This window comes from Podarcis vaucheri (genome assembly GCF_965113315.1).
Source record: "Podarcis vaucheri genome assembly, chromosome: 3".
Classification (NCBI taxonomy): domain Eukaryota; kingdom Metazoa; phylum Chordata; class Lepidosauria; order Squamata; family Lacertidae; genus Podarcis; species Podarcis vaucheri.
Window position 1 is genome coordinate 16233046 of NC_138761.1, and position 144179 is coordinate 16377224.

General features: G+C 45.7%; 1 protein-coding gene across 2 annotated transcripts; it reads left to right on the forward strand.

Annotated features, from left to right (window-relative positions):
* Nucleotides 1–26884: 26884 nt before the first annotated feature.
* On the forward strand, nt 26885–119420 carry FSHR (follicle stimulating hormone receptor; the record flags this gene model as incomplete). Of its 2 annotated transcripts, XM_082217530.1 has the most annotated exons (10): nt 26885–27144; nt 67168–67239; nt 80686–80760; nt 84166–84240; nt 96347–96418; nt 98082–98159; nt 103993–104061; nt 106108–106182; nt 110666–110851; nt 117645–119420. In XM_082217530.1, 10 exons carry the CDS (start codon nt 26885–26887, stop codon nt 118876–118878), a joined length of 2196 nt encoding a protein of 731 aa, XP_082073656.1. In that variant the 3' UTR covers nt 118879–119420. The 2 variants fall into 2 exon arrangements, with proteins under 2 accessions (XP_082073656.1, XP_082073657.1); XM_082217531.1 differs by lacking the exon at nt 80686–80760 and having other exon boundaries at nt 26948–27144.
* Between the last annotated feature and the right edge of the window lie 24759 nt (nt 119421–144179).

The following is a 144179-nucleotide window of genomic DNA, read 5'->3' on the forward strand; positions in this document are numbered from 1 at the left end:
AAAAATGCTACTGATAAAAACATTGGTCCTGTGTTTTAGTGCTGGGCTGAATACATTCCCCTCCCTGCTGTCTTTTTGCAGCATGATTCATCCCCTGCTAAAGTGGGGAGGGGAGCTAATCATCAATTTGGGGAGGAAATTGATGCATTTTTTAATTTTATTTTTTGGTCTTAACAGTGAAGTGGCCTGGAGTTTTATCTTCCTTTCTGAAGCAACCTAATAAGCCTTGGCTGTGGTGGTCTTTGTTTTCATGTGTGAGTGGGGTGGGTGGGTTTTTTGGATCAGGTTAGCCATATTGATTTGTATGCTGTTGGTGGATTGTTGTCATTGTCTTGTTGGGCTTTGTATGTGATAAAGGGGAGCCATACTGGGGTGAAGGCGTCTTCTTCTATTTGTCCCCGTGTCAGTTTCAGTTTATTGGTTCCTTTTTCTAGTAAGGCTGTTTCCCATACTATTTGGTACTATTGGTCCATGCTTACTCCTGACAGGTCTCTCCAGTGTCTGGTTATGCTGTTTCTGGCTGCTGAAATGTAATGTGCGAATGTGGCAGTACTTTCTTCAGTGGAAGGAAACCTGTCTTTTGTTGGGCAGTGAAGTGGTAGATGTGAGGTGTTAAGTAAGGAGATAGATGTTCTCTCTCTCTCCATCCATCATGACTTCTACATTTTAAAAACTTTCAGCACTAGCTATTCTGTTCTGAATACTTCTTGTCTCCCCCCACCCCCACCCCAAGTACTGAGGGAGCTCATTACGCAAGGAAACTGTTCATTAAATCAAGGAAAGAATATATATATATATAGGCTCTCGGGCTCTCTGCACCACCCCATGCCCCCAGAGCCCCATATTAAGAGAAATGGATAACTTGTCATACAGCATGTGCTTGCTCTGTGGAATTGTCTGCCTCATGTCAAAACGGATCCCCCCCCAACTCTACTTTTTGTAGTCATTCCGCCATGTAGCTTGTAGCTACACAATCCAGCAAGCGCTTATGAGCTCGTTGCTCACATTCCTACTGGGTCTCCTTTCATTAAAATCTCATTCCTCCTGCAATCCTAGGAAATTAAAATAAAGTATCACCATTTAATATTTATAAAAGCACCTGCACTGCGCTTGGCGCTCATTATATACACGGAATAAAAATAAACAGGGTCCTGCCTGAAGGCTCATGACCTAATAAGCATGCAAAGTGCTGATTCAGCCCAGGCTGGATAAACATGTATGCAAACTTACACGACCACCTGAGAACCACACAGAGTGAGGGAGATCAGCAAATATCTCCTGCGAATTGATGGAAGTGCTTTGTGCTTTGTGTTTGCTGGGCGATCGGTGGGTAACATAAGAACACCGGAAAAGCCCTGCTGGATCAAGCCAGGGTCTCATCTATTCTAGCGACCTCTTCTCACATTGGCCAGCGAGATGCCTGTGAGAAGACAGCTCAGTCGGCAGAGCATGAGACTCTGAATCTCAAGGTTGTGGGTTCGAGCCCCACATTGGACAAAAGATTCCAGCCTTGCAAGGGGTTGGACTAGGATGTTAGGATATTTCCGTTCCACCTTAAAAGGGAGCAGGCTTTGTGAGTCACAGAGTCTGCGTATTTCCTGTTGACAGCAAGTTTATGTTTTTCTGTTGCTTTCGTTTCTCTCTCTCGGTGCCTGAAACACTGAAGCAGGCAGTCATGTTTTTCTCTGTTCTGACTAACGCAGAATAAACTTATAAACAATGCTCTCCTGCGTGCATCTTTCGCTGTGCATTATCTGCTGATAAGAGCATGCATCAGCCCTGGAATGTGGCAAGCTATTTCTGGAGCTCATGTCGCTAATTGCTGATGCTGTGTGTCTACGGGAGATCGATGGGCGTCCGGAGGCGACGTGGGGCCATGATGGACTTTGTCTCCCTGGCAGTATCCCAACATAGAGGACCTCTGTGGTCCCTCCCAACTCTATGATTCCATGATAAGCCTGTAAGCAGGACCTGAATGCAACAACCTGTTGTGGGCAAGGAGTCAGCTTCACCTGCTGAACAGCAGCCTGGGAATGGGAGGAGGTGGGGGGACTCCACCTGCAGCTGATCAGCCTTCAAGGACACGGAGATGAAGGCACAGATGAGAACCAGCTGGCTTCAGCCTTCTGAAGCAAAGATTTCAGCAGCAGACAGGGGATGGAAACAATGCCTGTGGTCAGTGGCATAGCAAGGTCAGGTGGTACCCGGTGCGAAAAAATTATTGTCACCCCGCCACACATTGATTTTTTAATTTATTTTTTTGCCTGCAAAAATGGTCTGCCACACAACATTTTGTCACACCCCCCCTTGGAGGTGACACCCAGGGCGGTCTGCACCCACCGCACCCACCTTGCTCCGCCCCTGCCTGTGGTTCCTGGTCCAACCTTGTTGCTTCCTGCTGTCTATCTGGACCCATGGCTTCGTGAACATCAGACTCTTCGTTTGCTGGATTGTCTGGCTACGTGGACTGCTGTTTGTCCAACCCTCGGAATGGACTTGACTTCATATGCTGATGCAGCCAAGGGTATATTTCAGAGACTCTTCTCTTTGTCCTCAACACTGTTGCTCAGCAATAGGACTATGACATGACCTCTCCTTACTTGTGATTCCCAGCAAAGTGGCATTCACTGGAGGCAAAAACTAGCCATCGTGGCTAGTAGCCGTCGGCACAGAAATCAGCTACTAAATTATATTGTTGCCTGTGGGCCATAGTATGAGTTCTACCACCCTATGATTCTAAGAATTGGAGTGGCCATTGGCGATGGTTTCTGGCTTCACAATAATCATATCACCATTGTTTATGAGAATATATATATATAATCCTACTGAATTAGACCAAAAGGCCATCAACATGTTCTCACCCTGGCCAAGCAGGTCCCTGTGGGAAGCCTGCAAGCAATGTTGTGTATACATAGATAAATAAATTGTGATGATATGTAATGTTCAGAGTCTTTATATTTTCCAAAAAAAACCCCACTTTACTTTCATATACAGTGATACCTCGGGTTAAGAACTTAATTCGTTCTGGAGGTCCGTTCTTAACCTGGAACTGTTCTTAACCTGAAGCACCACTTTAGCTAATGGGACCTCCCACTGCTGCCGCGCCACCGGAGCATGATTTCTGTTCTCATCCTGAAGCAAAGTTCTTAACCTGAGGTACTATTTCTGGGTTAGTGGAGTCTGTAACCTGAAGCGTCTGTAACCTGAAGCGTCTGTAACCCGAGGTACCACTCTATAACTTAGAAGAATGTATTGACAATCTCTGTCACGGCTAAAATGGCCGCTGTTTCTTTAATGCGAATAAAGCTGCGTCAGCATGACTCAGTGGCTTGCAGCAAGTTGTATATATAAGTGAGAAATGTTAGTTTGGGCTGTGGCTGGTGTTTGGGTTGGTTGGTGCTGGTGTGTATAGTTATTCAGTCGTGTTTTGCACAAAGACTTTTAAGAATAAAACTCTGCAAGGATATTCTCGTGGACTCGTTTATGCCGACAAGGGTCCGAGGACCAGGCTGAGGAGACAAAGGGAGGTCAGAACCCTTTCCTTCTTTTTTTGCCTTTTTACAAACACTGACAATCTCATGCTCAGGTTTCTCCCTATTAACGTTTAGGGATCTCCTCTGTCTGTTTCACTTCAGACAGATCACACTAACACAAACAGTCCTCGGCAGTGTCCTGAGAAGTCTCTCTCATCAGCCGTTCTCCCCACACAGAGAGAGATAAAGCAGAAAAGCAGTTAAAAACAACTGTGACTTGAGTAACAGTCACAACAGAATAGATTGCCTCTCCCATGTGACTCAGCCAGCCAATCACACGAGGGCTACTGTCAAAGGAAAACTGTGTGCAGGAAACACACAGCAGTTCAACATAAGCAAACATTCCCATTTTAGGAAATTTAACCATTCTCATTAACAAGCAGTGCATGAGTGCAATCTCCACCTCTGATATTGGATGGAGGTGGAGCACGTAGTCTTCATAACTAGTAGATCCCACTTTTAAGCCATCCAAGCTTGTGGCCATCACCACATCTTGTGCTGGCATCTCCACAAGCACTTTCGGCATGGACCAAAACGGCAGATGCTGCCACCTCATGATTACAGCTTTCCATGAGGCTAGTCCCATGCCTCTCTGTAAATCGAACAGTAATTATAACTAACAGTCCATACAACTGAAACTGCCAACGCTGTGTTGAGGTACTTTCTTCTATCCATCTTAATCTTCCAATATTCAGCTTTATTAGGTGCCCATGAGTTCTTGTGTTATGAGGCAGGAAGAAAACCTTTCCTCCATGCTCGTCCTCGCTTGCACTGGTTCTGCCTCTCCTACACACCACAAGGGCAGCCATTTTGTGCTATGCCACACCCTTATGGCAGCCATTTTGTGACTAGCATCCACAGCACTTGCCTTAAAATGTCTTATGTGCTTACTGGCTCAAGATAATTGGCGGTCCTTGGCCTAGTTTGTCAGGTCCCTCATGACTGGGATGTTATTGCACCATATAAACAGTGAACGTGACACTTTCTTTGGAAACTGAATTAAAAGAATGGAAACGTACTAGTTTTGCAAGGAAATCATTTGCAGTCTAGAATTGAAAGGAATGCACTCCCCCCCCTTATAAACGGATGTGTCTAAAATTTTACTACATCTTGCCAATAATTATTTCCTGTAAACCAAACAAATTTCCCACCATCCCTTCCACTGCTGTCAAAAGAGATACAGGGAAACCACAAGTGTTATGAAAAACCTGTCAACATGCACAACACCTCAGGGTTGAAAGAAAGAAAGAAAAAACCAAGTCCATAATTATTTGTTTGCGTCCCAAGATTATTAGTGGAAAGATAACCCTCTAAAACTAAATGAAATTGAGGATATGGTTTCTTAACAAAGCCAAAAACATTGATGAAATGTAAATATGTATTTGCAGCAAGTCGCAGATAAGATGCTTTTAATAAACTTTTCTCCCCTTAAGGGGAAATGGTGGGTGGGGGCAGAGAGAGAGATTTGAACACCATATGCTGAGCTCACAAAATGGAAGAGAAGGAGACCTGCTTGATAAACGACTTGCAAGCAAGGACACAGAATGTGTACCTAATGAAAGGGGAGTGTGTACTCATTGGCGCCACTTTTTGTGGCTTACGCAGCAGGATGCCCTCATGAAATATCGTAGCCATTCTTAAGGAGTATCATGTCCAATTCAGTCCAGAGGGCAGTGTTAAGTTGTGGGTGAACATATCAGACGACACAGTGATTCTCCAAACAGCTCTTGTTTATTCACAGGTCAGAACAGAACTGAACTGAAGGGTTCAGCCAGCCTGCTTATATAGAGCTCCAGCACAACGTAACTGTAACAACTTTCTGTAACTATCCAATCACTGAACGTCACTTTCGATCCCTTATTTGCATATGTGGACCTGAACTATCTATAGTATCTGCCTGCTGGCCCATGGTGAGAACTTCAGTACATAACAGGCAGAGATTGAGGACCTCAGACCCAGGAGCAAAATGCGGCCCTCCAGACCTCTCAATCTGGCCCTCATAACTTTTCCCAGGCCACACCCCTCACAGACCCACCCTGCTTCACTAGCCCCCCTTCCAAGTGTTTTCGCCTGGCTAGAATTTGTCCTTGAACTTGAATAATTCTCCCTGCTTGCTTAGATGGAGAATAAAGAAGGGTGTGTGTGTGTGTGTGTGTGTGTGTGTGTGTGTGTGTGTGTGTGTGTAGAAAACATACCCTCCAAGTGTCCTTTTCTAAAAAATTATTTATTAAATTTATTTATTACTTTTCTTTTTTGTAAATTGTTATTTACAAATTCTAAGGTCTCAAATATATAATAAATATTCATAAATGCACACATATCTAAATATATAAACCATGTTTCTGAAATCATACAAGAGAACAATCCCAAAGCCATGTTGACTCTCCCAATGACCTCAAATATTTCTCTGCAGTAAGGGAGGCAAACAGGGAAAGCCTTCCCATTGTCTTTTCGCTTACAAATCTTGTCTTAAGGGTGTATTTGTGTATGAATATGGTGAGCATGTGACCTGGATTCAGGAACTAAAGTATTAACCATCACAAAAGAATGGCCAGGTTGCCCAGGTAATACAGTGACCATTATCAGATATCCTGGCAGGCAGGATTTCTGCTGTAGACCGCCTCCTATGATGTATGCATGTATGATGATTTTAGGGTAGCCTTTGGCTAAGGGGTTGGGCATTGTCAAAAGTCTTTAAAGGTTCCTGCACACTTTTGTTCAGGGTCTCTCCCTCCTTAGAAGGAACGGAGGGAACTCTGTTGCAACAGAAAAATAAATAACTGTCTTGCTTTCCACTGGATCCAGTCTCCATCCATTCTTCTCTGACCGATCATGGACTTAGGAGACTCAAGAGTCCCATGGGGAGTTGGGCAGCAGAAGCCAAACCCCAATTTTTACATCAAAATCTACCAAAGAATAAAACAAAATCAGGATTAAAGGGTTTTCTCAGGATGGTGGATGCCCGTCTTCTGACAGGAAAAGGTCTGCAGGGAGTGGGATGACAAAAATGGGGAGTCGAGGAGGGTCATTTAGGGTGGAGTGAGAAATGCCCCTATTTTCATCTGAAGACGGTTGGAGGGTATGAGAAACTAGCCTATTGTACAAAGATGAAATTCTCATTCCAGTGAAAAGTAAAATTGTCTTTAATAAGGTCGGTGACAAGGAGTACAGTCATGGTAACTTTGTACTAGCCTTCCTCGGGTATTCTAATAATAATAATAATAATAATAATAATAATAATAATAATAATAATAAATGATTTATACCCCGCCCATCTGGCTAGGTTTCTCCAGCCACTCTGGGTGGCTTCCAACAGAATATTAAAATACAATAATGCATCAAACATTAAAAGCTTCCCTAAACAGGGCTGCCTTCAGGTGTCTTCTAAAAGTCTGGTAGTTGTTGTTCTCTTTGACATCTGGTGGGAGGGCATTCCACAGGGCGGGTGCCACTACTGAGAAGGCCCTCTGCCTGGTTCCCTGTAACTTAGCTTCTCGCAGCAAGGGAACCGCCAGAAGGCCCTCGGCACTGGACCTCAGTGTCCGGGCAGAACGATGGGGTGGAGACGCTCCTTCAGGTATACTGGACCGAGGCCATTTAGGGCTTTAACCAACACTTTGAATTTTTCCATGTTTAGTGAACATGCAAGGGGGTAGATGGGAAGAGCACACTCTATCTACCCATTAAATCGCTGTGGTCCACTGGAGTTCCCTAGGAGAATGAACTCCCATCACCTTCTTCCTTGCAGCATGACTGGGGGTGGGTGGGTCTGCATCTCATGCTGGGCCAAAGAGACAGGTCAGGGATGCTTTGGGTCTACCAGCTCCCTGGTGCCCAAAAGCCTCCTTAGCCAGGTTAGCTGGGGTGATCTTTGGCATAGTGGGGGAGGAGCCCAAGATGGTGGTGCTGGGTGATCCATGCCGAGGACATCTTGGGCCTGGCTTGAGATTTTATGGCCTACAAGGCCTTGAACAACTTGGGCCCAGGAGATGTTAAGGACCACTTGAGCCCAGCTTGATCATTGAGATAAACAGGAGTGTTATTAGTTGTCCCCAGTTCTACAAAGGCCCAACTGGCCTCCACAAGAAGTATCACTCTTTCAGCAGAGATTTGTCAGGCACCCTCACTTTCATGCATCTCTTGAGGACTTATAAGCCAACAGTGCTTTGTGTTTTAACATGGTAGACCACCCTGATGTGATAGGATATGGCAGAACAGAAATGCTTTTATAAACAAATAAATGATATATTTTATTGGATAAAATGTCACATAGTTAGCAAAGGCTTGGCAATTTTGGGTATAAGATGTCTTTGGCACCCTTTGCTCTGAGGCCAAGCAAACAAGCCTTGCACTCGGATGGTATGAAAGGAAAATCAGAAACCAAAACAGCCCGAGTTACTTTCCTAAAATACCTGATTTGCCCCTACATGGATGAAACAGGTTTGAATTTCATCCCTGAATGAAAGGCAAAGCAGAAAATGAAAATCAAAAGTGATGTTTCCTGACACGCTATTGATTTTCCACTTAGCCCACCCTGAGTAAATGTGGGGGAGAGTGAAGTTAAATTGGATACAGTTAAGAGGCTGAATTTGAAACAGACGAGATCAGCACAACTGCAGACTGGTTCATAACCATACTGATTCACCCCTCTTCACGGGGTGCAAATATGAGCACCAGCTTCCCCTTTCAACACAAACCACAGTTACTGGCTTACTGGGGTTTGCTGTGCGTGAGCTGTATGTTGGTACACACTGCCTGATCGCTCCCTTGGTACAAGCAGAAAACAAATAAGGAATTAAGCTTGGCTTCCTGTGGATCTTGGGTTTTGCTCCCTAAGAAGTGAGGATGGGTAGCCAACCTTAAAAGGTAAAGGTAAAGGGACCCCTGACCATTAGGTCCAGTCGTGGCCGACTCTGGGGTTGCGGTGCTCATCTCACTTTATTGGCCGAGGGAGCTGGCATACAGCTTCCTGGTCATGTGGCCCGCATGACTAAGCAACTTCTGGCGAACCAGAGCAGCACATGGAAACGCCGTTTACCTTCCCGTTGGAGCGGTACCTATTTATCTACTTGCATTTTGACGTGCTTTCGAACTGCTAGGTTGGCAGGAGCAGGGACTGAGCAATGGGAGCTCACCCCGTCGTGGGGATTGGAACCGCTGACCTTCTGATCTGCAAGTCTTAGGCTCTGTGGTTTAGACCACAGCGCCACCCGCGTCCCCTAGCCAACCTTAAGCCCTGGTTTATTTTTGGTTTACAAATTCTGGCTTGTTAGGGCATAACTAAATCACAGTCCCAAGTTCAAATGTCCCGGTAAGCTAGGGATGGGGAGAAATTGGATTCATAAACATTAAAAGGTGAACTTACATGATTTGCACTTTCTGCAAAATGAAACACGGCCATCCTTCGAAATCTGCACCATTCTGAATCTGCAGTGCAGTTCTCCAGCAAAATAAGGCATTTAAACATTGCATATACTGGGGAACATTTGGCATATAAATGCCTATATTAGTTAAAATGACATACAAAGCTGTATATTAGGGGAAATGTATATATTTAGCAAAATTGCATACAAAACTGTGTATATCAAGAATGCTGATGTGTTTTCATGAGGATTTCTTTTTTAAAAAAATTCTCAAATTGATGTGGAAATGTGGGTAACTGTACTAAAGATGGGAAAGGTGAGAAAATGGGAGAAATTGAAACTGACAGGTTTGCTCATCCCTACAGGATGCCAGGCTTAATTTGCTTGTTCCCGGTTTGTGTCTTCTACTCACACCAGGTGAAGCAGGACCGATCATTCAGTGGGTGGGATGTCATAATCAGGAAGCTGTGGTAAACCCAAGTATTGATCTTCTAAAGTCTTGTAGGACCTCCTGTAAGATTTCTAAGATTGCTGAGCTGTAGAGAGGACCAGTTTGGTGGTGGCCCCATATCTGTGGAACTCCCTCCTCGGGGAGATATGTCTGACCCCTTCAGTGCTGGCTTTTAAAGTGGCATTGAAATCCCAATTGTAATTTAAGACGTGGAACTTTTCCATGTTTTACATCACTGCTGGTTTTAAACCGCTGGCTTTCAATTGCTCTTCTTGGCTGCTTCAATTAATATTGAATGAATGTAGTGATAGCTTTTGAAATGTTGTAGCTGTTTTAACTTTGATAGAGTTTTATTGGAATTGTGTTTTAATCTCTTTATGTCAGTAACTGTGAGAAGGCTTCGCCCTAAAAGGCAGTCGAGCTATCCTCAAAATAAACTGAGAGGGTAAGCCTTGACCAGCTCATCTTAGGCCCTGCAACTGCTTACCCCCATTTTAACTGAGACATCCCGAATCACAGATGCCAATTCTGGCTTCTATTTGGATCCTGGCATGTCCCATTTAAGACTGGCACCCTGGCACAAATCAACAGGATCACTTTGGCAATCATCGAAGGGGCGTGGCAGACGGTAGGTGGTGGACCTGGGCAGGTGGGGGGTGAAAAGCTGAGTCGGCCTGGGTAGGTGAGGGGTGGATATGGGGGGCTAGGACGTGGGTGGTGCTGTGATCTAAACCACTGAGCCTCTTGGGCTTGCTGATCGGAAGGTCGGCGGTTCGAATCCCCGCAACGTGGTGAGCTCCCATTGCTCTGTCCCAACTCCTGCCAACCTAGCAGTTCGAAAGTACACCAGTGCAAGTAGATAAATAGGTAACACTGTGGAGGGAAGGTAAACAGCGTTTCTGTGCGCTCTGGTTTCCGTCATGGTGTTCCATTGCACCAGAAGCTGTTTAGTCATGCTGGCCACATGACCCAGAAAGCTGTCTGTAGACAAACGCCAGCTCCCTCGGCCTGAAGCGAGATGAGTGCCACAACCCCATAGTTGCCTTTGACTGGACTTAACCGTCCAGGGGTCCTTTACCTTCTATCTATGGGGGGCTGCATGAGGGGGTGGTCCTGGATTTGGGACTGAAAATGTTGGAGAATATGGGGCTAAGGAATGAAGTCCAATGTTTTAACCCAGGAATGGGCAACCTGTAGCCTTCCAGAGGTTTTTGGACTCCCATCAGCCCCCAGCCAGCAAGGCCAGTGAGTGATGGGAACCAGCAATATCTGGAGGACTACATTTTCTGTTCCCCCATCTCTGCTTTGCCACTACACACTTTTGCCAGTGTATCCAGGTGGAAATAAACTCTCTCGTTTATCTAAACGATGTTTATTAAAATGTGCTGCACGGTGTCTTTTGGCCCTCTTCAGCCAGGCTGCATTGTATTATACTGATTTTTTTATTTTTTATTTTAAGATACAATGATTTCTTTGTAAAGTTTCACACACACATACACCTCTGATTCGGCATCTTAATTCTAATCATGGTTTCCTGTTAATCAAGGAACAAGAGGGGAGTTTTAAATATGCAGTTTCATTTTTCTTTTAAAAAAAAATCATTTTCAAAAGATGTATGGAATTTATGGTGAATAATTCATGTCCTTTAAGATCAGAAGTTTTTAGACATAAAAAGGGGATTCCACAGGGGTTTGGTGCATTGAAAACCAAAAAAATAAAAAAATAAAAATGTCTTTCCGGATAAATGCAACTAAAGTGGGATAAATCTTGCAGCAGCAGAGGAAACGCATATTCTAAAAAGGGTAGGGGTTTTTTGTTTTTGCTAATGCTGGCACAACTTTCCTCCAGAATTAAAATATTCAGTTTGGGGGTCGATGAATTCCGGTTAACATTCGCTTTTAATGTCTGCCATACTTGTTCTCCAGAATATAAAGAGCAACTCTCCAAAGAACTAATGGTGAAAAAGAACCAACCGCCCGCCCCCACACACACACACCATAGCTTATATACCCGCGCAATGAGGTTATCCTGATTAAATGATCACTTAAATTACTGCTCTCTTGTGAAATTAAAAAGAGGAGAGAGAAATGGCCTTTAATTGGGGGAAGCTGAGTGGTGATAAATAAAATAAGCTTCTTAAGAAGAAGTGCAGTGAAGACATCTATGAACCTCAAATCTCCAATCCTCCCCAAGCCTAGTCAGAAGCTCCATTTACGTTAAAGGGATTTTAAAGGGATTTACTTTTGAACAAAAGTGGCTAGAATTGAGATGGCAGATATTTACTCAGAAGTAAACCCTACTGTGTCCATTGAGGTTTACTCAACCCATGGAACTTCCTTGCCCAGAAGGCAGTGATGGGCACCTACTTGGATGTCTTTAAAAGCGGTTTAGATACCATCCAACATTTCTCCACTGAAAATAGGGAAGTCCTATTCAATAATGATAATAATTTTATTATTTATACCCTGCTATTCTGACTGGGTTGCCGCAGCCACTCTGGACGGCTTCCAACATATACATATAAAAACAAAATAAAACATTAAACTTTTTTTTTAAAAAAAACTTCCTTATACAGGGCTACCTTAGCTCGGAGGGTCACATAACTCAACACCCTCCAAAGCTTTCCAAAGAAAATAGGGGCATCCTACCATACCCTCCAACATTTCTCCAATGAAAATAGGGGCATCCTAAGTAAAAGCAGGACATTCTAAGGAGGAGGAGGAGGAGGAGGAGGAGGAGGAGGAGAAGAAGAAGAAGAAGAAGAAGAAGAAGAAGAAGAAGAAGAAGAAGAAGAGTAGCAGTAGTAGTAGTAGTAGTAGTAGTAGTTTGGATTTGATATCCCGCCTTTCACTCCCCTTCAGGAGTCTCAAAGCGGCTAACAATCTCCTTTCCCTTCCTCCCCCACAACAAACACTCTGTGAGGTGAGTGGGGCTGAGAGACTTCAGAGAAGTGTGACTGGCCCAAGGTCACCCAGCAGCTGCATGTGGAGGAGCGGAGACACGAACCCGGTTTCCCAGATTACGTGACTACCGCTCTTAACCACTACACCACACTGGCCTTATGTTCTGGTGTATGGAATGGTCAGGAGGAACATTTGCCTGTTGGTGATTTACCAACGTTTTCATCTCCATATGCCATGTGAGCAGGGGAGGGACAGATGGCTGCCATGGTTACTAGTCTGGAAGAAGACTATGATGGATTCATCGCTGCATGCGGTCTTCCCATTCATACCTTTGTCTCGCTATTGTCTTTCAACAGTAGGCTCAGCTGGCAGAACGCATGTTTTCTCGTAGAACCTGCCTGTATAACTTGTTACCCATAAGGCTGAATGCAGCTCATCAACCATAGGTCGATTCAGTCACAAAATCATCGAGCTGGAAGGAACTCTGAGTCCAGCTGACGGCCACCCAACCTCAGCGTAACAATCTCCAATGAAGGAGACTCCACCACCTCACAAGGAAGTCCATTCCACTATCAAACAGTTAATACCTGTATACCTGAAGGAGCATCTACACCCCCATCGTTCTGCCTGGATGCTGAGGTCCAGCGCCAAACTGGCAGTTCCCTCAGTGTGGTGTAGTGGTTAAGAGCGGTAGTCTCGTAATCTGGGAAACCGGGTTCGCGTCTCCACTCCTCCACGTGCAGCTGCTGGGTGACCTTGGGCCAGTCACACTTCTTTGAAGTCTCTCAGCCCCACTCACCTCACAGAGTGATTGTTGTGGGGGAGGAAGGGAAAGGAGAATGTGAGCCGCTTTGAGACTCCTTAAAGGGAGTGAAAGGCGGGATATCAAATCCAAACTCTTCTTCATTGCAAGAAGCAAAGCTACAGGGAACCAGGCAGAGGCCCTCCCATCAGATGTCTAAGAGATAAACAACTACCTGACATTTAGAAGACATCTGAAGGCAGCACTGTTTAGGGAAGTTTTTAATGTGTGACATTTTAATGTATTTTTAATCTTTGTTGGAAGCTACCCAGAGTGGCTGGGGAAAAGAAATTATTATTATTATTATTATTATTCTGTCAGAAAGCTCTTCCTGATGTTTAGTCAGAATCACCTTTCTTGCTACCTGAAGCCATTGAATTGAGCCCTACCTTCTAGAGCAGGAGAAAACAAGCTTGCTCCATCTTCAATAAATTCACTGGTTTAGTTGCCTCATTGGGGTGGGTCATCATGCATCTGGTAAAACATAACGGCTGGCTGGCTGGGTTGCAAGTGCAGTGGAGCAAAAATCACACACCCCAAAAAAGTTGTTATCCTACTCCAAGGCACAGCACTCAAGGGAGATGAAGATGGAGGGTGCAACTGTTTGGGATTTAGTATATCTCTGAACATTAGTTGATGCTTTCAGAATTCTAGCTTGAAAGTGCCTTCAAGGGATAAGAATAGAGATTGTTCCATCTTTGCAAATGAGCATTGCTTTTCCATTTCAGTTTAGTTATTATTCAAGAACAATGCCTTTTAAGAAGGCTTTCTGAGAGCGAAAGCCATTTTTGGAATCACAGATGCATGTTTTGTTCAGTTCCTTTACCATTTTACCTGTGGGAGCAGAAGGTCAAACAGGGCATTAGCAGGCAGCCTTGACTATACCAAAGGCAACGAATGCTCTCAGTTGCATTCGTAGCAAACACTAGATGCAGAATTTTGGGAATGCTGAAAATGCCAGTCAATAGGAGAGCAGTCGCCCTTATAAACAGGACTGGTTAGGAACCACTAATCTGGGAGCAGGGATGGGGGATAAATTTGTTTTGGTTCGCATTTAGAGGTGAACCTACCTAATCTTCACTTTCTGAAACAATACAAGTGACTCTCAGTTTACATAGGGGTTAGGTTCCGGGGATTGTGCCTAAAGCCAAAATCATATATAGTCAAAACACATTGGGTTCAATGGCAGGTGGGATTGTCAGAAATCTTTTCCTTGAACACCCAACCCCTTTAAATAACAATAATAATAATAATAATAATAATAATAATTGCCAAGCACGAAGTCATTGATATCTTACAGATGTAAAATGAGTATTTGAAATTGTAAAACAGAAAATTTAATAAAAATTATATATTAAAAAAATGTGTGTAAGTTGTGAGTTACATGTTATCCTTCAAAATTTGCACCCATCTGAATTTTGCAATGCACTTCTCCAGCCAAGCGATGTGTACAAAATGTGTACACTTGGGTAAAGTGCACATAAAGATGCACATATTACTAAAAATGACATACCAAAAATGCATTGGGCGAAAGGCTTTGCAAAAATGTGTATGTTATGCAAAACTGAGTGCAAACATGGGTGCATTAGGAGAAATTCTCACTCGAATGCTGATGAATTTTCATGAGGTCTTTAAAAACTTCGAAATAACATGGAAATGTGGGAAACTGAAGTTAAGACTAGATAAAGAAGAAACAGATAAAGAAGTCAGGTGTGGGGCAGGAAGGTATGGGGGGGAACCCATCTCATGCAAAGCACACCTGTAAGGCATTTCCACAAGTCCCAGCTATCAGCTGATTGTCATGTCTTGCGGATCCTTTTGCAAAGCACTCCAAAAGACCCTTGAAAGCAGAAAAGGGCCAGGTTTACAGTGGCAGGAAGTGTTCTGCTTCAGGTATCATGATGGGGAGGAAGCCCAGCCTCTCTTCACCAGGTGTGCAGGAGTTCCACAGGTGGGGAAAAAAACGCGCAGACTGTCCCACATTCTCCTTGCATCTCTTATCTACTTTCCTCCTGGCTCCTTCTTTCTAGCAGTGGCCCGACTAATCTCAGTGTCTTTGTTGCTTTCTTTAGAATGGTCAAATAACTTTTGGAAGATTCTGAAAATGCTCCATTTCTTTCCTGTTCTCTCTCTCTCTCTCTCTCTCTCTCTCTCACACACACACACACACACACACACACACACACACACACACCATATGTGCTCTGTTTTAATGAACCATCAAGATAAGCTGCTGTAAGAGGGCTGCATTTCCCAGAAGGATTCGCTGAATATGTTATGTCTCTATTCATTTGGAGCTTTTCTTTTCCACATGCAGATCTAGTTTGTCTAAAGCAGTGCGAGGTCAAGTAGAGAGGAGATGTAGTTTATTTTTAGACATTACAGGCTACTGAGCGAGAGAATGCAGGGAGCTCAGCTATACGGCATACATTTTTAGTAAGGCAAATAAATAAAATAATGCTGGAAAAAACTAGCATAGGAGTAAAAATGGCTTATTCCTCTGACAGATTCTTAAAAACTTTATTCTTCCAAACCCTGTTTTCCTGTTTATCATTTGAAGGGCCATTGAATTCAATGGAATCTACTGCCAGGTTTGTGCCTGCGATTGCTGCCCTAGAATCATGCAGTGAAAATTTTGACGTGGTGCTTACCCCAACGTTCATTCTTACAAATAAATGACTGTCTGGACCTTTTTAGACTTTAGAGCAGAGATGGGGAATAGAATCCAGCTAGGGGGCCAGATCCTGACCTCCTTGACCCCACTCCACACATGGGCCATGTTGACATGTGGGCAGGGGCTCCCATTTGTCAATCACCTGATGTCATCAGGTGACCCACGGTTGGACTGCTGCAAAGCACTCCACATGGGGATACCTTTGAAGGTGACTCGGAAAATACAACTAATCCAGAATGTGGCAGCTAGAATTGTGTCTGGGAGTGGCCACCAGGACCATAATAACACTGGTCCTGAAAGACCTACATTGGCTCCCAGCAAGTTTCTGAGCACAGTTCAAAGTTTTGGTGCTGACCTTTAAAGCCCTAAACGGCCTCGGTCCAGTATACCCGAAGGAGCATCTCCACCCCCATCATTCAGCCCGGACACTGAGATCCAGCTCTGAGGGCCTTCTAGCAGTTCCCTCATTGTGGGAAGTGAGGTTACGGGGAACCAGGCAGAGGGACTTTTCGACAGTCAAATCCTCCCTATGGAATGCCCTCCCATCAGCTGTCAAGGAAATAAGTAACTATGCAACCTTTAGAAGACATTTGAAGGCAGCCCTGTGCTGGGAGGTTTTTAATGTTTAGTGTTATGTTTTTGTATATGCTGTAAGCCACCCAGAGTGGCTGGGGCAACCCAGTCCGATGGGTGGGGCACAAATAATAAAGTAGTAGTAATAGTAGGAGTAGGAGTAGTAGTATGAATACCAGGGAGGCTATTCTCCACTCTTGTAGATTCCCCCTGGTTCAGTTTGTCCACTGCCCAAACCTTTCATGATTCTTTCTCCATCTGCCTAAGCTCAAGTCCTTTTCCTCAAGTCTTGAGTTCATTCTCCACTTCCCTGTCCTTCCTGACTAATTACACTGGCGCTCCTGGACCTGTTTTTACCTGGTCTCTGTCTAAGGACCTGATTCCGCCTTCTCTTTCATGACTGACCACCCTGGTGCTCCCATGCCTCACTCCCTGACCCGACAAATCTGCTCACACCTCGACTCGCTTCTCCCAGGTGGAGAAGTCAGAGATCAGCTCACTGCGGCTCCGACTCTGGACTCCCTGCTTCCCCACGAAACCAACCCCTCAGCCTCCCCGCTTCAGTTCTCAGCAGCAGCATCTTTTAAGACTCGCCAAGTAATTAGGCCATTTTCAGCTGTCTTCTATCAATATTAATAACCTTCAGTAATTGCACGAGGCTTTCAAATTTCCCTTCCTTTTCATCAGTCCACTACGGGGATTCGTCCTTCATTTGCATCTTTTTGGGGGAGAGTTTAACAAATGTTAATTTGTCATTTTTACCTCTCTATTTATTTCATTAAGTGTCAGGATAAAATGCATTTCCCGGAAGGCTGTTCTTTGCCTTTCATGTCTCAGTCAAGTGCTGAGCTCCCCTCTTTCCCTTCTTTCATGCCTAGCTGGCTCCCCGCCTCCCCCCAAAGCAGCATGGGGTCAAGGAAGAAGGAGACATAGAGGAGGATGGTGCGTTGTAGGGGACCTTGCAAGTTATGGTGGAAGGAGGGGAAAGCAATGATTCAGGCTTAAGCTGAGCAGGAATCAGCTGGGCAGGGGGAAAATCTTAGATTCAAAATGCTCAGTCCCAGCTCCTGCCAACCTAGCAGTTTCAAAAGTGTTATGTACTGAAGTTCTCACCCTGGGCCAGCAGGGGGATACTGTAGATAGTTTTCACTCAGGTCCACGTCAGTTATTTTAGGCGGGAAACTCTGGGTTGTTGTTGCCACAATGTTGACAGCCGGCTGCCTATAAAAGCAGGCCGGCTGAGCTGTTTGCTGTTCAGTTTCTGTTCCAGCTTACAAAATAAAGAGCTGCTTTGGAGAAATCGCTGTGTTGTCTGCCATGTCTACCCACTATTCAACAGAAAGCGGTCAAAGTGCAAGTGGATAAATAGGTACCACTCTGGCGGAAATGTAAATGGTGTTTCCGTGCACTGCTGTGGTTCGCCAGAAGTGGCATAGTCATGCTGGCCACATGACCCGGAAGCTGTATGCTGGCTCCCTCGGCCAATAAAGCGAGATGAGCGCCGCAACCCCAGAGTCGGCCACGACTGGACCTAATGGTCAGGGGTCCGTTTACCTTTACCTTTACATCACACCATTCACGGTTGGAGTCAGCTCATTCTGTTAGAATTCCTGCTCCGTGATTACATTCATGGGTTTGTTGTCTTTCACGTGATGGTGTATGTTTTGACTCCACAGAGTGGGAAGTGACGGAGGCAGGATGTTTGTGTTACTGTGTTCCATGAAGTGGGACTATTGTCCTTTGTTCCTTCTCTTTGCTGTCTGATGCTAGAGAGAGAGGGAGCCATGTTGCAGTGCTCCGTGTGTGTTTATATGTAAATAAAGTAGACTAGCCAATATGCTGAGTTGCTGAGGTCTGTTACGCAACTGTGCAAACTCTGCAGATCCCTAAGTGTGCCGGTGCCGTTTGGGATCGGTCGCTGTGATGTTCAGGCAGAAGAAAGCTTTTGAAGCTCCCGAACAAAAGATCAGGAGGGAGAGAACATGTCAGTCAGGCATGTGTCTCTGCCAGGGTCCTACTTGAGTGTAGGCTGAACTCCTGACACATTCCAGTTGTACCCTGGTTCTCAAACAGAATCCGTTCTGGAAGTCCATTCAACTTCCAAAAACGTTCAAAAACCAAGGCGCGGCTTCCAATTGGCTGCAGGAGCTTCCTGCATTCAATCAGAAGCTGCGTAAGCCATATCAAGACATTCAGCTTCCAAAAGAAGTTTGCAAACCGAAACTTCCTTCCGAGTTTGCAGTGTTTGGGAGCCAAAACATTCGAATCACAAGGCATTCAAGAACCAAGGTACGACTGTATTAGCAAAAATACTATCTTCACAGGCTTGACTGAGTGTTAGGCCTAATGAGCACAGTGTTCTTACTCCAAGAATTCAGCTGCCGAGACTGAAAGTCCCTGCCTCCCTTCAGCCATCTAAGCCCCCAACTTTCCAGGACTTTTTCCAAGCAATCAGAGACTACACCTGCATGAAGCCTGTTGCTGCTCTGCCCATTTCAGCCCTCTTCTGGTTCTGGGAAACAAGGAGGGAGGGGAGCTTGTTTCAGCAGGAGGGGGAGGCACTTGTGAGTCTTCACCAGCCTAACGCATTTCTACCTCTTGGCCTCCTTCCTCCCACTCTCCTGCTTCAGCTTCTCCTTCTGATTCCGGACTTCTCTCTGCCACAGATTCTCCCTTCTTACTAAGCCCTGTTATCTCTTCAGCTTCCTCTTCCCCGTCTCCTCCCTCTGACCACTCACTGTCACCCCATCACCTCTCCCAGGGCTCTGAGCTTTCTTCCCTTGGGTGTTCCCCAGCGGATTCTTCCCACCAGATACTCCAAAAAAGGTCCTTCGAAGGAAGCTAAAACCTAGTAGCACTAACCCTAGAATATTTTCCAAGCTGAGGGCCACATTTCCCTCAGGGGCAACTTGGAAGGGGCTGCAGGCCACTGCTGGAAAAAGTGCTTGCGGCCAGAACCACGGAAGGGACTCTTAACGTTTGCCCAGTAGGCCACATTCTAGCTACTGCAAATGTCAGAGGTTTCTGAGTCCGCACATATCTCAGCATCCTCCAAGTAAACACAAGGCATTATCGCAACTCAAGGGCACATTCTCACTAGGCAAAGGGGCAGTCAAAGGAATGCAGAGCAGGACTGGTGTGTGAGTAGAGAGGCCTAGCCAGCCGCCTTCAGCTTCCAGGGCTGAGGTTTCCCACATCTCACTGCTTCGGAAACTGGGTGTTATATAGAAATATCACCTCACTCTCACTTTGTACCACAGATTTAACCCAGAACTTGTTAAAAAAAAAAATCCCCATGAGGCGTAGTACTATTAGGTTAGGAAGGACAGCAATGAAACAGGAATATGAGCCTCAGCAAAATCAGTCCCTCGTGCCTGTCTTTATTATGGTTTTCTGCCTGCCACTCCTAATATCACTTAGGGGCAATTTTATTTCAGCATCAGAAATGTGCCCCTCTGACCCGGCCAAGTAGCCGAACACCACTTAAGAGCGAGATTGGATAAAAGCTTTGTGCCGGTCCTTGTGGAATTGAAGCAGCTGAGCCTGCAATACATGTTGTTTTCATCATATTGCCTGTTCTAGGCAGAGGTTAGGTCAAATAGGGTCGTGTTTCCTTCCGGGCAAAGTTCTGGGAGGGGGTGTCACATGACAGTGGTGGGTGGGGTCAGAGACAACAGCGGGCGGGGAAACAAAAGTGCATCTATCTTGCCCTTTCTACAGTAGGCTGTTTTCTGCACACACTCCCTGCCCCCACTTTCCTCTATCCAGTAAGCACATAGCCTGAGGACAGATTCCAGCCAGGCAAAAACTCACCAAGGGAGTGAAAAATCAGGGCTGGCGAGTGGCGTGGTTTGTGAAAAGGGGTGTGTGTGGCATGGAGAGAGTCCCAAGAGTGACAGAAAGATGCTTGGAGGGCTGCATCTGCCCCACAGAACTGAGGCTCCCCACCCTTGAGTGAAATGAATGCTTCATTTCTGCAAACCAAAACAACAGCAACAACAACAACAACAACAACTTATTTATACCCCACCCTTCTGACTGGGTTTCCCCAGCCACTCTGGGTGGCTCCCAATAGAATATTAAAAACACGATAAAACATCAAACATTAAAAACTTCCCTAAACAGGGCTGCCTTCAGATGTCTTCTAGAAGTCAGATAGTTGTTTATTTCCTTGACATCTGATGGGAGGGCATTCCACAGGGCGGGCGCCACTACCAAGAAGGCCCTCTGCTAAAAAAAACTATTGAGTATTATTAATTTTTTGCAAAACTCTTTGTAAATTCATCAAGAAGACTCAATTCGACTTCCCACCTCACCCCCCACCCATGCTGTGTCTCTGACTGATAAAATAAACCTTTGGCTTCGTAGTGCTTCTAAAGGCACATGTGCATTTCAGCGAATGCCTGTGTTTCTGTTTGTTTGCCTGCCTACCTTTGTACTGAACACAGGAAAGGGTCAATCATAAGTCAAGCAATATTCTATGCAGAAAATTCAGCCCTGCGGAGCGTGTATCATTCTTTAATCTCCATGAAGTTGTTATGCATATTTGTTATTAAAAGCTGTCAGTTTTGTCTATATTTTTGTAATTTTACTCTGCCTACTGTGCTAAAGACTGTTTCATTGCTTATTCTTTTTTAAGGATTTTTAAAATACTTTGTCACTTTCCACAAGAAACGTCTCAAAATGACAGCTCTGAACAATTTCCCCTTCTCTTTTCAATCAGACGCTATTGCATAAGGAACCTCTCAGAGATTGGGGTTCAGGCAACCATATTTATATCCATTGATTTTGTTTGATTCCCCTCCCAAAGTCATCTTAGCCAGTGGCCAACACATCTGGCAGCGAATTCAGCAGTGCTGGGCAGGGGGGAGGGAATTCAGGGCCACAGGCCATAGGCAAACACCCCACCCCAGTTTGCCCCAAATCATACTTCCTCTCCCCAGGCTACATCCTTTACCAGCCCTGCCTTGCACCCTCCTTTGGTCCTCTTGCCTGGCTTGTAATGTGTCCTCAAACTCTGGCAATGTCTCTTCCTTGCCTGGATGGAGGGCACAGAGGGTTGCGTGAGTGTGTTTGCAAAACAGCCTACTGTACAAAGGTTTCCCCACCCACTTTTGCAGCTGGGATGCGGGTGGCGCTGTGGGTTAAACCACAGAGGCCTAGGGCCTGCCAATCATAAGGTTGGCGGTTCGAATCCCCGCAACGGGGTGAGCTCCTGTTGCTCAGTCGCAGCTCCTGCCAACCTAGCAGTTCGAAAGCACGTCAAAGTGCAAGGAGATAAATAGGTACTGCTCCGGCGGGAAGGTAAACAGCATTTCTGCGCACTGCTCTGGTTCGCCAGAAGTGGCTTAGTCATGCTGGCCACATGACCCGGAAGCTGTACACCGGCTCCCTAGGCCAATAAAGCGAGATGAGCGCCGCAACCCCAGAGTTGGCCACGACTGGACCTAATGGTCAGGGGTCCCTTTACCTTTTTATGCCTGCCACTGGCATGTGTCCCCCCCCCAAAAAAAAAAATGGTTGCCCCAAAGGAAATGCAGCCAAATATTCCAAATATGATGTGACTGTATCAAAGCTTTCCCCCTGCACCTGGAATTTCCTGCTCTCTCCTCTTTTTTTGCATGCACTTTTATTTAGACTCTTCTGAATCTGCTGCCGGTCCATTGGGTGACCCTGAATTCTAGTCTTATCAGCGAGGAAAGGGGGGGGGGCATCCTTCCACTTTCACCGCATCCTGCAAAAAGTTAAAAACCTTGAGCTTGCTGTCCTCCCCACCAACACCAGACTTAGTTTGTTGTCTAAGAAGAGGTGCAGAATCTAAATGAACCCTTGCCAGATGGGAAAGGGGGGGGGAGGTGGTTTAAAGGTCCTTGATGACCTTCAAATTCACGCCCCAGAAACTCTCTTTCAGTTTCTGGGTTGTTTGCTGATTTAGTGTCTGTGGGTTTCAGTTGCATCACGACTCTGCAGAGTCGCCCATTCTCTCCACTCAATGCAAGCTTCCCTTAAATGCCGCTATAGATCAAGTCTCAACCGCTATAGATCAAGTCTCAACCGCACAGCAAAGATCAGGAGCGATCTTTTTTTAAAATTATTTGTCTAGTGGCAATAAGGACACTGTCAGGTCAGAGGGAGCGACGGAAACTGCTGTGTGCCTGCTTGTTTGTTGACATATGCTACTGAGATACTTGGCACGCTTTGAAACGGACGGCAAGCAAGCATTATCTAGAAGGATATTTATGGGGCTCCTTTCAGTATGCATGACCTGGGAGCGTTCCACGTGGGGGGGGGGGACTTTCCGCAAACAACAGATGAGGGTGATAAACCTGAGTCCGGGCTGCGCCAACTCAGGTGGCAGAATGAGGGAGGGGGAGTCTCACGTACTGGAATGCTATTCCATACCCCCACAAAAAAGTAAATAAATCCCTGTAAATAATGTCAAGGAGAAGTGTTCAACTTGAACTCGCTCCTTGAAGTGCTGGCTTTCTACCTGCGTGGATTTTTGAAAACCGTTTTGTGTAGAAGAGCATCCAGTCATATGAAACACACACACACACCGCTTCTCTCTGAAGTGGTGTTTCTTGAGGCCTAAATTATGACAATGGTCTTGGAAATACTGGCATCCCCCCATTTTCATGGGAGCAAGTGAGAAGGTCTTCAGCCTGAGACCTTGAAGACTCCAACCCAGAATTTCCCAGATTTCTGGCCCCTCCCCCATGCACCCAGCTAGCATGACCAATGGTCCAGGATGCTGGAAGTTGAAGTCTAAAACATTTGCAAGACACCGGGTTGGGGGAGACTAACCTAACAATAAGATTGACCAGTTTTTGAGGTCAGTTCTCATAGATAGCTCAGCTGGTTAGAGTGTGGTGCTGATAATGCCAAGGTTGTGGGTTCGATTCCTATATCGGATAGCTTCATACTCCTGCATTGGAGGGGATTGGGCTAGATCGGGGGGGGGGGTGTCAACCTGGTCTCTACTGCCCACTAGTGGACATTTCAGGATTCCAGGTGGGCGGTAGGGGATTCTACACAAGCTGAATCCTCCTTCCATCGAGCACTGGTGGGCAGTAAGGAAATTTTACCATCAATGCATTGTGGGCGGTAAGTATGAAAATTTCATGTGGAGGAATTAAAGAACCTCTTAATGGGGGTGAAAGAAGAGAGCGCAAAATATGGTCTGAAGCTCAACATCAAAAAAACGAAGATCATGGCCACTGGGCCCATCACCTCCTGGCAAATGGAAAGGGAAGAAATGGAGGCAGTGAGAGATTTTACTTTCTTGGGCTCAATGATCACTGCAGGTGGTGACAGCAGTCGCGAAATTAAAAGACGCCTGCTTCTTGGGAGAAAAGCAATGACAAACCTAGACAGAATCTTAAAAAGAAGAGGCATCACCTTGCCAACAAAGGTCCGTATAGTAAAAGCTATGGTTTTCCCAGTAGTGATGTATGGAAGTGAGAGCTGGACCATAAAGAAGGCTGATCGCCGAAGAATTGATGCTTTTGAATTATGGTGCTGGAGGAGACTCTTGAGGGTCCCATGAACTGCAAGAAGATCCAACCTATCCATTCTTAAGTAAATCAGCACGAGTGCTCACTGGAAGGACAGATCCTGAAGCTGAGACTCCAATACTTTGGCCACCTCATGAGAAGAGAAGACTCCCTGGAAAAGACCCTGATGCTGGGAAAGATTGAGGGCACAAGGAGAAGGGGACGACAGAGGACGAGATGGTTGGACAGTGTTCTCAAAGCTACCAGCATGAGTTTGACCAAACTGCAGGAGGCAGTGGAAGACAGGAGTGCCTGGCGTACTCTGGTCCATGGGGTCACGAAGAGTCGGACACGACTAAACAACAACAGGTATAAAAAGGTTGACTACCCCTGGGCTACATGATCCTCAAGGTCCCTTCCAACTCTACAATTCTAGGATGCTACAAAGCAAGCAGTTCTCAAGCACCCTAAATTTCAGGGACGAATTTAAAATCTAACAAGCAAGAGCACCCTGAGCGCATACAAGCAGAATGTCAAGTTCCTCTGCTCCAAACATCCGCAGACTCTGAACATTGGTGAAACTGAGAACCTCTGAAAGTAAAAGAAAGTCATACCTTGGAAGTCGAATGGAATCTGTTCCAGAAGTCCATTTGACTTCCAAAACATTCGGAAACCAAAGCACGCATTCTGATTGGCTGCAGGAAGCTCCTGCGGCCAATCGGAATCCATGGAAGCCCCAGCGGATTTTTGGGTTCCAAAGAACGTTCGCAAACCAGAACACTCGCTTCCAGGTTTGCGGTGTTCAGGAGCCAAAATGTCTAAGTACTAAGGCATTCACGATCAAAGGTACAACTGTAGTATTATTATGAGCAAAAAAATCATCACCCACCTTCCCCAAGACCCTGACAGGACATAAAGAGAAGGGCAGGCGAACTTTGATATTTATGAGTAGCCCAAGGTCTACCGACCAGAGGCAGGTGCAGAAAGCATGAAATAACTGAATGCCTCTGAGGGACATAACTGTCACTTTTGGTTTCTCTCAGTTTCTCGGTTTCCCAATCCTACATTCAGTTCATCAGCTGTTGGTTTTTTAAAGTACTCATGAAAATCTGCCAGCATTTTAGTGCACATTGCACTGAATAAACACATTTCTATGAGCAATTTTGCACCATGCACACCTTCTTGCAAGCAATTTCCCCTAATATAATGCATTAAGAAAATTTATTTTCACTAGCATATGAACCTTGGCACACTTTTTTCTTTGTCTTGGAAAATGCATTGCAAGGTTTGGTGGAGAAGTGCAACTTTCAAATGAAAACTTTGTCTGAGTTTGCACATTGATTGGGGAAGTGTGAAATATGTAGGTTTGCAGTAAGATCCTAGAATACAGAGTGGGAAGGGGCCACAAAGATCATTTAGTTCAACCCCCTGCAATGCAGGAATCTTCTGCCCAGCATGGGCTCAAACCCAAGACCCTGGGGTTACGAGTCTCCTGCTCTACTGAGTGAGCTATCCCTGTGGGACTGTTTTTCATTGCTCCCCACCTCATGACACCTTCTGAGCCAGGGCAACTGTTTCCCCCAGTAGAAGTGAGCTGAGGTTCCCTGCCTTGGTAGCAACGTCGTCAGATGCCACATACAAAGTCAGACCCCTGGTCCACACTGCTGTTGTGAGTGTGGAAGGAAGACTGCTCCCTGCTGCAAGGCCTATTTCCACCTGGCCTAGGGGGTGGGGCCCACACTCACTCTGAGCATGTCAAAAATGTTTTTAAATGTTCCAAATACCGTATTTTTCGCTCTATAACATGCACCTACCCATAACATGCACGTGGTTTTTAGAGGAGGAAAATCCGTAGGCATGCCACCCATAGGCATTCCCTCCATAACACGCACAGACATTTCCCCTTACTTTTTAGGAGGAAAAAGGTGAGTGTTATGGTGCAAAAAATACAGTACTTGTTCATCTGTGGTGTTTTAAATGTTTTGTTTTTGGTTTCTTTGAGCTGTTGTGGGTGGGATGGATGTTTGATGGGGCTGGGGATTACTTTAGTTTCAGTATAAATGTAATTCTTATTATTTCAATTAGTATTGATTGTCTTGTTGGTTTGCTGTACGGTTTTGTTTTAAAGGAGAGAGGGTATGAGTCATGGGGTTGCAGAGATTGTGTGAACGGACTTAGTGCTTAACTTATATTTTTAGTTGCTATTTTGTTAATGTTTTTAATATCGGTTTATAGATTCTAGATGCCACATTGATTTTTTAATCATATGACTTGCCATAATTGTGAGGTTTAGCTTATTTTTTAGTAGCTGTTTTGTTAAGTTTTTTTTTAATTGCAACTGTTTTATTGGTAATTTGTTAATTATTTTATATGATGTATGCTGTATTCGTCATGTGCTATTGTGTTTTATTATGTTATGGTTATTTATTGGTTGTAAGCATCTTTGAAATTCATTTGAATGAAAAGCAGCATATAATGTATTTTTCTGTGTATAAGACGACCCCTATTTTGGGGGACCCCAAATTAAGATAATGGGGGGAGATTGCCCAGAGTTGTTGAGCTTTTTTTGGGGGGTGGCAATTGCCAAAAACCACTCAGCCTCCTGACTGACACTGCAAATTGCACATGTCACCAAAGCCACCAACCATCTCCCAATCACACCCAATTGCTGCAGCGGCAGCCAATCAACAGCAGGCCTTCACACAGCCACCAATCACCCGCCCAATTGACAAAGCAACAGCCAATCGACACCAGCCCTTGACACAGCCACCAATCACCCACCCAATCATCATTGACAATCTCCTGCTTGCCCGTCTCTGAACTATCTGTGTATAAGACAACCCCAATTCTTTTACATTATTTTATAATTTAAAAATCGTCTTATACATGGAAAAGTACAGTAAATACAATCAGCCAATCAATCAGTCCACCTATGTGCTTTGCCACTGAACTACAGCCCGTCCCTGATGTTATGTTGCTGTTTACTCAAACAATTGGGGAGGGAGGAAACCTCGCTGCAAATCACTCGTATTGACTGCAGATCTACCTTCTGGCCCACCCCTGACGTGCAGAAGACCTTCCTTGGGTGTCGCATGACTCACCACTGCCCATTAAGGCGGTGCCTCGGTGGAAGGAGTGAGGCAGGAGGAGCTTCTCTTTCAGTGGCTGGGAGAGAGGGCATTGCAGAGGCAAGCATGGCTCTGTTCTCTTCTGCCTGCTTCTGCCTCCTTCTCCTCTTGGGGGCTGGCTCCGGGCATCCCACCTGTCAGTTCTTGGACAACTTGATGTTCACCTGCCAGGATAGCAAGGTGACCCTAGTGCCACAGGACATCCCCAGGAACACCACGGAACTGTGAGTAAATTGGGCAACCAAAAGAACTCTACAGCAGACTTTTCGCTTTGGTCTCTGGAAATTATCTCCTCCTTTGATAAATTGGGTTCACTCTTTCCGGAGGATTTTCAGAGGGAGGGATTGCTGGTTCTTCTGGGACCACGGCAACCCTCCTCAAAGGAGGTTTGCAAGCGTTGGAGAGAGATAAGTTGCCTGCGCAAAAAAGTTTCAGTCGGAGTTTCCCACAGCAGTGGGGGTTTCCAAAGTAATTTATGATATTAAGCGCTTGGCGTTTTCTCCAAAACGAAAAACAAAAAACCTTGCTTGAACACAGCTGAAACTGAACAAAGCAAAAGTCCGTCTGATGAAAAGCAGCACAACTTATCCGGGGAAAATCTGGCAACCTTTTCAACCGGAGCGTTGTAGCAACTATCTCCTATCTTCTCTGCTGAGACGTTTTTTTCCTTTGCAAAGAAGTTGGTGGTTTGCATCATGATCGCACAGTACTTTGCGGAGTTTCCTAAAAGTGAAGGGGGAGGGGGCGCGTGAGGGGGAGTCCTAGATAAGGATGGTTTTCTTTTAAATTTTGAAAAAGTGGGGAAGGCAAATGGTCCTTATGGGATGAAATGGAACAAGAAGCTCTAATGAGAATAAATGAAGACAGCTCACTGTTGGATTTCTCAATTACAAGGCAGTTTCTTGAAGTTCCCATTTATTTCTCGGGGACTGACACAGGCAGTGTTCTTTATCAGATGTTTCGGCAGCTCTGTAACACAGAGATTACCACCAATACTTAACGGTGACCTTGCTGGAATAAAATTGTGGGGTTTCTTCTTGCTGAAGCACAAATGGCAGATTCTCACCCTATGCACCAAAGATACATAGCAAGGATTTGGTCCAGTAAGGGGCCCTACAATTGTCCCTGTATCCATGAAGGTTTGAGAGGAGTTGATACCAAGGATGGGGAACCTGTAGTCCTCCAAGATATTCCTGAACTACAGCTCCCATCGTCCCTGAACTTTGGCCATGCTGGCTGAGGCCAATGTGAGCTGGAGTCTGAGATCTGGAAGGTCACAGTTTCCCCATTTGTGCCTTAGTAGACCACATCACTTAAGCATCATTGCAAAGCATTGTTGCACATGTCAAGGTGGTTAAATGAGGAGGGGTTGTCTGTGTCTTTCTAAGGGAAAGAGCAAAGAACATGTGCAGATTCTTCCTCAGGCATAAGATTTCAGCAAAGTTTGTTTTCAGCAGCATACCTCAATGCAGTTATGCACAACAAAGGTATAATTTATGGAATTTCTATGCATATGCATTTAAAGCACTCTTATGCCACTTTAACAGTCACAGCTTCTCTCCTAAAGGATTCTGGGAAGTGTGGTTTGTTAAGGGTGCTGAGAGTCCTCTATTCTCCTCCCAGAGTCCCCTGGGGTGAAGGAACAGCTGTTAAACTACTTTGGGAATTGGCCTTTGTGTTGGTTTTGAAAGAAAGAGAGAACATAGCAGACATGGATCAGATGAAATCTGACAAAACTATTTCTCCTGTATAAGTTATTTCTCCATTGCAAGTAAGGGCAGAGACAATAGTTCATTTTCCGGAGATCAGATAGCGATATTAACTTTCTTGAAGGTGTTTCATATTGTTCGGAAAGTGTACCTGTTGGGGGGGGCAAAGGGGAAGGGAGCACAGAGAACCTGCACAGGTACCAGACGCTCCCAGCTGCAGGCAGTCACCTGCCCCAAGATGGAAGGTGATGGAAATGTTGATGGTGGGTGGGTGTGCTTGTCCCTGCTGTTCTTTACTTTCTGTTTCCTTTCCCCTGTTTGGAATGCCTGAAGAGAACTTGCATTTCTTGGTAGACATGTTTCTGGGCTGTACAACTTTAGACCACAGGAGGGGCAGGACACATCTTAACATCTCAATCCCCTCCCCCTCCCAAATGACCTCATGTAGAAAACTGAAAGCAGCAGCATTCAGTCAAATCTGTTAATCTGAAGTAGTACGTCCCATACAGTGGTGCCTCGCAAGACGAAAAGAATCCGTTCTGTGATTCTCTTCGTCTAGTGGTTTTTTCGTCTTGTGAAGCAAGCCCATTGACAGATTAGCGGATTAGCGCTATTAGCGGCTTTTAGCGGCTTATCTGCTGATCAGATCAGCTGATAAGCGGCTTAGCGGCTTAGAAAAAGGGGGAAAGGGGAAAAACCAGCAGGAACTCGCAAGACATTGTCGTCTTGTGAAGCAAGCCCATAGGAAATTCGTTTTGCGAAGCACCTCCAAAACGGAAAACTCTTTCGTGTAGCGAGTTTTCCGTCTTGCGAGGCATTCGTCTTGCGGGGCACCACTGTATATAGGTTTAACACTTCAGTGAGAGAACTTGGCAAAAAAATTTTAAAAAAAAACCTCAGAAAGTTACCTCACTGTGCATTCCAAGGCCTATCACACAGGGGAGATATTTCTGGACATAATGCATAGCCCCCATCACATGTTGAGTGGCACCAAAATGCTCTTTTCAATGGACATACTCTGCCTAGAAATGGTACTGGCCCAGTTCACACATAACACTAAGCCATAGTTTATTAAATCCTGGTTTACTAAACCATGGCTTCGTGCTACGCGTGAACGTTGCCCAATGGCTTAATTATGGTTTTTTAACTGCCAGCATAGCATGATCTGAAGTCATGGTTTGTTGTTGGCTTACGAACCTTTCCTTGTTTATCTATAGCTTGGCATTACATGTGAACCCAGTGCCTCTTCTTAACCATGTTTCGTTTGCCCACAAAATTTCACACCACATTCTCATATTTTCTATTGCACAAAGGACCCACAAATTCACTTCACATTTTGTCCTAGGCATGATCTGGTTAGACTCTAGCCTCTAACCATTAGGCCAGTAGCCAACATGGAGCCTTGCAGATGTTGTTGGACTACAAGTCCCATGACCATAGGCAGAGGAGCATTGGAGTCCAGCAACTCCATAATGGCTTCCTCCCATTGAGACTTAAGCAGAATCACCCCCCCATCTTTGAAGAGATTTCAGTTGTAATTATCTTCTAAAGCTCTTTAGATTCTTCACCTAAAGAGGAACCTCCAGAGTTGCTTCCAATTGTGTTTTAGGCTAAATTTCAATGGCAACTCCCCCACCCTCTTTTGGTAACATTTGTTCTTCTCATCTGTTCCTCTCATCTGTTCCTCTGTGAAACTAATCACTCAACAATCCAAAATTGGAAGAAAGGCAGATGGAAGCAGGAAAGAGATAAAAAAGCGGCCATTAATCAACCCCCTAATAGGCGAAGTGTTCCTGTGCCAAAATATTGAGCAAAAAACTTTTGTTCGGCTTTTATAATTGTTGGGACAATGCCTTCTTCTGAAAGACGGAGAACTTGCCATTATCAGAAGTGGTTTGCCAGCTGAGGTCGACCCACTTCAAAAGCTTCCCAGCAGGCATGTCACCTGTTGCTTACCTGGAGAGAGGTGGCAGAGAAGTTCGTGCAGCGAAAATCTCCTAGTGGAGCCAGTTTGGTTCCATTAAATTTGCACCACTTTAACCCCCCCCCCGCCGCCGCCCCTTTGCCCCTGCCCCTCTCCTTCCTGTTAGGAAGCTAGCATTGTGGCTTTACCTCACCCGTCGAGACATTTCTGGTTATTATGTTATTCTGACAGTTTCATCCCACCATTTCTCCAAGGGACTCAGTCTGCTGAAAGTAGTCCTTCCCAACTCCACATTATTTTCATAACAATCCTGTGAGAAAGGTTAACCCGACAGCTGGTGACTGGTCCAATGTCACTCAGCTAGATTTCAGGCACAATGGGGATTTGAGCCCTGGTCTTCCCAGTCCTAGGATTGTGGGTGGCGTTGTGGGTTAAACCACAGAGCCTAGGACTTGCCGATCAGAAGGTTGGCGGTTTGAATCCCTGCGACGGGATGAGCTCCCATTGCTCGGTCCCTGCTCTTGCCAATCTAGCAGTTCGAAAGCACACCAGTGCAAGTAGATAAATAGGTACCACTCCAGCATGAAGGTAAACAGCATTTCCATGCGCTGCTCTGGTTCACCAGAAGTGGCTTAGTCATGCTGGCCGCATGACCCGGAAGCTGTACGCCGGCTCCCTCGGCCAGTAAAGCGAGATGAGCGCCGCAACCCCAGAGTCGTCCGCAACTGGACCTAATGGTCAGGGGTCCCTTTACCCTTTACTTCCCAGTCCTAGTTAGACACTTTAAACACCTCACCATGCCGAACATTGTGAAATGTCATGCTGGTGATTGCAAGGTGGGTGCTTCAGAAATTCTAAAAGGTAAAGGTAAAGGTACTACTTACCAATAAAAAAAAATTAAATACAACAAATTTAGACAGAGCTGGTTGAAAGCACCTGTTCAGCCAGAAAGCTTACTAAGTGACTGTAGGCCATTCACACTTATTCTAGCCAACATTGAAGGGTTGTTGTGAAGTTAGAATGGAAAAGGGGCTGCAAAGATCATAGCTTCTTGAGAGGAGCGATGGGAGAAAAATCCAAATAAATAACTTAAGAATTGCCGATCAGGTGTCCCATCCATGTACTAACCAGGACAGACCCTGCTTAGCTTCCAAGAAGAATACATGTAATTTTGTCCATGTACACAAGTGACCTCCTTGCAGGAAATTGAATTAAGCAAAATTTAACCCCTCATTCCCCTCATCCTCCATGAGATCATCATAAGGCTATGTGTATCTTCCATGATCCATGAAGCAAGTTGTTTCCTCCCACCCACCCATCGCCCTTGTCCCTGCACATGCTATTCCTTTCCTTTGACTGGCAATGATTGAAGAAAACGTTATGCAAGTTTTACATGGGTAAGTCTGGCTCGGTCCATGGTATCTTTATTGAAGTTAGAAGCAGAAAGAGAGAGATTTTTCAGCCAGAGCTCACCGGAGCTCAGCTCCAGCAACTCTCAGGTGGGCACCATTGCGTGGACAGGCGGAGTCCCCCAGATCCCTGGTGCCCCCTGCCCCCGTCATGTGGACTAATGACTCAAGACAACATGCTATGGGATTAAATTGGCCACAACTTTATTAAATTTCAAATGTGGGTAGACCTTGGCTCAGGCATTGGGCGTTCTCCCTCCCCAGTCCCCAGCCGGGAACCTAGGGAGCATCAGGGTTATCCAGTGGGGGGGGATGGGCCAGCTCTGGAGAACATTTGTTCAAGCAGAGATAGCCGCCCCGTTATGCCGCCGTCGCAGGGGAGAGCAATTACGACCTCTCGGCATACGGTCAAAGGCTCCCTTCAGAAACCCCTTTAACGGGGAACCCTGGTATCGCCGCTGCAAAGAGGAAGATAGACTAAAGGATTCCGCCCAAGGCCTGATACCGCCAAAGTTGTGACGTTTTGCTACGGGAAAGGCAAAACCTGCCAATGCAGGGAAATTCCTTTCTGGCCCTTTAACAGTGACCTTGACGTAGCAGCACCCGCATACCTGTGAAGAAAAGTTAACCTGCAAAATAAGACATTAACTGAGGGTGGGTAGGGTGGGAGAAGCTCTGGAGCCAAGTGAGGATTCCCAGGTAAGATCCTCCCTCTATTGTGTGGGCAGGTAGTCCCTCCCCTACCTGGCCTGGTCTCCTTGGCAACGCTTCCCCCAGGCGGGATTGGACAACTGACTGAGGTAGGCAGAGACCTCCAGGTATCCCACCTGAGGGAAGGCGAAGCCAAGCCTATGCTGATGGAGCCGCTCCAGATCCAGGGGCTGTGCGCGTCCACACAAAGGGCGCCCCCCATTTTATGTGGGGAGCGGTCATTGTCATTCTCAAAGAACAAGGGGGAAGTTTATGGTGAACTTCAGCACCTCTTCTTCTAGAAAAACAGCACTGGTTAGAAGAGATCCCAGTTGAGGTTAAATGAGTTCCTCGCCCTCCTTCATCTGAAATAATCTTATGAATTTCACAAGCTATCAAGGTTGCAGCATAAAGATTGCCAGTGTTTCCTATCCAGCAGCTATTGAGTCTAGACAGAAAAGCTGAGACGCCTAAACAAAAAGTTTGAATGGATTGTCTCCGGCGTTAATTGTTTTGCTTGCCAAGTTTTATCTCGGGGTAACTGTCCTCAAAAATCTGCTGTCTTGTTGATGGTACATCCTTTTCTTTCACAAATCCCCAAACTTTATTCTCATCAAGAGTAAAGGAGGTGGGTTACATAAACCATAATTACATCCTTAAAGCGAGTTGTGTACTGAAAGATTGAAATTAACCATTTTTTACAAGCAGTTTTGTTCAATTGTTTCTGCCTCCAGTTCTTTCAGACATAAAATACAGACGTGGATAAGTTTTGTTTAACTGAATTCCGCACAAGTCTGATTCACCAATGCATACCTACTTACCAACCAAGGCCTTACTAAAATATTCCAAATATTTGCCGAAAAGTCTGTAAATCAAGCATGCGGAGTTTGAACACTGGAAACTGGAAGTTTCTGGGTGGCATGAGTTTTGGATCGCCTTCAGAAGACTTCGTTTGCAAGCCACAGAACTTAATACAGATATATTCAATAATTGTTTAGCGGATATTTTGGAGAACGCAATTTTGCTATCTGTGAATTCTGGCCACGATTGTGGGTCCAGATTTAATCAGTGTTTAACATTGTTTTGATACTGTTGAAGAAAGCAATGAGATCGAGCAAAAGAAGCTGCTCTACCGCGTCAGATCATTGGTCCATGTAGCTCAGTATGTATTGTCTCCAATGACTGACAGCATCTCTCTGGGGTTACATGGAGGGAATCCCTGGAGATCTGGGGATTAAATCTGAGACATTCAGCATGCCAGGTAGATGCCGCAGGTTAAAAGAGGAGGTCAGCTCCTCTTTTAAAGAATTAAAGAATTCTGGGAGCTGTAGTTTGTTAAGGGTGCTGAGAGTTCATAGAATCATAGAGTTGGAAGAGACCACAAGGGCCACCGAGTCCAACCCCCTTGCCAAGACACCCCATTCCCTCTCACAGAGCTGAAATTTCCAGAGTTCCCTAGGAAGCAGGATTGACTGTTAACTCACTCTGGGAATTGTAGCTCTCTGAGGCTGAAAAATCTCAGCCAAAACAGTTGACCCTGATCTTATTTCCACCCTATCTTTCAAACTGAATAACCCTGACTATGGTTTACAAAGCAGAAAGCACAGCTCTTCACTGTTTTCTCCAATCACCACTAGAGAGGTGAAATATACTCGGAGTCGAGAATGGATTTCATGCTCTTTATTCAGCTCATAGTGGTGAGGAGGAATGGAAGCTTTATATACATGTCTGCTTTATATACATTATTTACACAATGGGCCCTACGTGATTGGCTAATTCCGGGAGTCACCTGTAGGCCAATCAGGTTGCAGATTCACTTCCACCTGGAGCTGGATTGGGTGGCTCCTGTGGACCAATCAGACTGCTGCATTCTGGATCCTATTGTTCTAGGACCAATCAGACTGCTATATTCTGAATCCTATTGTTCTAGGACCAATCAGGCTGCTGCATTTTGGATCCTATTCAACTCAGTGCATAACAAGAGGGGAGGAGCTGAATGTCAGGTGGTCCCAGGCAGGCCATTGGACAGTGCTTTCCTGTCTTGCTTCTCTCCCTCTAAGGAAGCCACCCGGAATGGCAATAGATGGATGAGCAGAGAAGCCAAATGGCTCTTAGTCCCAGTCTGGCTGGGAGACATTCTGTATCTCCATTGTGGCTGGCAATAGCACACAGTGGGGTGGGCCAGAGGCACTTATCTGACCTCCTGGCAGGTAATTGGCTGCTTCTTACTGGGAGTAGGAGGGGCAAGGTGGCTGGGAGGTCAGCTCAGTGCAAACGCACCAGTGGAGACAATCTGATTCTCCTGCTGGTCTACTTACACCATGCTGTCCTCCCCTCTTCCTCTCCAGCAACTCACCTGCCAGGGGGTCAGGTAAGCTTCTCCACTCCATCAGGCCATTCACTAAAGGTGTCTCCTTGTTTTCTTTTTAGTTCTGCCCGTTACTGCTACTGGCTATATGGTTTTCATGGATGTGTTTGTATGTTTGTTTGTTTTTCGTTTTTTTAAAAAATGCAGACATTTTTGTGTTAACAAAGAAGAAAATAGTTTAAACTGGTGAGTAAATAAAGGAGAGCAAGGGGGGGAGGACTTAGAAATCATTGTGAATATTCCAGAGGCTGCTATAGTTAGCGCCATTTATGTACAGTTTATGGTTATACACAATTTGCACAATTACAATGTAACTTTCTCTGCTCAATTTTGCCTTAAATTACCTCCAAAACAGCTTGCCGTACATTTTGTTTCATTGCGCCAATAAAAAACAAATAAACTTCTACCACAGGTTTAACAAGTCTTTTAGCTTATCGAAAGTTCCTTCCCTCCCTCCCTCCTTTTAGTATAGCATGTTATTTTATACATCGGGATCTTGTGCCAAATTGCCCGCTCACTTTCTTTTAAAGCTAGGATTTGTGGTTTCCCCCAGTAGTTAGGAACGGGAATCCTTGCCGATCCTCAACTGCGTTATTGAGGGCTTCTGTTTTATGGATTATTGTAAATTACCCTGGAAATGTTTAATTAAGGGGCAGTGTAGAACTGTGATAAATCAGTCGGTCCCCCTCTTTTCAAGAGTAGCCAGCTAGGATGATTCTGAAAAGATATATCAAGGGATGTATCATCTTTGCTTGCTGCTTGTGTGGCCCCTCACCCCCCCCCCCAGTCCCCAGATATTCAGTCAGTGCCACAAAGCTTCTGCGTTTGGTACTTTCACAGCCAACGGCCATTCGACCTCTCATCCATGAGTTCCCTGTTAAACCCGTTGTCAGGAGCCAGGGCCAGGAGTAGGCCAGCAATTTAAAAAAAACTCATGTCATTGAAGTTAACTCTTTATTATTCAAAGAATCCCAAATAGTGCAGGCCTATTCTGGTGACCTTCATGAGTTCTTTTTGGGTGTGAGGAGGGGCGTTGAAGCACATAGCTTCTGACTTTGTAAAATTTACCTGTAGGCCCGACACCATTGCAAATGTGTTGAGTTCTCTGATTAGGGAGGTTGCTGTGCTTATGGGGTCTGGTGTTGTGACCATTAGGTCATCTGCAAAGAGCCCTAATTTATAGGTTCTGCCTTTTATTTCCACTCCCTTGATGTCTGTGGCTGCTCGGATTCGGATTGCTAAGGATTCCAGAGCCAGGATAAATAAGAAGGGAGACAGTGGGCATCCTTGTTTCGTGCCTCTTTGGATAGCTATAGTATTAGAATCCATATTGTTAGTTCTGCATTTTGCTGAGGCTTGGGAGTATATTTTTTTGAGGATTTGTAGGAAGTTGGGGCCAAATTTCATGTTAGTTAGTACTGCTAATATGTATTTCCACTCTAAGCAATCAAAGGCTTTGAGGATGTCTAGGGACATAATTGTCAATGGGAGTTTAGTTGCCTTTCTGTGTTCAATCAGGTTCAGTAGTTTCCTGATGGGGTCTGTTATATTGCGGCCAGGGACAAAGCCAGTCTGGTCTGGGGCTATTAACACAGTGCAGGCCTATTGATCACAGCAACTCTCCCCAGTAGGTCTTGTCTTGCCCCTATGAAGCAGTTGCGAGAACTGAGGGTCCTCACCTTCCCATAGCATTTTAAGGCTCCTCCCCTGATTCCTTTCCCAGCAGCCTAAGGCTGTGTTGTCTTTTCGCTCTTTGCTCTGCCCTCTTCATTTCTCTGCCTATTCTGGGAGACCAGGCAGGAGGGGAGCTGGTTGCAGCAGGAGGGGGCGACCCCCTGGCTTCTTCAGCAGCCTGCTTCATCTCTGTCACCTGCCCCACGTCCTCTCCTGCCTCCAATTCTCAAGATCTCTCTACCCCAGCCTCTCCCTGCTCGCTAAATTTGATTACTTTTTCAGCTTCTGACACCTCCTCCCACTTCTGCTCTCTCTGACCACTCATCATCATCCAATTGCCTTGCTCTGAGCCTTCTTCCTTTGCAGGTTCCCCAGCTGGTGCCTCCCACCCTCTTCTGCATCCAGCTGGTCCATGACAGCCATTGTCCATCGCCACACCTTGCAGCAGGGAGTACCATGAGTTGATGGTCTGTTTCCTTTGTCCTGAATTTCTCTGCTGTTGTCCCTCCTCCTGCTGTTCTCAAGCAATTCTCAATAGGGACACTTGAGGATTTCAATGGGTCCATTTTTTATTTTTATTTTTAGCGCTGATATCGTTTTGGCAAATCCCAAACAGTGATTAAAGGGTAAAGGGGACCCCTAACCATTAGGTCCAGTCATGGCCGACTCCGGGGTTGCAGCGCTCATCTCACTTTATTGACCGAGGGAGCCAGCGTACAGCTTCCGGGTCATGTGGCTAGCATGACTAAGCCACTTCTGGCGAACCAGAGCAGCACACGGAAACACCGTTTACCTTCCCACCGGAGCGGTACCTATTTATCTACCTGCACTTTGATGTGCTTTCGAACAGCCAGGTTGGCAGGAGCAGGGACTGAGCAACAGGAGCTCACCCCGTCGCGGGGATTTGAACCACCGACCTTCTGATCGGGAAGCCCTAGGCTCCGTGGTTTAACCCACAGCGCTACCCGCGTCCCTAAACAGTGATTAGGTCTTGCTTTAAGACAGGTGTGGGCAGCCTTCCAGATGTTACTGGATTACAACTCCCATTATCCCTGACCATTCATTGGCCATGCTATCTGGAGCTAATAGGAATTGAGAGTTCAACATCTGGAGAGCTGTAGTTTCTGCTGCCCCTCTTTTAGGATAGGATGCATACCCCCAAAATGAGACTTTCTGTATGTTCAGCTGTAGCTCAGTTGTTGAACCTCTGCTTTGCATGCACAAGGTCCTTGACACCTCCGGGTAAGGCTTTGAGAAAGCCTTGTCTGAAATCCTGGAAAGCCATAACAATATGTGGATATTGCTGTTCCAGAAAGACCAATGGCCTGGCTCAGCAATAGACAGCTTCCTCTTCTCCTCTGTGGTTCCTTTGAATGAGATGGAGCAGACTTATGAATGAGTGCGTGCAAATCTGCCACAAGCCAGAAACAGCTCAACCCATCCTTCCCTTGTTATAAAGAATAGACACCCTCCTGCTCAGTATGAAAGCATTAACTGGGGTAAAGCTGAACAACAACAATAACATCGGTTGGTTTTGCAAAAGCAGAAACTTATCAGTAATCTCAAACACAGAGATTCTGGAGTTCATGTCTCCAATGGGTAAGGGAACAAGGACTCGATGTACTTCATGGAAGGTGATTGAAACGAAAGCTCAAGAAATGTGGCAAAAAAGGGGAACAAACAGTTGTGGAAAACACAAATAGAAAATGCCTCTGCAAGCAGAATTCTCTGCTTTCAGCATTGTTTTCTTTAAAGCCATTATCACACACTTAGTGGGAAATGAGTGAAGAAGCCCTCTTTAGGCTCTGTACTTATTTTTCCTTTTATTTATTATTAAATTTGTATACCACCTTTTGTCCAAGGATGACAGGGCGGTTCATAACATAAAAACACAGAATGAAAGCTCGAAATACACGCTAAAACAAAAGCCAAACTAACCAGTGGACACCCACACACAGAGAGAGAGACACATTTAAAAGGCCATAGGAGGCGAACCAGCCAAATGCCTGGTTGAAGAGAAATGTTTTCACCATGTGCCTAAAGATATGTAATGAAGGCACCTTCAGCAGGTATAGCCAGTGTGGGACTCCCAATAGCCATCAGCCCCAGTCAGTATGGCTAATAGTCAGGAATGATGGAAGTTGTAGCACAGCAACATCTGGAGGCTGCCATGTTGGGCACCCCTAAACTTGACCATAAAGGAAATGTTGGGGCAGTGAGGACTAGAGCCTTAGCTACATCCCAGTCATGGTTCCCATTGCCCTCCAGCTCACAGAGGATCCACACACCTGCCATAACCGCACCTTACATTTAAAACAGTGCTATACCGCTTTAACAGATGTGGCTTCCCCCAGAGCATCACGGGAACTAGATTGTTAAGGTTTTTGAGAGCTGCTAGGAGACCTCTTCACAGAGCTACAGGTGCAGAGTTCTCTACAAAGAGGAATTGATTGTTAAAACCACTCCGGTCATTTTAGCTCTGAGGGGAATAGAAATGAAACGACGACGTAGCATAAGAAGAGCTTGCGGGATCAGGCCCAAAGCCCATCTGGCCTGGTATCCTGTTCTCGCCACGGCCATTCAGACGCCTGTAGGAAACCCACAAACGGCATTTGAGTGCAAGAGCGCTCTTCCCTCCTGTGGCTCTCAGAAGTGCTATTCAGAGGCATTGCTGCCTCCAACCACAGAGGCAGAGCATCATCTTATTCTCCCTGAATTTGGTCCAATCTAATAATAATACTAATAATACTAATAATAATAATTTATTTAAACCCTGTGGTGTAGTGGTTAAGAGCGGTAGACTCGTAATCTGGTGAACCGGGTTCGCGTCTCCGCTCCTCCACATGCAGCTGCTGGGTGACCTTGGGCCAGTCACACTTCTCTGAAGTCTCTCAGCCCCACTCACCTCACAGAGTGTTTGTTGTGGAGGAGGAAGGGAAAGGAGAATGTTAGCTGCTTTGAGACTCCTTTGGGTAGTGATAAAGTGAGATATCAAATCCAAAAACTCTTCCCCAGCCACTCTGGGAGGCTTCCAACAAAGATTAAAAGTACATTAAAATGTCACACATTAAAAACTTCCCTGAACAAGGCTGCCTTCAGATGTCTTCTAAATGTCAGGTAGTTGTTTATCTCTTAGACATCTGAAGGAAGGACGTTCCACAGGGCGCGTGCCACTACCGAGAAGGCCCTCTGCCTGGTTCCGTGTAGCTTTGCTTCTCACAGTGAGGGAACTGCCAGAAGGGCCTCGGCGCTGGACCTCAGTGTATGGGGTGAACAATGGGGGTGGAGACACTCCTTCAGGTATACTGGACAGAGGCTGTTTAGGGCTATTAAAGGTCAGCACCAACACTTTGAATTGTGCTCAGAAATGTACTGGGAGCCAATGTAGGTCTTTCAAGACCGGTGTTATGTGGTCTCGGCGGCTGCCGTCTAGCTGCCACATTCTGTATTAGTTGTAGTTTCCGGGTCACCTTCAAAGGTAGCCCCACGTAGAGCGCATTGCAGTAGTCCAAATGGGAGATAACCAGAGCATGCACCACTCCAGTGAGACAGTCTGCGGGCAGGTAGGGTCTCTGCCTGCTTACCAGATGGAGCTGCTAGATAGTTGTCCTGGACACAGATTTGACCTGCGCCTCCATGGACAGCTGTGAGTCCAAAATGACTCCCAGGCTGCACACCTGGTCCTTCAGGGGCACAGTTACCCCATTCAGGACCAGAGAGTCCTCCACACCAGCCCGCCCCCTGTCCCCCAAGAACAGTACTTTAAAGCCATCCAAACTGGTTAGCAGCCATCACTGTCTCCTGTGGGTGTGAGTTCCACAGTTTAATTTCATGCACTGCATAAAGCAGTGCTTTCTTATAACTGTCCGGAAGCTTCAAACATTCGGCATCAACATAATAAAAAAGCACTCATATTGGTGCTACTTTTTGGTCACATGAGAGAATTACACGAAATGCCATTTTTTCCTCAGTGAATAAGGTTACAATCAGACATTATTATTTTTATTGTTATTTACTGAATTTACATACCGCCCTATACCCGTGGGTCTCAGGGTGGTTCACAGAATAAAATCAATTCACAGAATAAAAGCATTATATGGCTTAGGGCCCTTGTATTTACAGGACCGCCTCTCCTGGTGTGCCCCGCAGAGGACCTTAAGGTCCATGATAGTTTAGAGGTCCCGGGCCCTAAGGAAGTTAGATTATCCTCCACCAGGCCAGGGCCTTCTCGGTGATGGCTCTGACCTGGTGGAATGCTCTGTCCCAGGAGACTAGTGTGCTTCAGGATTTAACCTCCATCTGTCGGGCCTGTAAGACAGAGCTATTCCACCTGGCTTTCAATTTGAACTTAGCCTGATCTTTTATTCCCCTTCCTTTCCTCCCCTTTCCCTTTTTATGAAGATTACCAGCTCTGGGATACCACAGCTAATTCTCCCCTGGTCTCCTCGTTGGCCCAAATAGAACTAATTTAGCCAGCTAGCCCTGGTGATCATCTAATGTTGATTGGATTGATTTTCCCCCTTAATTGATTTTTGAATTCTGAATTTATTGTTATTCACATTTTATACTGTATTTTATGCTGTTTTTTGTTGCATCAATTAAGTGTACTAAATTTGTTGTTAGCCACCCTGAGCCCAGTTTTCTGAACTGGGAAGGGCGGGGTATAAATAAAAAATTATTATTATTATTATTATTATTATTATTATTATTATTATTATTATTGACAAATAGGAGTCACCCATGGAGGCTGATTGTGCTTGCAGGCTTGCCATAGGCATCTGTTTAGCCACTACAATAACACAATGTTGGACTAGATCGTCCTTTAGTCTGATCCAGGATGTCTCTTCTTGGCTTCTTACGCCACCACTGCAGTTATCCAAAATTGATTTCCTCTCCCCCCCCCCCCAAAAGAAAGAAAAAGAAAAATATCTCTTTTCTAATTTTACGTGAAGCACCTGCAACTTCTCGTTTTTCTACTTTCTGTCTCTGTGTTTACTTTTCTCCCATTAGATTGTGCCAAATACTTAAAGGAAAAGCATTTCACAGTTGTGTTAGAGTCAGTAAATTTAAAGACAGCTGAGATAGTGTTTTTTTGTTTTTTTCTTCTTCTTCTTTTTGCATTTCCGCATTTCAATTACAGATAAATGTTAGATCAGTTATAGTCCCCCGGGGGCTACTTGTAGCACACTAATTTGAAACTTGTAACGGTGAACGGTGGAGATGTGTCTGCATTGGTTCTGCAACTTATTCTCTCGCCCCCTTGCTGGCAAACTCTGTTTTTGTGTTTGCATGTGCTGATATATTTCTTCTAGAGTACAGTCCTGCGAGGAAAAGGGGAGCTGGAATTACACAATCTTTTTTTGCAGTGGGGGGTTGCATTTGAAGGGCATGTAACTTCGGTTTCACAAACAGAATCCTTGCGCACACAAATAAGTGCTGAGCATATAGAATCATAGAATTGTACAGTTGTAGAGTTGGAAGGGAAGAAGAAGAAGAGGAGGAGGAGGAGGAGTTTGGATTTGATATCCCGCTTTATCACTACCCGAAGAAGTCTCAAAGCGGCTAACATTCTCCTTTCCCTTCCTCCCCCACAACAAACATCCTGTGAGGTGAGTGAGGCTGAGAGACTTCAAAGAAGTGTGACTGGCCCAAGGTCACCCAGCAGCTGCATGTGGAGGAGCGGAGACGCAAACCCGGTTCACCAGATTACGAGTCCATCATCCCTGGTGGTCAGGGGGCTCGAACCACCAACTTTCTGGTTAGCAGCCAGATGCACTGACCCACTCCATCACAGTGCTCTGATTCTTCTTACCTGTGGACTTATTGTAATGCAAACCAGCAAGCAAGGAACCTCGGGTTGGGAGAGTAGCTCAGCAGACAGAAGGTCCTGCCTAACCTCTTCCTTTCTTCCCTTTTGTCTGCTCAGAAATCTCTCCCTCATCCCTGTTTTCCCATATCTTCCCTCCCGTGCAGAAAAATAGCATACCCGCTTGGCAGCCCCCCACCCCCCACTCAAATGCCAAGCTTCCGCCTTATGCAATGTTAAGCTTTAAAGATCACCAGCGGAAACATAACAATTGCAAAACCACAGATAATGATGTATAGTTTGCCCCCTGTTAATTATAGGAGGTTGTCAAATTTGGAATTAGATCTATTTTCTTTCTTTGTAAAAGGTCATGAATTCTTGGTGCTGGGGGAGGGCAGGGGGTGGGGAGATGAGACATTCAATTGAAAGCTGGCCTTAAATAATAAGTATTAACAAGAAAGAAAGAAAGAAAGAAAGAAAGAAAGAAAGAAAGAAAGAAAGAAAGAAAGAAAGAAAGAAAGAAAGAAAGAAAGAAAGAAAGAACAGAGGCAGAACTTACTACTGACTCTTAATCTCAGGGAACAGGGGTTTGAGTTCCATATTGGGCAAGAAGATTTCTGCATTGTCCAACTCTACAATTCTGTGATTCTGTAAAAGCACTATTATCCTGTCAATAACAGGTGACAGACAAACCTGTAGTAAAGGGGGTGGGACCACAGTCTAGAGTGGCAAAAGAGAAGGAAATCAAGAAAGGGCTTCGGGGTTTTTCAGCATAGGAAGTCAGATGAAAAATGTCTAAAGTTCAACTCCAGGCACCTCCGATTAAAATGGTTAGGTGGTATTTTAATTGGGAGATGGGGAGAAAAATCTCTCTCTGCATGAGAACACCAGAGACAGTATTTGACATGATGGACCCGGGCCTTCCGGTTTCCGTCGCGAACAGACAGGGAGTGAGGAAAATCTCCGGAGGAGTTTTCCGAGTAATACAGGGGCTTGGAGGTGTTGCAAAGGCACTGCGCCCCCCAAAAATCTCAAGGGGGAGACCCTTGGGGGAGAGATACCGAGCCGTGTGGAAGTGGTCAGCTGTTTTTCCGGGGGTTTTTTCCTGGAAGATCTCGAGGCAGCGAAACCGCAAGCACAAAAGGGAAAGCAACGACCCTGTATTACGATGCCTCTGACTCCCACTGAAGAATGTGACGAACCTCCAAAACTGTAAGAACAAAAAAAATGACATGATGGACCCGTAGCCTGACTCAGTATATAGCAGCTTCCTTATGGAATTAGGGCAGCTCCAGGAGAGATTCAAGTGCATACAGTGGTACCTCTGGTTAAGTACTTAATTCATTCTGGAGGTCCGTTCTTAACCTGAAACTGTTCTTAACCTGAAGCACCCCTTTAGCTAATGGGGCCTCCCGCTGCTGCCGCACCGCCGCAGCGCGATTTCTGTTCTCATCCTGAAGCAAAGTTCTTAACCCAAGGTACTATTTCTGGGTTAGCGGAGTCTGTAACCTGAAGCGTTTGTAACCTGAAGCATATGTAACCCAAGGTACCAACTGTACTGGGGAACTTAGGTGGTGCGATTTAAAGTGGATTTAAGCACTTTGTCAGCCTTGTGCCACAAATCTGATTTAGAAAAAGAAACAGATGTTTTGCAATAAAAAAATTCCTTCCAGTAGCACCTTAAAGACCAACTAAGTTAGTTCTTGGTATGAGCTTTCGTGTGCATGCACACTTCTTCAGATACACCCTGCAGTTAGGAAAGTGATGAGGAAAGTGAGGGTAGTGACCTGGAAATGCCTCAAAAAGGGTCGAATGAGCAAGTGATTAATAGGAAGACACCCTGTGACACCAGATGGGGCTGTGGAGTCCCATCTTTTGCCAACGGGATTTCCCTGGATGAAGTTTGCGATGCATTTAACTGAATTGCTTCAGCCCCTGTCAGCAAATCAGGACGAATGCTCATTGCCATTCAGGCTCCCCACAAACAAATCAGAATGAATGCTCAACAAAGATCAGACACGATCTAAACTCTGCATGAGCTTTGCACAAGAAAACCAGGATGAATGCTCGGTAAACAGGTCATCTTGCCAGCCTTTGCAGAGGCCCATGAAGACTGTGCTTCTCCAAGAAAGAAGGCTGAATGGGGGCTCTGAGATGGGAGTGTGAAATGCCTCCAAGGAAACTTTCTTGCAGGTGCTGGAAGAATCCTGTTTTTCCAATGATAACCACCGGCTGCTGCATTCCTTCGCCCTGGAGGATATCAGGCAGCTGGATCTCTCACCAAAGCCCAAGGCTGTTATTCAGCAGGCTGTAGATGGGGGGGGGGGGGAGAGAACACTCGAAACCTTGAACAAAAAGAGTGTAAGCACACTTCTGAAATCCATCTCATCCTAATGAGGTTTTGGAAATCCAGATTACTTGGCCTTATTTCCAATGGGGAAATGATGCCTTAGCAATTTTCCATTTGCTTGTTTGTTTATGCAATGGGGAGAGAGAAATCTGAACTTTAAGCAAAACGCTGTGCGTGTTCAGTGTGTCATATGTTTGAGAATTCCTTCATCTAATTCATAGATCTCCCCTCTTTTACGTATATGTGAGTGGGTGCATACACATCAATAAGGCACTGCACTCAGAGTAGATCTACTGAAATTAGTGATCATGGCTAAGTTAAGTCCATCAATTTCAGTGGGACTACTCTCCGTAATACTCTGTTGAATGCCACCCTATGAGATCTTCCAAAAATCACCAAAGAAGACTAAAGTACTTGATAAAGTACTGAATATACAGCTTCCCTGGATGTCCACAACGTCTAGGGAGGAAAACTCTATCCACTTTCTCTATGCCATGTATGATTTTATAAACCTCTGTCATGTTACCTCTCCCTTGCCTTTTCTCTAAACCAGTGTTTCCCAAACTTGGGTCTCCAGCTGTTTTTGGACTACAACTCCCACCATCTCTAGCTAGCAGGACCAGTGGTCAGGGATGTTGGGAATTGTAGTCCAAAAACGGCCGGAGATCCTAGTTTGGGAAACTTTGCCTAAACTAAAAAGTCCCAAATGCTGCAACCTTTCCTAATAGTACTCTAGTCTTCTTTAGTGATCGCTTGTAGCCGAGTAAGATTGTCTTCCATAAGCACAGTTTTAACTGTGAGTCTGTAAGTGACTGTGGAGGCCAATTCTCGACCCATACGTCCTTCCGCATAGGTTTCCGGGCGAGAGTTGATCATGGTGAGGGCTTGCCAAATGTACCTTCCTCTTAGCATGTTTCTCCCTTTCATCCTGAGTTTGTGCTTCTTCAAAGCCCATGACACCTTTGGTAAAGGCTGTTCTCCAACTGGAGCGCTCACAGGCCAGTGTTTCCCAGTTGTCTGTGTTTATACTACATTTTTTTAAAGATTTGCCTTGAGAGAGTCTTTAAACCTCTTTTGTTGATCACCAGCATTACGCTACCCATTTTTAAGTTCAGAATAGAGTAGTTGCTTTGGAAAATGATTATAAGGTATCTGCACAACATGACCAGTCCAACAAAGTTGATGTTGAAGAATCATTGCTTCTACACTGGTGATCTTTGCTTCTTCCAGTACACTGACATTAGTTTGCCTGTCTTCCCAAGTGATGTGTAAAAAATTTCAGAGACGTAAGGTTTGGCCTGTTTGTCCAATATAGAGAGCTGAAGGACACTGTTGGCATTTGATGGCATACACAATGTTAGACGATGAGCAATTAAATAGTCCCGAGATGGTATGTGTGATGTTGTTGGGGCCAGTAATGGTGTTGTCCGGGTGTATGTGGCAGCAAAGTTGGCATCTGGGTTTATTGCAGGCTCTGGTGCCAGTGTCCGTGTTAAGTCTGGTTGTAGTATTATTGTGGGTTAGGAGTTGTTTAAGATTGGGTGGCTGTCTGTAGGCAATGAAAGGTCTTCCTCCCAGAGCTTGTATATGCCATCAAATGCCAAAGAATAAACGGACATAAATCTGACATCAAGAATCACAAAACAGAGAAACCAGTAGGAGAACACTTCAATCTCCCAGGACATTCTATACAAGATCTCAAAGTAGCTGTATTACTACAAAGGAATTTCAGAAATAGACTGGAAAGAGAAGCTGCTGAATTGCAACTCATTACCAAACTTAAAACCATGGAGAGACCTGGTCTGAACAAAGACATTGGATTCTTATCTCATTATACATGACTAAGCCATTTTTCACCTTCTCACCCCTTGCCTTTTCCTGTAAGACCTATTGCAGTCGTTAAGAGTCGTCAACAGGCTCATCTCAGCTATCTGCCAATCTCCCATTCCCACCACCCTTCTGAGTAATACCCCTCCCCACCTTCTCACTGTATAGAAGGATCTGCCAACTTCTGTTTCAGTGTATCTGAAGAAGTGTGCATGCACACGAAAGCTCATACCAAGAACTAACTTAGTTGGTCTTTAAGGTGCTACAGGAAGGGGTTTTTTTATTTTGACTATGGCAGACCAACACGGCTACCTATCTGTAACAGCTACAGAAAGTCACCCAAAGTCTTCTAAACAGGGGGAAATGGCTATATATTGGGGATAAATGGGGTCTAATCAGCAATTGATCTCACAGAACAGTTAGCTGCAGCTGGACTGCTGTTTGCAAATTGTGTATGGTCCTTAGACCAATTTTACTCTAGCACAAGAATTTTGGTGACTGTAGTTTGGTGAGAGTGCTGAGAATTCTGCTTCCTAGCTCCCCTCCATGAACTACAATTCCCAGAGTTCCCAGGGGTGAGGGAATGGTTGCTAAAAGTGATTTGTGTCTGCAGCCTTGCCAAGCCCTATGTAACAGTGGGGTGTGATAAACAAGGTTTTGGGAAACTTAATACCCTTTCAGAAAACATACTTTTAGAAACCCGCGCTTGTTCTCTTCCCTCCAGAAGGTATCGTTTTGCTCTTGAAATAGCTGGAGATGAAATGACCTTCCCCAGTTATATTTATTGTACCTAGCGTTTGGCGGAGGTAATTCCAGCAACAAAACACATGCTGCTGTCAAGCTGTATAAACTGAAACCAAGCTAAAGGCACTGAATTGCCGCACACAGCCTATAGTCCTGCGGTTCAAAGACTGCAAATTAATTGCATTCAAGGTCCACCGCAATCTCTAAATACAAAAGCAGGCAGTTCATTCGCTCAAGCGAGCAAGCAATGCCAGCGTTTGAGGGGGAATCGAAGGGAACATTTTAACGTCTGAGTTGCTCCCTGTGTCGTGGTCACAGCAGGAGCAGACAGCATGGGGAGGCACCACCACTGATCTGACCACCGGTTGGTTGGTCACACCATCAATTCATAGAGTTTGGAGAGACCACAAGGGTCCTGTGGTCTAACCCCCTCCAATGAGGGAATCATTTGCCCAATGTGGGGCACAAACCCAGAACCCTGATATTAAGAGTCTGAGCTATTCCCTCCTGCTACTTACCAGGAGGGGAAGGTGATGGTGAGGTTGGCATGGTTCAGACACACAGGCAAGAGCCCTGGATTGGCCCCACTGTTTCATTTGCACCCAGTGGACCTAGTCCCTCCACATTGACCTCCCAGGAATCAACAACAGTGCAACTGGCCAGAGGTCAAGTGAGTGGCAGAGTCCCACCATGTTGTCCACTACTGATTCACAGTGAACTAACTGGGCTCCATGAGCACATGAAGCCGTCTCATACTGAGTCAGACCACTGAGAGTCATGTGGCGTAATGGTTAGAGTGTCAAACTAAGGCCTGGGAGACCAGGGTTCAAATCCCCACTCAAGCATGAAGCTGTAGCCTGAATGTTTAATCCAACAGTGTGACGCGGCAGCTAAAAAAGCCAATGCAATTCTGGGCTGCATCAATAGGAGTATAGCATCTAGATCAAGGGAAGTAATAGTGCCACTGTATTCTGCTCTGGTCAGACCTCACCTGGAGTACTGTGTCCAGTTCTGGGCACCACAGTTCAAGAAGGACACTGACAAACTGGAACGTGTCCAGAGGAGGGCAACCAAAATGGTCAAAGGCCTGGAAACAATGCCTTATGAGGAACGGCTAAGGGAGCTGGGCATGTTTAGCCTGGAGAAGAGGAGGTTAAGGGGTGATATGATAGCCATGTTCAAATATATAAAAGGATGTCACATAGAGGAGGGAGAAAGGTTGTTTTCTGCTGCTCCAGAGAAGCGGACACGGAGCAATGGATCCAAACTACAAGAAAGAAGATTCCACCTAAACATTAGGAAGAACTTGCTGACAGTAAGAGCTGTTTGACAGTGGAATTTGCTGCCAAGGAGTGTGGTGGAGTCTCCTGTTTTGGAGGTCTTTAAGCAGAGGCTTGACAACCATATGTCAGGAGTGCTCTGATGGTGTTTCCTGCTTGGCAGGGGGTTGGAATCGATGGCCCTTGTGGTCTCTTCCAGCTCTATGATTCTATGATTCTATGAACTGCATCTGAAATTCAGATGCAAAAAAAAAAACAAAACAAAAAAAACCCTTCCAAAAATTCTCTGCCCTATTTTTCCAGGAGGAGATGAGGCCAAGCTCTTAAACAATATTAAAATTGTATTAAACAATCATAAAACAGGATCTGCAGCTGCATTCACTTCTCACATGTAAGGAAGGGTTTTTTTTGGGGGGTATTTCATCAAATATTCTTCAGGGGGGTTGACATTATTCAACAGCCTTAAGGGAGCTCCAAAAAGATATTAAAAGGGGGAGGTCAGAAAAGTATTTTCTGAGAAATTTCTCCCCAGCCCCTAGTTTTAATTCCACGTTTGTCATTATTTGCTATATCAGAAAAGATTCCCAGCCTTTCCTGCTCTCATTTCCATCGTGGATCTACTACAACCTTTGCATAACTGGCGCTGTCCAAATGTTTTAGACCAAGGGAGTCCAAAACAAATGGAGGGGTCCCAGGTCGGAGGAAGGCTGGTTTCCTGGGTCACTTCAGATTTTAAACTCTGATTGTAATAGATTCTTCTTCTTCTTTAATCATCCGGCATTTTTTGGAAGCCGAGAAACCAAACTGTGTGCAGAATTACAACATTCTACATTCATTCTTCAGTTTCTTGTTTTATTAAAAGCCAAAGTTATTTTATAATCCAGATTTCCGCACTGCTGTGAACATTTTGAGATTCAGCAGAGGGAGGGAGAGGCCGAAAGCAGCAATGGTTTCAAACACTTGCAATACTTTCCTGTGTGTAATGTTTCTCTTGCCTTGAAGGGAAGTAGCCCAGATAAGCTACTAGTCCATAGCCCATCTCCTTTTCTGTTATTTATTATTTAGATCGTTTTTGCAAAGTTCCTCACATCCAATAATCATTAAGTGTCACTGCTGAGGAAATCAGCTGCTCCTCGCTGAAAAGAAAATAACTTTCATGCCCCGTTTGAATCACAAACAGTACTTTGTGTATTGGGTTGAAGGTTGTTGGGTTGTTTTTTTCTTGCTGGGATTCTGCCAGCCTTGCATTTCTACCAAAGCGCTGTATTTCGGTTGGTAAGGACATTAGCGTGCCACAGAACATTATGAAGCATATTGCAAAATGGATGGAGAGCAGAGAAACAACTTCTGGAGTTGGAGAGATTTAATTGACTGTCAAAGGTTCAGTGTTGCGTTCTTGAAATTCGTTTGTGGGAGGAGGGAAGAAAAACCCTGGTAGAAATAAAGAAGATCTGTTAAGCAGAAAACGAAAGCTGTTGTCCCTCTCACCTTCTTTTGATTATCTATACATCATCCTCAACACTGATAAGGACCCTCATGTATTGTATACAATGTAAGCCTAGACAATGGGCTGCCAGAGAACTCCGTGTGCACCATGAGAAAAACATTTATTAAATACGGAATGGGTTCTGAGAGTCCAGAGAACTCCATCAGAAAGGAGGCTTCCTGTTGCAATTCTGCATGATTCATTGCTCTGAACTTGCCTCTCATTCTGCCCCATCTCTGCATAAGATCATAGAATCATAGAGTTGGAAGAGACCACAAGGGCCATCGAGTCCAACCCCCTGCCAAACAGGAAACACCATCAGAGCACTCCTGACATATGGTTGTCAAGCCTCTGCTTAAAGACCTCCAAAACAGGAGACTCCACCACACTCCTTGGCAGCAAATTCCACTGTCAAACAGCTCTTACTGTCAGCAAGTTCTTCCTAATGTTTAGGTGGAATCTTCTTTCTTGTAGTTTGGATCCATTGCTCCGTGTCCGCTTCTCTGGAGCAGCAGAAAACAACCTTTCTCCCTCCTCTGTATGACATCCTTTTATATATTTGAACATGGCTATCATATCACCCCTTAACCTCCTCTTCTCCAGGCTAAACATGCCCAGCTCCGTTAGCCGTTCCTCATAAGGCATCGTTTCCAGGCCTTTGACCATTTTGGTTGCCCTCCTCTGGACGCATTCCAGTTTGTCAGTGTCCTTCTTGAACTGTGGTGCCCAGAACTGGACACAGTACTCCAGGTGAGGTCTGACCAGAGCAGAATACAGTGGCACTATTACTTCCCTTGATCTAGATGCTATACTCCTATTGATGCAGCCCAGAATTGCATTGGCTTTTTTAGCTGCCGCGTCACACTGTTGGCTCATGTCAAGTTTGTGGTCAACCAAGACTTCTAGATCCTTTTCACATGTACTGCTCTCAAGCCAGGTGTCCCCCATCTTGTATTGGTGCCTCTCATTTTTTTTGCCCAAGTGCAATACTTTACATTTCTCCCTGTTAAAATTCATCTTGTTTGTTTTATGTCATGGTGGCATTCGGTTATTCCCAGTGTAAAGAGACATGGCAATATTCGGGTCAGGAAGATAATGGTCTTGCAATGAGGGGGACATGGGTTGGTCCCTTCATCGTAGACAGGCTATTAGGCTTATGTCAACCCTGGGACTCTGCAGGAGTAGCAGACCTATTTGGAAGGTCTGAACCTGCAGCAAGAGCTGTTCAGCAGTGGAACGGACTCCCACAAGACATGGTGGGCTCTCCATCCTTGGAGGGTTTTAGGCAGAGGTTGGACGGCCATCTGCCATGGATGCTTTAGCTGAGATTCCTGCATTGCAGGGGGTTGGACTAGATGACCCTTGGGTCCATTCCATCTCTAAGATTTTGTGATTCTATGAAACCTTAACTTCTGCAATAACCGTTTCATTTTCTTAAGGGAATTTTTTTAAAAAACAAACTGCAATGCACGAGTTAAATTTAGATCGGTGGTGCTTGAAAAAATATTCTCTCTGGCTTTATTTTAACTGCCTGCATCTGTGGCCTTGAACACAGAATAACTCAAGTGGAGTGGTTCTGTGCAGCAATTGATAAAAGAGACAGTGAATTCTTTGTCCTGACTTTTTTTCCTGAGTATCGGTGTTGAGACTGGGAGCACTATGTTTTGGAGACTAACCCATGCTGCTGAAGGGCATGTTGCAAAGTGTTTTGTGTTGTTGCAGATTCTTCCAGAAGTGCCCGTGCAACTATCTGCCTTTATTTCTGTCTCTGCCCAGCGCCTCATGCTCAGATTAACTAATTGGCAAAAATGCCCATCATTGTCACGGGCAGGAGATTTGTGGAAGGACTTCCTGTATATTTCGGTGACTATTTCTACGCCTCTCTGACTGTCCCACCCACAGAGATGCCTTGCACCACCTTTACCGCAGCCTCCACCCATATCGGGAGGGGAAGGTAGATCTTTGCACTCACTGCAAGAATCCTCGAGTGAATCGCTTTAATTTTTCTCGGTGGAATGAAACAGAAATTATTCTCTTATTGGAGAGAAAGCAAAGAGGGTGCAGTTTCTTTGAGGATCTGCTGGGGAAAGCCCTACACCAAAATTATGCATGTCGTGGGGGAACAAGGACAAAGGGGGGAAAAAATCCCTCTCTCATGCTAGAACAGGGGTTGACAAGGTTTACCTTGCATGGGCTGGTTCACCCCAGCAGAGATGAATCCATGGGCCAGATTGCACCCGCGATTTCCAGTGTCTGTGTCTGCGCAGACGTGATTTCCAGCGCCACAGAAGTGAGTACAGTGGTACTTTGGGTTACATACGCTTCAGGTTACATACGCTTCAGGTTACAGACTCCGCTAACCCAGAAATAGTACCTCGGGTTAAGAACTTTGCTTCAGGATGAGAACAGAAATCGTGCTCCGGCAGTGCAGCAGCAGCAGGAGGCCCCATTAGCTAAAGTGGTGCTTCAGGTTAAGAACAGTTTCAGGTTAAGAACGGACCTCTGGAACAAATTAAGTACGTAACCAGAGGTACCACTGTACCCACGCTGTGCTGTGCTGGTTTAGCACAGCGGGCGGGGACTAGCCGAGTAGGTGGCTTGGGGGCAGCTTGTGGGCCAGTTAAACGACCCCCATGGGGCGCTTGTGGCCCATGGCCCTTAGGTTGCCTACCCCTTTGCAAGAACTTCATTACACAGCACAGAAACTATGGGACTCACTGTCACAAGAGGTAGTGATGGGCCCCCAGCTTGGATGGGTGGAAAAGTGGGTTGAGTAAGTTGTATTGCAAGGCCTGTGGTTGGATGAGAGATGGTGATGTATTGGGGTGGCAGAAGGCAACTGAGCAGAGGATGAGCAGCTAAAATGACATATTGTTGTTGTTTAGTCGTTTAGTCATGTCCGACTCTTCGTGACCCCATGGACCAGAGCACGCCAGGCACTCCTGTCTTCCACTGCCTCCCGCAGTTTGGTCAAACTCATGCTGGTAGCTTTGAGAACACTGTCCAACCATCTTGTCCTCTGTTGTCCCCTTCTCCTTGTGCCCTCCATCTTTCCCAACATCAGGGTCTTTTCCAGGGAGTCTTCTCTTCTCATGAGGTGGCCAAAGTATTGGAGCCTCAGCTTCAGGATCTGTCCTTCCAGTGAGCACTCAGGGCTGATTTCCCTCAGAATGGATAGGTTTGATCTGCCATGGCAAAGGGGCTTAAATAACTCAGAGAGGCTATGAACTATACCGTGCAGGGCCACCCAAGATAGACAGGTCATAGTGGCCCTGAAAAGGTTGTCCTGAATGGAATTCAGCCCTCGGAATGGAAAAAAAGGTTGTTTGCTCCTGATTTTATAACACAGTCTGTAGTATAAGCTAATGTTTGAGGGAGAGTTGGATGTGATGAGCCAATCCTTGCCTGGCATCCTTGTTTCCATGCCCGTTTTGTCTCCGCTGCCATTGTAAGAGACAGGGAAGCATCTCCAAGATGGTACGAGGCACACAACTAATCACATTGCAAACAGGCTTCTTTTAGGAAATTAAACTCCTCAGCAAATATCTGCTCCTGACAAAACACACATTGCTTCAGAGGCTTAGGGAAAGATAACATCACACTATTACTTCCAAGATGAAAGCAAAAATGTTCTTCAGAACCCTTTCACAGTTATCGCTTTGGAACGGAGACCGGTGACATAGGATTACAGTTACTGTATCTTGCTGGAGTTTAATTTTTGTATTTTTTAAGAAGAAGGGAAAAAAAAACCCTGCTTTAGTGTGGTGCTTTACATAAGTAATAATGTTTAAAAGAGATGATAAATATCAGGATAAATATCATGACTTGGCGTTTTGGGCAAGCTAAAGGGAATAATTTGACAACGCGTGTTCTTTCTGATTAACTGCACGTAGCTTTCAAATGGCTGAGATAAATGGGTTTGGAGGAGGGCTTTGCAACAACCTAAACAAAAATGTGGCATTATGAGCCATGGATCAGACGTTGCTTGCTAGTAAAGCTAATGGCCCAATTTCCTGGATTCTGCAATTACGGAGCAGAATCTCAGTCTCAGGGGAGGTGCGTGCAAAACACCTGCAGGGTGGGTGTGTTTGTATGTTGCGTTCGTGAGAGAAAAGACTGAGAGAGTGGATCTGCTCAGGTGCCGCTGGGGAAGAAGCACAGGGATTGGGGGCGAATCAATACGCAGCTATTCTTTGGAATTCGCACTTCTCTGGATTTTGCAATGCAAGTAATGTGTACCAAATGGCACACAGCAGGGGGAAGGGTGCATAAGAATGCATCGATTTGTGAAAATACCATGTGAAAATGCTGTGCGTTAGGGAAAACTGCTTGCAAAAAATGTGCATATTGGGGGGGGAAATGTGCAATAAAATGGAGATGAATATTTTGTAGTCTTTCAAGACCCAAACTATGAAAATTTCAAGGCTTGCTTGTATTAATTCCCCAAGGCAGAAATTTGTACAAATTGCCTAATCCAGAAATATGCATTATCAACTAAAAATCTCACATGTGGCCCCTTTCAGAGAAGCAGCTACAGTGGTACCTCTGGTTAAGTACTTAATTCGTTCCGGAGGTTTGTTCTTAACCTGAAGCACCACTTTCCCAAATGGGGCCTCCTGCTGCCGCCGCGCCACTGGAGCACAATTTATGTTCTCATCCTGAAGCAAAGTTCTTAACCTGAAGCACTGTTTCTGGCTTAGCGGAGTCTGTAACCTGAAGCGTATGTTACCTGAAGCGTATGTAACCTGAGATACCACTGTATTCAGAAGGGCAGCTCCTGGAGAGTAAACTCAGAGGTGTGGTCTAGTTGGGAAAGTTACTGGTAGTCTCTGCAAGTTCCCAGGCCTCAACAGCAATGAAGTTTTGTTCTACACATAACTCAGCTTGTAGCGAATTTCTATGTAAAGAGCAGAGGGAAACTCACGAAGTTAAGCCGCTGAGGAGTTCTACTTGGGATCATTCGGTCCTGTAATAATGTAAGCAAGTCTCATAGACGGGGATGCGCAGAACAGCACCGAAAGAGACATCAGAAATGTCTGTGTTTGCTAGGACTGGGGTGATGGTGTGTTTCAGTCTTCAAATCCATAAGTTGGATTTTGGTCAGAGAAAATGGTTCAAAACAAGATTCCTATTTTCATGTAATGGCCTAGATTAGAGTTCCTGGAACAACGGGAGAGCCTACTTCACAAAGAGGAAGAAAAGCTGCAGAATGCCGTGATAAATATTTATTACCAGTTGATGGACCGGCATGCATTTTGAGCAATGCACTTTTTATTTTATTTTTTAAAAAAGGATAATAAATAAAAGATAGAGCATCTCTTTACAGCTGCTGCCGTAACTCCCCAAGATGCTGAAAGTTACCTGTAACAAGCAGCACTCTCGCTCTCGCTCTCTTTCACAGTATATCAGAGTTGCACAAGAAAATGAAAGGATTAACCATAATCTTAATGTGTCAAGCAGGGGTTCAGCAGCAGGAAATGCAGTTTGCTGGCCAGGAAGTGCAAAGTGTTAGTGGGGAAGGTGCAATTTGCACTGGAGAAACAGCTGGATGGAGGGATTGCTTAACCCTTCTCTTGCTCATAGCTTTTTCTTCCTACAGCCCTCATCCGCAGCTGCTTTTCTTATCTTGACTGGGGTTCCAGACCTGTTTGCCTTGTCATGGAGGGAGTGGGGGACGGGTTGAAGGAAGAAGATTTGTAACTGGCTGACTGACCGAACCCAAAGGGTGCTCATCAATGGTTCCTCTTCATCCTGGAGAAGAGTGACTAGTGGGGTGCCACAGGGTTCTGTCTTGGGCCCGGTCTTATTCAACATCTTTATCAACGACTTGGATGATGGACTCAAGGGCACCCTGATCAAATTTGCAGATGACACCAAACTGGGAGGGGTGGCTAACACCCCAGAGGACAGGATCACACTTCAAAACGACCTTGACAAATTAGAGAACTGGGCCAAAACAAACAAGATGAATTTTAACAGGGAGAAATGTAAAGTATTGCACTTGGGCAAAAAAAATGAGAGGCACAAATACAAGATGGGGGACACCTGGCTTGAGAGCAGTACATGTGAAAAGGATCTAGGAGTCTTGGTTGACCACAAACTTGACATGAGCCAACAGTGTGACGCGGCAGCTAAAAAAGCCAATGCAATTCTGGGATGCATCAATAGGAGTATAGCATCTAGATCAAGGGAAGTAATAGTGCACACTGACAAACTGGAACGTGTCCAGAGGAGGGCAACCAAAATGGTCAAAGGCCTGGAAACAATGCCTTATGAGGAACGGCTAAGGGAGCTGGGCATGTTTAGCCTGGAGAAGAGGAGGTTAAGGGGTGATATGATAGCCATGTTCAAATATATAAAAGGATGTCACAGAGAGGAGGGAGAAAGGTTGTTTTCTGCTGCTCCAGAGAAGCGGACACGGAGCAATGGATCCAAACTACAAGAAAGAAGATTCCACCTAAACATTAGGAAGAACTTCCTGACAGTAAGAGCTGTTCGACAGTGGAATTTGCTGCCAAGGAGTGTGGTGGAGTCTCCTACTTTGGAGGTCTTTAAGCAGAGGCTTGACAACCATATGTCAGGAGTGCTCTGATGGTGATTCCTGCTTGGCAGGGGGTTGGACTCGATGGCCCTTTTGGTCTTTTCCAACTCTATGATTCTATGATTCTATGATTCTAAGTGGTGCAAGAGGAAGCAGCAGGTAAAGGAGGGGCAGCAGGTTAAACACACCCACCCTTCTTGCAGATATGAATATTGTGCAGCATGAAGTGACTGGATGCGTAAGAACTCTTTGAATAATATTTTTATGGGTCTGAGCAATGTTGATTGTGTGGCAAGTTCCTGCCTCCCACCAGGTATACAGTGGTGCCTCGCAAGACGAAAAGAATCCGTTCTGTGATTCTCTTCGTCTAGCGGTTTTTTCATCTTGCGAAGCAAGCCCATTGACGGATTAGCAGATTAGCACTATTAGCGCTATTAGCGGCTTTTAGTGGCTTATCGGCTTATCGGATCAGCTGATAAGTGGCTTAGCGGCTTAGAAAAGGGGGGGAAGGGGGGAAACCCGCAGGAACTCGCAAGACATTTTCGTCTTGCGAAGCAAGCCCATAGGAGATTTGTTTTGCGAAGCACCTCCAAAACGGAAAACTCTTTCGTCTAGCGAGTTTTCCGTCTTGCGAGGCATTCGTCTTGCGGGGCACCACTGTATTAGTTTAGGCATTAGTCCTATCCTACTATCCGGCTTCAGCCTCTTGCTTGAAGACCGGGTAGGGTTAACCACCAACAGGGGGAGCCCTGCTGATGCACATCAACTAGGAACTCCTCCAGGGTCACCGCTCGGGGGCGTGCCTTGGGCCCTGGCCTCCCTAGGCTTCGGACGAGGCCACGCCCCCCGGAATCCTTTACCGGACTACTCTTCAATATTTGGGGAAGGTGATGCAACTCCCCCCACACACACACACACATCTACATAACAATACCTCTACCAATGCCTAACTGCCAAAATCAAAGGAGTTGTGATGATTTGCTACGAGGTAGGCGAAAAACCAAATGGCCAGTGCCAATTTGCCACGTGGAAAAAAATCCTACCAGGCCCCTTAATGGCGACCAACCGAGGTCCATAGCAAGGTCAGAAGGTAAACCTTAAAGGGCGGGTGGGTGGGAAACCATATCAGCTGCGCGGGCCCAAAGAGGAAGACCCCGGGGCTGTGCCTGCCTTAAATGCGGCAACCCACACACCCCGAGCCAGCCAATTGGCTGGCTCAGGGGATGATGCATCCCAAGGATTTCCCAAAGCGCGTGGGGCTGGAAACCAGCCTCCGCGCTCATGTTGGGGGCGTGAGCCCGTAACCCCACCTCCTCCTGATGTCCAAAGTGGCTTTATGCATCCAGTCACTTCATGCTCCTCCTTTCGGAAATCGACATGGCTTAAACCCATAAAAATATTATTCAAAGTTTGCTCTTCAGAAACGTGACAAAACACATCAAATGATACATCCATAACATCTTAGAGACCAACACGGCTCCATAACATCTATTGTGCTGTTTGTCCAGCACAGGCTCAGCATCTTAAAAATAATAACTCCAAAAATCAAAATGATGTCTCTCTCCCCCTTCCCAGAATGAGGGAACCTGTCATAGGGGATGCCCTTTCGAAAATCTGTGCCAGGGCCATGGCTGCCCTGTCCTTTCTCACACTACGCCCCTGGGTAGTTGCGTGGATTGGTATTTTAAAAATATATATATTTATTTAACACAGAAGTATATGCACTGATCTGATATACATCCCCCCATCTGACATTTATAGCATATATGACACTCTAGCACCAACTGCAGCCATCAGAGATCATTCTCCAAGCTACCATGAGGCCGATTCTAGAGAATGTGGCTCAGAGAGTGTAGGCATGAACTGTAATGCGGCAATGTTATGCCATTGCTCGCATCACCAAGTCCGAGATACAGGTTCCCAGTCCACACAGATTTAATTTGGTAAGGGCTGGAGAAGAAAGAGAAAAGGGTGATTTTGGAACAACGTTGGAAGGACAGGTTGATTCAGAATTGTTATTACGAAAGAAATCTGTGCTCCGAGGAGATAAAAAGTGGAGATTCATCTCTCAGGCAAGGCTGCTGAGGCAAAAAAAAAAAAAAAAAAAAAAAGACAAGAAAAAACCCTCCAGTAATTCAAGAAACAATTAGCTGTCACTTCTCAGGGGTAGCAGACTGTGAAAAGTAGTTAGATGGTGATATAATCTTTGTATTATGACTGGCTTTGGAAGAAAATTCTCATGGCGGTGAATCTAGAGTCAATCCTGTGTGAGGCCATTTTTTATTATGTGGCCATATTTAGTTGGCAGAATCAACCTACTCAGACCAGCTCAGGTGATGGATAGAGATTGGGGGAGAAATCCAGTCCTGTCAGCTTTTTTGTGTGAACACACCTGTCCTGGCCCTCACTATGCCTGGAGTACTCAACCTCAAAATTTAATGCGCAAATCAGATTGGTACCTAGGTAAGGCACAGCAGGTATGTAAGAGACTAAGGCATTGATCCCATACACTAAGGCATTCATCCCACAAGTGCAATGGTCCCTGCCTTTTCCTTTTGAAAGACGGAGTGGGAACAGCAGTTGTTGTTGTTATTGTTGTCGTCGTCATTGTCATCGTCGTCATCATTATTCATACCCTGCGCATCTGGCTGGGTTTCCCCAGCCACTCTGCGTGGCTTCCAACAAAATTTTAAAATACAATAGTCCTTCAGATATTAACAGCTTCCCTAAACAGGGCTGCCTTCAGATGTCTTCTAAAAGTCTGGTAGTTGTTTTTTTCCTTTGACATCTGATGGGAGGGTGTTCCACAGGACAGGTGGCACTACCGAGAAGGCCCTCTGCCTGGTTCCCTGTAACCTCACCTCTCGCAGTGAGGGATCTGCCAGAAGGCCCTCGGCACTGGACCTCAGCATCTGGGCAGAACGATGGGGGCGGAGACACTCCTTCAGGTATACTGGACTGAAGCCATTTAGGGCTTTAAAGGTCAGCACCAACACTTTGAATTGTGCTCGGAAACGTACTGGGAGCCAATGCAGGTCTCTCAGGACTGGTGTTATAAGGTCTTGGCAGCCGCTCCCAGTCTGGCTGCTGCATTCTGGATTAGTTGTAGTTTCCGGGCCACCTTCAAAGGTAGCCCCACGTAGAGCGCATTGCAGTAGTCCAAGTGAGAGATAACTAGAGCATGCACCACTCTGGCAAGACAGTCTGTTGGCAGATAGGGTCTCAGCCTGTGTACCAGATGGAGCTGGTAGACAACTGCCCTGGACACAGTTAGTGGCCAGAGTCTCAGGATTGGGCGAGCAAAAGGACACTTCTTTGAGTAAGTTGGGCTTGTGATGTCTGTTTGCGCCAGCGCTAACATCTCCATGTCCATGTCCTTGCATGTGGGGTTGGAGCAAAGTCAGCATCCAATTTACCCTCAGTTTGCCTCCTGAAGAGGCTTTCATTAGTAGGAGGAGATGCTGGAGGTTTCTCCACAGCAAGAGGTGTATGATCGGGGTGCCCAGTGCCATAGGGGCATAACACTCCCCTGTCAACCTGCTTGGTCCCTCTCCTGTACCCAGATCTCCATTCTTTGGGCTTCTGACCTCCTTCCCAGGCTCAGACACTTATTGGGGTCCTGACTTCACTTCTCCCATCCCACAAGAACACTCTCTGGTGTCATCTACATCCAGCTCCTTGAGCTCCACCAGGATCTAACCATTCCTGCCACTCCATGAGACTCACGGCGCTTCCTAATCTGCACTTCCTGAAACAATATGGGAACTGAAATGCAGCTGTCCTAAAAAGCTGCCTTCTGGCAAATCACACCATTGGCCCATCTAGCTCAGCAAGGCCTACACTGACTGGCAGCCGCTCTCAAAGGTTTCAGACAAGGGGCCTGTCCTGTGTGCTGGGGACAGGGATGGGGCAATCCATCTATTTCACTTACTCATTTTTCCAATCTTCAGCTGTCCATCAGTCCTTATGCACTGGTTTGGAAAGCGAAAGTGGAGAATTAAGTCCTCATGAAAACCCATCAGCATCTTAACGTGACTTTCTCCTAATATACAGATTTTTTAATACAGTTTTAGCCTTTTCGCAAAGCAGTCTTCCCTAATATAATCCATATGGTGTTATTTTCCCCAGTATATAGGCACATCTATGCATACTTTAAATCGTATGAAGTTTCGTACACATTGGTCGACTGGAGAAGTGCTCTGCAAAATTCAAAAAAAATGTGAATTTTGATTGGTGGCTGTGTTTCATGTTGCATCCCATGGCAACACGGAAGGCAACCCAGAAAGGGTTACTTCTGGGTTTCACCACTCGTGCATGTGCAGACGCTCAAAATGATGTCATGCACATGCGCAGAAGCGACGAATCACAACCCGTGCACGCCCAGACGCGGGTTGCCTTCCGCTCATGTTGCAAACAGGGGTCCAGAAAGGATCCTGTTCGCAACCAGAGGTACCTCTGTACTGTGTATTATTTTGGAGAGTGTGGATTAGGTAAAGTCTCCTTCAAATGCAAATTGAAGAGAATTTGTCTCCCCCAGCATTACATCAGCTACATCACTCTGGGATCATGTTTTGCCAACCATATATTCTGTTAGGGGTATGTGAGAGAAAAACAGAATAAAATAAGTGTCAGGGAACTGACATCAGAGGAAAGGGAGTTGGTAGGGCTCCCAGAGACTGGGAGAGAGTCAGCAGCCAAAGCAGGGACAAGGAGGGGGAGCGAGGGGTCTCTGGAGGAGGATCTCAGTAATGCTGAGAGAGACGCAGCAGCCCAGGCAGGAAACAGCCGGGGAGAGAAAGGGGTGAGAGACACATCCAGCGAAAATAGCGGGGAGGTGTCAGAAGCAACTGCAGGGAGACCCATGCTTCGCCGGAAGCTGCCACGTCGTGAGTCCAGGAGACGCGTTTCCGTTAAGGAACTTCTTTGCTGGAAGCGCTTCCGCAGGCAGCCACTGTCAGACTCTACTAGTGACTAGAGCAGACATGTCTGAGGAGCTCTGTCACACACAGAGGTTTGTGGGGCCGCACAAACTCTGAAGGGGCACAATTTTAAGCACAAGCAGCTAATCATCCCCTGACAGCAGTCTGACAGTCTTTGTACGCTGCCTGTGCAGGAGAAAGCATCATGAGCAACCCAGCCGGAACCGGAGAGGCAGGGGTTGGAGCTGGTCCAAGCTTGGAAGAAAGGTATCAAGCTCTGGAGGTCCAACTTGCGCTGCAGACGGCGAGGCTCGAGGAGAGAAGGGCTCAGGATGCTGACAAAAAGGGGAGAACCACTCAGTTCCCCAGAAAGGTACCAGGATTGGTGCAGAAGTTTGGGGGGGACCCCAAGGATTACCATGCCTTTAGGACCGAGATGCAATATGCCCTGAATGTGCAGTTTGATGAGTTCCCTGATGAGGAATCGCGAGTTGCTTTCGTAATTGGGCATCTTGAGAAGGGGGCGCGGGACTGGGTTCGACCCCTGATGGCAACGCACAACGTTATCCTAAAGGACACTATGAAATTCTTTCGTGCAATGGATATCATGTTTTCCAGCGATATTGAGGAAGGGGTGGTGCGCAGACAGCTAATGGCTTGCAAGCAGGGAAGCAGATCTGTCCGTGAGTACTGGACTGAATTTACCATGCTGATTCACAGATTGGGGTGGGATTTATCGGCAGCACCCATTCAGATGCTATTTGAAGAAGGTCTTTCTTCGGCTGTGAAAGACGAGCTGTCCAGGAGCCCCAGGGCGGTGTCTATGGATCAGCTGACCAAATCTGCGCTGACCATTGGAGCGCGCCAGGAGGCAAGAGCCTTGGAGAGGCGGGAAGGGAGAGGGGAACGTTGGAAGGAGTTACGCATTCCAGACATTCCTGAGCCAGCTTTCCCGCCGGCAGAGCCGATGGAAATCGGAACAGCCCGCGCGCGCGCAGTTTCAAAGCCCAGTGAGGGGGCGAAGAAGGAGGGAAAGGGAGCCCGGAAATGCTATCTCTGCCAACAGCCAGGCCACTTTGCCAGAGTCTGCCCCCAGAGGAAGGAATGGCAAGGGATGGTGGGAGCAGTTGAGGGGGGAGAGCAGGGAGAAACGGAGCAGGTAAAAGCCAACGCCTGGTTGCCACCGTCAGGGCACTGCAGCCAGGCCAAAGAGCAGTGAAAGTGCCCGTGCCAGAAGCTCCTCGACCTGCTCTAGTGATTGAAGTGTCGCTAGAGCTGCAAAATGGACACCCCCTAAAAATAAAGGCGCTGTTGGACTCAGGCAGCTCCTGCAATTTTATGAGCAAGGAGTTTGCTGCTGAACATCAGATACAGACTATCCCTTTAAGCAACCCCCTGCAGGTGACCACGATCGATGGCAGGGAACTGTTGGGAGGAGGAGTTAGCTTGCAGACCGTCCCAATGATAATGAGGGTGGCAAGGCACACAGAACTGATAGCGTTTAATGTGGCCACCTTGGGAGGCGCTCCCATTATTTTGGGAATGAGCTGGCTAGCCTTACATGATCCGCTGGTGGGCTGGCATCAAAGAGTGGTTTCCTTCGGTTCAGCACATTGCTTAGAACACTGCAGGGGGGAAAAGGGGTCAGCAGGGGCCCAAGCCACCCTGGCAGGGACTGAAGTAATGGGGAAGGGGAAGGTGCCACCACAGTATGCTGATCTCAGCGACGTGTTCAGCGAGAAGGAAGCTGACCAACTACCCCCGCATAGGCCCTTTGATTGCCAGATCAATTTACTCCCTGGAGCACAGCTTCCTGTAGGCAAGTTGTATGCCATGTCAGACAGGGAAATGCAGGAGTTGCGAGCGTTCATTGACAAGAACCTGAAGAGAGGCTTCATCAGAGAGTCCAAGGCAGCGGGGGGTAGCCCAGTGTTTTTTGTGGATAAAAAAAACACGGACAAGCCGAGACTGGTATGTGACTTTAGGCGGTTAAATGCAGTGACAGAGCCGGCGGCTTTTCCTATGCCCAGGATTGATGATATTTTGACCAGGGTGCGGAAAGGAAAGATTTTTACAAAGCTGGACCTAAGGGGGGCGTACAACCTGATACGTATAAGGAAAGGGGATGAATGGAAGACCACCATGTTCACCCCTTTGGGGGCATTTGAATACCTCGTTATGCCTTTTGGATTACAAACAGGCTCCGCGTGTTTTCAAGCCTTCATGAACCACGTACTGGGGCCTTTGCTCTACAAGAATTGCGTGGCCTTCTTAGATGACGTGTTGGTGTATTCGGAGAATGAGGAGCAACATGTGAGAGACGTCAGAGAAGTGTTGAGCAGGCTGCAAGCCAACAGGCTGTGGGTGAAACTGGAGAAGTGTCAGTTTCATACCAAGGAGGTGGAATTCCTGGGGTACCGCTTGTCAGACAAGGGGTTGGCCATGGACCCCGGCAAGGTTCAAGCGGTGCTGGAATGGAAAACACCCAAGACCAAGAAGGATGTGCAGAGGTTCCTAGGGTTTGGAAACTTTTATCGTAAGTTCATCCGAAACTTCGCCCACCTGACGGCGCCCATCACGGACTGTCTCAGCAGTAAAAAGAAGTTTGTTTGGACGGGGGAGGCGGAGCGAGCGTTTGAGGAACTGAAAAGGGCCTTCGCCTCTGATGAACAACTTCTACATGTGGATTTACAAAAAAAGCTGAGGGTCGAAACAGACGCTTCTGACAGAGCCATAGGGGCGGTGCTTCTTCTGCAGCCGGGGAAGGAGGGGTCAGAGTGGCGACCGTGTGCCTTCTTTTCGCGAAAGCTGAACAAATCTGAGAGGAACTACACGGTGTACGATCGGGAACTTCTTGCGATTCATGAGGCCTTCCGGAGATGGAGGCACCTGCTAATTGGTGCACAACAGAAGGTGCAAGTGTGCACGGACCATAAGAATCTAGAGTATTGGAGAACTGCGCGAGTGCTCAACCAACGGCAGTTGAGATGGGCCCAGGAGTTCTCCAAATTTAACTTTGAGATTTGTTACGTACCAGGCCCAGAGAACGTTAGGGCGGACGCTCTCTCACGCAAACCTGAATATTTGGAGGGAGAGGGTGCACCCGAAGAGACCCATGTCATTCCCGAGGACCGCTGGGTGTGTGGGGCGGCATTGGTGGGGCAAAGGGAACTGGTAGAGGGAACGGTGCAGGATGAATACGCCCAGGACAAACTCAGGGGTCTCAGGAGGGAGGGAGACAAACCCGGGGGTTTTGAGGAGAGAAACGGGGCGTTGTACTACAAGGGAGCGTTATACATACCTGAAGGGGAATTGAGGGAAAAGGTACTCAAGCAACTGCACGATAGCCCCACAGCAGGGCATTTTGGGCAACACAAAACCATGTGGCTGGTTACCAGGGAATTCTGGTGGCCCAAGGTCAGGGAAGATGTGCGGGAGTATGTGAGAGGGTGTGACCAATGCCAACGAGCCAAGGGGGAGAGGCGGGCACCGGCAGGTTTATTAGAACCACTACCCACGCCGGAAAGGCCATGGGAGGCAGTGGCAATAGATTTCATGACTGATCTGCCCAGGTCCAAAGGGAAAACAGCCATCATGGTTGTGGTAGACCTGTTAACCAAGATGGCCCACTTTATAGCCTGCTCACATGCGGTCACAGCGGAAGAAACCGCTAAATTGTTTGTGGAAAATGTGTTTAGGCTGCATGGCGCCCCCTTGAGGGTGGTTTCTGACCGAGGGAAACAATTTACTTCCAGGTTCTGGAGGAAGCTCATGAGCTTATTGCATGTAGAGGTGAATTTCTCAACTGCCCGTCATCCAGAAACCAACGGGCAGGCGGAAAGAGCTAATGGTGTCCTCCAGCAATATTTGAGGTGTTATGTGAATGACAGAGAGAATGATTGGGTGGAGAAGCTGGCGTTGGCAGAATTTGCCTACAACAATGCAGAGAACGTGTCCACGGGGATGAGCCCCTTTTTGGCTAATCACGGGTGTCATCCCCGAGCCTTCCCAGGGGGGGAAGGGGAGAACTGGAGCGTTCCAGCCGCAGAACAGTTCGTTGAAGAAATGGAAGCGATCCATCGCCAGCTCCAACTTAATTTAAACAGGGCGAAGGAGGAATATAAGAGGCAGGCAGACAAAACCAGAAGGGAAGGGGAAAGCATTAGGGTGGGGGACCAGGTGTGGCTGTCCACCCAAGGGTTACCATTCAAAGGAGGTTGTAAGAAGTTAAGACCCAAAAGGCTGGGCCCATTTGAAGTCACGCAACAGGTCAACCCAGTGGCTTTCAGACTCCGGTTACCGAACCACATGAAGTTGCACCCAGTGTTCCACAGGTCGTTGCTGTCACCGTATAAAGGGGACAGAGAGGGGAGGGTCAATAGGGGACCAGCTATGGAGGAAAAAGAACACAGCTACCATGGAGCGGAGATTCTCGATTCCAGGTGGAAGGGAGAGCAAGTAGAGTATTTGGTAATGTGGGAAGGGGAGCCGGAGTCGGAAAACACCTGGGTCAGGGCAGAGGATGTAGATGACGAGGTTTTGATTGAAACTTTTCATCAGAGATTCCCTCGTAAACCCCAGCCAGTGGCGAGGTTCCGGAGGGAATACTTCGCCACCACCGACGAAGAAGAAGAGTTGGAGGGGTTCTCTGATTCCGAGGTGGAGGAGGATTCAGCGAGTCGGAACGAAGACCGATGGAGGGAAATGTTCGAGACGTCTGAAGATGAAGAGGATTCTTTTCGGGGTTTCAACTCCTCACCGCCCAGAGGAGAGAGTAGGGGCGGGGGAGAAGGGGGCCCTGGAGGGGAGGTGGATGTCAGGGAACTGACATCAGAGGAAAGGGAGTTGGTAGGGCTCCCAGAGACTGGGAGAGAGTCAGCAGCCAAAGCAGGGACAAGGAGGGGGAGCGAGGGGTCTCTGGAGGAGGATCTCAGTAATGCTGAGAGAGACGCAGCAGCCCAGGCAGGAAACAGCCGGGGAGAGAAAGGGGTGAGAGACACATCCAGCGAAAATAGCGGGGAGGTGTCAGAAGCAACTGCAGGGAGACCCATGCTTCGCTGGAAGCTGCCACGTCGTGAGTCCAGGAGACGCGTTTCCGTTAAGGAACTTCTTTGCTGGAAGCGCTTCCGCAGGCAGCCACTGTCAGACTCTACTAGTGACTAGAGCAGACATGTCTGAGGAGCTCTGTCACACACAGAGGTTTGTGGGGCCGCACAAACTCTGAAGGGGCACAATTTTAAGCACAAGCAGCTAATCATCCCCTGACAATAAGTGAATCACAGACAGAATATATAGATATTTCAACAAGTCAACTATTAGAATAAAAGCTCATGCTGAAGTCATTTTGGGGGGGAAAGGGGGGATGAGCAAGTTGGCATCAGAATGTGTTCCTATGAAGTTTAACATTGTCTTGGCATGGGATTTTAATTCTTTTTGTCCAAAACGTGAACTGTGCTAATTACATATCAAGCTATGCTTAATACATAAATATGTTTTGTCCCCCCCCCCTTGTATTTTCAGGGTATTTTTCCTCACCAAAATAAGAATCATACCGAAAGGAGCTTTCTTGGGACTCAATGAAGTTGAAAAAATGTATGTACCTCCATATTCACTCATTACATTTGTATAATGATGTAGAAGGCTATTTTTGGTTTGGGGTTGTTTTTCCCCTCTCTTCCCTAGACCTGCACTGTGCTTTAATTAAGCTATCAGCTCACCGCTCCCATAGGAGCCTTCTCTTCATTCACTTAAGGACTGGGGGGGGGGTGAAGGAGAGTTCGCAAAGCCAATCTTCCAAAGCGGCGTTGCCACAATTACACCTGTGCATCCTTATGAAATAGGTTTTTCAATAAGGAGTTGATTGGTGGGCACTTATGAAGCAAACGGAATAAGAGATCACAAGAGAAGAGCAGAATCTGTAAGGCGACTTAAGGGCTGGTTCTTCTTCATGTGGTGGCACTGCGGTCTAAACCACTGAATCTCTTGGGCTTGCTAATCAGAAGGTCAGCAGTTCAAATCCCCACGACAGAGTGAGCTCCCGTTGTTCTGTCCCAGCTCCTGCCAACCTAGCAGTTCTGGGGCACCCAAAGTAGTTGCACTGGGAAGTACAGTGGTGCCTCGCAAGACGAAATTAATTCATTCCGCGAGTTTTTTCGTCTTGCGAATTTTTCGTCTTGCGAATCACGAAATCCCATAGGAATGCATTGAAATTCAATTAATGCGTTCCTATGGTCAAAAAAAGTCCAAACAAGCCAAATTTGGTACAACAAGAGTTTATTAAGTTCTCTTTAAAGTCACACATACTGTAAAGAGCATTTCAAAAACTGAAGAAACAATAAATTAAGTTTCTAAACATGACAGAAAAACATTTAAAAATCAACAAAGTGTACAGTACATTTTCTAAGACTCTGGGGGACAACTCGAAGAAGGTTCCTCTTCCACTCTTTGCTTCTTGCTGAAGAACCCCCTCCCCAACTGTTCCCCCAGCCGCCCACCACACAGAAATTCAAATCCAGAATTTTTTTTAAAAAAACAGCAGAGTGGCCCAATGGTCACAGAAAATCATAAAAATGCAGGAAAAAAACACACAAGCTTCCAGATTCTTGCAAACCCCTCCCCAACACCAAGTCCTTGAATTCCAAACACCCCAACCCAAAATCCAACCCCCCCAAAAAAAAAAAAGTTTTAAAAGTTTAAAAGAAGTTTTGGAAAAGCTTCAAAAATCACCAAAGTCTTCAAAAAAGGCTACCACACCGCGTTCTATGAGTTGCTCCTTGAAGTCAAGTCGCAACTGTATTAACGGTGTTAAGAAAAAGGAAACAAACTTGCAAGACGTTTTCGTTTTTCGTCTTGCGAAGCAAGCCCATAGGGAAATTCGTCTTGCGAAGCAGCTCAAAAAATGGAAAACCCTTTGGTCTAGCGAGTTTTCCGTCTTGCGAGGCATTCGTCTTGCGGGGCACCACTGTATTAAATAGAGACTCACTGATCCAACTGTCCATTGTGAAGGGTCCGGGGCAGGCGGTGCATAGACTGACAGCTGTCTTAAGCATATGATGATGCTGAAGCTGCACTCCTTCATTCGTCCAGGGGCGGTGTGTTCCATTTTGCCCCCCTTATTGCCGCCCCACTGCTGGCACCATGCGTCTCTCACCCATCTTGCATGGCGGTTACTTAGAACTAGTTCCTGAGAACCTCAGGAGGTTGAGTGCCCTTGCACCCAGGTCCTGCTTGCAGGTTTCCTATAGGCATCTGGTGGCTCTTGTGAGAACAGGATGCTAGACTAGACGGGCCACTGGACTGGATCTAGCAGGCCTCATTCTGTGTCCTTGGCAAAGACTGGTACTAGTTCAGTTGTGGAGGTTGGACATTAGGGTGAACTTGGCTCTGCCCCACCAGCCTGACGTCTTATTTACAGCAAGTCTAGGGGAGAACACTGGCCTGTCAGCTTCTTGCTAAGTCTCCATGTTTGCCTTTGTAGGAACCCCTTAGAGAGGAGGTTGGAGACAAAACTAGGATCAGTTGACTTTACCTGCCACTGGCAATTGGCTGTAATAATAATAATAATAATAATAATAATAATAATAATAATAATAATTTGTTTATTTATTTATACCCCGCCCATCTGGCTGGGTTTCCCCAGCCACTCTGGGCGGCTCCCAATAGAATATTAAAAACACGGCAAAACATCAAACATTAAAAACTTCCCTAAACAGGGCTGCCTTCAGATGTCTTCTAAAAGTCAGATAGTCGGGTTTTTTCTTCTTACCGAGAAGGCCCTCTGCCTCGTTCTCACTTCTCATAGTGAGGGAACCACGAGAAGGCCCTCAGAGCTGGACCTCAGTGTCCAGGCAGAATGATGGGGGTGGAGACGCTCCTTCAGGTATACTGGGCCGAGGCTGTTTAGGGCTTTAAAGTCAGCACAAACACTTTGAATTTTGCTTGGAAACATACTGGGAGCCAATGTAGGTCTTTCAGGACCGGTGTTATATGGTCTCAGCGGCCGCTCCCAGTCACCAGTCAAGCTGCCGCATTGTGTATTGTAGTTTCCGAGTCACTTTCAAAGGTAGCTGCACGTAGAGCGCATTGCAGTAGTCCATGTAGGAGATAACCAGAGCATGCACCACTCTGGCGGGACAGTCTGCGGGCAGATAGGATCTCAGCCAGAGTACCAGATGAAGCTGGTAGACAGCTGCCCTGGACACAGAACTGACCTGCTGCTCCATGGACAGCTCTGAGTCCAAAATGTAGCTCAGTAATAGAGTACCTGCATCGCATGCAGAACATCTCCAGCATCTCCAGGTAAGACTAAGAGAGGGCAGAGTCTGAAATCCTGCCAGTTAGTGTAGATAGCACTGAACTAGGTGGACCAAAGGCAGCTTAGTATGTTCCTGCCTTTAGCTTCCACCCTTCCACCCTGCAAGTCATCCTTGTGGGCCAATACTGGCTTGTTCATTTTTGCTGCAGATCCCTTGCCTCCCAGCAGGGCTCATGGAAGCATGAAGATGACTGCTGAGCCCACCTGTAAACTCTTTCTGTTGTTGTTCGTTACCTGCAGAAACCATATGTCTGCCTTGTATAAAGTGCGAAAAGGGGGGTGTTGACGAGGGAGGAAGCTTGTGACAAAACAAGTGGCTTTCATTTGAAAATATAGCGATGTGCTGTGGAAACTCTGTGGGGGAAACAGTTTAAAGTGTGGCAGCAATGAAAATAGGGGGTTGATGAATATGCAAACGAGACCAATCAGCATCGGCGGCGTCTGCAGATGAGAAGCAGCAATGAAATGTGAAATGGCTCACAAATCAAAAATATAACCCATAAAACATTCATTGGAAATATTCATGATAATGGAGGGGCACAAACTATATAATCAAGTGATATATTTGCATATAAAAAAGGAGACCCCCTTGTATGAGATTCTTCCACCTGCCTCCCCCCTGCCCCACAATATCATACACACACACAAAAACCAAGATTAAAGTCAACGGTAGGCTATTTAAAGGAAATGGCTATTAGTAATATGATGCCTCCATGTGGTAAAATGTATTTTTCCTAGAGTATACAAATTAGATACTTCAATACACATGCGGCGCGCTGTGTTAGCACGAAGCTAGCGGGGAAAGAAATTCCCACAATGGATATATTCGCTGCAGAAGTTTAGTGAATTAAAAATTTCATGTCTGTGAGAAGGGAATGGATGACTTCAAACAGGCTCTCGAGGACCCATCTGCAGGGCCTATCGACTGAAGAGAGAGCTTAATGGAAAAACATCATTGTGCTGAATTTTGTAGGGGGAGAGAAAAACAACTTTTCCACAGAGGGGAAAGCTTTTGCATTGGTAAGAGATTCGAGCCTATCATCCCACAGGGTGTGGATCTGCATAAATGTAACGAGATCTGCACCGGGGTGCTCAGATACGGTTAAGGCTTGTGAATAACTAAGCCACTGCACATTGGTATGCAAGGTGCAGATCGGAGACGCTTTCAGACTGTCGCTCTTTAGCAGGTGGAATTCAGTCACATACCAGATAATTCAGGTGGTGCAATTAAAGTGGATTTGGCACTCTCGTGCAGTCAAGATGCTCCTCTCTGTCCCACCCCTAGGGGAAAAAAGAACCAGGCTTTTTGCAATAGGGAAAATGATGGAGAAATGTGAGCTATCTGTTCTAAATTTAGGTGGAAGAAAAATTGCCACGTCTCAGGGCTTGACCTGAAGTTCCAGGCATTTAGACCCTTTCTCAGTGTCTCCAGGGAAGGGGGTGAAACATGAATGGGGAACCAGTTGGTTGCCTTCCATATGTTTGTTGTTGTTGTTTAGTCATTCAGTCGTGTCCGACTCTTCGTGACCCCATGGACCAGAGCACGCCAGGCACTCCTGTCTTCCACTGCCTCCCGCAGTTTGGTCAAACTCATGCTGGTAGCTTCGAGAACACTATCCAACCATCTCATCCTCTGTCGTCCCCTTCTCCTTGCGCCCTCCATCTTTCCCAACATCAGGGTCTTTTCCAGGGAGTTTTCTCTTCTCATGAGGTGGCCAAAGTATTGGAGCCTCAGCCTCACGATCTGTCCTTCCAGTGAGCACTCAGGGCTGATTTCCTTCAGAATGGATCGGTTTGATCTTCTTGCAGTCCATGGGACTCTCAAGAGTCTCCTCCAGCACCATAATTCAAAAGCATCAATTCTTCGGTGATCAGCCTTCTTTATGGTCCAGCTCTCACTTCCGTACATCACTACTGGGAAAACCATAGCTTTTACTATATGGACCTTTGTTGGCAAGGTGATGTCTCTACTTTTTAAGATGCTGTCTAGGTTTGTCATTGCTTTTCTCCTTCCATATGTTGCTGGAGTCCAATTTTGAACATTCCTGGACCTTCGCCATGCTACCTGAGACTGATGGGATTTGGGGATCTAAGAACAGTTTCCCCAGACCAGGGTAAAGGGGCCAAAACCAAGGGGTTGGACTCATTTCTGCTCTTCTTGATCAGAGATTTTGCTGTAAGCTCTGCTTCCGGAGGTGCTAGACACAGCCAGCTTTTCCTCTAGCTAGATGCCCAGACCTTGAACCTAGGATCTCCTTGAGGGACAGCGCCCATCCAGCAAACCTGAGGAATCTGTCACTTTTGCAGAGCCTTCAGGCCTTGATATATGTGCTGCAAGATTAGTGGCTTCCATAACAGTTGATGGGGCTCCTAGGTGCCATTACTATTTGGCTATCTTTCACCAACCCAAAATAGAAGGACGTTGCTTCTAATTCCTAGTTGCTCAATAGCCAGTCTCTTGGAGACAGAAAGATGATCTCATTGCAGATGCACAGCTATGTGCTTAGTTAAGGGATGGGGAATCCGTGGTTCTCCAGCTGTTCCTTGGGCTATCAGCTCCCTTCAGGATCAGGCACCATGGCCAATGGTTAGGGATGATAGGGTTTGTACTCCAACATCTGGAAGGCCACTGGTTCCCCCTCTCTGTCTTTGTCTAGTAGGGCTAGCACTCCAACTGTTCTGGGATAGGCCAGTCAGGTCTGTGTCCTCCAAATACATTGTCAGTGGCTGCAAGCAGGAATGCTAGAGGATTCCATCGCAAATGGAAACAGGAGCAGAAATTGCTGCAATTCTCATGCACATCCAAGGTCAGGAGTGGAAAGCACACAAATGAATAGGAGTGGTGTTCACTATCATAGGTACTTTAGTCTGCACGCATTATGTAAATAGATATGTTGTTTCCCACAATGTTTTTGGCATTTCCCATCCGTTGTGCTGAAATTAATTATGTAATGAATTGCATAATAAATTCAATTTGCCTTGGCCATAGCGGATAGCAAAACGAATGGTGTAGGTTGTAGCAAAATATGAGCCGAAGCAGTACTGACTGTAACAAATGTAGGGTAGAATGGAAATTGCTTTTGCCCCCCTAGACCCACCCAGACTACAATAGAGATTTGACTCAACCGATCAAAAAACTTTGCTACATCATCTGGACATTGCAACATGGAGCCTAATCTGTCATCTAGCTAGTTTCATGGTGGTAGATTCCTGCAAAAATTGCTGACCCTGCCAAGGAAAACTTGGCCATGGAAGAAAGGTGGCCTGTTGTCTTTTGTGGGAGCGCAGCTGGCACAGCTTTGCCGTAATGAAGCCAAATTTTGGCAATCCAAGGCCTTGTGTGTGACTTCTGAAATCCACAATGGTCCAATAGCATCGCTTAGGTGTCTTGTTTGTTTCCTTTTCCCCATCCCTCTTCTGGCCTGCAAGTGGTACACCTGGCAGCTCCCTTTCTCTTGCCAAGGCCTATCAGTAGGAGAGACCTTGACTATTGTGATACCCTTACAGCTCCTTGAAGAAGTAATAATTTTTTAAAATGGAGCTGATCATTTGTTATTCCTGCCAATAACTCACAGCTGCTATCAAAGAGCAAAGCTTTTGCTTGGCTTGTTTTAAAACTTTTTGGATGAGCAGACCAAGAGCGGCGGTGATGTAGTTTGCAAGGTATCAAAGGAGCGAGAGCATAGTACAGTGGTGCCCCGCAAGACGAATGCCTCGCAAGACGGAAAACCCGCTAGACGAAAGGGTTTTCCGTTTTGGAGGTGCTTCGCAAAACGAATTTCCTATGGGCTTGCTTCGCAAGACGAAAAAGTCTTGCGAGTTCCTGCGGGGTTTTTTTCCTTTTCCCTCCTTTTCCCCAAGCCGCTAAGCCACTTATCAGCTGATCCTAAGCTGCTAAGCCGCTTAACAGCTGATCCGCTAAGCCGCTTATCAGCTGATCCGCTAAGCCGCTAAACCGCTTATCAGCTGATCCGCTAAGCCCGCTAAGCCGCTAATAGCGCTAAGCCGCTAAGCCGCTAATGGGCTTGCTTCGCAAGACAAAAAAACCGCAAGACGAAGAGACTCACGGAACGGATTCTTTTTGTCTTGCGAGGCACCACTGTAATCCTCTGAGTTTATCAAAATGATACCTAAATACATCCTCTGTAGAGTGTCATGTATATAAAGGTCAGTGTTGTTCATTGCAATTCTGTTTCTGGCAAGGGATAACACACAGCAACAGGAAATATGGGCACATTTTGTCCATAACAAGCTTTCTGAGAATTGTTCAAATTTTGAAGGCTGTATCTACAATCTAGTGTTCTGCCAAAGATTATGGGTTGTAGCCAAACTTAGTCAGAATAAAGGTAATGGTACCCCTGACCGTCAGGTCCAGTCACGGACGACTCTGGGGTTGTGCGCTCATCTCGCTCTATAGGCCGAGAGAGCTGGCGTTTCTCCACAGACAGCTTCCGGGTCATGTGGCCAACATGACTAAGCCACTTCTGGCGAACCAGAACAGCACACGGAAACGCTGTTTACCTTCCCGCTGGAGCGGTGCCTATCTATCTACTTGCACTTGCCGTGCTTTTGAATTGCTAGGTGGGCAAAAGCTGGGGCCGAACAACGGGAGCTCACCCCATCGCAGGGATTCGAACTGCCGACCTTCTGATCAGCAAGCCCTAGGCTCTGTGGTTTAGACCACAGCACCACCCGCATCCCTCTCCTAGTCAGAATAGACTGGTTGAAATTAATGTAGTTGCATCCATTGCTTTCAATGGGTTGTCTCTTGAGTATGGCTTAGTTGGAGACAGCCTTCCTACTTTTTACAGACCATTCTCCATCAATTGATGAGGAAAGCAGGTAGGAGAGCACCACTGATACGCTTGTTCACCCCTAGAACAAGTCCCACCTCTTCTAGTTTTGATGTTATTATATATGATGATTGCATAGGAATGTAATGTGGTGGACAGTCAGACACTATGGGAGCAAGGGCTGAACCCAGTACTGTAGTGGCATGCTGCTAGATCAGGCTTCCTCAAACTCAGCCCTCCAGATGTTTTGAGACTACAGTTCCCATCATCCCTGACCACTGGTCCTGCTAGCTAGGGATCGTGGGAGTTGTAGGCCAAAAAAACATCTGGAGGGCCGAGTTTGAGGAAGCCTGTGCTAAATGATGGTTATGGTGCTGATTTTGTGCAACTGTTTTACAGTCGTGTTCACGTCCGCAGGCAAATTATTAGGTTGCCCTCTCCTTTATTCCTGGCTATTTCTGATCTGCCATGGCCTTTTAACAAAATCCATAGTATTGGTTCTGAAGCTGACCTTGTCTAATCATATCGATTGTGACCAGCTGAAGGCTAATTGGGAGACCAGTTGCTATGGCAATGCTTGGGTCATGCACCGAAAGAGACAATGCGGGGTATCCATGGAGGGTGGATGAAAACAATGTTGAGCTTTTGGAAACTAACAGATAACGCATTACGATCAAGTCTGGAGGGATGCAATGGTCAATGGGGCGTATTTTTATTTTCTCCCTTGCTGCCTCCGCCACCCCAATTATGTTCCTTTCATTTTTCAAGTTCTTTAAACTATCTACATCTTCTGAACCAGTGAATGTAACAACAACAACAACAACACCTTAGCCACAAGACGGGGTTTTTTTTGGGGGGGTGTTAAACATGGAGTTGCTGCACTTTCCGATTCAGCTGGCAAAAGGCAGGACTGCCACAATTTCTAAGTTTGGTGTGGGAGGTTGCTATAAATTAGTTTGTTAAGTGGCAAATGAGATTCGGCAACCCCTCCACCTCCCTTTTACCAGTCTGCGAGCCTGACAGCTGCCCTTCCTCCCCACTGAAGTGCAAGGGGTGGCAAACAACTCATAGCTTCCGATCGCTCCGGCAGTTTGGATTTGTCGGGTGGCATCTTCCATCGAAGTGACTGGACCTGATTTTCTAATGTGGATGTCAGTGGCAGCCTCCTTAATTTGGATCAGGACCATTGCAAAGGGTTAAAGCAAGAGTACAGAATCTCACTGGCTCCACAAGCCAAGATTCTTACCAGGATCTAGAGGCGTGAGCTAAATTTGATGGGTAGTACCTGTCACCCCTCAATGCCATCACGTGATTGGGCGCTTTGAAGTTCTGAAGTTGCGGCTTCAAATGTAAGCTTGTTGGTGCCTCTCTGGTCCCTTTCACCATGGATGCTGGCTTATTATATGGTTGTATGCTCGGTGTTATTTTATTAATACTATTTGTAATGGTTCTAGGGGTTACTCGTGTGTAAGCCAGTGCAAACACATGGCTGGGTTGCCTGGGTGAACCTTTTCTGTCCGGACAGCCACTCTCCCGTGGCTGTCTCAATCGCTGGCAGAATCCGTCAGTGGGCGTTTCTTAAACTTCTTCCAGCAAAGAAGCTCTTTGACGCCTAGTCTCCTCCTACTCTCTCTGCGCGAAAGCCTTCTGAGCAAGGAGGGTGTAGGAGGACCTCTACTCTCCCCGCTGGTCCCCAGCAAGGAGTCATGGGACCGCCTCGCCGCTTCCCCCATCTGCCCCCCTTCTCCACTGGTGCTACGTTGATTCTCTTCCCCAGAAGATGGGCTGCCTCTCCCACTCCCGGGACGCTCTCTGGGATCCCTCTGGAGCTTGCTCTCTCCCTCCGGCACTGATGGCACTTCCCTGACACTATTGCTAAGGGTTTGTCATGGCCCTTGGCTAGAAGGATAAACTTATGAACTTAGAACTATATATCGCTTAGCTATGATAGTCTCCAAAACTTTATCTACATGCTAAGGATAGGAACAGCCGCACCTCTTGGTTGGAGGCAGTGCTTACCTAATCAGTGCCGATGTGTACAGGCCTTGGTCCTGTATACCTGAAGGAGCGTCTCCACCCCCATCATCCAGCCCCGACACTGAGGTCCAGCGCCGAGGGCCTTCTGGCGGTTCCCTCACTGCGAGAAGTGAGGTTACAGGGAACCAAGCAGAGGGCCTTCTCGGTAGAAGAAGAAGAAGAAGAGTGTGGATTTGATATCCCGCTTTATCACTACCCGAACGAGTCGCAAAGCGGCTATCATTCTCCTTTCCCTTCCTCCCCCACAACAAACACTCTGTGAGGTGAGTGGGGCTGAGAGACTTCAGGGAAGTGTGACTAGCCCAAGGTCACCCAGCAGCTGCATGTGGAGGAGTGGAGACGCGACCCCGGTTCCCCAGTTTACGAGACTACCGCTCTTAACCACTACACCACACTGGCTCTCTAATTTGTAGTGGCGCCTACCCTGTGGAACGCCCTCCCAGCAGATGTCAAGGCAATAAACAACTATTTTACTTTTAAAAGACAACTGAAGGCGGCCCTGTTTAGGGAAGTTTTTAATGTCTGGTGCTGTATTGTTTTTTAATATTTGGTTGGAAGCTGCCCAGAGCGGCTGGGGAAACCCAGCCAGATGAGCGGGGTATAAATAATAATTTATTATTATTATTGAGGGAGAGAAGGGAGAAGACTGGAGAAATCAAGGAAAGGAAAGCTGTGCAGGACTAGGAAAGATGGAGAGAAGGGTATGCTGACACCGTGTGCCAAGAGAAGCAGCAGGGACCCTAAGAAAAGAGGGGTGGAAAGGGGAGCAGGCCATGGAAATGCATTGTTTCTGAATGCCTGTTGTTGGGAATAGCAGGATAGGAGAGCACTGTTGCGCTGATGTCCTGCCTGTGGTCTTACCACTGGCATCTGGTTGGCCACTGTGAGAATTTTATGCTGGACTAGATGGGTCTCTTCTTGCGTGGTCCGACCCAGAAACCTCCCCCCCCCCTTAAATAAATTCACACTTGACTCAAATTTTGGTTTTGGTTTTTGGCAGAATTTAGGCCACAACTTTATTGATTACAGAAAGTGACTGGTTGCATAGGCTCTGGTTCAACTAGCTCTCTGCCATGCAGCTAGTGCTGACCCAGGGCACCAGCATAGGTCAGCCAAGGGTGAACACCTGGATAAGCGGAAAGCCGGGAACGGGCTCTCTCCGCCACCCAAATGTCCCCCTGGACTCCGGCACAGGCACAACCACCTCTCAGGGGTTGACCAAACCATAGAGTCCCTGGATTCCTTTAACGGAATACCCTTCACATAGGGATGGCGAGAGCGTTCTCCCATCCCTATCACCTGAACCAGAGCCTATCCGCAACCTTACAAGTTGTGACGATTTGCTATGTGGCAGGTGAAACCCAAATGGCACCAGCCAATCAGCCAAGTGGGGGAAATTCCTGCCGTGCCCCTGTCCCAACGACAGACGACGCACGACTTCATAGCAAGGTCAAGCGCAAAGCCCTAAAAGTAGGGAGAGGTGGGCGGGTGTTCCGAATGCACGCACTGAAAGAGGAAGCTCTGGGTCACGTGCATGGGCATAAATAGGTCCCTCGATCCGTTTGGACTGAGTCCCATTGGCCAGATTGTACCCAGCTTTGAGGGACCTACCAATCGGGTGTTGTGGCTGACCAACTGTACCCACCCGCAACACAGGGTGTCAGTTGCCCAGGTCTCTCCGCAATACGTGCCCTCTTTAAGGGAGGACCCGATTTATCGTTTTAGAAGATTAGGCCTTGGAGCAATGATGGGGCTCTACCACAAAACTATGACAGTTGAAAGAGTGTTGCTTTTCTTGCCAAAGAATTTGAGCTAGTGGGGTGGAGGATTTTGATCTGAGAGCATTTTGATCTCATTTTTAAACCAAGCCCCACGTTGCAAAGCCTTCTAGAAACTGCATCCCACCCTGTTCTCCCTGTGCATTGCTCTTTTCCTTCCTCCCTTGCTTATGCTAGATAAAGATGATAATTACTTCAAACCTAGCATAGCTTGAAATAATAAATGATCCCTTTAAGAGGGGTTTGTATTCAAGGAAGCAAGAGCTGCTTCCGCTTGCTTAGCTTGGGTGAATTGCGGGAGACAGATCATAAACATAAAAGACACGTTTTTATTTTTATTTTATCATAGCTAGACTGTGTGTGCGCGCGCATTTGTGTGTTTAAGTTTTGTTTAATTTACCATTCAAGGTTTATTTTTAAAAAAATGAAACAAAAAAACCTTGATATATACTGTGTCGCTGTAAAAGCACCTGCTGTTACCCGTTTCATCATAATGTGTAATGTAGTGGAATTAGCAATAGAACTTCCACTTAATCGCATTTCTTGACGTGAGTGGGGAATTTAAACATGAGGTTGTTAATGTTGGGCCGTGAGTTGTTTTGCATTTTCCATTCACCGTTGATGCGGTTTATAAGGTTAATTGAGATATGTGTCTCTGCCTCACAGCACCTTGGGGTGGGGGTAGGACCCAACACAGTGACGGAGGGTGCTTTCTTCTCCTTCTGAAGCCCAGCTTCAGAGCTCTTTGACAAGGAGGGAAGAGCTGTAGCTCAGTGGCTGAGCATCTGTTTTGCCTGTTGAAGATCATAGGGCCAGTTCTCATCTCCAAGTAGGGTTGAGAGAGAACCCTGCCTGAAACCAATCAGCATAGACCATACTGAACTAGGTGGTCCATTGATCTGAGTTAGTATAAGGCAACTTCCTTTGACAGAATGCCCTGTGGGGAGGATGGGTGCTGCCATGGGCCACTTTGGCAGTATTGTCAGTGCTCAGTGGAGAAGGAGAAGAAGGAGAAGGAGAAGGAGAAGGAGAAGGAGACATGCTAGAACTTCCTCTCCCTGAAGTTTTTTCCAAACTTTGGGAAAAGTTTTCCCCCATCCTTTGAATGTGCCAGAAACTTCAACCCAGCACTACTGTTCAGTTAATATGTTGTTATAGGATTTGGGGTATTGGGGTTGGTTGGTTTGGATACCATCTTTGGGTCGCCTCTAGGGCTGCAGTTTTATAAGATGGGGTTCTTCAGTAGAAGTGATGAAGTGGTTAAACCAGTCTCTTTGTTAAATTAATGGCCCTAGCCAAGCTGTTAAGCATTCTTCTTACATAACTAAAGAGTTGGCCACGTTGTCATAGAAACAACTAGCTAATGCTATTTCTAGAAGGAAGCAGCAGGCCCTCTCCTGGCTGACTCCCTCTTCTGGCATGGTCCAAATGGGATATTCCTTTTGAATGCATAACAAATGCTCTGCAAATGGTAAATAATCACAACAAAGAGATTCATTTTCCTGATGTACTCATTTTTCAAGTATCTATCTATCATCTGTCCGTCTGCCTGTCTGTCTGTTGGTCTGTCTGTCTATCTATTGCATTTGTATCCTGCTCCTCAGCCAAAAAGACTCCCAGAGTAACTTACATGCAATAAATTAAAGTAAGGCAGTCCCTACTTGACACAAAAGAGAGAAAAGGAGAGGGCAAGGAGGGGTAAAGGAGGGGGGAAACAAACTTGGGCACCAGTTCATAAAGTCAAATAGCAGTTCTTAGAATATCCTCAGTTTTCAGTGGGAGGGTGGGGGCAGAAAAAAATGTGATCTTCCACTTTCACTTGACTAGTGCATTCTATCCTGCAAACTCCTGGAAATGTTTGATACACGATCTAAGGTGCTGGAGTACTTTCCCTCCCCCTCCCCCACCCCTCCATCCTCAACAACAGGTTCTTACAAATATTCTTTTCTTTTAAGCCAGCTTTGTATTTCAATGGGTTGTAGTCCAGGATTTATGGATCCTTTGATGCTGACAACGTTTTTAAGTTATTCCCTTCATTTTTCACGTACATTTGTAATGTTGACGCTCCTGATAAATAGCGAGGCCACCATGGCTGATGTTTCCTTTTTCTTGACAGAGAAATCTCTCAGAACGATGCCTTGGGAACTATAGAATCGAACGTGTTCTCCAACCTTCCAAAACTCTATGAAATGTAAGTCAATAAATGGAATTGGAGGGCTGGGGCATTATAAGATACTGGTGGACCAACCGTAAAAATGCACATGGTGGTTCCATGGGGACAAAATAGATCTAGGACTAGTTTTTTCTCTATGTGTCTTTCTTTCCTTCTGCATTGGCTCATCAGGACTCAGTCTTTTGCCTCATCCTACTAGACGTCAATAGTGATTGTGCTCAATGTACCGTGTGAATTGGCTGTTGAAGGGTTGCCAACCATTTTAGGCTCATGAGCACATTTGATTTTTTTATCTGTAGGTACCACCCCTTTTGATCACTTCCCTCACCCTCTCCCCTGGATCAGACCCACTTCAAAGAGACAGAAAGAATGTGTCTGGTGACTGGGAGTGACCACTGAGACCATATAACACTGGTCCTGAAAGACCTACATTGGCTCCCAGTATGTTTCCGAGCACAATTCAAAGTGCTGACCTTTAAAGCCCCAAATGGCCTCGGTCCAGTATACCTGAAGGAGCGTCTCCACCCCCACCGTTCAGCCCGGACACTGAGGTCCAGCACCGGGGGCCTTCTGGTAGTTCCCTCACTGCGAGAAGCCAAGTTACAGGGAACCTGGTAGAGGGCCTTTTTGGTAGCCGCCCTTGCCCTGTAGAACACCTTCCCATCAGATGTCAAGGGAATAAGCAACCGTCTGACTTTTAGAAGACATCTGAAAGCAGCCCTGTTTGGGGGAGTTTTTAATGTTTGATGTTTTGTTGTGTTTTTAATATTCTGTTGGGAGCCGCCCAGAGTGGCTGGGGAAACCCAGCCAGATGGGCAGGGGTATAAATATATTTATTATTATTATTATTATTATTATTATTATTTATTTATTTATTTATTTATACCCCGCCCATCTGGCTGGGCCTCCCCAACCACTCTGGGTGGCTTCCATAGAAACCAAAAATACAATAAAATATCACACGTTAAAAACTTCCCTGAACAGGGCTGCCTTAAGATGTCTTCTGAATGTCAGGTAGTTGTTTATCGCTTTGACATCTGCTGGAAGGGCGTTCCACAGGGAGGGCGCCACTACCGAGAAGGCCCTCTACCAGGTTCCCTGTAACTTGGCTTCTCGCAGTGAGGGAGAATATTATTATTATTATTATTATTATTATTATTATATTACATACACACACACATGTTGCTTTTCCAAGGAATCTAGGTAAAACTAAGATCCTGTAAAGCACATAGAGGTGAAAGAGGAACTGGGGCAGAGTTTCACTCTTCCAACTTCCTTCTTTGGCTCTATTTGCATTTCAAAGGAGAAAGAGGTAACCGCCCTCTGGAACTCGTGACAAAGGGGGCTGTGAGAGGGGATGCTTCTGCCATCCCATAATGGAGACGGAGGACAGAAGGGAGAGGAGTGAACAGGTCAGGGCCTTCCAAGTGTCCCTGTTTTCCAGGGACGGTCCCAGATGTACAGAAGTTGTCCGGGTTTCTGATTTGATCCCGGAATGTCCCGCTTTTCCTTAGGACGTCCCTATTCTCCTTGGAGAAATGTTGGAGGGTATGCTTCACTACTTTGGCAATTGTGGGTCTTGCATGTGGTAAGCCCCCTGCTTACAGGTGCCTGACCACACACCGGGCTTGATTGCTTTTTCATTTTATTTACTTCAAACGTTCTTTGGCAGCCTTTTAGGGCAAAGCCCTCTCAAAGCAGCTTCCATTTAAAAAAGAGAGGATAAAACGTAATTCTCATAAAATGCAATTAAAGTTAAAGCAGCAGTTAAGACATTTCGGAAGCCAGTGCCACACTCATACAAAATGTATTTAAATTGCTTTTTTTAAAAAAGCACTTTGAAAACGGACAGTTTAAAACCAGCAGTGTTATAAAACATTTAAAAGTTCTGCATCTTAATTAAAAGGAGCTCAGAACAAACGGATTTGTTGCCATACGTCCAGATTTTCCCGGACATTTTTTTCCGATTTCCACCCAGACATTGCTTACGACTAGTATGTCCAGGAAATTCTGGGCGTATGGCAACCCTAAGCAAAAGGCTTTATTGTACACCATTCAAGGTCGCAGTCCAGTTAGATGAAAGCAATCAAGGAGAGCGTAAAGCCTGTCTGGTGAGGGATGTGCTTCACGTGTGCTTGGAAGGGAAAGCGTCACGTGTCAAGTTTGCAGGGGGCCACCACTAAAAAGGCCCTTTTTCTTTTCGTTGTCTGCAGTAGTAGTAATAGTAGTGGTTTTGTTTGTTTGTTTGTTTGTTTGTTTGTTTGTTTGTTTGTTTTCTATACCGCCCTATACCCGAAGGTCTCAGGGCGGTTCACATAAAATATCAAATACATAAAATCAAAACAAAACAACCAAAAGTTGACAATTGAGGGCAGTAGCACCTGAAGCAGGGCCTCTGATGGCAATCTAAAAGAATGGACATGCCCATGTGAAAGATGACCCCAATTTAGTTAGGCACATGTATTGAATGAAGTGATTGGAGTGGGGTGAGAGTTTGCTATAGAAATGCTAACTCCTGTAGCAACTGGGACATCTGGACCAGCCCGAAACCCAAATTCACCAGAATCAGAGGTGGTAGCCGTCAAGTGAGAAGCTGTTTCCATTGAGAACTACGGTGTTAATCAGCCTCTGCCCACGACAGCTGAACAGTGACAAACTGCTTATATCACATCACAAATGCATTTGTGTAAATGTAATGGTGGGCTCACTGGAAGGACAGATCCTGAAGCTGAAGCTCCAATACTTTGGCCACCTCATGAGAAGAGAAGACTCCCTGGAAAGGACCCTGATGTTGGGAAAGATGGAGGGCACAAAGAGAAGGGGACGACAGAGGACAAGATGGTTGGACAGTGTTCTCGAAGCTACCAGCATGAGTTTGACCAAACTGCGGGAGGCAGTGGAAGACAGGAGTACCTGGCGTGCTCTGGTCCATGGGGTCACGAAGAGTCGGACACGACTAAACGACTAAACAACAACAAGTGGTGGGCAGGGAGAGAGATATTTGTGGAGAGGGTAAATGAATGGTCTTGCACTGTCAGGTTAGTGGTTCTCTGGACTAGAAGGAGTAACTCATATGTCCATCTGCAAGCATGGGAATTGGTACCAAAAATCTAAAGAACAAGAAAAACTTTTAGCTGAAGAGATATATTGGGCGATATCCACTCACAGCAGACCACTTGCGCAGCAGCCATTCCGCAAAGAGTAGTCTCATTCTTAGCACAGCGCAAGAGCCAGACCCAATAGATAAACTGCACTTGCGATTGACGTTGTTTAACCCCAGTTGCGCTGACCCTACATTGGGTATCACCCATACTGCTTTGCAGATCATGTTGCTTTCCCTAGCCAACGAATCTCATACTGTGGGAAAACGAGACAATTTGAATTATAACTGAAGTTTTTCTCTTTTTTTCTTTTCCCCCACAGAAGAATTGAGAAAGCAAACCATCTGGTGTATATTGATAGATATGCCTTCCAGAATCTTCCCAGTCTCAGATATTTGTGAGTATTCCTAACGTTGTGGCTGTATTTCCTGGAAAATTGTCCTTTTGCACAGACTTTTTCTTGCCTTATTCCTGTTTTGAACTGCTGAATCAAGGCGCCACATGAGAACTGGATTGGCATCTACAGTGGTACCTCGGGTTAAGTACTTAATTCGTTCTGGACGTCCGTTCTTAACCTGAAACTGTTCTTAACCTGAAGCACCACTTTAGCTAATGGGGCCTCCTGCTGCTGCCGTGCCGCCGGAGCACGATTTCTGTTCTCATCCTGAAGCAAAGTTCTTAACCTGAGGTACTATTTAGGGTTAGCAGAGTGTGTAACCTGAAGCGCATGTAACCCGAGGTACCACTGTATTGGGCAAAGGATAAAATGGCCCTAATAATCTAAATTGGAGCTTTCCAAACTTTTCATGTTGGTGACACACATTTTTAGACATGCATCATTTCACGACACAGCAATTCCGTTTTACTAGCAAACCGGAGGTTAAACTAACTCCTTTCCAGCCCTAGAAGGAGCGTTCACACGACACACCTACACACTGCAGCCAACACACTAGCATGTCATGACACACAGTTTGGAAAACTCTGATCTATATTGTCCAAGCAAGTGATGTTTTCCCTTCTTACTTACTCAACGCTTTTTCTCTCCTGCCTGCACAATGAGCATTTAAACTTCACATGGAAAGCCATGAGCTGCGGCTCCCATTTATATGCAGCGCTGGGTGATGAGATGTCTTTTAATAAGAAAGCATCTGATTGTCAAGCTTAATTCCACATCTGTTTGAATGGCACCCTTCACAATGGATGCAGGTCTCCCGATATGCTTGCCACATCCGCTCCCATGGGGTTTCCATCATAATTCGTGGATAATTAATCCTACCCTCTGTGCAAAGTACCCTCCAAAAATAGTCAAGCTGCTGTTAGCATCTGACCTGAATCTGACTGATAATATCTCTTCGGTCGTAAGTAAAGAGAGGAAATATAATGAAATCCAGCGGACTCTATTAAAATGGAAAGGGTGGCTTTGGGGCTTTGTAGACCACACTCCCCCCCTCGCCCCCCACACCATCGCGGATTTTGTTCTTAGCCCTGATTCAGCACAGCTAGTATGATACAAATTTCCTGCATGGGAGACTCCTTGCTGCAGAGGAGAAAGTCTGGCTATATGAGAAAAGCCTAATTATATGCCCCACAGTTTTATTATTATTACAGTGGTGCCCCGCAAGACGAATGCCTCGCAAGACGGAAAACTCGCTAGACGAAAGAGTTTTCCGTTTTGGAGGTGCTTCGCAAAACGAATCTCCTATGGGCTTGCTTCGCAAGATGAAAATGTCTTGCGAGTTCCTGCGGGTTTTTTTTCCTCCCTCCCCCCCTTTTTCTAAGCTGCTAAGCCACCTATCAGTTGATCCGATAAGCTGATAAGCCGCTAAAAGCCGCTAATAGCGCTAATCCGCTAATCCGTCAATGGGCTTGCTTCGCAAGACGAAAAAACCGCTAGACGAAGAGAATAACAGAACGGATTCTTTTCGTCTTGCGAGGCACCACTGTATTATTATTATTATTATTATTATTATTATTATTATTAATTTATACCCTACCCATCTGGCTGAGTTTCCACAGCCACTCTGGGTGGCTCCCAATTGAGTGTTAAAAACAATACAGCATTAAATATTAAAAACCTCCCTAAACAGGGCTGCCTTCAGATGTCTAATGGACAATAAGCACATGGACACGAGTATTTTGGGTTTTGGGTTCAAATAGGCCACAAATTTATTGGTTAGAGATGTGAGCAGTTTGGCTTAGGCATTGGGTGAAGCCAGACAGTATCTCGACTCCCACCCATCTACAGGGAGTCCAACTAAGGATAAACCACCAATAGGGGGAGCCCTATAACTTACATCAAATAGGGGCACTCCAAAGGGTCCCCGTTGGGGTTGTGACATGGCCCTAGCCCATGTCTGGACATTGGAAAGAACCCACACAGCCCGATCCCTTCAGCAGGATACCCTTACTGGGGAGGGGCAGGCGGAGGCTACAACCTCCCCTCCATCCAAACAAAGGCTTACCCAATGCCTAAGCCACCAACAAGAAAGGTGGGTCTGCCCTCCCACGGCCCCACCCCCGCCTGGCACTGATTGGCCAGCAGTGCCACACTGGGCGTGGCCCTGCAGCTGGGACAACATGGAAGGGGGTGTCAACTCTCTGCCCCCTTGCTGGATCACTGCAGAGTCCCAGAAGCCTTGCCGCAACGCCGGCCACTGGAAAACGAGAGCGGACTTCTCTCATTTTTGATTATGTGCACTCCTGCATGGGAGATTCCCTTCCAGCTCTACAGTTCCATGATGATAAATGGGGAGTGTTTACTTATACATTTAGTACCAGTGTAAAGGTAAAGGTAAAGGTAAAGGGACCCCTGACCATTAGGTCCCGTCATGGCCGACTCTTGGGTTGCGGCGCTCATCTCGCTTTACTGGGAGGGAGCCGGCATACAGCTTCCGGGTCATGTGTGGTGTAGTGGTTAAGAGCGGTAGTCTCGTAATCTGGGAAACCGGGTTCAAGTCTCCACTCCTCCACATGCAGCTGCTGGGTGACCTTGGGCTAGTCACACTTCTCTGAAGTCTCTCAGCCCCACTCACCTCACAGAGTGTTTGTTGTGGGGGAGGAAGGGAAAGGAGATTGTTAGCCGCTTTGAGACTCCTTAAAAGGGAGTGAAAGGCGGGATATCAAATCCAAACTCTTCTTCTTCATGTGGCCAGCGTGACTAAGCCGCTTCTGGTGAGCCAGAGCAGTGCACGCAAACGCCGTTTACCTTCCCGCCGGAGCGGTACCTATTTATCTACTTGCCCTTTGAGGTGCTTTCGAACTGCTAGGTTGGCAGGAGCTGGGACCGAGCAACAGGAGCTCACCCCGTTGTGGGGATTCGAACCACCAAACTTCTGATCGGCAAGCCCTGGGCTTTGTGGTTTAACCCACAGCGCCACCCGCATCCCAGTACCAGTATAGAATTGCAGAATTGTAGCATTTTGAAGGCAGACAACATTACTACGATGGGGGAAACCAGACTTGCTGGTGATCAGACCCTGACTTCTGTTTCTCCAAAAGGAGTCTCATAATTCCCCTTCCCTGATTAGCAGCATCTCTTTAGGATTTCAGACCCGGAGTCTTTCTGAGCCTTACCTGGAGATGCTGGGGATTGAACCGGGGACCTCTTGCATGCAAAGCAGATGCTCTAATCACTGAGCTATGGGCATGCCTAGGAAACAGAGTGGGCATCCACTTGTATAGATGCCATGTAGCTCCTGCTGCAGACCTGAACTTGCAGACAACAGAGCGTTTTGCAGGGAAGGCTGCTCATTTCCTCTTGTTAGTAGCTTTCGTGTAAAAGAAAGGTTAACAAGCATCAAACCCTCGTGCTCGGAGAGAATACTTTGAGGAGGACATGGCAACCGTGTGCCCCCGCAGCCTTCAGCTTCTCTACCCTGGCTCTTGTTTATTGCATGGAAACAAGACCAGCTTTGGGGAGGGAGGGAGTAGCTCAATTTGGTTCTTAGAAGCCGTGACAAATTCAAAAGCCAAGCAGCCATTCATCACTTCAAAGCTGAGGCCCCCTACACCTGGCGCCAGCTCTGCCGTGTGACTTTGTATTATTTTTCATTCCGGCATGGTAATGCGTTTACAAATGTTGTGCCGGTCCAGCCCCGGCGCCCGTTTTCACTTCACGCTGGTCGGCTGATGGGATGGAATTAGAGAAAAGACAGGGAAACCGGCGCGCTTCATCACAGCCTTGCACACTCTGCTGAGAAACCTCAAGTGGCTTTTTAGAAAGTCATGAATAAAGACAAGGCACTTGAGCAGCAGAAACAAGTGCAGATTGGGAGATCTGTCCCTGCCCCCATTTCTTTTCCAAATACAGTGGTACCTCGGGTTACATACGCTTCAGGTTACAGACTCCGCTAACCCAGAAATAGTACCTCAGGTTAAGAACTTTGCTTCAGGATGAGAACAGAAATCGTGCTCCGGCAGCACGGCAGCAGCAGGAGGCCCCATTAGCTAAAGTGGTGCTTCAGGTTAAGAACAGTTTCAGGTTAAGTACGGATCTTCGGAACGAATTAAGTACTTAACCCGAGGTACCACTGTATCCCCCTGGTTCATCATGCACTTTGCCTAAACCTCTGACCTCTCACCTTAGTGGTGGGGATAGGTTTATCTACCAAATTTTCCAATAAAAGGAGCCCAATAGCCCCTTCCCCCCTACATACCAGCTGCACGCATTCTGAGTCAGGATTTTATCCATTCCCCACTTTATTCCTTAATCTTTAATTCAGTTGCACAGCAGCTCTTTTCAGCTGGCTTTCGCAACCCCAGCGCACCCCACCAGCTGCAATATCCCAATTCTAAACTTACAGCTTGTCATCTCCTTCATTCAGCTGATATCAGTTATTCTCCTTCACTTTCCAGAAGGCTCATCCATACTGCTGTTTGATGACAAGCCTGTTAACTCTCCGTTGTCCGGATGATGTTCTCCTCCATATCACTGCCCTCTTGCATTTTTCCCTTCCCTCTGTTTGAGTTTTCTATACCCTCTCCTTCGCGAAGCATCCCTGGTATGAGAAAATCCAAACCCAGGATGGGGAGGGTGTGGAAAGGCAGCGATGCAGGGGAGAATGACCTGTGGACTGTGGGAAATGAATGGCAGCACAGGAATATAGCTCAGTTGGTAGAGAATGAGACTCTTAATCTCACGGTCATGGGTTTGAGCCTCATGTTGGGCAAAAGATTCCTGCATTGCAGGGGGCTGGACTAGATGACCCCACGTGGTCCCTTCCAACTCCACAAGCCTATGATTTTATAAGCTTATTCTCCACATTAAACCATGGTCATATTCTAGACTCATATTGTAACTCACTCTACGTGGGGCTGCCCTTCAGACTGACCCAGAAACTCCAGCGGGTGCAGAATGCCGTGGCGAGACTCCTTATGGGGTCCTCGCCGTGGGATCACATTCACCCAGTGCTATACCAACTGCGTTGGCTCCCGGTGGAGTACAGGATCAGGTTTAGGGTGCTGGTTTTAATCTTTAAAGCCCTATACGGCCTAGGACCCTCGTACCTACGGGACCGCCTCTCCTGGTATGTCCTATAGAGGACCTTACGGTCTTCAAATAAAAACATCTTGGAGGTCCTGGGCCACAGGGAGGTTAGGCTAGACTGAACCAGAGCCAGGGCTTTTTCGGCTGTGGCTCCGATCTGGTGGAACACTCTGTCACAAGAGACTAGGGCCCTGCGGGACTTGACATCTTTCCACAGGGCCTGCAAGACAGAGCTGTTCCACCAGGCCTTTGGCCAAGGCACAGTCTGACCCCCTCCTTCAATAATCCTCATAGAACTGTAGCCCAATGGTTGCCATTAATTTGATTTTGAATTGATTTTAGAATGCTGTGTTACTTTTATTGTTGTTAGCCGCTCCGAGCCCGGCTTTGGCTGGGGAAGGCGGGATATAAATAAAAAAAATTATTATTATTATTATTATTATTATTATTATTATTATAGCATTCAGATATGAAAAGGCCTACCATCTGCCTCACTTTCTCACAGAACCTTTTCCTGTTCATTCATGGAGCTTTCCCTGTTTTCAGGGGTTTGATCACGTCTAGTGATGTGCATCTTGTCCTACCTAGAGGGATCTTCTGAGCGCAAGGGGTATCCTCTTTTACTGAGCTACATAATAAAAAGATGCGCAGGATCTGGCTTTAAGTCTTGTTTTTAATCCTCTGAATATTTGTTTAAATCGAGATGGGGAAATTGCAGCTACTCAATTATCTTCTCCCACATGTTAATTGGAGAAAAAAACCACAACCCTTAACTTTAAAGGCGTAGTTAATAAAGCATCCATGCTGGTGATTGAGAAAGCTTTCAAGGTGACCAATCCCTTATTTAGGCGGCGTTCATTCCTAAGTTGCAGAAGTTAATAAACATCATTAGAGCCCGATTAAGTTTGTTAGGGGCTCTATATATATATATATATATATGCAGGTTTTGGTGTCTTCGGGTGTCTTCCCGTGTAAGAGTCGGGGTGTCTGGGCGACGTTTCGACGAGGTCTCACTCGTCATCTTCAGGCTGGTGCTTTCGGCTTCTTGTTACTGGAACAGAGCAAGAAGTAACAAGTAACAGACACCCCGACTCTTACACGGGAAGACACCCGAAGACACCAAAACCTGCATTCCTGTACCCGTGAAAATCTACGAAAGCATATATATATATATATATATATATATATATATATATATATATATAATAATGAAAGGCAGCCCTTGACTTGCTTCCAAAGATTTTTCACACAGAGGATGAAATTGTTAATTGCTCCTCCTGAGTGGATGCAAATCTGTTTCCAAATGGTAACTTGCTGCCCTTTTCACAGATACAAGCCTCATTAGAGGAAAAGAGTAAATGGAGGCATTGTCTGCTGGGATAATATATCTTTGCCTTTTCAGATCACACCACTGGACTCTTTTTGTTTCCAAAATTACTTTGCATTTGTAATCGAGACGCCAGAATGCCCTGAAACCACCATTGTTATCTCTTCCACTCTCATCCTCAGATATACAATTCAAATTCAAAAAGAGAAAATAGATTGAAAAAACAACATCCCCTGGAACACTGACACTGGCTCTTAACATATTGGTTATTCTTGTGAATATGTTTTAACCCAGGGTGTTAGGGGAGGGGTAGTAACTCTGGTGGGGGGGGTGACACATTGTGCTCCTTCTGTGGGAGTTTGTCCACTCAGCTCTCGCCTGTGGCTCCTAGAAGCTGTCAGCATGCGACAGCGGCTACACCCTGCGAATGGCTTCAACTGGCCGGCTGAACCAGGTGAGGTAGCCAACGGGTCTCAAACCCTTGTTGAGTTAGGGACTGCCCCTACATGTGAAGAGAGGCTTCAGCAGATTGAACGGATAAGGTCAGTACAGTGGTACCTCGGGTTACAGACACTTCAGGTTACAGATGCTTCAGGTTACAGACTCTGGCTAACCCAGAAATAGTACCTTGGGTTAAGAACTTTGCTTCAGGATGCGAACAGAAATCGTGCTCCGGTGGCAGCAGGAGGCCCCATTAGCTAAAGTGGTGCTTCAGGTTAAGAACAGTTTCAGGTTAAGAACGGACCTCCAGAACAAATTAAGTTCTTAACCCGAGGTACCACTGTAGTGGGTCCAACGGTCCAGACGACGGTTTCTGCATAAGCTGTAGAGGGGAGTGAGGGGCAGGTGGGGCTTGTCAACCTGGGAAGCCCATCTAGGAGAAGGAAAACTCTGACCCTAAATCTCCTTGTGGGATATCTTCGGGAGAATAAAAGGCTAAAGAGTAAACCCTTCCAGCAATTCCTGCAGCCAAGCTGCTGCCAGACATATTGCTCTGCCTTCCTTTGGACCACATCAGTGAGGCTGGGGAGGGGGGGGTCTTGTCATCTGGGCAGCCCAAGACCTCCATACACATTGCATAGGCTTGTGCCCCGGGGGGGTCACTTTGGTGCTGCTAACGCAGTGGTTCGACTTCGCCCCGGAGGCGTGCTCCATTGTCTCTCGACAGAAGTCAACAATGACTGTATTAACATCTCTTGCTAAGAATCACTCTCTAAACACTTTTCTCTGTTCCTCTAGCCCAGGCATGGCCAAACTTGGCCTTCCAGCTGTTTTGGGACTACAATTCCCATCATCCCTGACCACTGGTCCTGTTAGCTAGGGATGATGGGAGTTGTAGTCCCAAAATAGCTGGAGGGCCAAGTTTGGCCATGCCTGCTCCAGCCCACTTTACTGAAAAGGCTCTGGAACAGAGCCTCATACCGAAATCAGATCCTTGGCCCAGCTGGTTCAGTGGCCTGAGACCTTCTGCATGCAAGGCAGAATCTCTACTGCTGAGCTATGGCCCTTCTGTCTGACATACGCTGTGTACGTTTCCTCTGCAGTGACCTGCCCTGTGCTGCCCTTAGAAACAAGTGTGTTAGAAAACCTATATGTAAACACACCACACATTTTTTAAAAAAATTAAAAAACTGAGAAGCCTAGCCATGTTACTTAAGTTGTTTAGAAGGCTTTCATGAACAGAAATCCAGTAGTGATGTATGGAAGTGAGAGCTGGACCATAAAGAAGGCTGATTGCCCAAGAATTGATGCTTTTGAATTATGGTGCTGGAGGAGACTCTTGAGAGTCCCATGGACTGCAAGAAGATCAAACCTCTCCATTCTGAAGGAAATCAGCCCTGAGTGCTCACTGGAAGGACAGATCCTGAAGCTGAGGCTCCAATACTTTGGCCACCTCATGAGAAGAGAAGACTCCCTGGAAAAGACCCTGATGTTGGGCAAGATTGAGGGCACAAGGAGAAGGGGACAACAGAGGACCAGATGGTTGGACGGTGTTCTTGAAGCTACCAACATGAGTTTAACCAAACTGCGGGAGGTGCCTGGCGTGCTCTGGTCCATTGGGTCATGAAGAGTCGGACACAACTAAATGACTAAACAACAACATGAACAGAAATTATTCACCTGGTGCAGAAAAGGCCACAAAAATAGTACCATGTGAGCATCCCTGAGAAGACTATTCCATAACGATGGTGCCACTACCAAAAAGACATGCATCATTGTTTCTGTTCTGCTGCAGTTCATCTTCCACCCAAAACTACATTTTTCATCTTACTGCAGCAAAATTACATAATCGCCTAATTACCGTACATAACATAGTGTGAGTAAATTCTGTAAATGGCATTATTCCATTCATATCAGGATGAAGGAAACACAATGAAAATGGGGAAAGAAACATAATCACTTACATACGATTTGCAGACGGAAAGCAACGGTGCCGGCAAATGCTGATCTACTGATCACATTTGCTGGATTGATTTCTGTTCTGGACACAGGACCAATAAGTGGACATTGTCAATATCCACTCGTTTCTATTTTGGCTGGAATCTTTTGACAACCCTATTTGCTACTAGCTATGATAACGGAGTTCTGCCTCCACTCTGATTGCCAGCTGATGGAAATCACAAGTAGGTGAAGCTCTGTCCTGTCCATGGAATTCCCATTGGCGACTAGTTGGCCATTGTGAGAAGAGGATGCTAGACTAGATAGGTCTTTGGCCTGATCCAGCAGGGCTTATGAACCTCACTTGGCAGAGAGAACTGGAGCAAGTCTTCCAAAGAGGATCTTAATATCCGGATAGAAAAGAAGGCAATCGGCTATGGAAAATCGGATATGGAAACATCGTGAGAGGCAGGACTGAGATTTGGAGACGCTTTGACGTTCAGACTGTGGGAAGCCATAAAATCAGAATTATAATTCTGATTTTATTTTTTTTTAATTTAGTTTTTTTTATTGGATTATGATTTGATATGTTAATTGGATGTTTTTTATTGGAAAATTAATAAACGCTCTAACAGAAAAGAAGGCAACCAGGCCCTGAGCTGTTTAGGTCTTTTTAGAGATTAAAGCCAGCACTTTAAATTGGCCTTCAAGTGGGAGCTGGTGAAGCTGACAAACAGAGGCTTCATATGATCAAACCACCCGGCCTTAGTGAAAAATCTTGTAGCTCTTTTCCCCCCAAAACCGTAGAATGTTTAAAGACACGATGAGTCAGGTTGCACTTATTATACCAAAGCTGACATGCAGAGGAAGCCATGTTAGTCTGTTACAAGGCGTCATTCTGAGAGATTGTCAAGAAAAGGGAAACATACGCCTAACGCAAGTCAAAGGTTCAATAAGAACGCAGTGCAAGTAGAAGACGTGATGAATACTGAAACCGCAAGATGATAACAACCATGTAGACTGGGCTCACCCTTTAAATAACTAAGTAGACCAGGCATGCCCCTGAGTTTCATCCCTGCCACTATCTAGGTTTTTCTATTTTTTTCTTTAAACTTTTTGATTTTTATTATTTAGTCTATTTCTATAAGATAATATTTCTAGCTGATTACTTCTCGTTTCAGGGATTTTCACAGTACAGTGGTACCTCAGGTTAAGTACTTAATTCGTTCCAGAGGTCCGTACTTAACCTGAAACTGTTCTTAACCTGAAGCACCACTTTAGCTAATGGGGCCTCCTGCTGCTGCAGCGTCGCCTCCACACGATTTCTGTTCTCATCCTGAAGCAAAGTTCTTAACCCGAGGTACTATTTCTGGGTTAGCGGAGTCTGTAACCTGAAGTGTCTGTAACCTGAAGTGTATGTAACCAGAGGTACCACTGTATTTCATTTGTTTTGTGCACTATCTAGAGGTCCTGCTAAGGAGCCAGAAGAGCCAATCGGCCAGGTAATTTTATAAAAGAAAGCTGGAAAGGTGCAGCAGCCACATGGCAAAGTTCAATCCCGCTCCAGCCATTTGGCTCAGTCAGTAGAGCATGAGACTCTTAATCTCAGAGTCGTGGGTTTGAGCCCCATGTGGAGTGAAAGATTCCTGTGATGTCTTTGCTCCCACGAAGCACAGTCAGGAAGATGAGCCATACTGAATGAGACATCAGGCCCGTCGCTATTCCTTCTGATATATAACGATTGCAGAGATTCGTCAGCTTTCGCACGCTCGCAGCAACGGCAATCTCAATCCCTCCTTCGCATGCTGCTTTCCTGTGAAGCAAATGCACGGAGGATAGGAAATGAGACGGATAATGAACCCTTATTAGACTGTGAATGGCCCAGCTGAAACTCTATGGAACGTTTTGATAACGTGCATTACAGACACCTTATTTGAGGACTCACTTTGGAATGGAAATGGCGGCTCCATTCATCCCGATGTCAGCTAGAATGCCATTAGGACTGGCTGACGCATTGCATCAATACTCACATTTGTACATGAATACCTGATGATTCTTCCTTGTGCTGTCAGAAGCACTTTGGAATCATAGCCATAGCACAGCCGTGAAGATGATGCATCCTTTATTCTATCGCTGCCGTTCTTGACCCCTGCGTGGCATAGCCTTGTTTTACCTCCACAGTCAGCCAATTGCTAAGAATTACAAGTGGGAAGAGCCCTGTTGCACTCAGAATCTTCTTACCTTATCCCAATATTGAATAGTCTTCTAGGTGCGTAAGGGCATTGCATGTTTCTTAAATTGTTTTGATGCTTTTCTTTTGGTATATAAAGCACAGCAAAAGTTCTGAAACAATGGCTGCAGTTTCCTCTTCCAAGGCTTAAACTGGGTTTATCATAATTTTGTCTCCCTGGGGAACCTTGGGAACTGTAGTTTTAATATGATGCCTCCAAACTGGCATGGGTTGTGGTTTTTTTCAACAACAACAACAACAACATTTACCTCCCTGGCCAGAGTCAGGCTCAGGGCGTCTAACACCAAATATGAATTACAATAAAATATAATAGGAAAACAACAACAACAACAACAACAACAACCAGTTAATTAAAATATAGCTTAAAATACAGCTTAAAATACAGCCTCATTTTAGTAGTAGCCCATAAATCAAGACCATAAAGGGAGGAAACATCAGATATTCACCCGAGCCAGCTATCCATGCAGGTCCTCCAAGGGGCAGAAAGAAAGCCAAGGGAAAATTTATATACCAAATCCCATATAAGGGGTAGGAGTGAGTCTAAGCCGAAGGCCAGCACCATCTTGCAGGCCCTGCAGAAAGATGTCAAATCCTGCAGGGCCGTAGTCTCTTGTGACTAAAGCAACATATCAATAGTAGTACATTAATGGTGGATTTATACTGGATCATCTGCACATCATTCCACGTTATTAGTTGTTCTGTGATGCTTCCCCAGCATTATTGCATTATTGTCATATGGACAGGTGCTCTTGTGTGCAGCAAAGGTGTGGTACAACAACATCGCAGGATTTCAGCAGGAAGCTACAGGACATGAAGCAATTGGAAATGAAGCAATATGTCCGCAATATGTCCTGCACATGAAAAACATGTAAGCAGAGTTATAGAAGACATCAATCACTACCCAGAATTTAGAATGTTGGGGGGGTGACTAAATATTGAATAACAAAATGAGAATAACAAAAATTTGCCTGCAACTTTTCTGCCTCAATTTCATTTCAGTCATTTGTTATTCTTTACTTTTCCTCAGAGATGTGCTAACAACCTGTACTTATTCCCTCTAGGTTGCTATCAAACACTGCAATCATGTATTTACCCGTCGTTAACCAGATACATTCTTCCGTGAAGTTTGTGCTGTAAGTTTTTTACTGGATTATTCTAATATTTTGGGGTTTTGACCATTTTTCTTGGGTTGCCCATGAAGGAAAGAGGGAGGCGGAATTATTTAAAACTGAATTCGTCCATGCCAAGAGCTGAATCAGTTCTAGTTTGTTGGAGGAAATCTCCACCAGATTTCCACACTGAATTTTGCACTGAAACATCTGCAAGTAAAAAAGAAACCAATGATCTTCAACGTTTTGATGTCTTTGAATGTTTACTGCATTACATCCGGGTTTCCCCTGACGTTTTGCCAATTTGGCAAAATATCCTTCCCCACCACCACCACACGCACCATTTTTACAGCTGAAAACCAGGACATGTCTGGAATTTTCCTGATGCATGGCAAGCCTTCCCAAGAGTGCTGGGGAGGGGTGATGCTTCTCTACGTGTGACTGAGATTGAGTGGAGAGAAAACACCTGAAGAGGGCTGCAAATCCATACTGTATATACATAAGAATGCATGATCCTTAAGGTCAGATTTGTTGGCATGTATCCAAGGAAACAGGGGCAATTGGCAGGCCCCCAGCTGGCTCCAGCCCACCGACCAGTGTGCCAGGTGAACTCTGGTCCCTGGTGCAGCATAAATCTGTGGCTCCAGGCTTTAGAAAACTGAGCACGCTATTCAGAAGAGCAAATGCTGCACAAACAGAAGTGGCACGAGAGGCTGTGTGAGCATATTTACAAGCAGGTTTATTCAGCATTGTTGTTGTTGTTTAGTTGTGTCCGACTCTTCGTGACCCCATGGACCAGAGCACACCAGGCATTCCTGTCTTCCACTGCCTCCCGCAGTTTGGTCAAACTCATGCTGGAAGCTTCGAGAACACTATCCAACCATCTCGTCCTCTGTCGTCCCCTTCTCCTTGCACCCTCCATCTTTCCCAACATCAGGGTCTTTTCCAGGGAGTCTTCTCTTCTCATGAGGTGGCCAAAGTCTTGGAGCCTCAGCTTCAGGATCTATCCTTCCAGTGTGCACTCAGAGCTGATTTCCATAAGAATGGAGAGGTTTGATCTTCTTGCAGTCCATGGGACTCTCAAGAGTCTCCTCCAGCACCATAATTCAAAATTATTCAGCGTAGATCAGGACAAAAGGAAACATGTCTGCTCTCCTTTGTGTCCAAAGCAAACAGCTAAAGCAAAAGCTACACACAAATGGAAGTTCCCAGCAAGCTGTGCTGGAGTGTAAACAGACATGTGACACACAACAATCATGCCTGTTCCTTAAGGTGGAACGGAACATCCCAACAAGATTCAGGGGTCCTTTGGGGTGGTGCCTCCACCCATATGTCAATGGCTGGACCATAGCAACACCGCTCCTGCTCCCCTTGCTGCAATAGCAATGGGAGGGCAGCAGTGATTGATCTGAGTTTACTTATGTGCTCCTTTTCCCCCATGAGCTGTTTCCAAAACAGCTCGCAGTAAATATTCAACGTCGTCAAAACATTGAAGATAATTTGTTTCTTTCTTATTTGCAGATGCATCAGTATTTGACTTTATTAGATTTATTTTGCTCTTAGAACTGAAAGGCGGATTAGAAATCTTCCAGACCAAGGAAAGTTTGATGCCTTGTATGCCAACAAGGCATCAAAGGGGCGCGTTTTAATTTTCTTTTTTGAAATGTATTTTTTCTTTAAATCTCAGTGACGTCCAAGACAACATAAACATACACAAGATTGAAAGAAATTCTTTCCTGGGGCTCAGTTCTGAACGTGTTGATATGTAAGTACTCTCGGGTCAATAGGATTTATTTTATTTTTGTCCATGTGTTCATGTTAACCTAGCTCCAACTTTAAACAAGGGTTTTGATGCTCATGTAAACAAACTAATATTGGGTTGGATCCTTCACTCCTGCTAGTGAGTGGTGTTGAGGGTTGGGGAGGTGACCTTTTATGATTCCCCCCTCCCTCTTTAGCCTCCAGCACTTATTTTATTGCATTGCATTGCATTGCATTTATTTCCCACCTTCCCCCCCCCTTCAATCCCCACAACAACCCTGGGAGGTCGGTTAAGCTGAGAGGCAGTGACTGGCCCAAGGTCACCCAATGAGCTTTATGGCTAAGTGGGGATTTGAACCCTGGTCTCCCAGGTCCTAGTTTGGCACTCTAACCACTATAGCACAGTGGCTCCTGTTCTAGACAGTCATGGGATCTTCCAGAGCAATGTAGGAATTGGTGCTGGGAGCCGTGAGGGTGGGAAAATCTGTCTCTGACCAAAGGATCTGTCTACTGGATCAAAAGCTTTCAATTCCATGGAAGGTGAAGTCTGAATCCTACCCAATACTGTGTAGTAATTAAAAACACTGCTTTAGCAGAGCCTGGCCCTGGGAAGTGATTACAATGGTACCTTGGGTTACAGACGCTTCAGGTTACAGACTCCACTAACCAAGAAATAGTACCTCAGGTTAAGAACTTTGCTTCAGGGTGAGAACAGAAATCATGCTCCGGCGGCACGGCAGCAGCGGGAGGCCCCATTAGCTAAAGTGATGCTTCAGGTTAAGAACAGTTTCAGGTTAAGAACGGACCTCCAGAACGAATTAAGTTCTTAACCTGAGGTACCACTGTACTGTCCTAGATAAAAAGGGACTGGTTGATGCATATTCCATATAAAAATCACTGCACTCTTCATCAACACACTTCCAGCTCTTTTCCTGTTGCATTTTCAGTATTTCTGTCATGGATCCTTTAACTGAGGTTCCCATATTGCAAGGGGTTGCAGCTCTACAATTCCATGATTCTGTGCTTCCGCTGCGTTGCTCCTTCTCCCCAAGCCCATGCAGTTTATCCTGGGTTTTTATCTTTGTTTTTTCATTTTTGGAAAATGGAAGAACTACCCTGGAGTTGCATCCACAACAACTTTCCAGCCGATTAGGTTTCACGGACATGAAAACAGGCCTTCTCCACGCCAGACAAACTGGATTTCTTCTTTTCTTTTCCACTCACCAACTTCTCCTTCTCTCTCTCGAATCGCAACGTGCAGCAAATTTAAAAAGTAATGATGCCCAGGGTAGTCTCTCTTTTTACACTTGCCAAGGCAGCCCCACATCATTCAAGCGGTGCTCTAGAGGACAGCAGGACGACTTCATCTTTCCTGCTGGCTGCAGACATTCCATTACTCAGACAAGCAATGGGCAGAGAGGCTGATAATTTGCTACGCTTGTGCATAATGTTAATATATTGTCACAGGCGACTTCGCAGTCCGGTGCCACGCTGAGGCCTTAAGAAGCCTTCTCATCACGCAGGAACAATGATGTTTCCTAATGAACCATCCCTGATTTCTCCTCCCCCTCCCTCTTTTTTTCGCTTTCTTTTGGTGGGGTGAGCATATCTAAATGTCCCCTTGAAGCGGATGCCTGCATTCCATTGTTGCTATCACCAAGTCAGTGGTTACCATTTGTTTGTGCCTTTGTAGAAGTTTCCATGCGGGTCATTCGTGGACGGCCATTTTGTCCAAGGATGTGCAGAATTGCTGTGCAGTATAGATCCCTCCCCAGCCCCCTCAGCCTGCCAGATCAGATGTGAGCCATAAGTAACCTGAGTGGCTGACTGGCAGTTCTTCAAGGCGGTATCCCAATCACAATCCTGTATGAAAAAAATGAAGAGGCAAGCCAGGGTCAGGGAGATATTGCAGAGGCATATACAATTACAAGTTAAAGCTATGGTTTTCCCAGTAGTGATGTATGGAAGTGAGAGCTGCACCGTAAAGAAGGCTGGTCGCCGAAGAATTGATGCTTTTGAATTATGGTGCTGGAGGAGACTCTTGAGAGTCCCATGGACTGCAAGAAGATCAAACCTATCCATTCTTAAGGAAATCAGCCCTGAGTGCTCACTGGAAGAACAGATCCTTAAGCTGAGACTCCAATACTTTGGCCACATCATGAGAAGAGAAGACTCCCTGGAAAAGACCCTGATGTTGGGAAAGATTGAGGGCACAAGGAGAAGGAGACGACAGAGGACGAGATGGTTGGACAGTGTTCTCAAAGCTACGAACATGAGTTTGACCAAATTGTGGGAGGCAGTGGAAGACAGGAGTGCCTGGCGTGCTCTGGTCCATGGGGTCACAAAGAGTCGGACACGACTAAACGACTAAATGACTAAACGACTAAACAACAAATACAGTTACGAATGGGGTGGAGAAAAAGAATAAAAAGAACCTAGAGCAGGGACAGGGGGCCTGTGGCCTTCCATGTCCTGCTTGACCCAACTCCCATCATTCCCTGACCATTGGTCCATGCTGGCTGGTGCTGATGGAGGGCCACAGGGCAACCAAACCTGACCTAGTTAGACAGTGGCTTTCAGTTTCATGGAGCTTCCCCCTGTTCGGTGCGTAGTGTGAAGTTTTTTTTTTGGGGGGGGGAGATGCAAAGGTACAATGTGCAGCCTGCTTGCTAAGAAGTATAAGGCCCCGAGACTGAAAACGGATTGGATATTATATACGGATTATATTGGGGGGGTATTATAAGAAGAAAACAACCATAACGGGCTGAAAAAATACTCAGCAGTAGATGTTATAACGGGAGATTGTGTAAGGTAATGAAAACAAATTAGTAGAGTAAGAAAATGCAGTTGAAAGGATAATAGATAGGAAACCATGGAAAGAGTGGAAGGGAAGTATAATTTAAGATATAGAGGATTTAAATAATCTTGGAAGAATTTAGATACATTATTATTACTATCATATGTTTTTGTTTTATACCTATGCTATCTTTTTCTATTATTTTATGTATGGCTGTAACATAGTATGTGCTGACAACGAGACAAAACAGAAAAGCAAATGTGTGTGTGTGTGAGAGAGAGAGAGAGAGAGAGATCGAGTCCTGGTCGATAAGGCTATATGTTTACTCTGAGAACCTTGGGTGCTTAGGATGTGTAAAAAAAACCTTTAAGCATTCAACATGCTTCACATGCATAGCACTATTGTCATCCTTGCAACAAGGTAAATCACTATTTTTATCCCCCATGTTGCAGATGGGGATATCAAGGCAGAGAGAAAGTGACCTGCCCAAGGCCACCTAGTGAGGACATAGTAGGGTTGAGTTGCGATTCTAGCCAAGGGCATCCAACTTATAGCTCTCTTTGGCCACTAGATCAGCCCAGCAATCTTAGAAGTAGCTGTGGTGAGTGCAATGGACCATTGGGTGGAATTCAATGTTGTGGTATTACAGATGTTCTGTCTGCGCAAACATATTGGCTTTTCCTCCTCCTGTGAGCTGTTCTGGGGGGTTTCTGGAACACCCCCAAGCCAGTTTGAAGGGGAAGGGGTGAAAGCCCCATTGCACAAGCAGAAACCCTTGAGCAAGGCTTCCAGTGAGAGGCTTCATTTGGGCAACTCTTGCCTGGTATAAGCAATTTTAAATAAAATAATGTTACGTATTAAGATTATTTGTCTGGGAAGAATGGTCTAAACAAGGAAGTTTTGCAGGCATTATAAACAAAGCAATGAACACACCTACGTAAAATTACTAATTAATGGCTAATGGAAACTACTTCAATATTAGTCTTCATTATTATCATCATCAGTGCTCTGACCTTGTTTGGAAAGTTTTGTCAGGAGCTTCCTGGCTGACGAATGACTCCCTGTCTGACTCTCCCCTCAAGGGCTGCAGACTAGGCCTCAGGGGGTCCACATCTTGATTTGTTCTCTCTCCTGCTCACCCTGTTGGTTTCACACAAGCACTCATGTCAGGGAGCCTAGCTGTGAAGCCATTTCTCTCTGGCTTGTCTTGTCACCTCCAGAGGCATCACGGGAGGTTTCCTCGTAAGCCATGATCGCCTCTGACATGCATCAAAGACGTGACACTACCAGGCACGTGCCTTTCACAGTCAAAAGGGTAATCTCTCCAACCATGACTGTAATTGATTTCCATGTCAACCTTCGCACACCCTCTTGGACCTTAGATAAGCGTATCGCTCGAATGGGCAGCTTTCGCTCTGGATTAGAGGCCAAGCATGGAGGCTTTCTGACAGTTTAATTAAATGATTCATTGTCAGCCCATCACTCAAGCCTGCCACTTTGGGTTAAGAGTGGATGAGTCTTGCCGAGTCACAATAGGAGCAGGGGAGGAGGCAAATTATGGGGTGGAAGTGATAAATACAACTGACTGCAGAAGATTGTTTGGGATGAAGCGAGGAGCCGGAGAGAGGGAAAGGCAGGTTAGCTATCGTCGTTCCCTGGGAGAAAAATTCCTCTGCAAGCTTGTTGAGATTCCCTAGTATTACTGTTATTTCGTCATTTTGGAAAGCGCTTTGAGTTTCCAAAGAAACTCGCAATTGCATAAGGCACCAAATGCTCTCCTGCTTCATCCCTCAGTCTGGTTTGCACAACGTGGCAAGCCAAACTATGACTTTGTAAGACTGCAGGAACATGCCTGTTACCAGATTGAAGCTTGCAACTGCTTTGCTTCTCCCTGGCTCTCTTTCCTGCCATGTCAGGCTGTGTCATCCAAACTGGGAAGCACCAGGGTCAAGCACCCTCCGCATTAACCGTGAGCTGTAGCCAAGGTTTGCTATTGCTATTTGTGCAATGTAGGGATGGAGAATTTGATTCAGTTCAGGTTTAATTCACACTTTCCTAAATAATCTGCAAACCAAAACATAGCAATCTTTCAAAATTTGCATTTTTCCTTAATTCGGCAGTTCAGTGTAGTTCTCTTGGTGAGTAATGTGTGCAAAAGTGCATGCACTAGGGCGAAATGTTCAATTTTTTTTGTTTGAGAGATTGTGTTTTTGCTATAACGAAAGCGTCCAGAAAATGCACTGGAAAGCGTGGGATAAGTTTTGCTTGGCGCAATATTGTCTGAACTCCCTGCAAGCCAATCAGGATGAATGTTCAATTAGCAGGCCATCTGGAAACAACCTTAAGTAGTAATTCTGCTCTATAAATGTAAAGGGAACGAAGTTACTTGTCAGCTTGACAAATGCATTATTTTGGGATGAAGAACCCAATTAGAAAATTAGAATATTTGCAAATGAAGTGATGCATAGCAGGATTGTGCCCTTTAAATGAGGAAATGGAAATTTGAAGAACTGTTACATTGCAAAAAAATGGGACGCTTCTTTTCATGTCGTTCAGGCCGCCCCAGGTCCAAATCCCCAATTAGCTATGAAGTTCATTTTGTAATATTGGATAAGTCACTCTCTTTCGACCTAACCTACCACAGAGCACTGCCATGAGGGTAAAATGGGGAGAGGGATACGCCTTGTATGCCGCCTGGAATTCCTGGGTGGAAAAGTGGTATATAAATGAAGCAAATAACTTTCCTCCTTCTGTTATCTTTTTGCTAACATTTTGATTGACACCCTCCTTTTCCTGCAGAATGTGTGGCACATGTTAGATGCAAATCACTGAATTCTTATCACTGCTCCAGAGACAGTCAGATTGACTTTCTGTGGGAGTGTCACAGTTTAAAGGCTATTGTTGTTTTATGAAAAAATGTTCTTTACCACAAATTCCTTTTTAAAGGGGGGGAGTTTGTTTTAAGGAGTATTTCAGTAGAATGCTGCCATTTTTTAAAAAAATAGAATAGAGTCTAACAGCCATTGTCTCTTTATTGCAGAAGGCTAAATAAAAATGGACTCACCGAAATTGAAGACCATGCCTTCAATGGGACCATCTTGTCTGATCTGTGTGTATTATTTCTTTATTCTACTGATTTGGCTTTTTGGAGGGCATTCCATGGGAGATATATTGCAGCAAAATAACTTCTGTTACAGTTTTGTTTTCCATAGAACAGATTTAAGTAGAGGGTGGTGTCCAACTGAGCTGAACTCAGATTAGAGACACAGCAGTTGCAACCCCTCCAGGACACCATCTTCTGGGTCGGAAATCCCATGTGAGTCATGTGACCCATGTGAGATCTCAGCCCAAAATCACATGAAAGCATGGCACCCAAAATGGCTGCTGTGCTCCGACGGGGTGGAGGGAGAGGGATGTCCTAGTTTTTATGAGGCAGTTGATGGGTATGCAGTTTATGCTAGGCCCAATAATTTCTACTCTGAGTAAACCTTGGCTGAATGCCACCCATTGACATGCATCTCCCATTGATAGGAATCAGTGCTTAAAAATGCTTAACTGTAATTGGATCGTGCTCAGTTTATTTCAATGTATTTCTTTAGGTTACAGGCTTCATATACAGCAGGGGTCAGCAAACTTTTTCAGCAGGTCCACTGTCCCTCAGACCTTGTGGGAGGCCGGACTATATTTTTTTTTGGGGGGGGGAGGAATGATGCAAGAGCACCAAGAGTCCCGGGAGCTGCTAACCTGTGTCTTGCAAGCGGCAGGGACTGGCGGCAGCAGAGGGATGTTGAAAGGCACGCGAAAGGGCTCCGGAGAGGGGCTGCTTAAAATGGCGGCTGCTCAAGCGCTGCTGCTGCTGGCACCAACAAAGCCCAGTCCCCTTCCTCCTCTAGGCAGGGCAGGGAGAAGCCAGGAGGAGGGAGGGAGGAGGCGCTGGCGCTGGTGTGTGAGGAGAGAGAAGGGGAAGCAAAGAACGCACGTGCGTTGGTGATCCACGCAGTGATTCCCAGACTATCTGTGGGCCGGATCCAGAAGGCAATTGGGCCTGATCCGGCCTATGAGCCTTAGTTTGCCTACCCATGATATACAGCTTAATCTCTGTGTTTGTGCGTGTTTAAGTTCTTTCTTTGCATAGGATATTGAGTCTTAAGCCAGGTAGCTTACACACAGCTAAGGATCACTGTGTTAGAGGTGGCAAAACAGGGGTGTAAATCCTACAAACGTTGAGTGAAATCATAACAGGGAGAGGAACAGTGGACATTGCTTTATGCAGAGTCACACCACGGCCCACCAAGCCATAATAACAGGGTTATTTATCGGAACTCCCATCCAAAGCTGAAGCCAAAGTCCTTTGGATCCTCTGAGGGGGCTGATCCTTGGGCCCCTTACCTATGTCTCCTTGGAACTGGCATACCCTCCCCACCTTCTACCCTAGCTGCCACAAGCTGGCAGGGCTTGAGGTCCAGCTGTGGGACTGACACTTCACGCCTATCTGACTCCATTTCGGATTGTTCTGCCCCAGAGCCAGCGGTGGAGCAAGCCGATCAGGCGCCCTGGGGCGGCATGCGTGCCCTGTGCCCAGGGGTGGGGCCAGCTGCCCACAGGGCAGGGCAAGCCAGGGCAGGACACTCTGCAAGGCCTCCAAGGAGTCTGCCTGCCTCCTCCCACTCAGCCACCCTACAGCTGAGGGGGAGGCGGCGGGCGGACCGTTTGGGGTAGAGCCGAGCCTGCGGGAGCCCAAGCCACCGTGTCACTCCCAGGAGAGACGTGTGGCTCCGGCACGCTGCAGGCCCTGCGGTGAGTGCCGCCTAGCATTTTATCACCCCCCTCAGTGGTGACACCTGGGGCAGCCCCACTGCACCTCCACCGCATCCCCCTTCCTCCGCCCCTGTCCAGAGCAGACTTACAGTCTAAAATACACAAGACAAAAGGGGGAAAAGGAGGGAAGAGGTGAAAAAAGCAATCTCAGGGGATCGTGCTTAAAGTTAAAGGGCCCCCAATGATGGCCACAGGGCCTGGATGGGTTCATAGCCTTTCTTTCAAAACAACTGACTAGTCAATTAAACATTAGCCATTTAAGCAACCCTAGCTAGTTGATGATGAAAAAAATCAAACAGTAACCATAACTTTTATTTATTTCTTCTTTCTAACATAGAAATCTGAGTGGTAATGACAAGCTGGAAAATTTGCCTAATGAAGTTTTCCTGGGAGCCAATGGACCAGCCGTTTTGTAAGTAATAATTCTCACTATTTTTTTGCTGCCGTTGTGTCAATATCTCAGATGAGTGGTCACAACAGACAAGAAGGCACATCTTCAGAATTCAAAAACGCCGCACCCCAGCCCGCAAGAGCTGCTCCCTGTGGTTATTCTGTTTGTGTGTCCAGGCGAATGGGTTTTTTAATCGTACGATCATGTTCAGCAGTGCTTGCCTCTCTCGGGCAGAACCCTCCATTTCTGGGCAGCGGAAAGGCCTTTGACTCCCACAGCATCGCCAGCCTTGTGTAAATCTCACCATCTGTATTTGTCCTCTGCTCCTGATAATGTTTATTCCAACCCCCCTGTTTTGTTTTGTTTCCCCTGCACAGGATTCCAGCTCTTCCTTATCCATGATTTTAATATTTGGATAAGGCTGTAACTGAAGCTTCTTTGTAGCAGCCAAGCAATAAACATTTCTTTGAGATGGGGTTACAGCAGGGCGGGGAGGGGGGAGGAAAATAACCACCGTTTCCCTGTAGCGAGAAGTTAACGCGACGCCTTTGTAAGCAGGAGCCAAACACCATCACATTCTGATGGGTTATCAAATTGATTTCACTGCAGTTCAGATTCATCCGATACTTCAAATTCAAACACTGAGTTATTTTTATGAGAATTATTCTGTTCTATTACATCGTTCTGTGAATGGTAAATTGCCTTTTTTTTCCTCTTTTTTTTCCTGGCCAAGATCATGAAAGAGAGTTTTTCTACTCATCTGTCACCGGAGAATACACCCAAACGTACTTTCACTTACAGGAATGATTGACCCATAATAACATCTTTGCTTGGCGAAAACAGAATTGACTAAATCAATTCTTTTTCTTGCTTTCTTTTTCCAACCCCCCTCTTCTTCTTCTTTTCTACCAGCACAACAAATGGTGTTTTTTTTATTAAATTGCCCGACAGGCTGATTTAAGGCTTGTTGTTCCCGAATCAGTATACAGGTGACAATATCAATGCCAAGTAGTTTATATTCAAAAAGAAGAATCCAGAGCCAGCATTTGCATAGAACATTGAGTTGCAAGGTGGTGCCACTCAAGCTAACAATGGAATTGGAACTCGGGACAATGTGGGGTACTAGCCAGGTATCCACCCTGTCTTCTCCTATCCATCTCTAACCAACATAAGGTGCTTCAGAGAGACTGGGCAAGCAAGATGACCGGTTCACACCAAGGTGGAGAACCTGTGGCCCTCAAGATGTTGTTGGACTACAACTCCCATCATCCCTGATGATCAGTCCTGCTGGTTGGGGGTGATGGGGAGTCCAACTGTATCTCAAGGGCTGCCGTCTCCCCAACCCCTGCTTTGTTGGCACCTCCAAATCTACATGCTGATCGAGGTGGGCCACTTCTGCCTGCCAAATGGTAGAACTGGCCCTTTCTATACTTGGACCTGAGTTTGGTTCCCTTACCCGGCCCAAATTTAGCTGTGCAGTCTGCCCATGAAAAGGAACAAGTTCTATCCCTGGGGCTTTCCAAAGAGCATGCAAATGCACAACAATTCGATGCCCAAGATGAAAGCTTCATCTCCAGCATCCGGTTGGACCGGTTAAAGGAAACATTTTTGACCTAATGTCATTCATTATGTCTTGGGCTTACAAAGCAGCCACTTTATCAGCTTTACCAGTATGTCTGCCCTCGTCCCTTTGCAATGAATGGTGGTCATATTCAGATTCTCACCACCCCACCCCACCCACTTTCATACTGACCTAATGGTCAATTTTCTGCAATGAGCAGAAGCTCTCAAGTTTTTATCCTCTCCAGGCGCCTTCAGCTTCAGCCTCTGTCAGGGAATCATCACTCCTTGCTCCACCCATTTTGTGCCATCATCCAACACTCATTCATTTTTGGGGTGCCTTCTCTCCTTCAGACCACTCATGCACAGTGAAGACAGTCCTTGACCAAATGGCAATCCAGTTGAATTCTCCGCATGGATGGCACTTTTCCTCATACACTGGTTTGTTTCCATGTATTGTGGCCTTGCAGCTGTGAAGCTTCATCTGGACACACACACACCCCTCTAGTGTCAATATCTCATTGTGCTAATGCTGCAAGAACTGTATTTCGCGGGCAGGGAAGCCAAATAGATTGCCTGTTGTCTCCTCCTTGTCAGCTCTCGTTGCTATTTTCTTGCAGAAAGCAATCATATCTGTTCAGCATGGCTTCCCTCCTGGAAAACTGGGCTTGGTACTAGCAACCTTGACATCCCTATCCCTTTATATGAATTTCCTCCCCACCCCACCCCCCAAAAAGAAAGAAAGCTAAAAGCCAGCTATTACCTGCAGGCTGCCTGTCTACAGGCTAACATGGGATGCTCATGAACATTCTAACTGCCCAGGACAAATGCAGCAAATGTGTCAGCTTTGGTAGAACTTTGGCAAACAGTGTGATTTCTAAGAAGGAAGTGAAAGGCCCCTTTGGGTGAGGCAGAAAATTCACGCAGGATCTAAAGACAGAAGCTTTTAATGTTTGATGTATTATAGTATTTTAATATTCTTTTGGAAGCCGCCCAGAGTGGCTGGGGAAGCCCAGCCAGATGGGCAGGGTATAAATAATAAATTATTATTATTATTATTATTATTATTATTATTATTATTATTATTAAACGGGTTGGGTGCTGACGGCAAAGAAGGAACCAATGGGCAAAGGAGCTTTGGAGATGGATGCCCTGAGGACCAGTGAGAACAAAGTGATGCTCAGTGGGGTACAGGTTGAAGTTAGGGCAGGCAACAGAGAATGGGGCACGTGTACCTTTAACATGTTATCAGCAGAGTTACTCTGGCATGGTCATGGGTGAACCTGCTGAAATTCCATCTACCCACAAAATTGTTGAAAGATTAAGGAGCCCTATCTGTCTTTGCGTCCATTGAACCGACTGCCAGGCATTGGCCGAGTTCCAAGACAGGTTGTAGCTGCGGCTCAAGCGCAAAAGACAAGAATCAGACATGATCAGAATCAGTTGGAAATCAGGAACCACAACAGGCAGAGTCTGTAAGGACTCACTGCACCGGCTGAGAAAGTGGCTTGGATATAAGGCCTTTATAGAGTCTGGTGTGTCCTGATTGACTCCCTTCAGGCTAAATATGCAGCTTAAGGGCACCTTTTCCCTTAAGGCTAGGTGGTCCCCAGGCCCACTCTCATTAGGCCACACCCCTTTCATGCCCTTCTTCGAACCCTCCTTGAATGCTTTTGCCTAGTTGGGAAGGTATCCTTGAAAAGCCTCTTGCCTGGCTGGCTGGAGAGGTGTGTTCAGAAACCACTCTGTCAGGGAACTGACATCGGAGCTAGAGGCGGAGGGAAGGCTCTCAAATGATGCTGGAGAAGGGCCCAGCAGGGAGAGAGGCAGCTCCGCAGATGGGGAAGCAAATCAGCGCAACACCAGGGATATAGAGGGGCTGATGGGGGAATCGGCGAGAGGGCTCCAGGACTCTTCACCGGACATCAGCGGGGAGAGCACGGGTCCTCCGCTACCCACGCCCACCCTGCGCAGAAGACTTCCGCGCAGAGAGAGTAGGAGGAGACTGGGTGTCAAACAACTTTTATGTTGGAAATGATTTAAGAAACGCCCACTGACGGATTCTGCTAGCGACTGAGGCAGCCACGAAGTGAAGGGCTGCCCAGACTGAAAGGTTTAGCAAGGCAACAAAGCCTGGAGAGGCGGCAACTTACACACGAGCAACCCATACACATTACACACTCCCATCCTAAGGACTAGCCAGCCTGGTCTTCTGATGATCCAGAGTTCTGGTGGTGCAAATAGCTAGCTGCTGAAGACCATAGCTGAGAGCTTTTCTCGATGTCTTCAAGTATCTGTACAAGTCTTTAGCTGCAGGTTTCTAGTATTTTAACACAAGGATCAGAGCGTATAGATGAGGAACTATGTATTGAGCCCAGGAGAGTTTACCTACAAATAGGGGTGTTGGAGAACTCCAACAGAAATGGGAACAGAAATTGCCGATGTTTGCTTATTCCCATGTCTGAAATGGAAATCAATTCAGTGAATATGACCAGTATTCCCTGTTGTTTTTGGCTTTTGGCCCACAAGCAATACGTTATTGATTACATTTCTTGTCCCGTTTGCATTGTGTTCCCTTTACATTGATATGAATGGGGTAGAATTGATGCCCTAAGTTAGGTAATGTCACCACAGAGAACAGCAAGACAAGTAACCTGGGTTTTGGCAGAAGATGAACTGCAGCAGAACGGAAACACTGCTACATGTGACAGGGCAAAATAAAAAATAATGCCTTCTGATGTCCCTACTTACAAATAAGACCCAAGTCTTTGGTAGGGCTTACTTTCAAGCAAGCTTGCACAAGATCATATTATCAGTTCTTATTTTTTAGTGTTTCTTGCTAGTTTATTTTACGTTGCTAATGAAGGAGATCCTCGAAATGTCTCCATGTAAGTAGTGAATTGGTTTGTTTGGAATTATGAAGCAATCACATTTCTTCTTAAAGGGATATTTCAGAGACCAAGATCAGCCAACTGCCCAGCATTGGACTGGAGAAAATTAACAAGCTGATAGCAAGATCTGCGTACAACTTAAAGAAACTACCTCCTTTGGACAAGTTCCGCTCCTTGATCGAGGCAAACCTCACCTACCCAAGCCACTGCTGTGCATTTGCAAACTGGACGAAACAAAAGTGAGTGGCCCCAATTCTTTGCATTTAAGAGCCTGAATTTATCTGTAAGTGTCTGAGTCTGTCTTGAGTTAGATGGTGTTTGTCACGTGCCAATTCTCTGTCCTGCTATGCCAGAGAGACTGGTGCAGTACCTTTAAAGTTTCTCAAGCACTTTCAAAAACACGCAGGCTCACAGACTTCCCAGCTCTCATGCTTTGAGCAGGAGATACCAATGGTCAAGTATGGTCAAGTAAGGAAGACTACCCATTAGACCAGAAATTGGGAACCCTCCATATATTTGTTGGACTCCAGCTCCTATCAGCCCCAGCCAGCATAGCCAGTGGTCAAGGATGATGGGAGCTGTAGCCCAGCAAGGTATGTTGGGCCAGTTTCCCACTCCTATTTTAAAGGATTCACCAATGAGAGTGGGAATTCAACAGCATGGAGGGTTGCTAGTTAGCCACCGGTGCAAGACAACTCCTCTTCCTTCTTGCTAAGGCCTTTTTCTTATAAGGCAGAGGAGGCTGGAGAGGGCCCAAGAGCTTTCACACACCACTTAAAAATCGCAGAATAGTAAAATCATGGAATCATAGAGTTGGAAGGGAACTGCAAGGCAGGAATCTCAGCTAAAGCAACCATGACAGATGGCCATCCAATCTCTGCTTGAAAACCTCCAAGGAAGGCGCGTCCATCACCTCTCATGGGAGTCTGTTTCATTGTTGAATAGCTCTTCCTGTCAGAAAGTTCTTCCTGATGTTGAGTCGGAATCCCTTTTCTTGTAACTTGAAGCCATTGGTTCAAGCCCTACCCTTCAGAGCAGGAGAAAACAAGCTTGTTCCCTCTTCCATGGGATAGCCATTGAGATATTTGAATGTGGCTATCATAAATCAGATATCCTTCAAAAACCACACTCGTTTCTGCAGTGCAGCTCTCCAGGAAAGTACAAAAAGTACATTTGCTATGTAAAGCTTGCATAAATCTGCATAGAAATAATGTATACAGGGCCGTAGCTAGGGGGTGGTGAAGTGGGGCCCTGCCAGGGGCACAGGCGAGGAGGGGGCGCAAAAATCAACTAAAAACATGTACATAAATATGTCTGTAAATAAAAATATCAATTATTGCCTCATAAGAAAAGGTTTTTAATAGAGGGTGAATTGAATGGGGGGAGGGGGGGTTGGAGGAGAGGTGGAAAGGAGAGCTAATTTGTCTGCGGCTAGGGGGCTTAATCTGGACAGTTCTGCCAGGGGCGCAAGATCACCTAGCTATGGCTGTGAATGTATACAGTTGCATTATAGCAGCATACAAAAATGTGTATATTAGGAGAAATTTGTGCCAAAACGCTGACAAATTGTCATGGGACATTAAAAAACAAAACCTGTACAAACTGGTGTGGGAATGTAGAGTACTGAGCTTAAGACTAGGAAAAGGAGAATCTGAGATAAACCAAAATTGACATATTCATCCATCCCTGCTCACTACCAGACAGGCTCTTGCTTGCTCAGGCGAGAGCCCAAGGAAGTTGTTAGGCCATTTTGAATCCAGCCAACAGAAGCAAGAGAAATCTTTCCTTTTTTGCAGCTTGCCAAAAAGAAGCAGGCATTGGGTGGTGCATTCAGGTACACATTGTTTGCCTCGGGGGGGGGGGGGGATACTGATGTCATTCAGTCTATCTGAATGTCTGCTTGGTCCTCCCATGTAGAATAGGTATGTAAATGACAGACACTGGCAAATTAGAAACCATCCTCAAGTCTGCAAGACTTGCCTTCACAAAAGAACTGACTGCATAAAAGGCTGCTTCCGGAGGCTCTCCATCACTTTGGCAGATGGGAAGAGGACCATAGGCATTTGGGCAGCCATAGGACAGGATAGGAGTGGGCGCGATGAAATTGATACACCCACAGCGTGCATTTGCGTCCCTGATTTTCGAAAAGATTCATTAGCAAGACCCCCGTGGAGCTTTACCAATGCTAATCACAGGGCCTCCTCAGCCTCTTAAATCAACCTTCCCTACAAATGATTTGCCACCAGTGGGGTATCGCCGGGCCTTCGAGCATCAAGGGTCCTCCTCATTTATCTCCATCTTTCTCAAGTATTCTTTGAGATTTGCACGTTGATTGATTTAATTAACCCACAAACTCAGTTGGTTTGTGTTGCCAATCATGCATTTAACTGCTTCTCGGTTCAGTGTTTCACGGCATAGGTGGGCTGGCTTCAGCTTTGCAAAATCCATTATTATTATTATTATTTATGAGGACCCTCCTGGTCCACCACTCATGTTCGAAATATGCAGCCCAAAGAGTGCATATGCTCAGGATGTCCTGGCGCTTAAGGCACAACCAATCTGCTTTAAGTGATCCTGAGTATGTACTCCTCGCTTAAGAAGTACTTGACAGCACAATGCTGTGCATGACTATTCAGAAGTAAGCCCAACTGAGTCCAATGCGACTTGCTCCCAGGTAAGTGTGTAAGATTGCAGCTTTGGAAATGTCTTTGCAGTTGATAAGTAATCCACGAGCAAATGGACAGTGGTTCTTTCACTCGATAAGTGTCTAGAATAGACAGACAGATAGGTAGACAGCCAGAAGTGTGTGTACAGTGCTTTCCCCCAAGAAAAATAGGTGCCGGGACTCACCGTGAAGTTGTTACAATACGTCACCAGGCACCTTGGGGCAGCCCTGAACAGATGCTGGTTTGACAACAGACATGTTCGCTACCTGCAGAGGTTCTAAGAACTACAGCAAGCTGTCTCCCTAGCTGATTTGGCGGTCTCCCCTGTTTCTGGTGCAGGTCAGATAAATGCACCTCCGCCTCCCTTGTTCCCTTAGATTCAGGTGGGTGGTTAGGGCAGCTCAAAAGGGCTCTTCCACAAACGCATACATGTGCCATGGTAGAGGCCTGGTTGGAAAGCTTAAAGCCCTCTGCCGTAACATGGGAGGCAGATAGAAGACAAGGAAATATGAATTGGCCCCGTAGCTTGATCAAGCACGGCTAAGAGCAGCTAGGAGCTTTTTGCTCCCTGCTACTGAGATGTCACCCCAGGTGACTATTTAAGAAAATAAGATAAAAAAATTCCTTCCAGTAGCACCTTAAAGACCAACTAAGTTAGTTCTTGGTATGAGCTTTCGTGTGCATGCACACTTCTTCAGATACACTGAAACAGAAGTTGCCAGATCCTTCTATATAGTGAGAAGGTGGGGAGGGGTATTACTCAGAAGGGTGGTGGGAATGGGAGATTGGCAGATAGCTGAGATGAGCCTGTTGACGACTCTTAACGACTGCAATAGGTCTTACAGGAAAAGGCAAGGGGTGAGAAGGTGAAAAATGGCTTAGTCATGTATAATGAGATAAGAATCCAATGTCTTTGTTCAGACCAGGTCTCTCCATGGTTTTAAGTTTGGTAATGAGTTGCAATTCAGCAGCTTCTCTTTCCAGTCTATTTCTGAAGTTCCTTTGTAGTAAAACAGCTACTTTGAGATCTTGTATAGAATGTCCTGGGAGATTGAAGTGTTCTCCTACTGGTTTCTCTGTTTTGTGATAAGAAAATAAGGATAGAGTTCTGGGCACCACAATTTAAGAAGCTGGAGCACGTGTAAAGGAGGGTAACCAAGGTGATCAAGGGTCTGAAAACCAAGCCTTATGAGGAACAGTTAAGAGAGCTGAGTAAGCCTGGATAACAGGACACTGAGAGAGTAGATAAAAGAGTAATCTTCGAATATCTCAAGGGCTGTCACAAGGACGTGAACCAGTGGCTTCAAGCTACAAGAAAGGAGATTCCACCTTATTATCAGTCTGTTTCTGCTTGCATCGAATGTCCCACCCTTCCTCCCTTTTAGGTCAGCTTCCTTTGCGTATTGACCTTGCTATGGACTTCGGTTGGTTGCTTTGGTTGCCCAAGGGGCCTGGTAGGACTTTTTTATCCATTTGGCAAATTGGCACCAGTCTCTTGGTTTCTTCCCCTACCTCGTAGCAACTCGTCACAACTTTCTGGTATTGGCAATTAGGCATTGGAATAGGTGTGCTGTGTTGGAGGATTGGGTATGGGCCATCATTGGCCCCTCCTCTTCTGGGTATTCCATTAAAGGTATCCGGTGGTCATGGATCCTGTCCGATGCCCTGCTGGTGGCTAGAGCCATAGCACGACCCCTGGTGACATCAGGGGGGATCTTCCAGTTGTATTTGCATCAACAAACTCCTCCCACTGGTTGTTAACCCTGAAATGACTCCCTGCTGAGCGGGGTGGAGTCATGTGTTTCTGTTTTTATCCAATGTCTAAGCCAATACTACCCACATGCTGTAACCTATAAAGTTGTGGCCTTATTCTGCCCTTTAGCCTAAAATAATGTGTCTTTGTGTCTTATTATAATCCTATGTGGGTGGCGGTTCCTCGATTCACAAGAGCTGCTCAACAGTGAAATGGACTCCCTTGGAAGGTGTTGATCTGCCCTTCGTTAGAGGTTTTTAAGCAGAGGTTGGCTGCCCGTCTGTCATGAATGCTTTAGTTGAGATTCCTTCATTGCACACACACACACACACACACACACACACACACACACACATATCAGACGACACAGCGATTCTTCAAACAGCTCTTGTTTATTCACAAGCCAGGACAGAACTGAACTGAAGGGTTCAGTCACCCTTCTTATATAGAGCTCCAGTACAACGTTACTGTAACCACTTTCTAAAACTATCCAATCACGGAACGTCACTTTCGATCCCTTATTTGCATAACTATCTACAGTATCCCCCTACTGGCCCAGGATGAGAACTTCAGTACATAACAGCAGGGGGTTGAATTAGGTGGCCCCTGGGGCTCCTTCCCACTCTACAATTCTTTGATTCTACCCTCTTCTCATGGCAGCCATGGGTGACCCACAAGCGGGATCTGAATGCAACAGCGCTCTGCCCTCCTGTGGCTTCCAGCAACTGGTATTCAGAACCACTGCTGCCTCTGACTGTGGAGGTCGAACGTATAACACAGATCCATGCCCCGGTCTCCCAAGTTGGCCAAAGGCGATAAATAATGCACACCATATTGCTCGAAATATCCTGAGTATTTGCTCTGTGTTTATTTCAAGACCGAGACGATTCTCCTGGGAATTTTTGTGGAGGCATGCGAGGGAGATATAACAAGAGTGAACAGGAGAGAGAAAGGCTGGTGGAATCAGAATAGGATTGCACGAAAGCTCATTAAGGTGCTGCCCTCTCAGGACTCTCCGTTTGCCAATGTAAAAGATTTCCACCTCAAGCAATGCTTTCTTCCTCAACGTTCAGAAAGAGAAAGACTTTCTTCTCGCCAACAACCTCTCTCCCACACAGAGGGGAGTGTGGGCTGGGTGGCTGTTTTATCTCTCCACACACACACACACACAAACACCACTCCACTTGGCATAGAAATGCAATGTCGGTTTCCAAACCTCCTCTGCAGTCAGTCATCCAGAGAGTTGCTGTTGTTTCCTCCTAAGCTTTGATCAAAGAAATCAAAGAAAGGTGATGATTCTTTCATGGGATTGCGTTCGGCGGCAGAGACTTCAAGTCAGCTTTTGTGTTCAAGATAGGCTTCCCTCCCACACACACGAGGAAGACGAGAGGTGAAGCTGGGGCTGTTTAGGGATTGGGGAGGTGGGAGAGAGAGAATTTGGTTCGTTTCGCATTTGAAGGGGAGCCTACTTAATTCATGCTTCCTGAAATAATATGCGAACCGAAACATAGCTGAAATTGAGACTTCTCTGAATTTTGCAGAGCAGTTCTGCCGCTAGGCATTGTGGGTGTTGAGGAAGGCCGCTCCCCCCTGCAAGCCAGTTCCTAGGGGGTGGGGCCCACATTCACCACCACTGCTTTAAGAGGCTGCAGCGAGGCCTCAGGACACTGATGCTACTGCTGCTACTGCTGCAGCAAATGTCGAAAATGGTTTTACATATTTTTAAACGTTTTTAAAGCATTTTTACTTTGTTGCACTGTGAACGATGGTTTCTATTTATATATTTTTATTTTGTTTGGGGTGGGACAAATGTTGAGTTGTGGTGCGGATTAGTTTTATTTTAGTATAATTGTTTTTGGCTTTGTTTTTCCTTTTACTGTTTTGTTAGGCTGTTGTGTGGTTCGTATTTTGCTTTTTAATGTTTGGTGCTGTATTGTTTTTAATATTCGGTTGGAAGCCTTCCAGGGTGGCTGGGGAAACCCAGATGGGCAGGGTATAAATAATAAATTATTATTATTATATTTTTATTAGGCAATGCATGCATAAATGCCTATATTGGGGGTGGGGCTGTTAAACTGTCCATATAAGTGCATACATTAATTTTTTTTAAAGCACAAAAGATATATAAAATAACACATTATATTGGGGAAAATTGCTTTGCAAAAATGTATGCATTGTGCAAAATTACACATGACCATGTGTATAATTAGTGGGAATGGACAAAGTCTTGTGGGAGGAGCTTCCCATATGTAGGGGTACCATTGGTGAGAAAGCCCTCTGCCTTGTAGGTTATCTCTGTGCTGCCAATGGACAATGAACATTTATAGGGCAGATGATCTTAAAGAAGTTGAGATGGGAGTAGGTGCCCCTTCATATATTTGAACCCCAAGCCATTTAGGATTCTAAAGGTAAGTATCTGCACCTTGAACTGGACCCAGAAGTTTAGATATAAAGCCCTGTGTAATTTGTCATTAAAAAGAGAACTGCAAAGGGTTGTGCCACAGTTAACAAGGAAAAATGCAATCGTTTGTGTGTGTACCTGCGCATGCGCAATTCTTTCTTTCTTGCTGCATTTTTGAGGTTTGTGACCATATTCTTTTTCTTCCCTTCCAGTTCTTTTTTCCACCCCATATGCAATAAGTTGTCTCTTCTGCTAGATATCGACGGGACAGATTTTGACCTGGACGATGAGCACGATTACTACCAAAGCCTGTGCAAGGAAGAGGTTGAAGTCATTTGCTTCCCTGAGCCGGATGCCTTCAACCCCTGTGAAGACATCATGGGCTACAACGTCCTCCGGGTTCTCATATGGTTCATCAGCATCCTCGCCGTCATGGGGAACCTGGTTGTGTTCCTGATCATAGTCAACAGCCAGTCCAAGCTCACTGTCCCTCGGTTCCTCATGTGCAACCTTGCGTTTGCAGACCTCTGCACCGGCATCTATCTGTTGCTGATCGCCGTCAAAGACATACAGACCAAAAGCCAGTATTACAACTATGCCATCGACTGGCAAACGGGTGCGGGTTGCAAGGCAGCCGGCTTCTTCACTGTTTTTGCCAGCGAACTTTCCGTCTACACCCTGACCTTCATTACGTTGGAGCGGTGGCACACCATAACCTATGCCATGGAGCTGGAACGCAAGGTCCGCTTCCGACACGCTGTGGCCTTCATGCTTGTCGGATGGGCTTTTGCCTTCACTGTGGCCATCCTCCCCATTTTCCAAGTCAGCAGCTACATGAAAGTTAGCATCTGCCTACCCATGGATATAGAAACTCGCCTTGCCCAGGCATATATCATGTTTCTGCTGGTACTGAACATCATGGCCTTTCTCATCATCTGCACTTGCTACATCAGCATCTACATCACTGTGAGGAACCCCAACATCATCTCATCCAACAGCGACACCAAAATTGCCAAGCGCATGGCGGTCCTGATCTTCACGGACTTCCTCTGCATGGCGCCCATCTCCTTTTTCGCCATATCGGCATCGCTCAAGTACCCTCTCATCACCGTCTCCAACTCAAAGATCCTCCTGGTTTTGTTCTACCCCATCAACTCCTGCGCCAACCCGTTCCTGTACGCCATCTTCACCAAGAATTTCCGCAAGGACTTTTTCATTTTGCTGAGCAAATTTGGCCTTTGCGAAAAGCAAGCTCAGATTTACCGAACAGAAACCTCCTCCACCGTTCCTACCTCTCATATGAAAAACGGGCACTGTACACCTGCTCCCAAAGCCAGCGAGGGACCGGCTTATGCATTAGTCCCCCTGAATCACGTGAACTCAGAACACACGGGGGTAGGACCCGAATCAACGGCTCCGAGTTCCAAGAAGGGAGATTCTGACTGAACATACGAAAAAGCTTTCTAGGTTGTGGAGTCTCCTTCCTTGGAAGTTTTTAAGCAGAGGCTGGATGACCATCTGTCATGGATGCTTTAGCTGTGATTCCTGGCATTGCAGGAGGTTGGACTAGATGACCCTTAGGGTCCCTTCCAACTCTGCGGTTCTATGATCCGTGGAGTTATGCCAAGAATTATCAAAGAGGGACCCATGCTTTCCGGGAGAGACAGAGAATTACAAAAGAAGACAAAAGCTTCTGTTCTTACCATTTACATTCCAAAATGTATCAAACCTCAGTGTTCTTAGGATTAGGTGTGCCTACCTATGAATTGTGTTGCGGCTTGATTTTGCCAGGTACTCAAGCAGATTCTGCAAAACAAAAACTTGATTTTCAAACTTCTGGGGAGGTTTTGTTATTTACCACCTTTGCTGTGTGAACCCACAAACCAAAAGCTTACTTAGCACTCATCTAGACTTCCTTTTGCATTGCATTTCTAGGCCCAGGTCTGGGCTTTAAAGCTCCATGTCTGAGCAGGTTTTGTTGCTGTCTGTTTGTCAGGTGCTGAGATCGGCAGAGGAGGCCCCCTTGTTAGTTCCTCTGCCCTCAGAGGTTCAAAGGGTGGCTGTCTGGGACAGGACCTTCTCTGTGGTGTCCCCTAGGCTGTGAAACTTCCTCCCCACAAAGGCGAATCTGGCATCTTCATTGTACAGCTTCCAGCAAACACTGAAGACCTCTCAACCTCGGCTTTTGACATTTGAGGTGTATCTTTTTTAGGACCCACCTTATATTTGTGATTATAAGCTTCTTTTAAACTGTTTCAAATACTATGTTTTAATGTTTCAACCCACCCTGGGGACCTTAGGGTGAAGGATCAGGTAACCAACAAACACAACTTAGAGGGTTCACTGAGACAAACTTTGAAAACTGCTAACTTGATGGTGGCGCAATGACTGTGAATTAAGAAAACGGTTTGAAGGATGGGGGAGAATTTTAGGGCAAGGGAAGAAATTTGAGTCCAATTGCATTCAGGTGAGTGCACCTAAGCTGCACATTCTGAAACAACGCACGGACCAAAATTTGCATTTCTACACATTTTGCAGCCAAGTAATGGGTATTAAAACACATGTGCTGGAGTAAAGGGAATGAAAAAGCATATATTAGTGAAAATAACATACTGCTTTATATTGGGGAAAATTGTGTTTTAGGCAAAAGTACAGACACATGTGTATATTAGAAGAAATCCACATGAAAATGCTGGTGAATTTTCACGAGGACTTTTAAAAAAAATACGAAACTGATGTGGAAATGTAAATAACTGAATTTAAGACTGGAAAAATAAGAAACTGAAATTGAATGTGTATTTGTGGGTCGCAGCAGACCCCATTTTCTACTGTATTTCATATTATCATAAATGGCCAGCATGGATGCCATATAAAATAAAATCCTTATTTGTGCTGTGTCTTGTGCTGCCCTATGGAATAGCTCCACTTCATTCCCTCACTGCATGGCATCATGAACATGTTTTCCCTGTTCATCTATCATATCTCCCACCAGAGCTCAGTGGGGGGGGGGACACATTATCTTGAATGCAATGGAACAGTTCCCCCACAATGTCCCCCAATATGTTATGGCTTCTGTAGATTGGTCTGCCCATTTCCAACTGTTGGAACATCTCGACTTTCTGGGAATCAACTCTTTCCCTTTAACACTTTGCTTTCCTAACCTCATTGCTTCTATATCCATTTCTTTTCTCCTCCACCCCTTAAATTGCAGGGGGAGCAGTCATAATCAGGATTGTGGTGAGGAGGGAAGAATACACTATGAATCATAGAACTGTAGAGTTGGAAGGAACCCTGAGGGTCATCTAATCCAACCTCCTGCAATGCAGGAATCTGAGCTAAAGCATCCATGAAGGAGCAGGTGCACAGCCTGGGAGTCATTTTGGACTCACAGCTGTCCATGGAGGCGCAGGTCAATTCTGTGTCCAGGGTGGCTGTCTACCAGCTCCATCTGGTACGCAGGCTGAGACCCTACCTGCCCATGGACTGTCTTGCCAGAGTAGTGCATGCTCTAGTTATCTCCCGCTTGGACTACTGCAATGCGCTCTTTGTGGGGCTACCTTTGAAGGTGACTCGGAAACTACAACTAATCCAGAATGCAGCAGCTAGACTGGTGACTGGGAGTGGTTGCCGGGACCACATAACACTCGTCCTGAGAGATCTGCATTGGATCCCAGTACATTTCCAAGCACAATTCAAAGTGTTGGTGCTGACCTTTAAAGCCCCAAACAGCCTCAGTCCTGTATACCTGAAGGAGTGTCTCCACCCCCATCATTCAGCCCAGACACTGAGATCCAGCGCCGAGGGCCTTCTGGCGGTTCCCTCATTGCGAGGTTACAGGGAACCAGACAGAGGGCCTTCTTGGTAGTGGCACCCGCCCTGTGGAACGCCCTCCCTTCAGATGTGAAGGAAATAAGTAGCTATCTTATCTTTAAAAGACATCTGAAGGCAGCCCTGTTTAGGGAACTTTTTAATATTTAATGCTGTATTGTTTTTAACACTTGATTGGAAGCCACCCAGAGTGGCTGGGGAAACTCAGCCAGATGGGCAGGGTATAAATAATAAATTATTATTATTATTATTATTATTATTATTATTATTATTATTATTATTATTATTATTATTATTATGGCTATCCAACCTTTGCTAAACAAAAAACAAAAAAACCCTCCAATTAAAGAAACCGTATATTCCCCACAGGGACTGTGCAGGTGGCTACAGAATGTTATTTGGATTCCACAAGTCTGGAAACGGAGTAGCTATTCTATATGAAGCTTAACGCTGGCCAGCGGCAATAAGGTACTATTAAATTTCCATGTCTGGTGTATGCAGCTTGTAAGCTATTTCCTATTTGATTTGGGTTCCTGAAACTTCGCCAGGCCTCATCTTTGTGACTGAGAACTTTGGGGTTGGTGTTCTGTTGGAAGACTACAGAATGATGAAGGGTCAGGAAATAAATTTGAGAAGTTAAGGATGTCTTGCAAACACACATACTTACACACACACACAAAATGACATTTACCAGTCCAGTGCGATTAGGCAAACTGCATAGAAGGGCAGGAATTAACAAGGTCACTGCAAAATGTTCCACGTGCCAGGCAAGAAAACCAGCTATGTGTTGTGGAGTGATATTAAGTAAAATAATTTCTGATGAAGATTTGAACCCGTGGCCCACCATTGGATCGCAACTCCCATCATCCTTGACCTTTGGCCATGCTGGCTGAGGCCGATGGGAGTTGGAGTCCTACTTAGGCACAGGTTCCTCACCTGAAATTTTGAAGGAAATTCAGGAACTGAGTAGTATATGGGTGGAATGTTGGCACAGTAACAGGAAATTCAAAAGCAAGGTCTTTATTTGTATATAAGTAAAATGTGGCCGGGGACGCGGGTGGTGCTGTGGGTTAAACCACAGAGCCTAGGACTTGCTGATCAGAAGGTTGGCGGTTCGAATCCCCGTGACGGGGTGAGCTCCCGTTGCTCGATCCCAGCCCCTGCCAACCTAGCAGTTCAAAAGCATGTAAAAAATGCAGGTAGATAAATAGGTACCGCTCCGGCGGGAAGGTAAACAGCGTTTCCGTGTGCTGCTCTGGTTCGCCAGAAGTGGCTTAGTCATACTGGCCATATGACCCGGAAGCTGTACGCCGGCTCCCTTGGCCAATAAAGCGAGATGAGTGCCGCAACCCCAGAGTCGGCCACGACCTGGACCTAATGGTCAGGAGTCCTTTAAAATGTGGACAGAAGACAGAAGTGCCTGGCGTGCTCTGGTCCATGGGGTCACGAAGAGTCGGACACGACTAAACGACTAAACAACAACAAAATGTGGCCAAATACCCTTTCTAAGGGCGCTGATAGCCATGGCAAATGACATTAGCAGTCCGTTGGAAACTGCAGCATCTCCAAGGAGCTTTATTGATACAATTGCCTTTCGACTATGTTGCACTTCCACTTCTCAAATCTTCTTTTGCCCAAGCTAATATCAGAGAAATAATAAATAACAGCCGAGGACAAGTATATATAGCTGAAGAGGGAGTGTGTTGATGAAGTCTGCAAGAAGTGCTTTCACTTATCTACAATTCCACTTATCTGGTACATCCTCTGCAACTGGGGTCAAGGTAACCTCGGGGAGGATCTGGCCAATTGCAAAAAAAAACAACCAAAAGAAAATCCTAGGCTGTCATCGAGCACTCAAACAGCACAGCAGCAGCATGAGGTTGAGAAAATTATTAAGCAAATAAATCAGGGGTGCTGGAATATTTGTATCGAGGAGTTGAAATTGCTCTTCGCATTTAAGATCCTAGCCTGCTTGTGCAATAAAGACCCTGGAATTCTCGGAGGTAACTCTGGCAAAGGGTTGAGTTCAGAAGGTGCACTTTTAAAAGCCCAAACCGTTCCCTTCTTCCCCTCTGATCTCTGTCCAGCTGTGTCTCTGATCTCTCCCTTTAGACACTGAGCTGCTTAAGATGTAAATGCTAAAATAGGGGTGGGAAACCTTTAGCTCCCCAGATGTTGCTGGTCTACAGCTCTCATCACCCCTAACCTCTGGTTTTGCTGGCTACGGGGGCAGGAAGGGTTAGAGTCCAACAACATCTGCTGGGCAATAGATCCCCCACACTGGTGCTAAATTATAGTTTAGTGTTGCATATGTGCTGGTACTTGCACCAGTCTCAGGTTTCCATGGTCCCTTTTCCCCATGGGTCCCCAAACTAAGGCCCGCGGGCCAGGAAAAGCCCGAGGGACTCATTTATCCGGCCCACAGCAACCCCCGCCGCCCGCTGCCACCGCCCGCTCTTACCGGCACTGTGCTGCGTGGCTGCCCACTTCCAAGTCGGAGGAGCACCAGAAATAGCTTGTGCACATGCACAAGCGTTATTTGCGCATGCGCAAGTGTTATTTCCGGTGCACATCCGGGTCGGAGGAGGCCCATGCACATGAGCACAAGCTATTCCTGGTGCTCCTCTACCCTGGAAGTGCACCAGAAATAACATGTGCACACACATGGGCATGTGCTCCCCCGTCCTCCAACCCGCCACACGATCGGCACTGGAGACACTGGCCCGGGGTGCGGTAAGTTTGCTGACCCCTGCTCTTCCCCTCCTTTGGTTTGGCTACAAGGAGAAGATCGGAACCGTTAGCTTCTGCTTTTCAACTAATCAGTGTTCCCTGTTGCATCCAGACTCTGAATACTTTGATTTTGGTGTGACTTCAACTTGGCTTAGAGCACAGACCAGCTTGGGGGGGGGGGCTTTTGCTGGGTTGTGCCATTTGAAACTGCAGCGGGGTGTGAGTGCAGCTTTGAATGCTTCCTTTTACTTGAAATATAAATAAATCCCTGCACACAGAGAGAGCTAGGATCACCAGTGAAGGCGGTGAAGGTCCTGTGTGAGTGCCTGGAGGCAGTTGGATGGATGGCAGCTAAAGGATTGAGGCTGAATCCTGACAAGACAGAAGTACTGTTTTTGGGGGACAGGAGGCGGGCTGGTGTGGAGGACTCCCTGGTCCTGAGTGGGGCAACTGTGCCCCTGAAGGACCAGGTGCGCAGCCTGGGAGTCATTTTGGACTCACAGCTGTCCATGGAGGCGCAGGTCAATTCTGTGTCCAGGGCAGCTGTCTACCATCTCCATCTGGTATGCAGGCTGAGACCCTACCTGCCCGCAGACTGTCTTGCCATGCTCTAGTTATCTCCCGCTTGGACTACTGCAATGCGCTCTATGTGGGGCTACCTTTGAAGGTGACCTGGAAACTACAACTAATCCAGAATGTGGCAGCTAGACTGGTGACTGGGGGCAGCCACCAAGACCATATAACACCGGTCCTGAAAGACATACATTGGCTCCCGGTACGTTTCCGAGCACAATTCAAAGTGTTGGTGTGGACCTTTAAAGCCCTAAACGGCCTCGGCCCAGTATACCTGAAGGAGCGTCTCCACCCCCATCGTTCTGCCCGGACACTGAGGTCCAGTGCCGAGGGCCTTCTGGTGGTTCCCTCACTGCGAGAAGTGAGGTTACAGGGAAACAGGCAGAGGGCCTTCTCGGTAGTGGCGCCCGCCCTGTGGAACGCCCTCCCATCAGATGTCAGAGAGATAAACAACTACCTGACATTTACAAGACATCTGAAGGCAGCCTTGTTCAGGGAAATTTTTAATGTGTGACATTTTAATGTATTTTTAATCTTTGTTGGAAGCCACACAGGGTGGCTGGGGAAACCCAGCCAGATGGATGGGGTACAAATAATAAATTACTATTCCTATTACTTCTTTATTACGAGTATCCCCATATGACAGGCCCAATGCTGAGATCAAGAGATAGTGCCTTTCTGCACAAGATCTCTACCAGGTATGGAGCATTCTCTGACTCACACATGAGCCCCAGCTTCGCTGCAGTGGCATGTGTCACGTGATGCACCCCCTGCAATGTGGGGGGCAAGTCGGCACCCTTGATTAAGAGGCCTTCTCTTTCTCTCACACAGGTATACTTCCTGAGTTCTTCAAGAGGAATTTATAAGGATGGGTTGTCCGTTTCTGCTCAGCAGTTGTAAAATCATAGCAGGAGAGCGGGGAATCTGGCTTGCTTGATGTGATGAATGGACAGCCTTTTGTCTTTGAGACCCAGGTCTTAGAAAGCGGAACCTTGAAAAGTGAAACCTTTAAGGAAGAAGACTGGAGCCTTTAATCCAAGGGACATTGTTCAAGGGAGAAGGGAAGGTTGGGGAACTGGCTGGTGGGTGGGAGAATACTGCTATAATAAGAGGTTTCAGAAAAATGTTTTGCTTGATATAGTCTGACACACACACATGATTGCTTTGCATATTATTCTTCTCTATAGAAAATGCTTCCACAAGTGGAAGAACATCAAACACATAGAGCATCATGTGTGGCAACCTCTTTTTTGTATTTTGCTCCATGTATGCATACTGACAGTGGCATCCAGAGCAGAATTTTTGTTTCATGTGTATAATCATCACACTTGTTAGTCTCTACATGTAGGTTGCAAGTTCCATTGCTTATTGTTTTACATTTTTATTTTTTAGCGCCTTTCTTGCAATGTTAATTTCTTGTACACCACCTTGCCTATTGCAACCACAGTAGAAGGGTGGGCATGAATTATCTCGAGCTGCTAATTTAATTAATTAAAAGGAAGGCGTCTTTGCTGCTCTTACCACCATCTAATAGGCCTGGAGCACATGGGCTCTGGATTCTGCATGGGACTTCTCCCCACTGATGCCCCAGCCATCTCTCTCCCCATTACCAGCTTTTTCCCCCAAAAGGGATTACCCAGGGAATACAAAACCCACTGGCACTTTGCACCCAGAGCTCTGCTGCCTACAGTGGTTTCCAGTCTCTTGGTCACACTTAAAGGTAAAGGTACCCCTGCCCGTACGGGCCAGTCGTGTCCGACTCTAGGGTTGCGTGCTCATCTCGCTCTAGAGGCCGTGAGCCGGCGCCGTCTGAAGACACTTCCAGGTCACGTGGCCAGCGTGACGAAGCTGCAGCTGGCGAGCCAGCACCAGCGCAGCACACGGAAGCGCCGTTTACCTTCCTGCTATAAAGCAGTACCTATTTATCTACTTGCACTTAAGAGTGCTTTCGAACTGCTAGGTGGGCAGGAGCTGGGACCGAATGATGGGAGCTCACCCCGCCGCGGGGATTCAAACCGCCGACCATACAATCAGCAAGTCCTAGGCACTGAGGTTTTACCCACAGCGCCACCCGCGTCCCTTGGTCACACTTAAGCACAACCAAAAGTCAGAAATCACAAAAACAGATGTTGACCTGGGGAGAACCAAATATCACTGAAATCTCCGGAGTGCTGCTGGGGACTTCATTCCAAGTAGCCCACTGGTGAGCAAGCATCAGTGCTGTGTGTGCTTGCTCAAAGCAAACAACCTCTTTCCCTGGAGTAATTAATAGATACAGAATTTTCTCAGCAGCACAGTTCCCTGCCAACCCTGGGAGGGAGCCATTCAAAAAAAAAGAAAAAGGAATGCCAGGCACTTGTCTCCCACACACAGCTGCAGAAACAGTCAAGTTGTGTTTAGCTACATGAGGAGTACAAAGTGTCCAGGCCTATTTCTGCAGGGTGCATATGGTACACCTAGGATGGCAGCACATGTACACAGGGACACTTCAATAAGGGGGCATTCATTCATTCATGTTATTTATTCATTATTTCCATGGATGGCAAATCTAATATACAGTGTTCCCTGCAGTGCTTCTGGAGGGAGCAGAGTGATAAACTTTGAGGATGGAATGTAGCTCAGTGGCAGAGCAAACGCTTTGCATGCAGAAGGTCCCAGGCTAAACCCTGGGCATCCTCAGACAAGACCCTTCCTAAAAGCCTGCTGTCAATTAGTGTAAGCAATATTGAGCTGGATAGGCCAAGGCAACCTTCCCCAACCAGTTGCCCTCCGGCAGCTTTAAACTACTACTCCCATCAGCCCCAGCTAGCATGCATTCATACAGGCTGGGGCTGATGGGAGTTGTAGTCCAAAACAGCTGCAGGGCAACAGGATGGGGAAGATTAGTCTAAGCTCACTCCTACCTGATCACAGGTTGCCCCAGACCACCACCCACTTCCTGCACAGCTCACCCCCACCCCTTTTAACATCGCCACTCCTGTGGTGTTTAATGCTGCGGTGAGCTGCTTTAGATAGAAGTTTGGCAAACTGCTCTCTAAAGTGCCTTCTACTTGCCTATTGGTGGCCACATGAACTACAGCATGATGACAACCTAACGATTTTATTATACAGTAAGAAAAATCCTCGTTAAATTCATCAGCGTTTTAATGCCATTTTTTTCCTAACATACACACGCAACTTTACCAGATTTAAACATTTTTGCACAGCCATTCCCCCTAGTATAATGCCTTTTTATGTATTATGTCCATAAATATATGCATATTTATGCACACTTTACACTCTACCACGTTACCTGGCAGAACAGCATTGCAAAAGTCAGAGAATCGTGAATTTTGAAGGATGGCTGGGTTCTGGTTTGCGTATTGTTTCAGAATATGTGAATTAAGTAGGATTGCCTTTAAGCGCAAAATGAATCAGGTTTGTCCCCGACCCCAGTGCACATAAGGAGTGGCTAACACATGTTGCAACACCAGCTGAAGCATTCCTGGTGGCATCCAGATCAGCCATTAACATGGAAATTAAGCTTGAGCATATTCTGGAAGTATTGTAAGAGGTTTTATTTCAGCTGGTTTTATTGGTGGCCAGGGAGAGCATGGGATGTGGATGACTTTAATAACTGTAAAATGGGTCTTGTATACTGCGATTATCTGGTGCCAGAGTTTGCAGGGGGAAGACCACAAATCAGATCGATATTAGTCAATAAAATATGCCCAAAGTTGACCGTCACCATTTCTGCAAATGGCACTGGGGCTAATGCAGCAAATTCAATTGAATGGTTCATCTAAGTCCCATGCTGTCTTTAGTGAGAGTACTAGCAGCTCTTCAGCAGCTCTAGCTGTGAATGAGCCATCACAGGTCAACGACTAGAAAGGCAGAACCTCACAGGGGCTTGCACACAGTGATTTGCAGTGAAATGAATTCCTAGCATCCTAGAATTGAAATGTTGGAAGTGTAGGGGATCTAGTCCAATCCCCTACAATTCAGGAATCACAGCTCTGCGGTGGGGGAGGAGGAAGAGACAGGCTATAACCTGTATTTGGTTGACCAATAAAATCTGATGGTGACGTTTAGCAAACTGGGCCTCAGACTAACGGGCACAATTCTCCAGCTGCAAGAGACAAGCAGCACACTGGTCATTCAGGGCAGTGGCTTACCATCAGCTCAGGCTCAAATGTCTTTCTGACCAAGGCTGTGAGCAGATCCTGGCTCCATCAAGGCAGAGCGAAACAGCTTCCCTGGCCTCTCCTGCCTGCAGGAAGGCCCTTCCTGGGGTTGTTCAGGACCCTGCTTGGTGCCACAGTAGCCCTCACAGCTGCTGTTGAAGGCACGGGCTAGGAGGCTCTGAATGTGCCAGACCTGGCCAGATCCCTCTTCCTGGACCCTCCACCATATCCACACGGATGCTGGAGCTCCATGGCTTCAGCTCTGCCGGAAGACCAGCTCCATCAGGCCTCGCCTCCCTCAACTGTCACTGGGCAGCAGCCATTCCATCAGGCTGTCTCAGTGGGAGAGATGCCTTCCACCAGCCTTGCCCAAAGAGAAGTTCATCAGGCAGCTCCTGCTCCTGAACTGCTTCTGTGATAGCTGGCCAGTAAAAGAACTGCTGTTTAAGAATTGATGCCTGGGTTTCCTTCCCCCGCCCCTCCTTCCCTTTCCCTTTCCCCTTGTGTGTCATGTCTGTTAGATGGTAAACCTGCTGGCAGGGACTGGTTTGCCTAAGGCCACCTTGCGTGGCGAGTCCCCCCCCCCGCCCCCCGGTGAAAATAAAGACACATGTCACAATTATTAAGGCTAATGGGCTAAATAAAGCCACAATTTTATTGGTTACAGGTGATGAGCGGTATTGGCTTAGGCATTGCTCCTAACCGACTACCGCATTTTTCGCTCTATAGGGCACACTTTTTCCCCTCCAAAAATTGAGGGGAAATGTGTGTGCGTCCTATAGAGCAAATGCAGGCTGCGCGGCTAAGCCCAAAGCCAGAACAGGGAGACGGAATAAGATTTTTTTTCTTGATTTCCCCCCCCCCTATGGTCCGGTGCACCCTATGGAGCGAAAAATACGGTATATCCGGCTTCAGCCCATCCGCTTGAAGTCTGGAAAGGGTTAACCACCAGTAGGGGGAGTCCTGCTGATGCACATCAACTAGGAACTCCCCCGGGGTCACCGCTCTGGGGCGTGCCTTAGGCCCTCACCTCCATAGGCTTTGGACAGGGCCACGCCCCCCCAGAATCCTTTTTCGGACTACCCTTCAATATGTGGGGCAGGTGATGTGTGCACACTCCAAGTGTCCCTATTTTCCATGGACATCCCAGTTTCCGATTTGATCCCAGAATGCTCCATTTTTCCTTAGGATGTTCCTATTTTCATTGGAGAAATGTTGGAGGGTATGGAGTTATCTGGCCCCTAGTCGTCTGAAGGCAATCCTGTATAGGGAAGGGTTTTTTTTTTTAATGTTTAACGTTTCATTATGTTTTTATATAGGTTGGAAGCTGCCCAGAGTGGCTGGGGCAACCCAGTCAGATGTGTGGGGTATAAAGAGTAAAATTATCATTATGGAATGGGACGCCCCAATTTTAATCAGAGAAATGTGGGAGGGTGCGTGATTGATTCATAGCTCATTCCCTTAGACACTTCACTACGCTCACCCACATTGAATTGGCCAAGGGTTTCGGCCAAGAATGTGCAACAAACTGATAAGGTCTTTGAAAAAGTAAAAAACAAAAACCTGAAATTTGGATCATGTGCGGCATTGCAGGTGTAGAAAGCATTCTGGTCTGTAGACAAGTCGAAGAGAGGATACCGCAATATTCTTCGAGGTAATAGTGATGCAGTTATCTCTTTCTCACACCATTAAAAAAAAAAATAGGAACTTTCGGGGAGGGAGGGTACACAGGCTTCGTGTTCAACACTAACCAGGAGGGAGGTGAGGGGAAGCCATTTCTCAGACAGTTAGATTATGGATAACTGGACACTCAGCAAGACAGAAATGGGCTGCGGGTCATAAAAAGTGCAGTTGGCTTGGGGTAATCTGGAGAACCTCAGTAAAATATCTGTAGGCTTTGACAGCCAGAAAAGTTAGCCGCTGAAATAGTGCTGCCATTTCACCACAACACCTCGCATAAGCAGCAATTTTGCTGTAGCACTGTACCAAAAATGTCTCCTGCATTTTTAAATTAGGGGTGTGGTATCATTCTCCATCAATTAAGTCCACATCTACACTAAACAATTAGTGACTGGGAGCAGCCGCCGAGACCACATAACACATAACACTGGTCTTGAAAGACCTACATTGGCTCCCAGTACGTTTCCAAGCACAATTCAAAGTGTTGGTGCTGACCTTTAAAGCCCTAAACAGCCTCAGTCCAGTATACCTGAAGGAGCGTCTCCACCCCCATCATTCTGCCCGGACACGGAGGTCCAGCGCTGAGCGCCTTCTGGTGGTTCCCTCATTGCGAGAAGTGAGGTTACAGGGAACCAGGCAGAGGGCCTTCTCGGTAGTGGTGCCCACCCTGTGGAACGCCCTCCCATCAGATGCCAAAGAGAAAAACAACTACCAGACTTTTAGAAGACATCTGAAGGCAGCCCTGTTTAGGGAAGCTTTTAATGTTTAATAGACTATTGTATTTTAATATTCTGCTCAAAACTGCCCAGAGTGGCTAGAGAAACCCAGACAGATGGGCAGGGTATAAATAATATTATTAGTAGTAGTAGTAGTAGTAGTAGTAGTAGTAGTAGTAATAAAAAGGTAAAAGACCCCTGGACGGTTAAGTCCAGTCAAAGGCGACTATGGGGTTGCGGCGCTCATCTCGCTTTCCAGGCCAAGTGAGTCAGCGTTTGTCCACAGACAGCTTCAAGGACAAAGAAGGGGGGTGCTTTGGGTATCCTTATTGTGGAAGGGATCACCTTTCTCCCCTTCCAATGCTTAAAAAAAAAAGAGTCATGTAAAGTCCGGTTCCATCTTTCTGCAAGAGACACCTCTGTGGGAATTGGGTGCATTTCTGCGTACAGGCTGTTGGAGGGGTGTTTTGGTTTCATTCACACAATGTCGTGAGCCCCCCTAACTGGCACTTCCTGAAACAATATACAATTTGTGAAACGAAAGGTAGGCATCCTTTGAAACCTGCATGCTTCTGAATTTTGTGATGCAGTCCTCAAACGAACGAATGAAAAAAAAGTATGTTTAGGGGAAAGCCTGCAAAAAAGGCAATTATTAATATTTATTTATTTATTTATTTATTTTATTTATAATATTTCTTACTTGCCTTTCAGTACAAGGTCCCACGGCAGGTTGCAACAAGAGAGTGCACCATTACAAAACAAACAAACGGATAAAGTGATTAAACTTACCGTATTTTTTGCTCTATAAGACTCACTTTTTCCCTCCTAAAAAGTAAGGGGAAATGTGTGTGCGTCTTATGGAGTGAATGCAGGCTGCGCAGCTATCCCAGAAGCCAGAACAGCAAGAGGGATTGCTGCTTTCACTGCGCAGCGATCCCTCTTGCTGCTCTGGCTTCTGAGATTCAGAATACATTTTTTCTTGTTTTCCTCCTCCAAAAACTAGGTGCGTCTTGTGTCCTGGTGCGTCTTATAGAGCGAAAAATACGGTATCTAAAATCAATAAAAATAAAAACCATCCCAGCCAGAACAGTGGTGATGATAACACAGCAAAAAATGCATTATATGACAGCAAACTACTTGCAAAAAAAGCATTAGGGGAAATTGTATATATCAGGAGAAGAGCACACTAAAATGTTGATGGGTTTTCATGAGGACTTTGCCAATTCGATGCACAAATGTAGCGAAGTGAACTTAAGGGTGGAAAAGTGAGGTGCTGAAATTGACAGATTTTTTTTCTATCCCCTAGTTATATATGCCGTAAGGTATTCATGCAATGTCCCAAAATATGTGCAAGTTGCTGTGGGGTGAAAACTAAGTTTGGAGGAGAGCACACACACACACACACACACACACACACACACACACACACCTACTCAGCTTTAAAAAAGCACACCCAGCGTTTGCTCCCAGGAAGTTTAAAAAAACCAACCCCGCATTTCCTTACATCCATCTCACGCAGAGCAGCCCTGCAGGAGGACCTGCTAAGGGAAAGGAGCATTAATGATGTATTAGTGCACCAAAGAATGTTGTTTTTCTCGGGACACAGAGTTCTGCATTGACTTTGATATGCAGAGCAGCCACAGGAGACTTGTGCTGAATACTGGAGGTTATGTAAGGATTCCCCCACCCCCTTTCTTCCCCTTACTGTCTTCAAATAACGCATTAAAAAGTGTTAAATGTCACCGCGTCTCCTTCGCCTCATAATTGTTTCCAAGAAACAAAGGGAATAATCGGATGAGGATTTGGGGTTCAGGGGCGGGGAAGTTTCTGGCAGATTCTGCGTTTCTGAGACTTGGGAGAGGGGAACCTCTCGAGCAGGAGTGAGCAACACACATACACACAATCCCAAAACATTTGTATGCAGCCTGCGCAAACGCACACCCACTGGTTAAAATTGCGAAGCTCTCAAGCCTCCATTTTCAAAAATAGAGGTCTCCATCCGACTCGACTAAGGGGAAAAACGCTTTCAAAATGAGCATTTTCCCCCAAAACGCGCAGAAAGTTGAAGACTGAATGCAAAGAAGTCTGAATACACATACAGTGGTACTTCAGGTTACATACGCTTCAGGTTACAGACTCCGCTAATCCAGAAATATTACCTTAGGTTAAGAACTTTGCTTCATGATGAGAACAGAAATCGTGAGGAGGAGGCGCAGCAGCAGCAGCGGGAGACCCCATTAGCTGAAGTGGTGCTTCAGGTTAAGAACAGTTTCAGGTTAAGAATGGACCTCCGGAACGAATTACTGTATTTTTCGCTCTATAACATGCACCAGACCATAACATGCACGTAGTTTTTAGAGGAGGAAAATCCGTAGGCATGCCACCCGTAGGCATTCCCTCCATAACACGCACAGACATTTCCCCTTACTTTCTAGGAGGAAAAAAGTGAGTGTTATGGTGCAAAAAATACGGTAAGTTCTTAACCCAAGGTACCACTGTATCCGTTCTCTCCACCTCCGAGTAGTGAGACATTTTGAGGTAGCGCTACTTCCAAGTCCGGTTCCCTTTGGGTGGCAGAGCACCAAAGTTGCCTTTGTAAACATTGCCTTATTTTCAAATAAGTGAAGGCAAAGAAAAAAACCACATTCCTTCAGCCTGCAGGGCACAGGGGCAGAGGAAGGGGGGTGCGAGTCAACCTGGGTGTCACTGTTGGGATACTGCCAGGGAGACAAAGTCCATCATGGCCCCAAGCCGTCTGCCGGACGATCCATCGATCTCCCGTAGGCACGCAGTATCAGCAATTAGTGACATGAGTTTCCTGAAATAGCTTGCCACATTCCAGAGCTCATGCACACTCTATCAGCAGATAATTCACAGCAAAAGTCGTACTCAGGAGAGCATTATTTACAAGTTTTATTCAGCGTTGATCAGAACAAAGAAAGACATGACTGCCTGCTTCAGTGTCTCCAGACACAGAGAGAAAACGAAAGCAGCCTTAAGAGAGAATATTATGAAAATGTTTTACAGGTGGTACATGACCCCAGTCAAGCTTGCAAAGATCTACCATTTGCCCGATAATAAATGTTGGAAATGTAAAGAAATTGAAGGTACTTTTTTTCACCTTTGGTGGACGTGCCCGAAGATTAAGGCCTTCTGGGAAATGATATATAATGAAATGAAAAAGGTACTTAAATGTACTTTTCCTAAGAAACCAGAGGCCTTTCTCTTGGGCATTGTCGGCCAACTGGTGTCAAAGAAAGACAGAACTTTTTTTATGTACGCTACTACAGCAGCAAGAATACTTATAGCAAAGTATTGGAAGACACAAGATCTACCCACTTTGGAAGAGTGGCAGTTGAAGGTGATTGACTACATGGGACTGGCTGAAATGACTGGCAGAATCCGAGACCAGGGAAAAGAGACGGCGGAAGAAGATTGGAAGAAATTCAAAATTTATCTTAAGAAATATTGCAAAATTAATGAATGTTAAAATGTTGTGGTTATATAAAGTAAGGGTTACAGCTGTTAAAGATTAAGTAAAATACATGAAAAGGGAAAAATCGGACAAAATTAAGGGTAAGGATTTGCTGAAATAATTTTGGGAATTGGAATGCAGAAAGGGGAGGTATGGGGAAGTCGATGAAGTAAGTTTAAGAAAAAAAGGAGTTGAAATTATACGTGTGTGTTTGTTATTGTATGTATATCTTTGTATTGTGTGTATTGTATGTGTTTTTAAAATTTGTGAAAACTTAATAAAAAATTTTTTTTTAAAAAAAAAAAAAGAGCAAACGAAAGCAACAGAGGTGGGTGACAAAATGCTGGGTGGCACTCACCACGGGGCCTGCAGCATGCCCAAGCCACGCATCTCTCCTGGGAGAGAAGTGGTGTCTTGGGTGCACGCGGAGAGAAGGGAAAAAGCCGGTGGGAACACCAATAGAGAGGAAAATCTCAAGGCAAGAGGAAATAAGGGATTTAGACGCTTTATGGTTGAAAATAAAAGAGGAATTTAGACAGAACGAAACCCACATGGAAAAAAAACTAGGAGAGATGCAGGAGTCTTTTGATAAAAAAATAGAGGTTGTGGTGGGGGAACTTTCAAACAAAATCAAAGACTTAACAGTTAGAACAAAGTCTGTAGAAGACTCAAATAGGAAAATACAGAAAGATACGAAAGACCAGAGAAGAGAAGTAGAAAAAATTAAGGAAAACCTTGAAGAATTAAACAGAAGCCAAGATCAAGTGTTAGATAATCTAGCCATGATGGAAATGAAGCAAAAGCAGTTAAATCTGAAATTTAGAGGAATAGGGGAAGCAAGAGAGGAAGATATAAAAGGGAAAATGACAAAAGAATTGGCGAGGTGGCTAGTATTGAGAGAAGAAGAAGTTGCACAAACCATAGAAAATGCCTTTAGAATAAGAATAAAACCGAAGCAAGATAAACAGAAAAGGACTCCAGGAGATTGCTTAGTGATCTTCAGATCGATAGAGATGAGAAACATAATTTTGAGAGAAAGCTATCAGAGGAAATTAGTGATTGACGGGAAACCAATTATTATTTTTAAAGAAATACCAATCAGGCTCCTCCGCAAGAGAGAGGGCTACAAACAGTTAGTCAACACTTTGAAAAAAAATGGCATACAACATAGATGGGAATTCCCTGAAGGGATCTCATTCTACTACAAAGGGAAAAGATTCAAAATAACAGAGACTCAGGAAGTCAGTAAATTCCTTCGCAGATATGAAAAAGAACTTGGGGGGATGTTGGAGAGATATGGGGGGGGAAGCGGGAGGGAGGGGGAGGGAGGAGCCGGGGGAGGGAGGGGAAAAGAGGGAGGGGTGGGAGAGGGCGGGGGGGATGATGAAGAGGAAGAAGCGAAGGAAGAAGAGGTAGAGGAGGATCAGGAAGAAGTAGAGAACCAAAACACTCGAATTTAAGTTAGTTAAAACTTAAAACTTAAACCAAATTACTGACTTTTCAATAAGTGAAAGTAAAAATGAATCTTAAAATTTTAACATGGAACGTAAATGGATTGAATGAAAAAACAAAAAGGAATAAAATTGCAAATGTGTTGAAGAAGAAAAAAGTGGATGTCATTTGTATACAAGAGACCCATGTAGTCAAAAAGCATAAGCATGTATTAATAAATAAGAACCTAGGAATAGAATTCATAAACTCCGGGAGTGAGAAAAAAAGGGGAGTGGTAACTTATGTCAACGAAAAATGGGAACCCAAACTGACCTATAAGGATGAAGAAGGAAGAATACTAGGGGTTCAAATAAATTATCAAGGAGAAAAGATTGACGTGATAAACATCTATGCCCCCAATACAAACAGGTCAGAGTTCTACAAAAAATTGGAACAGATATTATTAGAACTAGGAAATAATAAGATGATATTATTGGGAGATTTCAATGCAGTGCCGACATTAGAAATGGACAGACAGACAGATAAGAGAAAACGTAAACAAGGAAAGCTACCAGAATCATTCCAAGACTTGGAGGAGAACATGGACCTAACGGATGTATGGAGATACAAGCACCCAACAGAAAAACAGTTTACCTTTTTCTCAGAAGTACATAAAAGTTGGGGAAGAATAGACCAAATTTGGACCTCAAGAAAAATCACCCTAAGAGTGGGAAAATGTGAAATTCAACCGAGAACCCTCTCCGACCATAACTCAATAACTTTGGAACTAAAAGGAGAAGTAAATGGAGGTTTCAGATGGAGGTTGAACGATTCTCTGTTGGACAATGATGAGGTGATTGGAAAAGCCAAAGCTACACTAAAAGAGTATTGGGACCGGAATCTCAATATAGGAATAAACATAGAAACAGTCTGGGACGCCAGCAAGGCGGTCCTAAGAGGTTTCTTTATCCAACAAAGTAATTACAAGAAAAGAATAAGGCAACAAAAAATGGATGAAATACTTAAACAATTAAGGGAGTACGAGAAGAAATTAACAGAACATCCGAAGGACGAACAAAGTCTACAATCAATAAAAATATTACAAAGACAATATTCAATATTAACGAACCAGGAAATAGAATGGAAAATTAAGCTAATGAAGCAGAGATATTTCGAATCGGCGAACAAAACGGGAAAATTCCTAGCCTGGCAACTAAGAAAAAGACAAAAGCAGAATGTTATAAACAAAATAATGGTAGATGAAGAAATAATAGTTGACCCAAAAAAAATACAAAAAAATTTTCTTAATTTTTATGAGGAATTATACAAGAAAGGAGAAGAAGACTTAGTCCAAATAGAAAAATATTTAGAGAATAGCTCAGGGAAAACTGTTACGGAAGAAGAAAGAACCCAACTAAATAGACCTATAAGTGTGGAGGAGATTGAAAATGCGATAAAGAAATCAAAATTGGGGAAGGCACCAGGACCGGACGGGTTATCGGCTAAATATTACAAAGTTTTGGGAGGTCAACTAGCACAAGCACTCTGTGACACCATGAATAATATTTTAAAAGGAGGGAAAATACCCGAGACGTGGAGGGAAGCTTTTATAACACTAATCCCTAAACCTGATATGGACAAATCAAGTATGAAGAATTACAGGCCAATATCGTTATTAAATAACGATTATAAAATATACGCAGACATCATGGCGAACAGATTGAAGAAATGTTTAACAAGGTTAATCCACAAGGACCAAGCGGGTTTCCTCCCAAATAGATTTCTGAAAGACAATGTGAGGCACGTCATCAATCTAATCGAATACTTGGAGATTAATAACAACATCCCGGCATCCTTGATATTTGTAGATGCAGAAAAGGCGTTTGATAACGTCTCCTGGGGGTTTTTAATAAAATCGATGGAAAAGGCAGGGATCGAAGGGGAATTCCTGAAAGGAATACAGGCTATATACTCAAACCAACATGCCAAGCTGATCATAAATAACAGTATTACGAATAAATTTAAAATAGAGAAAGGGACAAGGCAGGGATGCCCCCTCTCCCCGCTCCTGTTCATTTTGGCATTGGAAGTCCTGGCGAACAAAATAAGGTCCAAAACAGAGATAAAAGGGATTAAAATAGGATTTAAAGAGTATAAATTAAAAGCTTATGCGGACGACTTGATGTTATCTCTAGAAGAGCCGCAAGAAAACATGGGCAAAGTATTGGAAATTATGGAGGAATATGGCAAATTTTCGGGCTTCAAGCTGAACAAGACTAAAACAAAAATGTTAATAAAGAACCTGAGAAACGATGTGAAGGAAAGATTAGAGAAACAATATGGAATCAAAGTGACCAAAAAAATAAAATATTTAGGAATCTGGCTTACATCCAAAAACATAAATTTAATTGAAGACAACTATATACCAACATGGAACAAAGTGAAAAAAGATGTGGACATTTGGAATAGGGTGAAGCTTTCATGGCTGGGTAGGATGGAAGCAATAAAAATGAACATTCTCCCTAGGATGTTGTTCTTATTTCAAAATATACCCGTCATTAGAGGACTTAAAATATTTAAGGATTGGCAGAAGACTCTGTCAAGATTCATATGGCAGGGAAGAAGGCCAAGGGTCAGATTTAAATTATTAACAGATCGAAAGGAGAGAGGAGGATTGGCAGTACCAGATTTAAAAGTATATTATGAGGCGGCCTGTCTCTGCTGGGTTAAAGATTGGATAACCCTAGAGGACACAGATTTGTTAGACCTGGAAGGGGCAGACAACAGACTCAGCTGGCATGCCTACCTCTGGTCAAAGAAAGAAAAAGTACACAAGAGTTTTTCTAGCCACATCATTAGAGGCCCTCTATATGAAGTCTGGGAAAGAAACAAGAAATTGTTAGAGGCGAGAACCCCCTGGTGGCTATCCCCAACAAATATCTTATCATTAAAAAAACCAAATATGGAAGAGCAAAAACTGACATATGAAGATTTATTAGTAAGATCTCAAGATAGCTGGAAACTAAGACCTTATGAAGAACTAAAGGAAAAGTTATCGGGATGGCTACTGTATCACCAAATAAATGCAAAATGGTCAGAGGACAAGAAAATAGGAATGAATGAAAAGAAGTCCAAATTTCAGATTGAAGTAATTGAGAGCAAATCGAAGATATTATCCAAGATGTATAATATATTACTGGAATGGGAGACTAAAGATGATAAAGTCAAGGAAGTTATGGTTAAATGGGCAAAAGATTTGGGACATAATATAGAATATGAAAAATGGTCAAAATTGTGGAAAGAGGGACTAAAATTTACGGCGAGCGCGGCAATTAGGGAAAACCTAGAAAAGATGATTTACAGATGGTACCTGACACCAGAAAAATTGAATAGAATGTACAAAACTGCAGACAAGGCTTGCTGGAAATGTAGAACAAAAGAAGGTAATTTTATACATATGTGGTGGGCATGTGAGGAAGTTAAAAAATTTTGGGATCAGATATACAACGAGCTAAAAAAGATATTTAGATACACATTTCCCAAAAACCCAGAAGCCTTTTTACTAGGGATGGTGGGGAAAGAAATCCAAGAAAAAGACAAAACCTTATTTCAATACTCAACCGCAGCAGCCAGAATGTTAATTGCCCAAAATTGGAAAAGCACTAATCTCCCAACAGTGAGGGACTGGCAACTAAAATTATACGACTTTATAGAATTGGCAAGACTGACACAAAAAATCAGAAATTACAAAAATACAAAGTTAAAAGAGGACTGGAACAAGTTTATAGTGTATTTTGATAGTAATTTTAAAAACCTACCAAATACAGCAGGTTTGATCTAAAACTTCCGATGTTGCAAACCAAAAACAAATACCAGCAGCAAAAAGAAACTATTGAAAGTAAGAACCCGAAATCAGTAGGGAAGGAAGTCAACAGTTTTTATGTTGTATGTGTTTGTATTTTGTTTTTTTTCTTTCTTCTTTTTTTTTCTTTTTTTCTGTACTTAAGTGATATTTTGTTGAATGTATTTGTCCTTTTTCTTTCTGTGTGTATAAAAGGAACTTAATAAAAAGAATTAAAAAAAAAAAAAGAAAGCAACAGAGGTGGGTGACAAAATGCTGGGTGGCACTCACCACGGGGCCTGCAGCATGCCCAAGCCACGCATCTCTCCTGGGAGAGAAGTGGTGTCTTGGGTGCACGCGGGCTCCACACTGCCCAAACAGTCCACCCACTGCCTCCGCCAACCTTCCAATCAGCAAGCCCAAGAGGCTTGGTGGTTTAGACCACAGCGCCATGCACATCCCAGATTTTTCAAGACCATCTGGTAAGTGGAGAGTGGCTATGATCCACCTTCGCTGTCAGGGGCAGTAAGCCTCTGAACACCACTTGTCGGGAATCACGATGGGGAAAGGGTTGCTGTGGTCAAGTCCTGCTTGCTGCATCTGATTGGTTACTTCAAGAAGAGGATGCCGGATTATATGTGTCTGCTGGCATTATTCTGCCAGCCTCTTCTTACACTTAGAAAATCCAGGCCATGAACTGAAGAAACAAGCCATAAGTCAGGTATATCATTTCGGTGCATCTCGTTCCAGGTTTGCTCATCCTTCTCTCATCGGCTATTTATTTATACTCCCAAAGCACAAACATGCATCCAGGACAAGAGCATTATGGCGCAACATTCATTTGTGAGTAATAGGTAGGTTTATGTGACGTGCCGATAACACAAAGAAGAAGAAGAGCCTCTGATGAAAATTTAACAGCTACATATCTGCCAAAAGCGGATAATTTTAAAGGATCCGAAAGCACTTTGAGAGCATGCATTATTCAAGGAGCACACTCTTTTATTATCATCACATTCACACGGGGGTGGACTGCACGGCTGGGGTGCTCTGCATATAAACAGCATGCGCCCAAGTCCACTGGTCTGGCTAGCGATGCTAATATTGTGCAATAAAACCCCTGCTGTAATGGAGACAGATATACCTTCCTAATACCTCACTGCTTTCAACCTGCCATTCGGAAGGAGTGACAGCTTCGGACAAGGGGGGGGTGTTGTGCAAATGGTAGGTGCATTTGTCAAGCTCCTTTTTTCAATTATTTTCTGATGGGGGGAGTGTAGGGGGGAGAACAGGAAGAGAGCAGGTATCTTTATTTTTTTATGCATCTCGCATTGCAGATTTCAGTTGAATGTCGGAAGCACAAATTGACCAGGCAGATGTGTTGATCTATTGGAGGGGAGGAGATTCAAAACCCACAGCAGGAAAATACCTTCACTAGAAACAACCATAAGACTTAGGGAAGAATTTGGACTTGTGTTCTTATTGTTCTATCAGTGCAAGCATTTTTGTTTGCCAGATGGAATAAGCCACACACACACACTGTTATGGGGTTTTTCCTGACATCCTGGGCAAATTTGGGGTAGGACGGGGGGGAGAAGGGGGGAAACCCATTGCACAAGTGGAAGTCCTTGCTCAAGGCTTCCGCTGATGACAACCCATCATATAATAATCCCACCCATGGTGCCTTGCAGAGTTGTTGTTCGTTTCATTGAGCTACTATAGTTGGATGCTGCTGCATAGACCCGTACAAATGGCAAGAATTGGTGCTATATTTGGGGCTCCCTCTAAACATCTTTTCCAAAGCATAGTCAAACAGCACAGGGCATGTGGGCCCAAACCACTGTTTGCAAGCCACTAACAGCAACTTAGAGACATCACCTTGCCAACAAAGGTCCGTATAGTTAAAGCTATGGTTTTCCCAGTAGTGATGTATGGAAGTGAGAGCTGGACCATAAAGAAGGCTGATCACCGAAGAATTGATGCTTTTGAATTATGGTGCTGGAGGAGACTCTTGAGAGTCCCATGGACTGCAAGAAGATCAGACCTATCCATTCCGAAGGAAATCAGCCCTGAGTGCTCACTGGAAGGACAGATCCTGAAGCTGAGGCTCCAAGACTTTAGCCACCTCATGAGAAGAGAAGACTCCCTGGAAAAGACCCTGATGATGGGAAAGATGGAGGGCACAAGGAGAAGGGGACGGCAGAGGACGAGATGGTGGGACAGTGTTCTCGAAGCTACCAGCATGAGTTTGACCAAACTGCGGGAGGCAGTGGAAGACAGAAGTGCCCGGCGTGCTCTGGTCCATGGAGTCACAAATAGTCGGACACAACTAAACAACTAAACAACTAAACAACTAAACAACAACAACAACAGCGACTTTCCGCAGCTCCTTCTGCACTGCGAGAGCAAGTCCTTTGCTTAGACCTGTCCTGATCCCCACTTCGTGGGGTGTTTCATTCTGGTCTTTTTAATTCAGGGAGCTGTGATTCCTCCAAGCCACACAGCCTCCGCTTACTGTCGCTGTCCTTGGAAAGAGAGGCTCTTAATAAAACGAGTATTTTCCTATAGCTCACAATGAAGGCGGCGACTGTTCTTGGCAAAATGTTCTGCCTTTGCAAGCATCACATAAAGGCTTGATCGCAAAGACACAGCTTGGCAGTTTTTTGGATTTTTTTGTCAGCAAACATTTTTGCGAGACAGAATTAAGAAGCACGCATGCTGGAGCCCAAACAATTTCCTACAGAGGTGAAACAGTCCCAAGTTGTTCAAGGGGGTGGAGGAAGAAAACAATCACACATTTCTGCCTGAAGACAGATTAATCTGGCCCTTGTTCATTTATTTAAACATTTGCCAACCAGCTTTACACACACACAAGTCTCAAAGACAACTTACAGAAAGAGTTTAAATAATCTAATAATAATAATTTTATTATTTATACTCCACCCATTTGGCTGGATTGCCACAGCCAGTCTATTGTAACTCTATCAAGGAATTAAAAAAAGTGAGCAAAACCAATTGACAGTAAACAGCAGCAAATAAACAGCCAAGCTAGATGCTAATGCTGTCAGAAGCCCAATGTTCTAATGGGTGCCTACGCGAAGATTAAGGGTTGTATTCAACTAACTTTAACGCAAAGTAGACCCAGTGAAATTAATGGATATAAGTTAGTCATCATGGCCATGAATTTCAATGGGTCCAAGTGTGACTAACTTGGTCAGGACCCACTCTGAGATGTTTCAGCTGTGCACCTAAAAGACAACATGTTAATGTGGCAAACCCATAAACAGGAGCATTCAGGATCTGTTGTGCCTCCCTTTCGAAGGATCCTTGTGAAGAGATATTGATTCCACCCCTGGGAACATTGATCTCCTAACAACTCTCAGGGCCCTTAACAAACTACAGCTTCCAGATTCTTTGTGGGAAGCCATGACTGTTCAAAGAGCTGTAATAGTGCTTCAAATGTATGCTGTGAGACTTGGATTTTTTTTTGTCAGCAAATGTTTTTGGGGTTTTTTGTGAGACAGAATTAAGAAGCATGTGAAACAGAATTAAGACCTCTGAGTATAGGGCAGTATATAAATTCAATAAATAGATAAATAATAAAATAAAATAAAATATTGGAGCCTAAACAACGGTCTCATTGGAGAGACATACTTGGACTTTGATCTGCATCCTGGTTGAGTCCGCAGTGGTGTCCAAACTTTTTTCAAAGAGGGCCAGATTTGATGAAGTGAAGGGCCGTGGGGGCTGGCCAAAGGGCCAGCCAAAGTTGTTGACCTTTTATAGGGATTGAAGGCATTGAGATCTTTTTAGTATTGAAGTTGTTGAGCTTTTTTTGGATTTTACCCCATGAAATAAACTTAGGCCCCCGAAATGGACTTTGGACGTGCCTGTATGGCATCGCTTGCTCATTCCCAGCAATGTCCTTACACTTGCAATTGATTGCAACGTCATTAGGAGACCCTAGGGCCGGCACGCCTATGAGGTAGACTGAAGCAGCTGTGGGGCACTGTCACTACTCGTGCCCTGCCCGCCACTGCCACTTGGGTCGTGCTGTGGCTTCCAGCGAGATCTTGCTAGAGTTCTGTGAGATCTGAAGATCACACGACATCTCCCCGGAAGCCGCCACCACACAACTCCAGTAAGTGAGGCTTCGTTGGGTTGGGGCGGCACCTTCCCATTTCACCTCAGGCAGTGAAATGAGATGGGCCACCCCTGGGAGACCCCTTGTTCTTTCACAAAGTCGCAATACTCAAGAGTAGTTTAGCAACTAATCCCTCTCCCCAGGGAACTTTGAGAATCATAGCTCTTAA